The sequence below is a fragment of the Grampus griseus genome (genome assembly GCF_964374135.1).
Source record: "Grampus griseus genome assembly, chromosome: 11".
Classification (NCBI taxonomy): domain Eukaryota; kingdom Metazoa; phylum Chordata; class Mammalia; order Artiodactyla; family Delphinidae; genus Grampus; species Grampus griseus.
Window position 1 is genome coordinate 17685381 of NC_139005.1, and position 144179 is coordinate 17829559.

The 144179-nt window shown below is 36.8% G+C and overlaps 1 protein-coding gene and 2 pseudogenes across 3 annotated transcripts; 1 reads left to right on the forward strand and 2 right to left on the reverse strand.

The window, feature by feature from the left end:
• Window positions 1-10073: 10073 nt before the first annotated feature.
• Window positions 10074-10826, reverse strand: LOC309829552 (S-phase kinase-associated protein 1-like; annotated as a pseudogene). The gene is made up of 2 exons: window positions 10356-10826; window positions 10074-10132 (listed from the first exon to the last, which is right to left on the reverse strand). The product of its transcript is annotated as an S-phase kinase-associated protein 1-like (transcript).
• A 3784-nt stretch (window positions 10827-14610) lies between these two features.
• ETNK1 (ethanolamine kinase 1) lies at window positions 14611-83364 on the forward strand. The gene is made up of 8 exons (XM_082665007.1): window positions 14611-14985; window positions 38304-38563; window positions 47837-47977; window positions 52388-52530; window positions 61578-61661; window positions 63436-63596; window positions 77269-77342; window positions 77670-83364. The coding sequence occupies exons 1-8, from the start codon at window positions 14830-14832 to the stop codon at window positions 77740-77742; spliced, it is 1092 nt and encodes a 363-aa protein (XP_082521133.1). The 5' UTR covers window positions 14611-14829; the 3' UTR covers window positions 77743-83364.
• Window positions 83365-110333: 26969 nt separating this feature from the next.
• Window positions 110334-121539, reverse strand: LOC309829411 (poly(A) polymerase alpha-like; annotated as a pseudogene). Its single transcript has 5 exons — window positions 121345-121539; window positions 120388-121083; window positions 113747-113819; window positions 112901-112962; window positions 110334-110363 (listed from the first exon to the last, which is right to left on the reverse strand). The product of its transcript is annotated as a poly(A) polymerase alpha-like (transcript).
• Window positions 121540-144179: the final 22640 nt, after the last annotated feature.

Genomic DNA, 144179 nt, shown 5'->3' on the forward strand with positions numbered 1-144179 from the left:
CCAAATGTAAAAAAAAAATATATATATATATATATATATTTATTTATTTATTTATTTGGTTTTTAGAGACTTTGGGTTTTGAGAATTTTAGTAAAGGACCTATTATTAACAACTAAGTTATATTACCTATACCAAAATAGTCAGAATCATCTTTACTTCAGGCTCTAGAATTTCAAATGGGATTCAAAGGAACATTTATCATGTAAATTCTCCCTACTTGGCAGAATTTAACACTCAGTGATATTATTTGACATAACCAATTTCATTTCATCTGCTTCACAAAATGTCTCTTGACTTTCCATTTCAGAGTTCCCAATAGACATTTGAAATCGTTATAAAATTTCTGCTAGTTCCCCAATACAAAGCTTTTGATTCAATTTAGATTTTATCTTATGCTGTGAAGTTTCAAAAAACATAAAAAGTCTTCCCAAACCTTAATCATTTTGGTGCTGTAATCTAAACCTTTTCTAAAGTCATAAGTAACATTCAGGATACACTGGGTTTTACTGCAGCTAACATACAGTCCCCCAGATCTCCATGACTTAAACAATAAGGGCAGATGGGCATGCACTTGGCTTATAGAAAGTTAGTCTGAAAAAGACTTTTGGGAAAGCAATATGACATCATGAATCAAATCTTAAACATAGCTATAGCTTTTGGAACAGTCATCTTATTTTTTGAATCTATCATAAGGAAGTAATCAGAAATGAAAGTAAAGATACATGCACAAAGATGTTACTCAAAATGTTAATTATAATAGAGGACAATTGGGAAAAACAAAACATCTACTGAAATAGAATGATTCAATGAATTATGACACACTGCTAAAACAAATTAGACACAAATAAATCAAAAGACATCCTGCGTTCATGGATTGGAAGAATGAATACTGTTAAAATGTCCATACTACCCAAAGCAAGCTACAGATTCAGTGCAGTTCCTATCAAAATGTCAATGGCTGTATCTAATCATCGTGTTGTACCCTTAAAATATTTTACAATTTTATTTGTCTATTATATTTCAATAGAAATTAATTTTAAAAATCTTTGCCAAGGTCTAGCGAGGTGAGAAAATTACACAAAATAGCATGTGCTGTAATTATATTTTGTTTCTGTCATTTAGGGAGACCTAAATAGTCCTTCCTTTTAGACTCAATAAATTTAATTTATTTAGTAAAATTGAAGAGAATCAAAATTCACATGGAACCATAAAGGACTCTATATTGCCAAAACAATCTTGATAAAGAAAAATAAAGCTGGAGACCCCACACTCCCTGATTTCAAAACATATTACAAAGGTACAGTAATCAAAACAGCATGGTACTGGTGTAAACACAGGCATATAGACCAATTGAATAGAATAGAGAACCCAGAAATAAACCCATACATATACATTGAAATGATCTTTGACGGGGTGCCAAGATGTATTGTATACAATGGGGAAAGGATAGTCTCTTCAAAAAATGATAATGGGAAAACTGAATATCCACATGAAAAAAATGCAACTGGTCACTTACACCAACACACTTAAGCATAAGACCTGAAACTAAGTAAAATTCCTGGAAGAAAGCTTAGCGGAAAAACTTCATAACATTTGTCTTGGCAATGATTTCTTGCATATGGCACCAAAACACAGACAATGAAAGGAAAAATAGACTAATGGGAGTATGTCAAACTAAAAAGCTTCTGTGCAGCAAACAATCAACAGAGTGAAACACAACCTATGGACTGAGAGAAAATATTTGCAAACCATATATCTGAAAAAGAAATAGTATCTAAAATATAGAAGAAACTCCTACAGCTCAATAGCAAAAATCCAAATAATCCAACCTAAAAATGGGTTAAGGACTTAATACATAGATATTTCTTTTTTTTTTTTTTTTTTTTTTTTTTGTGGTACACGGGCCTCTCACTGCTGTGGCCTCTCCCGTTGCGGAGCACAGGCTCCGGACGCGCAGGCTAAGCAGCCATGGCTCACGGGCCCAGCCACTCTGCGGCATGTGGGATCTTCCCGGACCGGGGCACGAACCCGTGTCCCCTGAACGGCAGGCAGACCCTCAACCACTGCGCCACAAGGGAAGCCCTATACATAGATATTTCTTTAAAGAGAACGTACAAATGGCCGATGGGTATATAAAAATATGTTCAGCATCACTAATCATCAAGGAAATGCCATCAAAATTACAATGAGATATCATCTTACACTTGCTAGTATGGCCATTATAAAAAGAAAAGTGTTGGTAAAGATGTGGGGAACTAAAAGATCCCGCATGCCACAACTACGACCCAGCACAGCCAAATAAATAAATAAATATTTTGAAAGAAGGGAAGAAAGAAAGAAAGAAAGAAAGGAAGGAAGAAAGAAAGACAGGGAAAGAAAGAAAAAGCAATCATGACCTCTGTTAAGGCAGTGGCATCTATCTTCCTAATTTCTTTTCTGCTCCCACAAAGACACACACACACAATGTTTTAAATTGAAAAGACATTATATACATTTTATTTTGTTTTCATTTCAAAATGTACAATTTTGCAACCACATTTTAATTTATTGATTGCATAAATTTGTGCTACACAGGCATATCACAAATCATCTAGTTTTGAATATTTAGATTACTTTCAAACTTCACTATTTTAAATAGCTCAGAGCAGCTGTAAATACTTGGGAAGAAAAGCAAAAATAATCTGAAAAAATTCTGAAACAGACAAAAATTTTAAACGATGTATGAAGAAATTGCTAAATGGGGCATCACGTGTGTGAAATTTAAAATTACTGGAAATATGTTTTGATCACTTTGTCATTTTGCTCACTTGTGATTTTTTGGTTTTTTTTTTCTGGTCGCTTGGCTTGTGGGATCTTAGTTCCCAGACCAGGGATTGAAACCTGGTCCTCAGTTGTGAAAGCACCGAGTCCTAACTACTGGACCACCATGGAATTCCTCATTTGCTATAGTGATTAAATTACTTTAAACCAAATCATCTGGAGCTAATGTTATTGATAATTATTGCTGAGTTAAAAAAAAATACAGGATATTTCTTTATACATGTTAATATTTTACAGTTTAAAAAAATGAGTGTGTACTATAGGAGAAACATTCTTACACATCTCTATTCCTGGGTAATTTATTCTTTTGGATGCCATTGCCAATACAATTAAAACAATTTTTTTCTCCCAAACTAGTTATTGGCAGTACATAAGAATCCCATTTATGTTTGCATATTCTATAACAGCTAAGATAGCCTTGGCTAAGTTGAAAGAGAGATTAATTTTATGGGGCTTGTGCCCACCACCCCCTTTCCCCTCCTTGGGGTATTTTTTTCAATGAAAAATACAGTGCTTATTTTCTCTTTTTTGATTTTGATGATAAACACAAAATCATAAATTAACCTACAAGTGTGAGTTCTGATTTAGCAGAGGCCTATCTTGTGATACTGTTTTCATATCAATTATTTACCAAATATTTTTACTGTATTTTTAATTTCCTTTTTGCCTCAGTTTTTATTTAGAAGAATATTCATTTGATCTTCCCTGGTGGCACAGTGGTTAGGAATTCTCCTGCCAATGCAGGGGACATGGGTTTGAGACCTGGTCTGGGAAGATCCCACATGCCATGGAGCAACTAGGTCCACAAGCCACAACTACTGAGCCCGTGTGCTACAACTACTGAAGCCCGTGCTCCGCAACCAAAAGAAGCCACCGCAATGAGAAGTCCGTGCACCACAACAAAGAGTAGCCCCCGCTCGCTGCAACTAGAGAAATCCCACACGCAGCAACGAAGACACAATGCAGCCAAAAATAAGTACATAAATAAATAAATTTATTTAAAAAACAGAGCATTTCTATCACCCCTGAAAGTTTCTAAAAGAAAAGGAATATTCATTTGCCTCTTAATGTTGTGCCCTTCAATTTAACATCAGATTAATAATTTTGCTTTCGTACGATTTGTCATGTGTCCTGTTGTTTTGTTTTGTTTTAATTTTTTTTCTATTTCTTTTTCTTTTTCTTTTTTTTTTTTTTTGTCTGTGCTGCCAGGGAATTCCGGTATGTGTCCTGTTTTAACATTTATTATTTTGTGAGATACAATTAATATGGGCTTCCCTGGTGGCGCAGTGGTTGAGAGTCTGCCTGCCGATGCAGGGGATGGGCGTTTGTGCCCCGGACTGGGAGGATCCCACATGCCGCGGAGCGGCTGGGCCCGTGAGCCATGGCCGCTGAGCCTGCGCGTCTGGAGCCTGTGCTCCGCAACGGGAGAGGCCACAATAGTGAGAGGCCCGCGTACCACAAAAGAAAAAAAAAAAAAAAAGATACAATTAATATTAAAAGAATAATTTGTATCTATAGAAATACATGTTTTGTATTCTTTTTATGGCTAATTAGAACACTTTACATTATTTGAACTTTTTTTTTTACCACTCTGCCTCTTCCTCTTTTCTCCTCAACCCAACTTTTTATTTTTTCCATATGTCTGTGTATTAGCCACCTCTTACATATTTGTTTCAGACATATGGTTTTGGGTTAAGAATGTGTACCTTGGTTGGGCTATTTTTATCGCTGAGCACTGACTCAGGGGTGCTGGAGTGGGTAGAAACTCCTGCTGGTTTTCTACAATGTCTCATACTTGTCACGTATAAGTATATTAAAAAACCCTAGAACTGATCCTTAAGTAACCCCATCTGGCACATTTCGGCATCCATGGTACTTTTAACCATTTGGATAAGATATTCAGTCAGTTTTCTTTCTAATTTATAATACTGGATCCTAGGGCATATGGTCCTAATGTGTTGACAAGAAGAAAGAATCACATCTCACCAAAGTCCAAACACATGAAATACGATGTTTTCTCATTATCGCTAATGGCCTGACACCATCATAAAAGTTAATTAATTAGTATAGTAGGCTTTGTTCTCTTTAAACCATCAGAATTTTGCCTTACTGTATTTAAATCTCTTCTGGGTGGTTACTGTTGGTTGGCTTAAATAATCTGTTACAGTATATAGTAGTTACCTAGGCAATCCTGGTTTATCTCACCAGTTTATGATTAATAGGGCGACATTCTGCCCATCTTCCTTGAAAAACTAGTATTTCTCTTAACTCTTTAGCAATCTTCAGAGTTTTCATTATCTATAATCCTCCAAAATAATGGCCTGTCTCCTCGCATCTGCTCTGGTTTTAGGTACCTTGCAGGCATTATCACTGAGCTGCCAGTTACTGCCTCATTCCTCATTCCCTGCTATTGTGCTCTCTTTCCGGGTCGTGTTACTCAGAGCAGCTTTAAAATATACAAAGGGAAGAAAAGGAGAGTAACACGAGCTGACCTAGTGGATCACAAAGGGCCAGAGAAAGTAGGTCCTTGATATTTTCCTTACCCTTCCCCCAGAATATTCTCCTCTAGTCTCTGATACACCTCTCCCAAGGAAAGAAGAGAGAAGCTTCCTTCGTTACGCAGACCCCCAAACCATAACTTAGTTCTAGATTTTGAAATTCCTTTGCTGAACTAAGGTTTAAGCATTGGAACAATATCCCTGAACGAAGTTAAGGAAGACTTTTACCTTTTATTATCTAATAATAATACACCATCTCATTTAATAATAGCTAATTATTATGTACCATTTCATTTAATCCAGATGAAAACTTAATAATAATATTTGAGCCTTTACTAGGACCAGGCATTATCCTGACGATTTGATAATCATCTATTAAAATCTCCGCAGACCTGTTATTAGCACTATTTTGCAGATGGGAAACTGAGGTTAAAGGAGATTAAATAAATTGCTCAAATTCTACAGCAGGATTGTCTACTTACAAAGCTCAAATTCTTTTCATCCCCTTCATTATCTCTCCAGTCTCTGTATAATATGCTTTAATGAGCTAGAAAGTAAAGTTTCATCCTTTGGAACAAGGTAGAGTCGAGTCTGAAGTTGGAGAAAGTGGCCCTTACTTGTGTATTTTTCATGCACTGTAGGCACACAAGTAGTAGGCATTAGCCCTTTGTAGTTTGTGTGCATACACAATTGCTCTGAAATCCTTACTTCCAACTATCAAAATACAGTTTCAAACACTTCTTATGGAGGACCGAATAGTAATGAGAATAGAGATATTAAATGTTTAACTTGGGAATTGGTGTTTAAGCTATTGGGTACATTTGGGAGAAAGTTGGAATGGTAATAAAACAATATAGAGTGATTCAGTATACATTAGGAGTCTGAAAAAATTGCTTTAAAGTATAATGCAGAACATATTTAGTCTGTCACCCATTTTATTATTCAACAAATAATTATTAAGTGCCTATTAAATGACAATCATCAGCTAAGTCCTGGAAAAATGAATTTAAAAAACCACAGGATTTTTTTGTTGTTGTTGGCCATGCTACATGGCTTGTGAGATCTTAGTTCCCTGACGAGGGATTGAACCTGGACCCATAGCAGTGAAACACTGGACCAACAGGGAATTCCCTGTTTCTTCATTTTTAAAATGATGTTTTTTGCCACTGATTTATATAGAATTAAGATGAAATATTGATCAGCACTTGTGAACTTTTAATTAATACCACTTAAATAACAATAATAAGGAATTCCCTGGCTGTCCAGTGGTTAGGACTCCATGCTTTCACTGCTGAGGGCCCCGGTTAAATTCCTGGTCAGGGAACTAAAATCCTGCAAGCCGCTGCACTGCATGGCCAAAAAAAAAAAAAAAAAAAAACACCAAAAAAGATAGGAAAAAAATAAATAACAATAATAAAAACTGCTAAATCAATTTTAACAAATACGGTGAAAAATATGATTTCAACATTATTTTTTAATTAATCTGCTTTTCCTCACTGATTTAAACTATTAATCTTTATTACGTGTAGAATACCCATTTATACATGGATTTTTCTTTTTTGGGATCTGTTTATTTCTGTGCCAGCCTCTCAACTTATGCCTTTATAATATGATTCAATATTTGGTAAGGTGTATTCCCTCTCATTACCCATATATCTTTAAAAACATTTTTTCCCCTTACATATTTTAGATTCTTATAATTAGGAAACATTTGAAATATTTCTGTTCTACTAAATCCACAATTGTAATTTACAATATGCAAGATACTGTCTTGAGACCATGGAGGCTATTAAGAGAAAAATGATAGAATCTTGCTACTAAGGAATTAGTCTATTATATGAAAGAGTTATAATCTGATTCTAAGAACATGAAAAAGAGGCAAGCTAGAACAAGCACTGGTAGACATGTTTTATAGAGTTAAATATTTATTAGCTCTTATTAATATAGCTGAGCATACATGTGTTTGTTATAGTAGCTTTATAGATGGCCAGCTCCCTTAGGCTCTCTTAAAGTTGTGAAGAGCAGAACACATGTAGCTTCATTTTTATGTAACATCTGAAAATCCAAACACCTAGAGTCTCTTTCTTTTTCTTTTTCTTTTTTTCAGAGGGGGAGCAGTGGAGCAGAGCATGCACATCCTTGAACACCAGGGATCACAGGGGTTCTGGATTTCTGAATCTTCAGTTCAGTCTACAGTGACATTAACTAACCCTGATTCTCTGTTAGGCGTACAAGAGTGACTTCATTTTAAACTTGTGTTCAGTTTGGGGGATGATCTAGCTATTAGGCACGTCCATATAATCTCGTTTCACATAATATTTTCTTCTGCAAATTCTTTATGCTATTATTCTGCTAACTAAAGTTAACTCCATTGTCATTAAAATATTTATGACTAGAGCCTTTGGATGTATATTCAGTGATCCTTTTATTCCCTCATACAAAATGCTTATTATGTAGTAAGTTATAAACATTTTACTAGTCTTTTATATGTGGCGCAATCTTTATGATTTAAATCTACAGTGTGGGTGGCACAAGGCAGAATTTTTTAGGTGTTCTAACAGATGCATAAAAGAAGTAAATTTAGATTAGGAAAATCCACATAAGCTCCGTGAAGATGATTGCTGGAGGTTAAGCTCTGAAGAGTGAGTGCGATTTCAAGAAGCAGAGAATGAGACAAAAACAGGTGGAGAGAGAAGAAACAGAGAAGTCAGCTATTTGCAAACTAACCAGAGGTATGGTTGCTGTTGGGTCCTCAAAGCTACTGTTTGATTTCTGACTTCTAGGGCCCCTGTTGTCTCCTGAATGTATGTATAAGTAGATAGATGTATTCCACCTACCATCATTAGTCCGTTGTAGGATATTTCTTATCTATTTATCCATCTATCTGTTATCTATCAATCATCTATCTAATTATTTGCTTACTGAGGGACAGCTGGGTTGTTGCCAGTTATAAGCCATTAGGACTAATACTGCAGTGTACATTCTTGTACACACTTCCTCATGTACATATGTGGGATTTTTGTATATACCTGGAATTGAGATTTGTGGATGGTAAAGAATGTCTATCTTCAACTTGATTAAATACTGCAAAATTTCTCTCCATAGTTTTATTTTTTTTAAATAAATGTATCTTCCCATCAGTAATGTACACTTGGCCCTGTCAGAATTCAAAAACTTTTCCAATCTAATGGATGGGTATAAAATGCTGTCTGTTGTTGTTTTAATTTGCATTGCCTTGATTATTAGTTATAGAAGTATTATTTTTGTAAGCTTATTTGCTGTTTGGATTTCTTCTGAAAATTAATATTCTCTTCCCATTTTTCTCTTGGGTGGTTTGGTTTCTTATTGATTAGTGGTATTCTGAATACCAATCCTTTTTTCATCATATATGTCACAATTATCTTTTATCTTTTTTATGACTTAATTTCATGAAGTTTTAAATTTTAATGTTTTCAAATTTGTCAGTCCTTTTCCTTCAGGGTGTTTGCTTTATGAGACTTCTTTATAAAATCTTTCCTTAACTTGCAGTCATGGAGACTTGATCCTATATTTCTATATTTTCTTTTTCTTTTTTTTTTTATGTGACTTACTTTTTATTGAAAGTATCTTGCATTCATGACTGATGCTTTCTGGGTTATGCCATACATTTTAACATTAAAGATTAAATTATTTTTTACATGCAAGTAGTGTTTATGGTTTTTCCCACATAGGATTACTGATTATAAAAAGATGACACACCACATGGGTTAAGTGTCTTTTTTAATTGAAAAGCCAGCAAACTGTCTAATTCTGTTTCCTCCCAAAACACAAACTGAATAGTAACTGAACCTCTAGCCAACATATTCAAAGCTGAGAGGATTAAAAATGCAAAAACAAGTCCTCAGATCCAATTAACGGAGCCCTGCTACATACAGGCTAATCAATACCAGTGGTACTCTGACTCCAGGAAGCTGGAAGACATTCTGATAACCCCACTCTGATAACATTTACCTCAAGTAGCCTTTTTCCAGTTTCCAACTCATGAATAAAGATAATACATTGTTAATTCTATTTCAGAAAACTTTTGCAAGTTGTTTTACTTACAATGCCAACTTTTAAAGCATATTTATTTATTTATTTATTTATTTAATTTATTTATTTTTGGCTGCATTGGGTCTTTGTTGCTGCACATGGGCTTTCTCTAGTTGAGGTGAGCAGGGGCTTCTCTTGTTGCAGAGCACAGGCTCTAGGGGCCCGGCCTTCAGTAGTTGTGACTCGTGGGCTCTAGAGCGCAGGCTCAGTAGTTGTGGCGCACGGGCTCAGCTGCTCTGTGGCATGTGGGATCCTCCCAGACCGGGGATCAAACCCATGTCCCCCGCATTGGCAGGCGGATTCTTAACCACTGCACCACCAGGGAAGTCCCTACAATATCAACTTTTAAAAGTCACTAAACTAAAGTTAACCGGACAATAAACTAGGCAGAAATTGCTTTACAAAAAGAGGGAGAGCCCAAAATGCTACTTTCTATGGAGAACCCACAGTTCAATTTTATTCAGAGCAAAGAAAAAAGAACTTTTGATCATACTAGAAGAAACTGAGCCATAAGTTTGGAATCAGTACTGAAACTACACATGCAATGAGGACAACATTCTGCTAATACAACTGATTTGCTGCTGCATTTGTGGACTGTTTTTCTGATATTAACAACTATAAACAAAGCAGTGCAACTAGTATTTGGAACAATCCTTACAGTGTTACAGCATCAGACACAAAATGTCACTTCTCACACCACTGGTTCTCTTTGTGTACCTGGGCTTCCTCTTCTTCAGTAAAATCTTTTTTTTTTTTTTTTTTTTTGTGGTACGTGGGCCTCTCACTGCTGTGGCCTCTCCCATTGTGGAGGACAGGCTCCGGACGCGCAGGCCCAGCGGCCATGGCTCACGGGCCCAGCCGCTCCGCGGCATGTGGGATCTTCCCAGACCGGGGCACGAACCCATGTCCCCTGCATCGGCAGGCGGACTCTCAACCACTGCGCCACCAGGGAAGCCCCAGTAAAATCATTTTTGATATTGAATGTCTTTCGAATCTCCTCAGGAATTTTCCCCTTGATCATATTGGCAACAGTCCTGCAGGTAACATCAAGCAAACCTTTGATGTCTAAGTAGTTTGCTGCCAATATAAGCTCAAAAAGTGTTCCTTGGTCAACTTTCAGGAATTCTTGATCCCAAACAGGGATATCATCTGTTCACTCTTCTTTGTCCTCACCATCCTCAGGAGGAGGCAGATCATCCTTGTGGTGGGTGCACCCCTGAATGACCTTTTTTAATATTGCTGCATTAACATTTGGCAAGGGGACTGGACCAACATCTCCTTCATCAACCATTCCCAAATCTTCCAACATGGTCTTAATAGTCACAGATTGTTTCACAATTTCAACATCAACTTCAAATATCTCTCCACCAGAACTCTGCAACTTAATTGAAGGCATGGTGTTAGGGCTCAAGGAGATGGCGGGCCAGCGGCTGATGAGAGCAGGGTGGCATCTGCAAAAAGAAAAACAGAAAAGTGGAAAACAAGGCCAACTGATCCTATATTTTCTTATACACTTTTTTCATTCATTCATTCACATTTTGAAAATAACTACTGCCTTGTCAAAGACATAAGTATGAACTAAAGCCTCTAGTTTACATGAGGGTTCACTCTTTGTGTTGTACAGTTCTATGGGTTTTGTAAAATTCATGTCATCTATCTGCCATTACAGTATCATACAGAGTAGTTTCACAGCTCTAAAATTCCCTGTGCCCCATCTATTCATCCTTCCTTCCCTCTGGCTAGACGCTTGGCAACCACTGATGTTTTTATTGTGTCTAATATTGTTTTGCTTTTTCCATAATGTAATACAGTTGGAATCATTTTATAGCCTTTTCAGATTGGCTGCCTTGACTTAACAATATGCATTTAAGATTCCTTTTTTTTTTTGGTGGATTGATCCCTCATTCCTTATTATTGCTGAATAATATTCCATTGAATAGATGTACCAGTAGTTTTTGTTGTTGTTGTTTTAGTTTTTTTTATTCTTACTCACCTATTCACAAATATCTTGGTTGTTTCCAAGTTTTGGCAATTATGAATGAAGATTCTATAAATATTCATGTGCAGGTTTTTTGTGTGGATGTACGTTTTCAACTCATTTGGGTAAATATCAAGGAGAATGATTATGGATCACATGGTAAGACTATGTTTAGCTTTGTAAGAATCTTCCAGACTCTTCCAAAGTGGCTGTACCATTTTGCATCCCACCAGTGATGAATGAGAGGTCCTGTTTCTGTACATCTTCACCAGCATGTGTTGTATTTCGGATTTCAGCCATTCTAATAGGTGTGTAGTGTTATCTCGTAGTTTTAAGTTGCAATTCCCTAATGACATGATGTTGAACATGTTTTCATATGCTTGTTTGCTGTCTGTATTTCATCTTGGGGTGAGGTGGCTGTTCTGATCCTTTGGCCATTTTTAAACTGGGTTGTTTTCCAATTGTTACGTTTTCAGAGTTATTTGCATATTTCAGATACAAATCTTTCATCAGATATCTGTTGTTGCAAATATTTTCTCCCAGTCTGTGTCTTGGATTTGCATTCCCTTAACACAGAGAAGTTTTTCACAGAGCAGAAGTTTTAAATTTTAATTAAGTCTGTAAGCAGATAGGCTAGGGGGTCCCCAGAGAAAGAAAACCAGGCATGGCTTTCTTGACATAAGAGAAGCCATTTTTGGCCTAAGCCATTTTGTGATCTAAGCTTGGCTGCAATGCTTGCCCTTGAACAGGTCTCAGTAATTAATGATCTTAAGGGAACAAAGGAATGTAGCAACAGTGGAAAAGCAGTCAAGCAGCAGCAGTTCAGCTATAAAACAGTCCTAGTTCCTCCTCAGTGGATATACGTAATCTGATACATATCTTTGAGTTGTTCTACAGGAACTAAGCAACCCCCCACCCCCACCCCGGCCCTTTAGTCCAAGACTAAAGCTTGGACTCTGTTGACCTTTGCCCCAATAATATGCTGAATTCTCCTTAACTCAAGCATATTCATGAATATGCATGTTCCCTTAGCTTAAAACTTCTCCAATTTTGCTGTTCGAGGAGACGTTGCTTTGGGAAAGATCCCTGGTGTTCTCACTTGCTGCAAGTAATAAATACTACCTTCTCCAGCTCTTTGCCTTGGTTGTGTCTTTTGGCTTGACACCCACGAAGAGGTAAACCCTGTTTTTGGGTAACAGTGGGATCAAAAAAATTTTCCCATACAAATAGCAGTTATTCCAGTACTGTTTCTCCATCCTTTCCTAATTTTCAATGTCACTTTTATCATATTCAAAGATCTCACACGTGTGTAGGTCTTTTTCTGGAATCTTTATCATGCTCCACTTGTCTATTTGCCCATTCTTAAACCGTTATATCATAAATCCTGGTAGGATGTGTTCTCCCAACTTATTCTCTAACCCTCCCGCCCCGACAAAGAATTATAGCAGCTTCTCTTCGACCTTAAGTTTTGGTGTGAATTTTAATGCCACTTTAACAAGTTCTGTGAAATACGCAATTGAGATTTAATTGTAACTGCACTATACTTATTGGTTTGTTCAGTGAAAACAGATCTTTTTAATAAGTATCTTTTCTTATTCATGGATATGGTTCATTTCTCCATTAATATAATTTCATCCATAAGGGTCTTACACATCTTTTGTTAGTTTTATACTTAGGTACCTAATAGTTTTTTTTTTTTTTTTTTTTTTTTAGGTCTTTCTAGTTATTAATGGATACTTCATTAAAATTACAAACTTGTATAATCCCCCAAATAATTTTTGTAATTTGCTATTAAATCATTTCACAATTCAAACCATAGCTTCAAAATTCTTAAAATGCCAACTGTTTAATAATAAAAAATACAAATTATACGAAGATACAATAGAGGGAATTCCCTGGTGATCCAGTGGTTAGGACTTCACGATTTCACTGCCGAGGGCCTGGTTGGATGGGGAGCTAGGATCCAATGGTGCCGCCCAAAAAATTAAAAACCAAAAAAACCCAACAACAACAGATACTACCTGAAATGTGAAATTAGTATATTGATTATTTCTCCCCAAATTGAAAGGAATGCATAATTTAGAGTTTCTCCTAGTATACGATTTAAAAAAGAGACTAAGTCTGGAAAATGTTGAATCAACTGTCTTGCTGTCTATAAAACTCTCTTCTCCTTCTTTTTAATTTATGAAGTTTAACTTTATTGATAGTGAGCTATTTATTTTGTGATTTACAAAGGTAAGTAGGTTCTTTCTGAACAATCAGAATGTAAACTGATGTTAATGAGATAAACATTTTGACTGTTAATTAAGCTGAGTCCAGTTAGCAACTTAATTTACCACTAACAAACGTATTCACCATTTACCAAATGCTGCAGGCAAGACATTAAGAGGTCAAATCTCAACCCATTTTCCTGAAATCACTGGGAAAATTAGGAGGTCCCAATAAATTACTTGTGGATTACCCAGTTTCCAATATTCCCCTAGCAGGGGAATTAGGTGCTATAAGACAATGAGACTAAATGTTTGAAGGTAGCCCTTTCAAGGCCCACTCAGGGATACCCTGAAACAGGCATCTAGCGGCTGAGCCCCAAAACTCCATTCCTTCCATCTTCATCCTACACTATAACCTGTTTTGGCTGACTCTGAATAACTCTCGGTATGATCAAACGTCTGGCCTTAAAAACACATCTTGAAGTGCAGTCGCTTTCTTACCCAAATATCTTAACTGTCCCAAATACCATGATCTCCGTACACTGCTGATGGGAATTTAGTTGCCAACCCAACCATGTGGTTAGTCCTCAGCACACAGCGGCTCCGAGATCAAGGAGACCCAGTTAACCCAGCTTGCCCAGACTCAGGCCAAATTCAGAAGCTGATCCTGGAGTTATTTCAGGGCACTTCCCTGGCTTCCCAGAAAAACTCAGCCCTACCTCAAACCCAGACCCCAAGACCCTCCCGATCAGGTGAGCTAAAGCTTCAGAGCCTTTCGTTCGGGGCTTGGCAGGGCTCAGGATCATTCCAAGCGGGAGCCCCACGTTTTAAAGACTAGCAGCACGCACCGCACTGTCCGATAACGGCCGAGGAACCTAACTCCAGGCACTAGGCCCATTGTGCCCGCGGCTAGAAACTCCGCCTTGATCCTAACGCAGCCGAGGCCCCGCCCCGCGCGTGACGCCAGCGTCAGGCCAGTCCCGGCATGCTCCGCGCCCGCCGGCGGCCGAGCGCAGACGAGACGGATATTCCCCGTGAGCAGTCGCTGGTCAGTTCAGCCGCTATCCAGACCTGGGTCGGCGAGAGTGCCGCCACCAGCTGTTGTCCTACCGCTCTACCGTTATTCTGAACGCCCCCAGCCCTCCCGCGAGGGCGCCCCGGGACGGAAGGATCCAGCAGCCTGTCGGCGCCCGCCGTTCTCGTGGTCGCCGTCGCCGTCGTAGTTGTGGTAGTCTCTGCCGTAGCCTGGGCCATGGCCAATTACATCCACGTCCCGCCCGGCTCCCCGGAGGTCCCCAAGCTGGACGTCACGGTGCAGGATCAGGAGGAGCAGCGCTGCCGGGAGGGGGCCCTGAGCCTCCTGCGACACCTGCGGCCGCACTGGGACCCTCAGGAGGTGACCCTGCAGGTAACGCCCACACCTCAGCCCCGGGTCTCAGCCGACCTTGACGCGGCCCCGGGGGGCCGGGGGGCGGGGGCGGTCTCACCATCCCTTCTAGTCCCCGGTGAGCCGGCAGGACCTCTGGGAACGTCGTCTCCCCCCGTTCTTTGGGAAGTGATCCTGTATTTCCTCCGTCACACCTAGGAAGGTCACTCCCCCTTTTCCTTCACCATTGCTTATTGAGGTCGTCCTGAGGGCGGCTTTTCTCTTTCCAGAGGCGGCTACGTTCGTGACGCACCCCTTCCACCTCGGGAAGGTTCCTGTTGATCGTTGCCCCTCCTCCCACTCCCCTGTCCCTTCTAAGTGCGAAAAGAACGTTTTCCACTCCCTTGCGAGGGGTCCTCGCTTATCGGCCCAAGCCACCATCTCCTCGCCTTTCACAAATAATGTGGTAATTAATCTCTGATCTTTTCATTTCCCTTCCCTCCCCTCCCCCGTCGGTGTACTCCCATTGATGCTCACCCTAAGTCTTACCTTCTCAAGTCCTGGGATTGGCGACAGTACTCGATTCCAAAGTAATGACCGAGGTCCTCATGGGTTCTTCGGTAGCCCTGAACACGTTATTTTATTTGTATCGGTACTTCTGAAAATGTTTTAGTCATCTTAGTAAAACTAACAATATCTGATGTTAGAAGGATCAGCGGCTTGTGAATATTTCTTTTTCCTGAGCCACAGTATTCATAGATAGACAAAAATTGGGAGAAAAAGTCCTTAAGAACCTATACATTTTTAAATAGCTTATTTCTAATAAGTTACGATTAAGCATACATGAAATTTATTTTGAATACTAATTTGTATTTAACTTTTGGAGTTTCAGATACTATATACGAAAATGAACCTCCTTTTCCCTTGCAAACACAGAGTAATTTTAAAGGCTGGCATATTTTAGGTTTGTTTCAAATCTGAGCAATAATGTAAGAGTATTCATTTGAAGTAGCCACATCATCTGCCTTATTTTGTTGACTGATTTGTTTCAGCAATGTTAATTGACTTAACAGTATCTCAGATTCTTTGGTAAAGTAGTCACCTATACAAAAATGAATAAAACATGAACAGTGCCCTAGGGCCCAGAACAGTTCTCGACACTTCAGCTTTCATGAATGTTGGCTTCAGTTCTTACTGCCTAGAAGAGTTAGGAGCAGATTAAAAGGACCCATATGTTTTGGAAAAAAGTTAAGACAAAAATTTTGAAAATTTAAGGGAATGTTTGTTAGCCAAGTATGTAGGACATAGTGAATCCAAAATGATTTTCATGTGTAATTAAAAAAAAATAGTATATTTTCTTTAAGGAAAATTAGTTTAATTGAAACTTACAATTTGAAACTCTAGACTTCTTTAGTTTATTATTCATTAACTTATTTGTAGTTTATTATAGAAGATCTTTATATTTATTAAAATGAGTTATATTCTGGCAGTCAATTATAAATTAAACAGATATTAATTAAAAACATTGCTACTTCGTGGTAAACTCTGGTACTGGCAAACCATATTACTTTTTAAGCAGAGACTTAAGAGTTTGAAGCTTTGAAGACTGGAATTTCAGTTGATGTGTTTGTCTGTAGAACAGCAGGAATAGCTACCCAGAGGTACATTAGGTATGTTTTTAATCATTTAATCCCCCGAACAACCATTTTAGATAGATACTATCTTTTTAGGTGAAACTCAGTGAAGTAAAGCCAGGATATCGGTTTAAAAAAAAAAAATGGATAAAATATGCTAACATCAAACTGTTTTTTGATTGTTGTACTTGGGATTGAATCTTAATCTGATACCCATGTAGCAGCTTTTGACTTTAAGACCTTTGGACTCATTGTCCAAACTTCTAATATACTTATTTGTAAGTGAAGGTAAATACTACCATTTTTTTTTTGCCCTTAGGGTGATTGTTATTTAGAAATATAATCCCTCCATTTGCAAGTAAAGCTATTGATCCAGAAGCTGGAACAACTGCTAAGCAGAGTAAATGGTTATTCATCTCTCAGTATGGTAGATCTGACTCCCACATTCTAGGTCATTATAAACTCTGCTTTTATGATGCTTCAGGATTTCTTTAGTAAATATCAATGGGAATATTTTCTTTTGAGATTTGCTTTTATATCCTTTGAGGTATAAAGATAAACATCATACCTAACATAATAGTCAACAGATTAAAACAGGTATCAGTAATAGCCCATATTTTAAAAAGATTTTTTCTAAAATTCTTATGTGAATAAAATGCTTTAAACATACCTTAGAAGCTTACTCTAGTAATACTTATTTTACCTGGCACTTACTCCTACAGCTGAACTATTGAGAGCATTTTGGAAAATCCAGAAGCAAACAGAAAAAGACTTCAATGCATTCAGAATAATAGACGGCCCAGTCTTTGCTCACAACTTATGGACACAGGGGATAATATATCTCATTTTAGATAGAGTCTTAAAAAGTTTAATTATTTTTTCCCTATCTGTGCAAAATTAAAAGAATACAATATAAAAGGAGTGGTGAGCTTTGTGGAGTGTAGTATCTTATAATAGGCAGAGTGGTTCTAAAACAATACCAGTCACAATGTTTTTTATTTAATAATATTTTACTATTTATGAAAGCACTTTCACATACATTCTCCCAATGACCCTGTGAGATAGATGTAGACTGTTAATATGTATTTTATAGTTAAATGAAAGTGAACTTGGGAGTTTGTAATGGTAGATCTGAGATGAGAACTCATCTTATGAATTATTGCTCTTTGAGAAAAGTTTATGTTTGTATATTATGATTAAGACAGGGAAGCCATTTCTGTGTGAAATCAGTAATTTTTTAAAAATTAAATCTTTGGCTCATAGAAAGATTTTGCTTTAAGTTCCTTAAACATAAATTTGCATTACTTTTCCACATGTGACATTATTTTGGAAACGGGATTCACTTCAGCTTTCTTTTAAGATAGTTACTATCTAATAGTAAAGTATTTGAGTGGGTGGTAGGACCTAAGACTATTTGACTACGGCTAAGAGAGATGTGTTGTTTGATAGGTTCCTATATATGTGGATAACATGTGGCCAAAAAGTCAGGAGCCTACTGTACTAGTTTATTTTCAGGTATTAATAGCTGTGTGACTTGGACTGAGCAAACCACTTCACCTCTCTGGGACCTCAGCGTAGTGTAGTGGAAAGAAGATGGGTTTTTTTTGTTTTTGTTTTTGTTTTTGTTTTTGCGGTATGCGGGCCTCTTACTGTTGTGGCCTCTCCCATTGCGGAGCACAGGCTCCAGACGCGCAGGCTCAGCGGCCATGGCTTACGGTCCCAGCCGCTCCGCAGCATGTGGGATCTTCCTGGACCGGGGCACGAACCCGTGTCCCCTGCATCGGCAGGTGGACTCTCAACCACTGCGCCACCAGGGAAACCCAAGAAGATGGTTTTTGAGTCCTGATTCCAGCCTTTTGTCACCTTTGGCAAATTTTAAAATCTCTATAAAAAGGACTTACTCTCTACCTTGGAAAATAGTAGCATAGTAGAAAATAGTAGAATTTAACAACTATAGTACTCATAGTCATTTTACTACTAGTACTAATTTTACTACTTTACTACTAAGAGTATCAGGAGAATTAAATGAAATACGTAAAATTATACATAGTATGTTTTAGTACTCCAACTTCCCCCAGGCTCTCCCCCCACCATTTGTAAGTGGAAAGTTGTTATGAAAGAATTGTAAGCTCCTAAAATTCAGTAATTTTAACATGTATTTTTTTGTACTGGCATAATGCTACTTCTCAGCAGCATTCCTTGTAGCAGAAGGTAGCCATGGGAGAATGGAGGAGGGAAGGCTTAATAGAAGATGGGGTACCTGAACTGAGCTTGGAAGGAAAGATAGGAGATGGAATGGGGAAGTATTTCTGGGCAAAGAAAAACTGCTTTCACAAAAGCTAGACTATGAGCATCTTGGACAGAATGGTGTATGAACAAGAATAGAAGTGGGAGTGATTTTCAAATAAGGGAGTGCTTAGATACGAAGGTTTTATGCCTCTTTAAGGAGGTGGTATTTTATTATCTAGGACGTGATGGGAAGCTGGTGAATGTTTTTAAGCAGGTAAGTTATATCATATATATTTTAGAGAAGTGGCAGATTACAATTTAGGCAGCATTCATTGAAGGAAATGCTTTGAATTGGGGATTAAGTGATCACTTACAAAGGACATTGGTGGTTTTGAAACTGATGGTTATTGCACACTAAGGATGCTAAATCAGTATAGTGGGTTGAAACCACTTCAGTTTAAAAAGATGAGTTAAAATAAGATGTGATAGGATAGATCAGAGTGCATTGCAAGTAATAAGGTAAGTATTATCTTGTGAAGCTTTTAGTTTTATATAAAAGTATATATGCACTGAATTAGAGGATAAATACATTTCTTTCTGTGTATTGCATTAAAAAATGTTTGTGAAAGACTACCTAGGAGAGACTTATTTTAGTACAGACAAGCGGTGCTGGGATCCAAATTAGGATAGTGGCCTTGAAGATGGAAATAAGGGACAGATTTGACATTTCAGAAAATAAATGTTCAGGACTTGTTAATTGCTTGCAGGTGAGGGAGGAAGTGGGAAGCTTAAGGTTTTTTTTTTTTGTGGGTGACAAAAATAAGGGAAGTAATGAAAAGTATATTTAAGGAATCAGGTTGTATTTTTCAGAATTTTATCTTTTTTTTTTTTTTTCTTTTAATCTTTTGGCCACGCTGCGTGGCATGTGGGATCTTAGTTCCCTGACCAGGGGTTGAATTCACGCCCCCCTGCAGTGGAAACACAGAGTCTTAATCACTGGACTGCCAGGGAAAGTCCTCAGGATTTTGTCTTATAAGGAGTTATTTTGCTCTGATATATCTGATGGACTATAAATAGGTAAATTTTTATCACCCTTTTAAAAACTGTGAGACACAACAAACAAACAGAAAAATGAATGAAACATAAATTGTTGTAGAATAAATACCTTCGTAACCCCAGCCCAGGGAAAGAGAAAATATTACCGGCAGCCCAGAATATCTCCCCTTTCTCTTCCTGCTCCTAACTTTTCCCTCCCTCTAGTGGTAATCACAATAGCAGTTTAAAAAAAAATTGTTAACAAACAGAATATTTTGAATTAGTCATTTTTTCCAGTACTCTGAGAAAATATACTGTGTATGAATTTTTTAAATAAGAGACTATATGATCATGAAGTAATTTAGTTTTACTGAAAAGATATATCACAATATTAAAACTTTGAGTAGAAAACTACCCACTTCCTATTCATAGTTTATTAAAAAAATCAACTGTTTTGTTTTGTTTATTACCTTCAATTTCTCCCTTAAATATTTTACATAGTTGTTATTGAACCTTATGTACAATTTTTAAAAATTAATTTTTATTGGAGTATAGTTGCTTTATAATGTTGTGTTAGCTTCTACTGCACAGCAAAGTGAATCAGCCATACATATACATATATTCCCTCCCTTTTGGATTTCCCTCCCATTTAGGACACCACAGTGCATTAAGTAGAGTTACCTGTGCTATACAGTATGTTCCCATCAGTTGTCTGTTTTATACATAGTATCAATAGTGTATATGTGTCAATCCCAATCTCCCAATTCCTTCCACCCCACCCCTTTCCCGCTTGGAATCCGTACATTTGTTGTCTATGTCTGTGTTTCTATTTCTGCTTGGCATATAGGGTCATCTATACCATTTTTCTAGATTCCACATATATGCGTTAATATACGATATTTGTTTTTCTCTTTCTGGACTTACTTCACTGTATAACACTCTCTAGGTCCATCCACATCTCTACAAATGACCCAATTTCGTTCCTTTTTATGGCTGAATAATATTCCATTGTATATATGTACCGCATTTTCATTATCCATTCCTCTGTTGATGGACATTTAGGTTGTTTTCATGACCTGGCTATTGTAAATAGTGCTGCTATGAACATTGGAGTGCATGTCTTTTTTTATTTTTATTTTTTTTTGCGGTACGCGGGCCTCTCACTGTTGTGGCCTCTCCCGTTGCGGAGCATAGGCTCCGGACGCGCAGGCTCAGTGGCCATGGCTCATGGGCCCAGCCGCTCCGCGGCATGTGGAATCTTCCCGGACCGGGGCACGAACCCTTGTCCCCTGCATCGGCAGGCAGACTCTCAACCACTGCGCCACCAGGGAAGCCCTGCGTGTCTTTTTTAAAATAAATTTATTTATTTATTTTTGGCTGCATTGGGTCTTCGTTGCTGCGTGCGAGCTTTCTGTACTTGCTGTGAGCGGGGCTACTACTCTTCATAGCAGTGCACAGGCTTCTCATTGTGGTGGCTTCTCTTGTTGCGGAGCATGGGCTCTAGGCGCACAGGGCTTCAGTAGTGTGGCACACAGGCTCAGTAGTTGTGACTCACGGATTATAGAGCGCAGGCTCAGTAGTTGTGGTGCACAGGCTTAGTTGCTCTGCTGCTTGTGGGATCTTCCCGGACCAGGGATCAAACCCATGTCCCCTGCATCGGCAGGCGGATTCTTAACAGCTGCACCACCAGGGAAGCCTCATGTGTCTTTTTGAATTATGGATTTCTCTGGGTATATGCCCAGTATTCTGGCTCATATGGTAGTTCTATTTTTAGTTTTTTAAGAAACTTCCATATTGTTTTCCATAGTGACTGTATCAATTTACATTCCCACCAACAGTGCAAGATTGTTTCCTTTTCTCCAGACCTTCTCCAGCGTTTGTTTGTAGATTTTTTTGATGATGGCCATTCTGATGGGTGTGAGGTGATATCTCATTGTAGTTTTGATTTGCATTTCTCTAATAATTAGTGATGTTGAGCTTCTTTTCATGTGTTTGGCCATCTGTATGTACAATTTGTATTCCGTTTTTTCATGTAGCCTTTCATAAATATTTTCCCATGTTGGTATGGTATTAACCACAATTTTTGATAGCTACAGACATAATATTTGGTCATATTAAACATCATGTGACTTAATTACTTTTAAAGTGAGGTTTTAAAAAAAATTGTAAAGAGTATAAAGAGGAAAATTAGAAAGGCTCATATTCTAACCCTGTTGATTTTGTTTAAAAAATACAAATGATACATGCCCTTAAAAAACAAGGCTATAAAATGAAAAGTAAAAAATCTAGCCCCCCCAACACTGAGTCATTCTCCCCAAAGATAATTTTGTGAACAATTTCTTTTGAACTTATAAAAAATTATCAAATTATAGATTTACCAGCGTACATTATCTACCTATGTTTATAAATATAGTAAATATAACTATATTCTTTTTTGTATACATAAGTAAGTTATTCTGTATCTTGATTTTAAAAATAATATATCTGAGACATCTCCATGTCAGTATATATAACCTGCCCCATGTTTTTAAAAAAAAATTGAGTTGTTTTTATTTTTTAGGTATTAAAAAAAGTATTGCAGTGATCTGCTTTTATACATATATTTTGGATAACTTTTCTAAGTATATCCATAGAGTAAATTCTTATTAGTGGAATTAAAAGGTTAAAAGTAAAAGAAAAAAAATCATAATCTTCAAGGAATTGGCTCACACAAGTGTGGAGGCTGGTAAATCTGAAATTTGTAGGGCATTCTCTGGTAAGCTGGAAGCTCTCAGGCAGGAGTTGATGTTGTAGTCTTAAGGCAGCATATGTTCAGGAAAACTGAAGTTTTGCTTTTACAACTCTTCACCTGATTGAATGAGGCTCATTCATGGGGACTAATCTCTTTTACTTGAAGTTATCTGGTTAATACGTCTGCAAAATACCTTCAGAGCTGCATCTAAATTAGTGTTTGAATAACTGGGTATTGTAGTTAATCCAAGTCGACACAAAACTGTTATGCTATTTCTCAGTTTCATATAATTTATACTTCTCAAAACAGTGTTGGAAAGTATCCTTTTCTCTATACCTTGTCCAACCTCTGATATTAAATTAAAAAAATTTTTGCCGGTTAGATACATGAAAATGGTATTTTGTTTTGTTTTTACATTACTTTTAATTTTGTTATTTTCGAAGATGGTGGAATCCAATAGTTACTTCCACAAAACCGTTAACTGACATGCATTAATTCCATCTTTCTAGGCTTATGGGCTGGTCCAGTAGCCATTGTCTTAAAGAATAATTGAAGCTTGTCTTTCCCGTTGTATTGGCCTGTGCAAGCTCATTCATTTGAATTCAGTAGTTAATCGGTCATTTTAGACCATAAATAAATATCGAAACTCTGCTTGGTATCTTAATCATCTTTAAGGACTAAAGAAATTTCATAGTAGCTAAGGTAGAGTTTAATATTTTTATCATCTCAGGGTTTGTAGTTGCAGGGCAGTGTCACGTACTGAAAGAAGGTATTGGATTATGTTTTGGGCTTCTCAAGATGACCTTTAAGTTCACTGATAATCACTTTAACTTCTAAGGTGTCATTAAAACTGTAATTTCTTTTTGTCCACCGGGTATTCTGTATTGCTTCAAAGAGCAACCTGTGCAGGTTTGGGCAATTCTTTAAGTTCCTAATTGATATGGTCAATTAGTCCTGGCTGAAGGGTGAATTTATGTCTTCTGTTACAGTACTAAAATAGGGAAAGTGTTACTATAGAACATATTTATCTCAGTATTACATTCTGGCAAAGGAGACAGAACCACCTCTCATAATACCTGTTCCAGCACTCCACTTTGCATACAAATATTCACCATCAACAGTGGCATCCTCATGTCCTCGCAGGGTAACTTGCTCCTTTAAGAGTCTCTCACATAGGTTTTGGATTCAGTGCATTGGGCTTCCCTGTCAAAAGGTTTCTTCTCTACCTCTAGGCCATTTTACCCACTTATGTGAATTTGGCCTTGGGTTCCCAGCTGCTGAGGGTTGGGCCAAGATCTTGGCCTCACAGTCAGTTTACTTATTTCCAAATTGGTGGCAGACTCTTAATATCATCTTTGTACCCTGGCTTTTTAAAATCTCCCAAGCTAGAGTAAATATGGTGGATTTGTTCGGGGCACTCAATGCTGGGAGACCACTAGCAGGTCCCATCAGTCCATCCAATCTGATAATGCTTCATTAGAAAGTTTTGCTTCAACCCCATCAATGTCTGCTTTATTCATCCAGTTTTTTGATAACCATGAAAAACTTTCACTCTATTGGGACAAGTCATTTGCCATCTCCCTTATCTTTTCTGCTTACTTGTAATTTAGTTTTCTTACTATCATCCCTAAGACCTGTAAAGGGAAGCTTGAGACAGCAAATCAGATCCAGCATCCTGAACAGTTTATGCTGGTAACAGGAGAGTTACATGGGGGCCCCATGTAGAAGGAGAAACCTTTATCATGGTATTCACCATGACCTAGGGGTGGGGCATATTAAGTGGTTGAATATCCTGGTCGCTGTAAGGCCAGTCTTGTATGGCCTGCATATGCAGTATATCAGCCACTTCATCTGGAGTGATCGATCCACTTTGCATGCAGAGGAAGGACCGCACAATTCCCCTTCTCAGGAAACTGACTTAGTAGCCACTTCTATCCATTCTTCCAGTCTAGCAGTCTTGCTGGGATTAGGTTGCTGTATGTTTGGGTTAGTTGCAGCCATTCAGGACTGTTCAGTAGTAAGCTGTGGGTCCTGCATTAGCCTAAACATGCCATGGACTTCAAACCATAGATTGCTCCTAACTTGACCATTCTGATGATGAGACAACTTTACACTATATCCTCAGGTTTCAGTAGTTTCCTTATTTTGTGCCCTTCCCACCTGAATCATTTTGGTAAACAGAGGATGAGTTACAGAGGTCAAAGAAGAGTTATCTGCTGTGGAGCACGAACTCTTTTGTGACAGTTCTGTGCTTAGCAGCCTGATGTTGTATCGGACCATCTGGAACCCGGGTTGGTGCAACATCAAGATCTACCCTAAAACGGTCTTTATCTTTCTGTCGTAGGTAGTATGGCTAACAGTAGCCAAGGAATCACACATTTAGCCAATTTCTCATTATTTTGCACTTTATTGTGGATTCAGGGACAGCTGTTCTGGGGTTGGAGCTATCATTTTTAGGTTTCACTTACTTTTACCTCTTGTAATAGATGACAGCATGCCTGCTGTTTCATACTGTGGGGAATCTGGCAAACACCTAGGCATCAGGGATTGATCATCCACTGCCCCTTCCTTATTCGTTTTTCAGATAATACTTAACAATGTTACAGTGAGTCTAGGGTCATGCTAGCGAACCCATAAACTTGAGGGTGTATCCCTGAAACAGATTAAGAGTCATGACATCAGGTTTTTATCCTGTTTTGCCATTGTATGACTTTGGAAAAATATGAGAACTTACCTAGGTCATAGTTTTTTCATTCTACAAATCGATCATTCAGTCTATATATATAAAAGCAAACATTTATTGAATATCTCTGTGTTCTATGTTCCACTCTTTCTCAACGTTTTAGTAATTACTCTCTGAAGAGAAGGTTAAATTATGTTAATTTTTACCTAACAGGAGAAATTAAATACTAAAGAATAGGATTTTGCAGGTAGGGTCGAGCTTTAGAGAGCCACAAACCATTGTAACATCTCTAGATTTTTTTCTTCCCTCAGTAACCAACTTTTGCTCCTTTGGTGGTGATATCATCTCTGTTGAAAATGTAATACATGAAAGAAATTTTATTTTATTTTATATATATATGAGAGGATATGTATCTGTATGTATATCTGTATCTCCTCTTTAAGATAGTAAATTAAAATTAATTAAATTTAAACCAAAGTACTAAAGTACCTATGCATTTATTTTCAGTTTTAAAAACCTTATCGTTTTAGGAAATTTTCTCTAGGGTTACTGTGAGTTGAAGGTAATCAAAAGATTAATTGGCAGTACATTTTTTCTGATCTGAATATTACATTAACTCTTTTCTAGTTAAATTTGTTGTTGATGTGTGATATACATAATAAAAAGTGCACAAATCTTAAATGTAGAACCTGATGAATTTTCCTACAAAGCAACCACACCCATGTAATAAGTATCCAAGTCAGGAAACAGATTTGGGAAATGGTACCCCAGAATCCTCTCTTACACTCTTTTGGAGTCACTATCCATCAACTCTCCCCAAGCAAGTGTTACTCCTATCCTGATTTTATATCGTAGCTTTCCTCTCTATGAATTTTTTTTAATGGAATCGTATGGTATATACTTTTTTTTGGGGGGGTGGCATATGCTAAAGTTATGAGATTTATTTCTGTATATATAGTTAGTTCTTTCTTATTCTCATTGTAAGAATATACCTCAGTTTATTTATCTTCTGTTGGTGGACACTTGGGTTGTTTTCGGTTTTTGGCTATTACAAATTATGCTGCTGTGAACATAGCTGTATGTTTTTTGATGAGTGTGAATATCTGTTTCTGTTAGGCGGATACTTAGAAGTAGACTTGCTGGGTCATCTGGTATGTATTTTTAGCTTTAGTAGATACTTTAAGTTTTCCAAAGTGGTTGTGTCAATTTATACCCCTAATGGCAATACTGTATGAGTGTTTCAGGGGTGCTGCATTTTTACCAACAATTGTTATTATCTGTCTTCATAGTTATCATTCGGGTAGGCATTAAGGGTATCTTATTATGGGTTTGATTTGCATTCTCTTAATAACTAGTGCATCTTTTTTCTGTGGGTCGGATATTTGAATGTCTTCTATTTTGAGATGCCTGTTCAAGTTTTTTTGGCTAATTTTTCTCCTGGATTATTTTTTTCCTAATGATTTGTAGATGTTCTTTACATATTCTATATTTGAGTTCTTTTTAATTTTTTTTGGCCACGCTGCACGGCTTTGCAGTATCTTAGTAAGGATTGAACCCAGGCTCCCCAGCCGTGGAAGCGCGGAGTCCTAACCACTGGGCCGCCAGGGAATTCCCGAGTCCCTTTTTTTTTTTTTTTTTTTTTTTTTTGCGGTACGCGTGCCTCTCACAGTTGTGGCCTCTCCCGCTGTGGAGCACAGGGTGCGGACGCGCAGGCTCAGCGGCCATGGCTCACGGACCCAGCTGCTCCGCGGCATGTTGGGATCTTCCCAGACTGGGGCACGAACCTGTGTCCCCTGCATTGGCAGGCGGACTCTCAACCACTGAGCCACCAGGTAAGCCCCCGAGTCCTTTTTTTAAAGAAATGTATTATAAATGTTTTCTGCCAGTTGGTGGCTTGTATTTTCACTCTTAATAGTGTCTTTTGATAGTCTTAACACCAGTTTTTCAATATTTTCTTTATGGGTAGCATGTTTTGTGTCTTGATCTCTTCCTATGCCAAAGTCCTGAAGATATTCCTCTATGTTTTATAGAAACTTTATTGTTTTGCTATTTTACATTTTGATCTGAAATTGTTTATGGTGAAGGTGGAGGAGGTCATGACTCATTTTTCTTCCGAATGGCTCTCAGTATCCAGTGATCCAGTATCACTTATTGAAAAGACCATTTTCTCCCCATTATAGTGTTTCCTGAAACCACCATTTTTCCACCATTATAGTGTTACCTTTGTCATAAACCAGGTGGCACTGTATGTGGGTCTCTTTATGAATTCTGTTCCTTTAGTCTGTTTTGTCTATTATTGTACCAGTATCACAGTGTCTTGACTACTCTCAGGTTTTGCTTCTAGGTCTTGGTATGGTATAGTTACTATAATCCTTGGTATGAGACACTAGCTTTTTTTTTTTTTCTTCTTTAAAATTGCCTTGACTGTTCTTGGCTTTTTAAATTGCCATGTAAATTGTAGACTCAGCTTTTCAATTTCCTCAAAAGAAACTAGATGACATTTTGATTGATATTTTTGTGGAATCTATAGATATTTGAGGAGAAGTGAATTCATTAACAATATTGAGTCTTAGAATCTATAAATATGGTATATCCCATTTATTTATTTAGTTTCTCTCAAACTTTTGAAGTTTTCAATGTAGAGATCTTGCATTTTTCACGTCATTTTCCCCCCAGAAATTTGATGCTTTCTGATATTATTTAAAGAATATCATTTTAAAAAAAGGTTTGCTGTTGGTATAGAGAAATTCAATTGATATGTTAATACATTGAATTTTTCACACGTTCTAATTATTTCTTTTAATTTAGATACTTTGTGCATTTTCTCTGTTTCTGCAAATAATGACAGTTTTGTTTTTTGCTTTCCTATTCCTACTTCTGTTGTTGTCATGTCTTTTTTTCCCCCACATCTTTATTGGAGTATAAATGCTTTACAGTGTTGTGTTAGTTTCTGTACAACAAAGTGAATCAGCTATATGTATGCATATATCCCCATAGCCCCTTCCTCTTGAGCCTTCCTCCCACCCTCCCTATCCCATCCCTCTATCGTCACAAAGCACCAAGCTGATCTCTCTGTGCCATGCAGCAGCTTCCCACTAGCCTTACATTTGGCAGCGTATATGTCAGTGCTACTGTCTCACTTCATCCCAGCTTCCCCTTCCCCTACCCATGCCCTCAAGTCCGTTCTCTACGTCTGCCTCTTTATTCCTGCCCTGCCACTATGTTCATCAGTACTACTTTTTAAAATTCCATATATATGCGTTAGCATACGATAATTCGTTTTTCTCTTTCTGACTTACTTCACTCTGTATGACAGATTCTAGGTCCATCCACTCCACTACAAATAACTCAATTTCGTTCCTTTTTATGGTTGATATTCTATTGTATATATGTGCCACATCTTCTTTATCCATTCATCTGCTGATGGACATCTAGGTTGTTTTCATGTCCTGGCTATTATAAATACTGCTGCAATGAATATTGTGGTACATGTCTATTTTTGAATTATGGTTTTCTCAGGGTGTATGCCCAGTAGTGGGATTGCTGGGTCATATGGTAGTTCTATTTTTAGTTTCTTAAGGAACCTCCATACTGTTCTCCATAGTGGCTGTATCAGTTTACATTCCCACCAACAGTGCAGGAGGGTTCCCTTTTCTCCACACCTTCTCCAGCATTTATTGTTTGTAGATTTTTTTTTTTTTTTTTTTTTTTTGCGGTTCGCGGGCCTCTCACTGCTGCGGTCTCTCCCACCGCGGAGCACAGGATCCGGACGCGCAGGCTCAGTGGCCATGGCTTACGGGCCCAGCGGCTCTGCGGCACGCGGGATCATCCTGGACCGGGGCACGAACCCGCGTCCCCCGCATCGGCAAGCGGACTCTCAACCACTGCACCACCCGGGAAGCCCTGTTTGTAGATTTTTTGATGATGGCCATTCTAACCAGTGTGAGGTGATACCTCATTGTAGTTTTGATTTGCATTTCTCTAATGATTAGTGATGTTGAGCATCTTTTCATGTATTTGTTGGCCATCTGTGTCTTCTTTGGAGAAACGTCTATTTAGGTCTTCCACCCATTTTTGGATTGGGTTTGTTTTTTGATATTGAGCTACATGAGCTTCTTGTATATTTTGGAGATTAATCCTTTGTCAGTTGCTTCATTTGCAAATATTTTCTCCCATTCTGAGGGTTGTCTTTTCACTTGTTTATGCTTTCCTTTGCTGTGCAAAAGCTTTTAAGTTTCATTAGGTCCCATTTGTTTATTTTTGTTTTTATTTCCCTTACTCTAGGAGGTGGATCAAAAGGATCTTGCTGGGATTTATGTCATAGATTGTTCTGCCTGTGTTTTCCTCTAAGAGTTTTATAGTGTCTGGCCTTACATTTAGGTCCTTAATCCACTTTGAGTTTATTGTTGTGTATGGTGTTAGGGGGTGTTTTAATTTCATTCTTTTATGTGTAGGTGTCCATTTTTTCCAGCACCACTTACTGAAGAGTCTGTCTTTTCTCCATTGTATATTCTTGCCTCCTTTGTCAAAGATGAGGTGACCATATGTGTGTGGGTTTATCTCTGGGCTTTCTGTCCTTTTCCATTGATCTATATTTCTGTGTTTGTGCGAATACCATACTGTCTTGATTACTGTAGCTTTGTAGTATAGTCTGAAGTCAGGGAGCCTGATTCCTCCAGCTATGTTTTTCTTTCTTAAGGTTGCTTTGGCTATTCGGGGTCTTTTGTGTTTCCATACAAATTGTAAAATTTCTTGTTCTAGTTCTGTGAAAACTGCCATTGGTAATTTGATAGGGATTGCATTGAATCTGCAGATTGCTTTGGGTAGTAGAGTCATTTTCACAATATTGATTCTTCCAATCCAGGAGCATGGTATATCTCTCCGTCTGTTTATGTTATTTTTGATTTCTTTCATCAATGTTTTATAGTTTTCTGAGTACAGGTCTTTTGCTTCCTTAGGTAGATTTATTCTTAGGTATTTGATTCTTTTTTATTGTGATGGTAAATGGGATTGTTTCCTTAATTTCTCTTTCTGATCTTTCATTGTTAGTGTATAGGAATACAAGAGATTTCTGTGCATTAATTTTGTATCCTGCAACCTTAAAATTCATTGATTAGTACTAGTAGTTTTCAGGTGGCATCTTTAGGATTTTCTATGTATAGTATCATGTCATCTGCAAACAGTGACAGTTTTAATTCTTCTTTTCCCATTTGTATTCCTTTTGTTTCTTTTTCTTCTCTGATTGCTGTGGCTACGACTTCCAATACTATGTTGAATAACAGTGGCAAGAGTGGGCATCCTTGTCTTGTTCCTAATCTTAGAGGAAATGCTTTCAGTGTTTCACCATTGAGAATGATGTTTGCTGTGGGTTTGTCATATATGACTTTTATTATTTTGAGGTAGCTTCCCTCTATACCCACTTTCTGGAGAGTTTTTATCGTAAATGGGTGTTGAATTTTGTCAAAAGCTTTCTCTGCATCTATTGAGATGATCATATGGTTTTTATTCTTTAATTTGTTAATATGGTGTATCACATTGATTGTTTTGCATATGTGGAGGAATCCTTACATCCCTGGGATAAATCCCACTTGATCATGGTGTATGATCCTTTAAATGTGTTGTTGGATTCTGTTTGCTAGTATTTTGTTGAGGATTTTTACGTCTATGTTCATCAGTGATTTTGGCCTGTAATCTTTTTTGTGTGTGTGATATCTTTGTCTGGTTTTGATATCAGGGTGATTATGGCCTCATAGAAGGAGTTTGGGAGTGTTCCTCCCTCCACAATTTTTTTTTTTTTTCCTCCGCAATTTTTTTTTTTTTGCAAGAGTTTGAGAAGGATGGGGTTAACTCTTCTCTAAATGTTTGATAAAATTCTCCTGTGAAACCATCTGGTCCTGGACTTATGTTTGCTGGAACATTTTAAATTACAGTTTCAATTTAATTAACTGTGATTGGTCTGTTTATATTTTCTAATTCCTCCTGGTTCAGTCTTGGAAGTTTGTACTTTTCCAAGAATTCGATCATTTCTTTTGGGTTGTCCATTTTATTGGCATATAGTTGCTTGTAGTAGTCTCTTATGATCCTTTGTATTTCTGTGGTGTCAGTTGTAATCTCTCCTTTTTCATTTCTAATTTTATTGATTTGAGTCCTCTCTCCTTTTTTCTTGATGAGTCTGGCCAAAGGTTTATCAATTTTGTTTATCTTCTCAGGGAACCAGCTTTTAGTTTTATTGCTCTTTGCTATTGTTTTCTTTGTTTCCATTTCATTTATTTCTGCTCTGATCTTTGTGGTTTCTTTCCTTCTACTAACTTTGGGTTTTGTTTGTTCTTCTTTTTCTACTTGCTTTAGGTGTAAGGTTAGATTGTTTATTTGAGATTTTTCTTGTTTTTTGTAGTGAGCTTGAATTGTTGTGAACTTCCCTCTTGGAACTGCTTTTGCTATGTCCCATAGGTATTAGATCGTTTTGTTTTCATTGTTATTTGTTTATAGGTATTTTTTGATTTCCTCTGATTTCTTCAGTGATCTTGGTTATTTAGCAGCACACTGTTTAGCCTCCGTGTGTTTGTGGCTTTTACTGTTTATTTCCTGTAATTGATTTCTAATCTCATAGCATTGTGTTCAGAAAAGATGCTTGATACGATTTCAGTTTTCTTACATTTTCCAAGGCTTGATTTGTGACCCAAGGTGTGATCTATTCTGGAGAATGTACTGTGTGCACTTGAGAAGAAAGTGTACTTCTTCCTTCGGGTGGAATGTCCTAAAAATATCAATTAAGTCTATCTAGTCTGTTGTGTCATTTAAAGCTTGTGTTTCCTTATTTATTTTCTGTCTGGATGATCTTTCTATTGGTGTGTAGTGAGGTATTAGAGTCCCCCACTATTATTGTGTTACTGTCGATTTTTCCTTTTATGGCTGTTAGCATTTGCCTTATACATTGAGGTGCTTCTATGTTGGGTGCATAAATATTTATAATTGTTATGTTTTCTTCTTGGATTGATCCCTTGATCATTATGTAGTGTCCTTCTTTATCTCTTGTAACTGTCTTTATTTTAAGGTCTATTTTATCTGATATGAGTATTGCTACTCCACCTTTCTTGTGGTTTCTATTTGCATGGAATATCTTTTTCCATCCTCTCACTTTCAGTCTGTATGTGTCCCTAGGTCTGAAGGGGGTTTATTGTAGACGGCATATATACGAGTCTTGTTTTTGTATCCGTTCAGCCAGTCTGTGTCTTTTGGTTGGAGCATTTAATCCATTTACATTCAAGGTGATTATCAATATATACGTTCCTATTACCATTTTCTTAGTTGATTTGGGTTTGTTTTTGTGGGTCTTTTTCTTCTTTTGTGTTTCCCGCTTAGAGAAATTACGAGGATTCGCTTGTATGTTATTTGTTACTTTTCCCTTGCTGCTTTTAATATTTTTTCTTTGTATTTAATTTTTGATAGTTTGATTAATATGTGTCTCGGCATGTTTCTCTTTGGATTTATCCTATATGGGACTCTCTGTGCTTCCTGGACTTGATTGACTATTTCCTTTCCCATGTTAGGGATGTTTTTGACTATAATCTCTTCAAATATTTTCTCAGACCCTTTCTTTTTATCTTCTTCTTATGGGACCCCTATAATTTGAATGTTGGTCCGTTTAATATTGTCCCAGATGTCTCTGAGACTGTCCTCAATTCTTTCTGTTCTTTTTTCTTTATTCTGCTCCCTGGCAGTTATCTCCATCATTTTATCATCCAGCTCACTTATCTGTTCCTCTGCCTCAAGTAATTCTGCTATTGATTCTTTCTAGAGTATTTTTAATTTCAGTTATTATGTTGTTCATCACTGTTTCTTTGCTCTTCAGTTCTCCTAGATCCTTGTTAAATGTTTTATTTTCTCCATTTTATTTCCGAGATTTTGGATCATCTTTACTACCATTACTCTGAATTTTTTTCAGGTAGCTTGCTTATTTCATCTTCATTTATTTGGTGTCGTAGATTTTTGCTTTGCTCCTTCTTCTGTAACTTTTCTTTTTTTCTTGCGGTACGCGGGCCTCTCACTGCTGTGGTCTCTCCCCTTGTGGAGCAAAGGCTCCAGATGCACAGGCTCAGCGGCCATGGCCCACGGGCCCAGCCGCTCTGCGGCATGTGGGATCTTCCCGGATCAGGGCACGAACCCGTGTCCCCTGCATCGGCAGGCGGGCTCTCAACCACTGTGCCACCAGGGAAGCCCCATACTTAGTTTTTTAATTGGATTATTTAGTTCTTTTACATTTAATGTAACTACTTATATGGTTGAGTTTTTCACTGTACCATCATACTTTTTTTTCCTCTTTGACACATCTTTTATATTCCTGTTTTTCACCTTTATTTTTTCTTCTTTCTGTGTGTTCCAAATCTCAGAGGAACTCACAGTAAATATGGAGTGGCAAATATAATTAAGAAATTACAGTACATTGTTTTTGTTTTTGGCTGTGCTGTGCAACATGTGGGATCTTAGTTTCTCGACCAGGGATTGAACCTGTGCCCCCTGCATTAGGACTGTGGAGTCTTAACCACAGGACCGCCAGGGAAGTTCCTACAGTGCATTTTAGTAATGCTATATATAGGTCACTAGCAAGCACTGAGAAGTATTTATGTCTTATCTGAGTTTAGGAATTGTCTCCTGGAGGTTATAACTCCTGTGTTGGAATTTTGAAGGAAGTTAGAAGTTAGTGAGGCGAAGGAAAAGAAGGGTGAATTTGTCTGGTAGATCACTAGATAACTTGGGAGGTATTATGGAACTTGTACACCCTAAGGAACTTAAACTTTATCCTCTAAACAGTGTGGAGTCAGTTGAAGATTGCCAGTCATCGTGTTCATGTTTGTATTTTAGATGGATTATTTTGGTGGCAGTTAGTGAGTGAATTTTTTTGGAAGGTGGGAAGGTGGTTAAACTGGCGTAAGAGAGACCAATGAGGTTATTAAAATACTGCAGATAGGAGATTGACAAGGGGATGGAGAAACAGGAGTGGATTTAAGAATTACCTAGGAAGAAAACATTTTATGTGGGGGATGGAGAGGGAGGGGTCAAGGTGACTGAAATGTGCCTGAGTGAATGGAAGATTAAAATGAATTGGTACCATTAAATGATTTATCTCTGGTTTTAAGCAGTTTTATTATGAGGTGCCTTGGTGTAGATTTCTTCATGTTTCTTTGGCTTGGGCTTGTTGAGCTTCTTGGATCTTGAGTTTATAGGTTTTCATCAAATTTGGAAAACTTTTGACTGTCATTTCTTTAGAAATGTTTCTGTTCTCTTTTTCCGTTTCTTTGAGGACTCAAATTTTATATGTAGTCTCTCAGCTAATGGATGCTCTTCTCTCTCTCTCTTTGATAATTCATGTTTCCCTCTGTATTTTGTTTTGCATAGTTTCTATTCCTATGTCTTCAAATTTGCTAAATTGTTTTTTCTACTACCTAACCTAGTGTTAAATCCCATCTAAGTGTGTTTTCCCTTCAGACATCTTGAGAAGTTTAATTTGGGTCTTTTTTATGTCTTCAGTGACTCTGCTTAATTTTTTGTTGTAAGAATACAACACACTTTTTTCTTGGAATACAGTTTTAACACCTGCTAATTCTAACATCTGTGTCAGTTCTGGTTGGTTTCAATTAATTGACCCCCCTCTCACTCCCCATTGTGGGTTGTATTTTTCTGCCCTTTTTGCATGCCTGATAATCTTTTTCTTTTTGGCCGCCTCACCCAGCTTGTGAGATCTTAGTTCCCCGAGCAGGGACTGAAACTGCGCCCTTGGCAATGAGAGCGCAGAGTCCTAACTGCTGGACCGCCAGGGATTTCCCCATGCCGAATAATCTTTAATTGGATATTAGACATTGTGAATTTTACCTTGTTAGGCACTCGATAGTTTTTGTAGTTCTTTGGGAATAGTTTGCATCTTTGGGTCTTGCTTTCAAGGTTTGCTAGGTGGTACCAGTGCAGCAGCATACAGTCTAGGGTTAATCTATAACATAGATGTTGTCTTAATTATTAACTTTTATGATCTCATCATGAATTATTTTTCTGTCTTGTGTTCAAATTTAAATATGTAGTTATCTACATATTTGATAAGAGCTTAGTTTGTGTCAGGAACTGTTGTGCTTTTGTGTATATTAAGTCATTCTCATAAAAACCTATAAAGCAGATTCTAATGTGCTGATATTAAACATGAGATGAATGAAGCACATACAGGTAAGTGACTTGCCTAAAGTCACTCAGCTTACAGATGACACAGCTAGAATTTATAGTCAAGCAGTGTTGCTCTGTAGCTCATCCTCTGAACTGGTATTATCTTAAATACTTGACAAACAGTGCAGGATAAACCATGTGAAAAGGAGCTCCATGAGATTTGTAGTAGTTTTGTCCCCCCTCCATTGAGGTGGAATTTTATATTTCTAGTATATATCTAGTGTAGTACACATACCTAGCATATGCCTAGTATGTTTTTAAATGTGTGTTTCAGAAGGCTGAAGCACCTTAAATTAATTGTTGGTTTATATATGAGGTGGGAACCATCCAAGAGCAAAAAGCACTGTCCATACATCTTTAAAGTCAGAAATCTCCATCAAGAGATCATTAGGATAAGCCGAACAAATTGGGTTTATTACTCCTTCCTTAAGGAAGACTTATTCCATGGGGAATGGTGGGGCTCTCAATATGTGGGTGTTAGAAAGGACTTCGTATAAGATTTGAATTTGGTGATTTGGGAGAGGGTTCAAGGAAGCAAGGCTTTCCTCTGGATTTGGGTGTTGTCAGGAAGGAAGTGGGGCAAGTCTACGACTGTGTGGGTAATTTATCTTACCTAGAGGACTGGAGGAATGAAGCAGGACCAAAGCTGTTCCTGGAAAAGGAACGGCAGTCCCTCACATTAGCCAGAATAGGGGAGTGCTTGGTCATTTTTGTGGTTTGGAAAAAATGCATAATTTTGTCTTTGTTCAGACATGATTACAGAGTGACTTTGTTTTTGTCTTGATGCATTATGGTCACAGAGTGGCCTCATCTGATATTGATGTTCTATGAAATTGCTTATGTTCAGCAGAATCTCCAGGCCTTGCTGTACGTGCCATGTCAGTTCCTAGCCCCTTTCGTTTTTCTCACTATTTTAATTTTCTCACATGTAAACTAGATTGATTACGGGAAAAAAAAAAGAAGTGAGAAAACATATATAAGCCAAACGAGAAAAGTTTAAACTACTTAGAAATAAGAAAACAGGAGACAAGATTTAAACTACCTAATATTTTAATGGATATCTCTGCAGACATTTTTATCCTTATTTATACATAAACTACTTTTGTAAATGAAGTTATTCATATATTTATTTTTTTGCTCCAGGGGTTTATTGTGACTATCATTTCATTGCAAATATGTGGCTGTTTTGTGCAACAGAGTATGTTAGGGTTAGTGTCATTGGAGTTGTGACTCTATGTTATACTTATAAATGTCTATATAGTATTCAATAATCTTATCCCGTAATGTTATCCATTTCTAGCCTTTTTAAGTGCATATGTCTTTGTATGTACGTTTCTGCATGTACACATAAATGTACAATATAGCGTGCACAATTAAAGAAATTTATTATTATAGGCAAGAGTGAAAGAATGAATTTGTTATAAGCTAGATCAAGAAGACAAGCTAGTGTTTAAGTATTAAGTCCTTACTATTTGTTAGGAGGATGTAGAAAACATAGATTTCACTCCTGGCTTTTGAGGAGTGTAGAATGTCTTTCATTACAAGCATTTCAGAATGTTAGCTTCTCAAACTTCATTACAATAATTGAAATACTTCATCTCTACATGACATGTGGAGGAGTTACAGAATAATATGTGTCAGTTGTTATGGCATTTTAATAGGAAACAACATGCTTTCAACATAGATTTTAATAAAATGATGGAATTTAGTTTAAGGACATATGCTTCTTGTCAGTGTCTCCCTACATACCATCTTTTTGAAATCTACGTGGAAAGCAAAGTTTGTATGTCTCTGCATACCCAAAAAACATAGATATTCAAAGGTGAATAAGGATACATAAATATTTTCTTTCAAATTTCAGCTTAAGATCTAAAGCCTTTTCAGATGTCATTTATCATTACAACAATCTTATCAAAACAGAAACGTTTACCTTCTTTCTCAGGCATTAGTTTAATGTGTATACATTTAAAACTTATTCTTTGTCCATTATTCCTGTTCTTTCCCAGTTGTCTTTGGAAAAATGTCCTTAATGCTTACTTTCACTTTTACCTTTTATCCCTTTATTCCACTGAGAGCCTCCAAAAGCTCTGAGTTATAATTGGGTAAATAGAAAATTAGTTTTAGTGTCAAAGTAGTGTAGAGGAAAATGAAAGCTACAATTTTGAATAGACTTAGAGAACTAATATTGCTAATCATCTGTTTACTTTTTAATATACCATTGTACTCAAATCTAAAAAGGACTTTAAGTACTTAAGACTCTTGAAGAGTCCTCAAACTCCCTTTTAGAAAATACCTGAGAAATCTCTATCTTCCTCTAATTAAGGTTGTGCTTCTTTTTTTTTTTTTTTAGCTGTAGCATTCAAGTTTAAATTATTATAACCCGAATACTTAAAACAATTTTTTATACATATTATGTTAAGTAATCTTTGGAAATAACATTTAAAGTTGAGTTTTTTATAAATTGGAGATTTACCATAATATAAATTATGGTATATTATATTTGTATATTTAAACTTATGAACATTATTAAAGACTTTTTTATATCATATACTATGCTAGCAAGAGAGCCACTTTCCCTGTCTTCAGAGACTTTCCAATCTATTTAGATATAGGAGAGAGAACGTGTTTGTTGTACAACACAACATAGTAAACAGTGGTATTCTGTTTTGTTTAAATCTACAATTAAAATTATAGACATGTTAGGCAAAATTGTATTCAAAAGTTATATTAAGTAGATATTTTCTTTCAATTAGTATTTAATGATTTTCAAGTTATCTCCTATTCCTTCATTAAAAGTAAATAATTGTTTTTCCCCCATTTTTTCTTTTTTTTTGGGCAGCTTTTCACAGATGGAATCACAAACAAACTTATTGGCTGTTACGTGGGTAATACAATGGAGGATGTAGTCCTGGTGCGCATTTATGGCAATAAGACTGAGTTGTTAGTTGATCGAGATGAGGAAGTGAAGAGTTTCCGAGTGTTGCAGGCTCACGGCTGTGCACCACAACTCTACTGTACCTTCAATAATGGACTGTGCTATGAATTTATACAGGGAGAAGCATTGGATCCAAAGCATGTCTGCAACCCTGCCATTTTCAGGTACATTTCTTTTCCTAAATAATTTGTCCTTTTGAAAAATAAGAGTATTAAGTGCACTAAGGAAATGTTTTTTAAAACTGCCTTTTCTTTCTTTAGGCAACTATTTGGTTAATTTAGAAACTTTCTTTTGTTCGGGTTTTGTTTTATTTTTGCTAAAGAAAAAACATTCCTTTTTTCTGAATTCTCATAGTTAACTCTTTGCAAAAGAAAGGACTGCGAGAGGTTTTGGATTAGCCTTTTGCAGAAGGTCAAGGCTTCTCAATTTTTTAAAGTAGTGCTTGAATCAAAGCATTACACATTTCTTATTACTAGGTTTCGTTACTCAGCTGCTCATAGCTTCAGAGTTCTTGCTTACTATGAGTCTTAATTCTGTTAACACGCCTTTGTTACTTTTTAAACTTAAAAATTATTTAATTCAAAGTATTATGTTTTCTATAAGAATAATGTCTTGCATATGCTTGATCATTTTTCTAAAATTGCTAAAATTTTCTTTTGGGCTTGATTTGAAAACAGCAAGTTCATTGATAGTTTAAATCAAAAGTGCTCAAACATTTCGGTCTCAGGACCCTTTTACAACTCTTAAAAGGTTATTGAGGACCCAAAGAGCTTTTGTTTATGTGAATTATATTTATCAGCATTTACTATGTTAGAAATTAGAACACAAAGTTTTTAGAATGAAAGATTATCAAGTGCATGTCCTTTTAGCTGTCGGTCAACATGATGATATCATCACACCACTTCACGTAGCTTCTCAAAACTGTACTGTACACTTGTTAGAAAATGAGAGTGAAAAAGGTAAATAATACTTTATGAAAATAGTTTTAACCTCACAAACTTCCTGAAAGGGTCTTGAGCCATAGATCAAAGTTCACAGTATTCTCTTGCTTTGGCTTCTTCAGACATAGCTACTTGCCTATATTATGATTATAATAAAGAGTATCTACTTTGAATATAAAAGGCATTGGAATGTATTTATGTTTAATGTAGTCTAGGGGAGGAAAAATGATTCAGTCAGCTGCTCTACTAGTAATTTACAGTCTGTGACAGACAATAACCTTGGGGAAAAAATAAGGTAAATAGTATACACAGAGGAACAGAAAAGGTTTTCAAAAAAAGTACAAATAATTTACTGTGGTATAGTTGGGAAATTAGGCAGTGTTTAACTGAGGTAACATTTGAATTGGATTTTAAAGGATGAGGCAGAGCATGGAGGAGTCTGAGGGAGATGATAGGTAAAGACGAATAGCATCAAGCTAATGCTTAACTAGTAATTCAACTTATGGAAGTTTATCATGATCTTTTTAATTTGAACTTTTGTGTAGCAATCAAGTATTGCAGAGACCTTCAAAATTTTTTTTAATTCAAATTAAGGTGTTTAGGAATTTTCTTATCAAGTATTTCTCTAAAACTTGCCTCTTGCTGGAAATACTGGCTGAAGTATAATTAAAGCCACTCAGCAACAGACATAATGGGAGAAATGCAATTTAAAATGAGTTATTGCTCACTTATCAAGAAGCATAACTAAAAAACACCAACTTCCAGTGCTGAGGGTATTGTAGTGGAACTGATACACTGTGAGTTGCAAGTAAAATTGGTAATGTTGTCTTTCGGAAATTAATAGGACATTATATAGTAAGTCATAAAAGAAAGTCATATGCTTGATTGTGTCATAACAACTCATATTGTCTGAAACATACAAGATGTCTGATGCAGGACTAAGAGGAAAAATATCAGCTTACTAGTTGAACTGTGGCTACAATAAGGAAATAATTTGCTTATGTGAAAACTCAAAGGGAGTTTGTAAAAAAGAAATAAATTCTGTTGGGATGGTAGGATTAGGGATTTTTTTTTTCCAGTTTCAAAAAAATGCCTGTTATTATAATTTTTAAAAAGCTTCCAAGAGAGGAGCAATTAGTGAGTATTAGTGGGTGTTTGAGGAGATTCTCTGCAGCCTTGAGATTTTCAAACATTTGGCTTTATTGAGTATAGAATTTAAAGTAGCATTTGCCTTGATGTTAGTGCAGTAAAACCTTATCTTACTGAGACTAGGTAGAAGGACCAATCTATGATAGTGAAAATCAGAAATCTTAGTTTTTTATTACCTAGTTTTTTCTCTGTTGTACATAAAATTTACTAATAGAAAACAATTGAATTGCTCTAATACAGTTCTTTTTAAGAACTGTATTCTTTCTTATGACCATTTAATTAATTTAGTTAACATTTTTTATTTTTAATTGTGATAAAATACACATAACAAAATTTCCCATCTTAATCATTTTTTAAGTATACAGTTCCATAGTGTTAAGTACATTCACATTGCTGTGCAGCCAGTCTCCACAGTTCTTTTCGTCTTGCAAAACTAAAATTTTATATCCATTGAACAACAACTTCCCATTCTCCCCTACCCCCAGCCTTGGCAACGATCTTACTTTCTGTCTGCATGAATTTGACTGCTCTAGGTACCTTATGTAAGTGGAATCATACCTTTTTGTCTTTTTGTGACTGGCTTATTTCACTTAGCATAATGTCTTCAGGGTTCATCCACGTTGTAGCGTGTCAGAATTTCCTTCCTTTTTAAGGCTGAGTAATATTCCATTTTATATGTAGGCCATGTTTTGTTTACTCATTAATCCATGGATGGACATTTGGGTCACTTCTGTTGATACTTTTTCACTGTTGTGAATAATACTGTTATGAACATGGGTGTGCAAATATCTTTTTGAGACCCTGTTTTCAATTCCTTTGGGTATATAATCAGAAGTGGAATTGCTGGATCATATGGTCATTCTATTTTTAATATTTTTAGGAACTGCCTTACTGTTTCCCATAGTGGCTGCACCAATTTACATTCCCACCAACAGTGCACAAGGGTTCCAGTTTCTCCAAGTCCTTGCCAACACTTATTATTTTGTTTTTTTGATAGTAGCCATCCTAATTGCAAGGAGGTGGTATCTCATTGTGGTTTTGATTTCTATTTCCCTAATGATTAGTCACGTTTAGCGTCTTTTCTTATGCTTCTCGGCCATTTGTGTATCTTCTTGGGGGAAATGTCATTTCAAGTCCTCTTCCAATTTTCTAATGGGACTTTTTTTTTGTTGTCTAGATGTAAGAGTACTTTATGTATTCTGGATATTAACTCCTTATCACATATATGACTTCAAATACTTAATTCCATGGGTTGCCTTTTCACTCTGTTGATTTTGTCCGTTGATGCACAGTTCTAAATTTTGATGTATGTAGTCCAGTTTATCTGTTTTTACTTTTATTGTCTGTGCTATTGGTGTCATATCCAAGAAATTGTTACCAAGTTCTGTGTCATGAAGCTTTTCTCCTATGTTTTCTTCTAAGGGTTTTATAGTTTTTTTAGCTCTTACATTTAGATTTTTGATCCACTTTGAGTTAATTTTTATGTATGATTTAAGGAAAGGATTAAGGAACGTCTTTCTTTTACGTGGATATCCTGTTTTTCCAGCACCAGCTGTGGAAAAGACTGTCCTTTGCCATTGAATGGTTTTGGCATCCTTATTGAAAATCATTTGATCATAAATTGGAGGGTTTATTTTGGAGCTGTCTATTCCATTTGTCTGTATGTCTGAGGCTATGCAAGTGCTGCTCTGTTTTGATAACTGTAGCTTTGTAATAAGTTTTGAAATCAGGAAGTGTGAGACTTCCAACTTTATTCTTCTTTCTCCAGCTTGTTTTAGCTATCTGGGGTTCCTTAAAATTACATTTGAATTTTAGGGTGGATTTTTTTCTGTTTATGCAAAAAATGCTGTTGGGATTTTGATAGGGATTGTATTGAATTTAAAGATCACTTTGGGTAGTATTGACATCTTAGCAATGTTAAGTCTTCCAGTCCACAAACATGGAATGTCTTTCAATTTATTTCTGTATTTAATTTTTTTCAGGAACATTTTGTAGTTTTAAGTATAGAAATCTTTTACCTCATTGGTTAACTTTATTCCTAAGTATTTTATTCTTTTTGTTGCTATTGTAAATGGAATTGTTTTCTTAATTTCCTTTTTGGATTGTTCATCAATAATGTAGAACTGCAATGTATTTTATGTGTTGATTTTGTGTTCTGCAACTTCGGTGAATTCATTTACTAGTAAAAACCATAAATTTTCCTAACAAAACCATCCTTCACAAATTGCGTGTTTTGTTCAACACCAATTTATCAAAAATTTTAGATGAGTATGGAACTTGTAAGTAGGACTTATTTAATTTTAAAAATCTCTTAGCAAAGCCTAGTTTTTAAGTATGTAGCTGCTATGCTTGCAGTTGAACTATACTTGTTATTTCCACGAGGATATTTGTATAATAGATTTTCTTCCTTTCCTTGTTAATTTTGCTACAGAAAAGATACACTGGTAGATCTGAGACCTGTAGAAATTGACTTGAATCCTAGATTTTGCAAAAAAGGCTTATTATACAAGATGTCTTGTTAAAGGACAGGCAGTATTTCAAATGGATGGTCATTTTGTTTTTCTGTAGCTAGGCATTAATTTTGGCACAGTTCTTATTATATGAGATTTTTAAAAATCCAGGATAAATTTTAATCCACCAGAGAAAAACTCTAATAGTGGTAGAATCCTATGGTAAGTTTCTAAATGTATCCTGAGTCTGTTGCCAAGATGATGATTCTTATTCATCAGATATCTGTTAAGTACCTCCTTTTAGTGCTGAATGCTAGGATAGAAGAATAAGGCATGGTCTTTGCCCCTTGTATGATAACTTAGTGATAGTATTTATCAGTAGTATTGATAAAGCAATGTCAACTATACTATTATTATTTGCTGCTATTTTTTTTAATTACATAGGAAAATGTTACAAAACATTTTAAACACTCTTCTGAATATATTTTTACCTATTATGTAAGCATGATGTTATCATTTAACATTAACTTTGTCCCTTATATAATCGAATTCTATTTTAACAGTGCACCTGTAGATAAGGTAAATATCTATAGTTTACTTTAGAAGATATTAATCATTAGCTCTTAAGTTTCGGTATAGTTTTTTTGCAAATATTAATTTTGCTATTGTATGGTGGTTGTTAATAATTTAGTTTGTTTTCCATTTGAGTAGGTTTATATCACATTATGCAGAAATGTTTTTAAAATTGCATATAAAATAATTTTTATAATTTCACTTGTAATTTCAGAAATTTGTTCAAAGGAGAATATATTTGATAATTTTTGATAAAAATCAAATTTGGAAAATTTGCCTTTCACTCCATAGTTTATATATATTTAACATTTCTATTAAACCTAGTAGGAAATTGGTATGAAATGGGAAGTTAGTCTACAGGATCTTTGTATATGAATATGAATGTGAAATTCCTGTTGTCATTATTGAACTTAAATCTCCAAATTGAGTAAATGTTTATGTAAATTTTTTTCTGGTATTCAGGGGCATATCACGTCAGATTTGAAGGAGAGCTTTAAGATTACGCCAGTAATTTGATTTTCCTTGTAAGAAATCTGAGACTCAGAGAAATGAAATGATTTGCTTAAGTTTAGACTTAAAATACAAGGGAAAAGTCAGAAGAAAACCCAACTAATTCTGTGCAGTGTTACTGCAGTATGTTATAGTGGAAAGGCCTTGGCCTTTGCATCATATGATCAGTTCAAATCCTGGCTCAGCTCCACTTAGCCACCTTTCTGCCAAAAGAGTCAAGACAATCAAAATTAGTAGGTGCTTTTTCTTGTAGCAGCTATTCATGTTCAACAGATTCCATTAACGTGTAAGAACCCCTTGGAGTTGTGGCCATTTTGAAGTATTTACCTTAGAATTGTCATTCCAGTCACTCCTAGCTAAATAACTTATATTTGGACAACTTCTGAGACTACATTTTGTGTTTTGCAAATCAGGGTCTCATACAAACTCTGGGGTAAAACTATAAAAAATAGGCATTATTATTTATTTTTAAAACAGCAAATAAAATTTTCTGGTATTAAATACCTGTTCTAATATGTGACCCTTCTTCTGAATCACTGGTCTCATTTGTTGAGTAAACATTTCTAGGTCATAATGTTCTGTTGATATAGATTGCCCCTTGAGTTTTATGTAACATGGATTACCTTTCTTCAGGCCTTTTGTTCCAATTCCCCGCCTTAAAGTTTTAAAACCAGGTTTTAGTGGCTTCAAATAGATATGTGTCACACACACATACACATCTATGTATGTATATGTGTGTTTGCATGTATATATGTGTATATTTGTACTCTCCTTTGTTTTGATTTTATTATCACTTTTATTATCATGAAGGTTCCTGATGCTTAAAGTACTACATGTTCATTTGGGCCTAGCTTTTTATGCAAATACTGTATGAGAGGTTGATATGAAAATAGATTTTTTTCCTATATTCTTGTAGAGTATATGGTCTTGGGGAAGATCATTTAAGCAATAATTATTTAATTTATATAAAAATGTTTATTTGGTAATTTCAGAGGTATGGACCAAAACACACATACCTAAAAAGATCACAGATTTTAATATTTTGGTAATGCATTAGGATTCTTTTTTTCCCCCCAAAATAAGATTTATTCTTCACATGGTTGCATACTCAATTATATTTTATTCTCAAATCCGCCAAATTTTCCATTTTAGACAAGAATGCAGTGCCTTAAAGGTGAAAGATATTCTCAGATATATCTATGTCTCTCCTTTCACATAACTTCAGCATCCATAGAATCCTAACTTAATCATCAAAATAAAGGCCGAAAGCAAATTTTACTCAATTACAGTGAAACCTCATCATACTTATTTTCCACGGTAGAAAACAAGGAGAAAATATTGAATGCATCAGACACTACACTTGGCAGCAGTTTTAGGCTGAGGAGCTTGCTGAATGTGATCTACATGTAAACTTTAAGCTTCAGAATAACAATATAAGCAGGTTTCTCTTTAAAAATTTAGGTGGGTTAAAGAACAGCATTACAAATATTTTATTACTTATTTTAAATTCAGTAATAAAATCCAGTGGTACTCTGAAGACAAGAGAAACTCACCAGTTTCTGTACCTGGGTACATGAGAGAATCAGTAGGGTAACAGCTAATTCAGTTACAGCTTTGGGTATCAAAGATTTGCAAGGGCTATGTCCTATAGACCTCTTTTCGTTGCATCAAGTACCGTCAGACCAATAGCAATTTTCTGCTCCTAATAGGCATTGGGCATTTTCCCCTACTGTGAAATATTTTTTAGATCATCAAACATCAAATGAGATGTGGTCAGCTGAATTACAGTCATCCAAACTGAAAGATGAAGAATATTAGTCAGTCTATTGGTTCTTTAATGCTGTGTCCTTTCAAACAAAACATCAAATATTTCTTGTAGTAGAACTGAAACTCACTTGCAGTAATGCCTAAACACTTCTGAGATGCATTAGGACTTATTGAGAATAATAATTTGAAAATTCAGACTGACTCAAAGAAGGAGGAATTTGTCGATTCATATATCTGAGAATACTAAGTTCAAGCATGAGTGGATCCAGGGGCTCTAATAGTGCCATTAGGAATATCACTGTCTGTTTTGTTGTGTTACCTTTTTTATTCTGGCAGACTTTTCTAAGGAGTGACAATTATGATTCTTAGCAGTTACAGGTTTATCTAATCAATTTGCAGTGTGGGGAGTGTGTCCCTCCTTTTCTGATCGCCTCAACCAAAGTCAGTAGCTTCAACCAAAGTCTTGGAATCAAACCTTTTTGGCCTAGCTTGGGTAATATGCCCTGAACCGATCACTCTGGCCTGAAGGATGGAATGCTCTGGGCAAGTCTGTGTCATCTCTTTGCTCCTAAAGTTAGTGGTGCCGGTGGGATAGGGAGTTAGGATTGAGATGAGCTCTGACTGAACCAAAAGTGAACTAAAAGTGAGGGGGATGGAAGTTTCTCCAAAGGAAAGTCAGGACTCTTATTAAATAATAAAACTAGATAGATGAGAATATTCACTGTAGTATAAAAATACAATAAAAGTGTGTTATTTAATCACAGATTGGTGAAGGATTACTACAATGCTAGATTCCCTGTGTACTTAGTTAAGTGGTTTTTGTGTATTAGTCATCTGGGAAGCTTTTAAAATATCTTGACGCCCTGGCTGCACCCCAAACCAATTAATTTCTCGGGGTAATACCCAGGCCTCTGTATTATTTTCTTTCTTTCTTTTTTTTTTTTAAGTTTCCAAAGATTGATTTTAGTACATAGCCAAGCTAATGTTTGTTCAGAGACCTTGTTAACACAGTTATAGGAATTAACTCACTGAACCTATTTATCTGCCCGCTTACCTTTTTACTTTAGTCCCTTTTGCCCTTTAACCTCAGTGACTTCAGAAGCAGAATTGGAGCATTATATTAGTGCCTCTCAAATTATACAGTGAATTAGGATCACCTGGAAATCTTGTTTAAAATGCAGTGCTGGGGCCTACCCATAGAGATTATCCGAGGTGGAACCTTAGAAATTCCTAAGTGGTGCTATGTTGTAGGTCCTAGGACTGTACTTTGAGGAACGTTACATTAGATTGTTAGCATCTTGAAAATTTGCCAGTTTGAAGTTCTTTTATTTGTAGATTATTGTTAAGTCATGTTTCTACCTACTATTCTATGGACTATGTGGTAATTTAGTTCTTATTTCTATTTGGTATGCTTATTCCTCCATTAGCATTTGCTGTACTAGGTTCTGCAGATACAAAGATGGTGTGGACACAAATATACTACACAGCTTCAAACTATTTTGTTGTTATATCAGTATTGATTCTGACATCATAAAATCCTAACGTTTATTCAGAGTATTGTTAACACACAGAAATTAACTCATAAAACCTATTTATCTGCGCATTTACCTTTTTACTTTAGCACCTTTTGCCCTTTAACTTCAGTGACTTCAAAAGCTCAAAATTAAAATGACTCAGTGTAATTTAAATGCATCAGTGATTAATATCTAATACGTGCCTTGAAATCATTTATAGTCGTGTATTGTTCTGCTGGTCACAAACATTGTATATTCAAAATAGGCTGCCTATATCCAGACACTCAGTCCCTTTTGGACACAATATTTAATTACTGTATTAATTTTAGGTGTTTTTCCTACTTATGCTTTAAACATTTGTTTGCCTCTCCTTGTGAGAGTTGACTTGCCATATTATTTTGAATCTTGTATATGGTAAAAATAAATCATGTTATAAGATAAAGGCACCCTAGTTATTTTAGTTTACCTATGAGTAGATATGAACTGTATGGTTCTTAACACTTTCTTTTTTATGCTGTTTTGTTTTTAAACAGGCTTATAGCACGTCAGCTTGCTAAAATCCATGCTATTCATGCACACAATGGCTGGATTCCCAAATCTAACCTATGGCTAAAGATGGGAAAATATTTCTCTCTCATTCCCACAGGATTTGCAGATGAAGATATTAATAAAAGGTAAAATTACTTTTACATTTTAAATTATGTTTTACATTGCTTTGCTCATATATTGGGTTTCAAAGATAACTGTAAGGTTTTTGTGTATAAAATCTGGTTTGGTTTATCTCTTCGCATTTAAGTAAAATAAGCATTAATTCATTTGACTCTCAAAAGGCACTACAGAAATTTCCTTCCCTTCCTACAGCTGACTCAAAAAAAAAAGAAGAAAAATAATCAACCCCTATAAAAGTGGGGAAGTGGTGAACCAAGAAACAAATATGGAGTGTTTATTTGGCAGTAAACATAATATAAAGATTACTATGAATGGGTACATTTTTCGTAGTGTGAGTTGACAATAGAGACCTTTTAAAAAAAATTCCTTCTGTCCAAAGGAAGGCTGTTCTGAAGGGGCCTAGAGATCTATACTGGGACATACTTGGAGTATGAAAAAGTTTGGGTTTTAGTTTACTGTGACTATTTAAGTCTCATGATGTTGAAAATTAATTTACTGGAGTCTCAGCTTTTGTAGGACTTCAGGTTCAGAGTGACTAAGGTATTTCATTTCCTATATAGAAAAATGTGTAAATCAATATTTAGAATCCAAATAATATAAACATGTTTCTTTTCTTCCAGTTTTATTGAGATATAATTGACATACAGCACTGTGTAAGTTTGTGTACAGCATAATGATTTGACTTATATGCATTATGAAGTGCTTACTACAGTAAGTTTAGTGAACATCCATCATAAATAAACAATTAAAGACATAGAAAAAATTATTTTTCCTTGTGATGAGAACCCTTAGGATTTACTCTCTTAACAACTTTCATATACAACATGCAGCAGGGTTAAGGGGGCTAGTGCTGGCCTTCTGGTGGGCAGAACTGGGTCTGGGGGAGCAGGTTGTGGGACCAGAGGTCCCGGATGTAGTGTCGGCCTGCTGGTGGAAAGGGCCCAGATCCCAGAGGGTCCTGGGCCTAGTGCTGGTCTGCTGCTGGGTGGAGCCAGGTCCCAGCGTTTCTGGCTGCAGGGCCCTGGGGTTCCCCAGAGTTGGTATTAGACCCCCAGTGGGCAAAGTTGGTTCCTGGCACAGCTGGCTTTGGTGTCCAGCATGTCCTGGAAATTGGTGTCAGCTTGCTGGTGGGTGGGGCAAGATCCCTGGATACTGCCTGAGGGACCCAAGGGGTCCTAAAACTTGGCCTGCTAGGGCGGGCCTGGGTCCTGGTGCCAGTAAGCTAGAGGGAGGGTTCCAGAATGGCACTTACCAGGGCGAGTGTCCTCCTGGTAGAGTGAGCTCCCCAAAATGGCTGCTGCCGGTGTCTCTTAGCCCAGGGTGGGCTCCATTTGCCTCCTGCCTCTCCAGGAGGCTCTTGAAGATCAACGGGTAGGTCTGACTCAGGCTCCTTTCAAATTACTGCTTCTGCCCTGGATGCCAGAGTGTGTGAGATTTTGTATATGCCCTTTAAGCGTGGAGTCTCTGTTTCCCACAGCCCTCTGGTTCTCCTGAAAGTGTGCCCTTAAAAAGCCAAATGTCTTCCCAGTGCAGGAGTCCCCAGGCTAGGGATCCTGCTGTGGGGCTTGTCCTCTCTCCTGTGGAGAACCTCTGCAATTGTAATTATCCTCCCGTTTGTGGGTTGCCCACCCAGGGGTACGGGTCTTGACTGTGCTGCATCTCTGCCCCTTCTACTCGTCTTCTTGTGGCTTCTTCTTTATACCTTTAAAAAATCTTTTGTGCCAGTCTTCTGGTCTTTCTCGTCAAGAGTAAGCAGCTCTGTAAGTAGTTGTCGTTTTGATGGCGCCAGTGGGAGCCGGTGAGCTGAGTCCTCCTCCTCCTCCATCGCAGCCACTCTTGACAGACATGCAGAGCACAGTCCTGCTGGGACCTTCTGAAATATTCGGCGGCACATGCCTCAGAAACCACACCAGACGTGTTTTTCCATAGTGTGATTAATACTAGTGCAAAAATTGGAAATTTTATTTTGTCTTTATACCTAAAGTGTACATGAAGATTTCAGCTTTTGTATTCAGGAAGTCTTTGCTTTAAGAACAACAGAAGTAAGCAGGACCTGTGGATTTTTTTTTTTTCGTTTCTTTTAATTTTTTATAACTCATTAGCGAAAAATAGCTGTATTGTTTTGAGCTTGATTATTTCAAAGATTAGTTTGACTCACTCTGTGTGTGCTTTATTTACAAAGTTTGTCAAACTTTGAATGGATAGGGATATTATACCCCTTTAACTGGGACAGGCAGACACCTGGAAGTATGTCAGGTGTATTGGATATTCAGAAAGTGATAACATAAAAACAAAAAAAATTCTCTTTTGAAATAGCTATTTTATTGAAAGATTTTGGGAAAAATCACTTTAGAATAAGTAGATGGCAGTGGTGCAGAGTTGAGAGGCAGTATGGTACTGTATGGATTAAGAGTACAAGACTGGAGCCAGACTGCCTGGGATCAAATCTCAGTTCTGCTGTGTAACCTTGGACAAATTACCTATTTATTCTTCCGCAAAACATAAATAACAAAGGTAGTATATTTACCTTTTAGGGGTTCTGTGAGGATTAATTGAGTTGGTATATACAAATTTCTTAGAACCGTGCTTGGCCATATAAGTGCTAAATAAATGTTAGCTGCTATTTTTAAAATTATTATTAGTCATAGAAGGTTACTTCAAATGCTTGAGGTTAGTGATACTTGGGTAAAGCTGGAGATGCAGTGTGGTAAATAATGAAAGAACCTCCCCCCAACAGAAAATATACAACTAAAACATTAAAAACAGTTAAAATATTAAAAATGTTTCATATTTTCTTCCATTCCTTTTTGTCTGTACATGATTGTAATTATGTTAATAATCCTTTGAATCCTATTATTTCCATTCAACTCAGTACTTTTAAAATAAATTCTTGAATAATTTCACCATTTTAAAAAGCGCATATAAGGATCTCTGTTGGAAGGTATGTGTAGAAGAGAATGCAGGAGTGGGGAGAACAATGAATAGGCAAATTCATTAAAGTAAACTCAGTGATACAGAATTTTTTTGTGTTATAAAATGGAAATGTAAGGGGTAATTTGAGAGACGATATAGAGAAAGAATGAAGAGAACTTATTTTGTAAGCCTGATGATGCTATTGAAGAATTAGTAGTAGCACCTTATTTTTGTTCCGTTGTATTTTTATCAAATTATTACAAATACAGCACAATAAATAGTACAGAAAAGAGTGTAGGATAAAAAGCCATGATCACTAATCCTTCTTGCCATACCAACACTCACCCTTCCCAGTCTGACTACTGAGGCAGTTCTCTGTAAAGATGAGTATTCTGTGATGTGGTTACCATATGATAGTATCATAATTTTATATGATTAATGATTGTATGATTATCATATAATAATGAGTTGATTTATCAATAGTAGATAGTATCTATTGACTATCAAATGTGACTTTAGCTGGTTTATACTACATTCACCCTTCCAAGCTTGAAATAGATGTTTTAGTTCTTTAATGGACTATCTTTGTAACTTTACATAATATACTTAAACTTTTTATTTAACTCTTTGTGTCTTGGTTTCCCCCATCTATAAAATGGACATAAACATAAGACATTTAGAATAGTGGTAGTAATTGTTAGCTGTTAGATATATATATTATTCCCTCACCCCATTTTGTACTGATACATTTTTTACTTTTCTGCCCTGCATTTTAACTGTTGATCTGTTTCTTTTTATTCATGTTTAAGTTCTTTTTAATGGTTTTTCTGTATTCTAATCTTTAGAATAATTGGCTTGCTTTAATTCAGAAGTCTGTGCATTTAAATGGAAAGGACTTATTAAAAATAGATTTTCTTTGGTATGTATAGAAATATCGAATTACTGTGTCATGCACCAGAAAGTAACATAGTGCTGCAGGTCATTTATATTTGAAAAACAAACAAACTCAGAGAAAAAGAGATCAGATCTGTGGTTACCAGAGGTGGGGTATGGGGAAGGGGGAATTGGATGAAAGTAGGCAAAAGGTTCAAACTTATAGTTACAAAATAAATAAGTGCTAGGGATGTAATATAAAACATGATAAATTAACACTGCTGTACGTTATATATGAAAGTTGTTAAGAGAGTAAATCATGAGTTCTCATTACAAGAAAACTATAATTTTTTTCTTTTTCTTTTATTTTGTATCTTTGTGAGATGATGGCTGCTCATTAACCTTATTATAGTAATCATTCCGTGATGTATGTAAGTCAAATTATGCTGTACACCTTAAACTTACACAGTGCTGTGTGTGTCAATTATATCTTAATAAAACTAGAAGGAAAAAAATCAGTTCTATATGACGAAAAGAAAAGAAGATTTTTTTCCTTAATGAAACTTTAAAAAATGTTGCCATTAATATAAACAAGATATAACTCTTTTTTTTTTTTTTTTAACTGAAAGGTTCCTAAGTGATATCCCAAGCTCTCAGATTCTTCAGGAAGAAATGACTTGGATGAAGAAGATTCTTTCTAACCTGGGCTCACCTGTTGTGCTTTGCCATAATGATCTGTTGTGTAAGAATATAATCTACAATGAGAAACAAGGTAGGTGTTTGACTTTAGCAGTGAGTAAGGTTTTTTTCTTCATGTTCTTAACAATCCTTTGATCTTTGTGTCAGTAAATTTAATTCAAACGCAAGGGTTAAAAACATGTGTGCAGTCTTCAACATTTTCTTTTGGTTACAAAGTCATGGTAACTGTGCTAAATTAGGAATGTATATTCTCTTTATAGTTGTATAAAATATGTTTCTTAGAATTGGTTTATTAGAAACAGTTTTTGGTTTCTGTTAGAGTTTTAAATGAAAAATGATAAAATGACTTGGTTTATGAATTTAATTGTAAATATTTGGTAGTTCATGGTTTGAAAATGCAACTGCTTGTAATGGGAGTAATTGAAAAACCAGCTGACATTGTACTATTTTATAAATATAGAAATTTTTTGAGTGTCGGGGGGGACAGCAGTATTAGAAGCAAATATGTCTCTAGGTTTCCTATTACCTGTTTATTATACTGATTTGTTAGATATTTTGATGCTAAGGAGGGAGCCACAGATGGAGGAAATTTGATTTGTAGTTGCTGAAATTTTATCTACTAAAGTAATAATCAAGACAATTTAGTAAATTGTTTTAACATTTTTTGAGATGGTCAGTGAACTTTTTGGTGAAATGTTTTTTGGGATTGTTCCTATCTTGCTGTATTCAAATTCTCTGTGTTTTTATAGTTAAGAAACACTTGGTTGTATTATATTATTGGATAAAGTGGTTTGAGGTTTGGTTGCTAAAGCGGTAGGTGCCCTTCAATACTACATTGGCATTTTTAAAACATAATTTTGGTTGAAAGATTAGTATTAATTCAAAAAGTCTATTTGAAACTTTGAAGCTATTGCATTTTGTAGGAAACCAGTTTTGAACATAGGTATCATAGTTGGAAGATTATTTTGAATTAAAAGTGTGCTGTTGTGAAGATATTGAAGCCAAAGAATTCTGATTAAGTGGTCATATTATGTTAAATTACTATTTATGACCATTCTTATCAGATTGTAAGCTGAGACTGTGCTAATGCAAAAGCTTTTAATATTTGTAACTGACTTTAATTTGAAGAAAACGAACCAAAGAACACTGTCAAGGGTGGTAGACTGAAGCACATATTTTCAAAAACACACTTAAGTACCTTTTATATTTGATATTTTAATTTGGATTAGAGATTCTATTTTTAAAAAATTTTCTGAGCTAACATCTTTATTTTGAATGTCTTGAAGTCTGTGTGGAATCGTTTTTTGAAAACTTCAGGTGTACCCCAAAACATTAAGTACTTGACAGTGTCCTTTAATTTATTATTATCCATTTATTATATATAATTGTCATAGTATATATGTACTACATTGTATACTAGTAACCAAATCTCAATGCCATTTGTGAGACTAGAGTATTAGTTATGCATTAAAGCGATGTATATTAGCTTTTAAGTTCAGTGCAAGATCTAATAAACACATTATTTTATATAACGGAATTTCAAGTGAGGGTCTTCATCTTACATTTGAAGTGGACACTCAGCTTTATTTTTAACTGCAAGTTAATTAAGAGAATCTGTTATTTCCTTTGGAATATCATTTTAACTTTTCATATTTTAATTTTATAAGTTTCTTTTGAATATTCATTTCACTGAACAAACTTGTTTATAATCTAAAACATAAGGGACCAAAAAAATCAGATTACTATGTCTTAGGTAAAAAAATTAATTTTTACTTTTTTATTTAACCAGTTGCCTATCTAAACTACTGATTAGTGATATGAAAAGTTCTCATATTTTCAAATAAAATATTTATGCTTCAGTCTGGCTTTAAGAGTTCAAGGTTGTCATTGTTTACTTTACCACGAGTTACCTAAATCATACTTTTGTGTCTAATTTTTCTTCCCTACACAGAAGAATAAAACTCGCAGTTCAACAAGTGTAAATATGTTGATACAGGTTTTAGAGTTTGCCCTTCTTCACAGAAGTCTGTTATGTACCATTTGTTTCTTCTTGTCTTTGTGGTTGTGTTTGTGTGTTAGTTGTGGAGATATTCTGTTATTTTTTTCTTACCAATGGCTTTATACTGTCCATTAGGAAGGCTACTTTGGACTTTGTGGCATCCATTAAAATCAATTCCTATGTGATTAGTTGATACATAAGCATTAAGAAAACATGGTTGGAATATTGTTCAGGTAAAATCTGAAACTCATGACAATGGCAAGAAGCTTGTTCTTTTTATTATTATCTTACTCTGTTTCAAATTAGGAGCTAATGGTTTTGAAGTAATGTGACTATGACATATTTGTCTTTAGTTATAAGGAGAAGTAACATGCCTCATACTTTATAAAAGGTAAATTATATAAATTTAGTAAGTTTAATAAGCAGAAAATATATATATTTGAGCTGTAGCATAGCATTAGTACTTATAATTGCAATATCAAGGAGGATCATGAAAATTAGAAATGTGCACTGCAAAGTTCTTTACCTGAACTTGTTAATTGATTATAGCATCTAAAAGCCAAGTGTCAAGTCTTTTCAAATTAAAATGGTTTCTACAAAGAATAAATGATTAAGCTATATATTATGTTCACAAATGTGTTTGATTTGTTATCACTTGTTAAATCATTCATGTGATTTGAGGTCAGGACTTCACCATTTTGTATCCACCTATGATACATATAAAAATAACAAGATGAAAGCCACGGGACTAGCCTTTGCATCATCAATCTCAGTATCTCTCTGTAGTGTGTTTCAGACCCTTAATTTCTTGGAAGTACAAATTTTAGTTAAACTTCATGAATTTATATTGGATCATCTTGAAGTCTCTGCATGTACTTTGCAAACGTAGTGTTAGATTTTTTTATATGTTGTAACTAGATTAAAAATCTCTAAGTAACTCTTACAAGCAGATATATTACTCTTAAAAGAGCAATCAAACTCTTAACTCTTAAGTAACTTAAAAGAGAAGTCAAAAAGAATATAGATTTTGGAACCAAGCACACTCGTGTTCAAATCCCTGCTTAATCACATATGGAAGTAGGTGGTATTAGACAATTCATTTTATCTCTTCATTAAGTGGTTATATTTGATCCTTTACTATCTGCACCAGAATCACCTAGGGTACTTGGGAAACATGTAGGTTTCTGGGCTCCATCCAAGACCATCTGAACAAGAATTTCTACTGATGGGCTTAGGACTCTGCATGTTTAGCAGATTTCTAGGAAGTGCTTATACTGCTGATAGTCTAGAACTTTTCTCTGCATGTTTAGCAGATTTCTAGGAAGTGCTTATACTGCTGATAGTCTAGAACTTTTATTTGCTTTATTTGAAACTTAGGAGATGATATCTACTTCAGATGGTTCCTGGCAAGATTTTAGATGATGCATGTAATATAAATAAGCACCAGACTAGGTGCTTAGCAGCTCTCAGTTGCAGTTATTATACCGTGATAGGAGTTGGCAAACGTTTTCTGTAAGGGGCTATGTAGTACATACTTTAGACTTTTCGTCCCATGTTATAGTCTCTGTTTCCACTATTCAGATCTGTGTTGTGGCACAAACACAGCCATATACTGTTCATATAATTCATGAACAAATATGTGTGGCTGTGTTCCAATGAAACTTTGTTTACAGAAACAGGCACTGAGGTGGATTTGACTTGAGAACACATTGTTTGCCAACCCCTGTATTATGTTTATAGGAGATGCATTATACAAAATGTATCTGATTCTGAAAAAGTGAAAATGGTTACTATCAGTATAAGCCAGAAGGATTTATGGCTCATTGGTATGCGGTGACAATTCAGATTATCTTTAAGTGCAATTTACAGATTCTATCTTAACTATAACTTGAGTGATTAAAGTTTAAAAATGTATATATGTATATGTATATATACGTACTCATATATACACACACACAAGACTGTGAGCACCCTGCAGTTTATAGGCATTTTCACCTGCGAATGTTACAGAACTGGTAGGCATCACAGAAGAAATACTGCTTCTACTTGTTTTCATCATGTCAGTTGACAGGACTCAGGAATATGGGAGAAGAGTAAGCTTCCTTTCTGAAGTTGATGGTAGCTGTCAAGATTTTTGAAAAGTTAGTCAGTGCCAGGAATTAGGTGGTTGGTAAGACAGCAGCCCATTCCTTGGCTTCAGTGAAATGACATCTTAAAAAGGTAAGAAAAGTATACTTAATGATATGATGATAGAATTTGTTATATAATAGTAAAACCAAAAGCAGTGGTTCTCGCTCCAGAATTGTAAGATAAGACTTACATCAGTCATCTTTTAAATTAATCAGCAATTAATTAAAAAGAATTTATACTAAGTAGAACAAATTTCAGTATTGCTTATTGACTGACTTCAAATCTAATATTTTAATTTCAACTAATCCTTTAACTGCTGACATGTTAGAAGTAATTGCTAAAGCTTTTGAGTTTGTTGTCTCATGTCTTGATGCTCTGTCAGAATGTTTATTGGTGGCTGTTTTGTTTCTCCTTTTCCCCCATTCATAAAAGCTTCATAAAAAGTTCACTTGAAGACCTAATTGTAACTTAAAATGGCTGCCATTGATTATTTTCTCTGTCAGCAAATGCGAGAAGCTGATTCACAGCTATTTAAGGAAATAAAAAATGAGTGGAAGAAAAAGGAAGCTTTTCTGGAATTACAGAGTAAGCCAGGTTTTTCTTTAGAGTTTTAAATAAAACAATATAAATAGAAAATGGGTGAGTCACCATTCTTAGTCACTTGATTGACTCTAAATCTTATCCACTTTATTGTTATTCATGAAAAGGCATTGATATGGTTGTTATTTTATTGATATTTAAACAAGTTTTTTGTTTTATTTTAAAATTTAAATTATATTTTTATTTGCTAACCTATATTTTCCAGGGTGGAATTTTTATGAAGGATAATCTTAACCTTGTTTTAACTTGTAGTCTGGATCACTATTTAGTATAAAATAAAATAACCCTAAATCAGGTAATAAAAAACTTTAAATGGACTGTAAAAACCTGAACTATCAAGGAAGAGCTACCTTAAATAGTTACTAGTTCAGTGTTTTTTCTTTACTCATACATTCATTCCCACTGTATGTTCAGTCATATACTGGAATAAGAATGTCAGAAATGCCATATTTTGTTTCTCAATATTTCATGCTATCCCCCGCTTCCATTTAAATATGTGTTATCATTGTGTCTGAGCATTTTCTGCAAAACTTCCATTTATTTCACTAGCATTTGAATACTTCCTGTGTGCTAGGATTTGCTCTGTGGATTGCATAAGGAAAAGTGGAAGGGACCTACCTACTGCCTCTCCAGGAAGCCATGTGCCATGTAGTGGACGAGTCAGTCACAATACAGAAGTTTACATTCAGAATGATGAGTGCTGTGTGGTGAAGGTGTACACGTCCAGGGTAAAGTTACTGGACGCTAGAGTAAGGGATGAAGCGAAAGTTTCCCAGAACAGAATACTTCCTTTTTCTGTGTATTAGAGAGCATTTTGCCAACATTAGTGTAATCATGGTTACTTTTTCTCTCCGTTCTCTTTCTGCCTTACATAACACTGTAGAGCAAGTAGAGTGAGTTGGAAACCTTTTCAGGTTCTCATATTGGTTATTTTGCTTTTCATCTTTATCCATTTCTCTGTAACAACAATAAATAAAAGGAGTCCAAATGAATGTATCATGTGAATTATATAGCCTTAGTTAATAAGCTAATTTTTTTGGTTTTAAAGTACTTTAAATATTATTTAAACTGTACTGAAATTTGAACAATTTAACTCAGTAGAGTGTGGATTTCATTACTGCGAAGATACGTAAGAAACGAAAAAAGAAAAATGTAGCATTTGAACATTCAGATTATAGTTTTATTCAGTAATCTTATGCTTTACCCACTGTGTGCTAATTATATACAGATAAAATATAGTCTTAGCTCTTAAAGCAATGCTTTACTTTTTAGAGGTCAAGGATCCCTTGAGAATCTGGAAAATTGAGAATCCCCTCAGAATCTGCCTATATAAAATTTTGTGTAAAATTTTCGGGAGTATTCTCATTTTCTTTCCACCCTTGAATCCCCAATTAAAAATTCATATCTTAAAGAATTAAGATAGTCATGCCATATGAGCTATTAATTATTATAGTGATGTGGATGTTCCTCTAAATACTTGGAAAATTTAGAATTCAGAAGTTAAATTTGTAGAAGAAAAAAGTTCAGTGCATTTTTTTGGTAGGAAAGCATTTTCCAGTAATTTGATTTTTCTGGCACCCGAAATAAGGGAAGCAGGCCTCTTTAATTTTACTTTGTTGCAGAAGATTAAATTTAAGGTTGAGTTCCACTTTGTTTGCAGTTGTTTGAAAAGAATAGTTAATGCAGATTAAAAAAATTTTTTTTTCCTTTTAAGCTTTGTGTCTTGTAAAATGTGAGTTTGCCAAATTTTCTTCATCTGCTACAGATTAGGTATGCCATTGTTGCTGCCATGTGGCGGCGCACCCGTGCTTCTTAAACGCACTGACTGGAGGTTTATCGCATCACTTGTTCACATGCACGGAGCCTGGTAACAGCCTCATCTGTATCTTGTTAGCTTCATTTTCTTATTTTTAAAATTTCATTATTTATAAACTCAACATAGCATTTAAAAATAAAGGCTAGTTTTAATGAATTAATGCTACTACAAAAAGTCATTGCTAAAATTTTCATACTGAAACAGATTTTAACTTTTGTTAAAATGATCTATGCTTTATTTAAATTGTATTTATAAGCAGGCATGTTTTACCTGCCATTTAATTTATGTTTGCCAAATTCTAAATATAATTTTGAAAATTGAAATTGAAGCTTTTGTTTATGTGGCAAAAGTAAGCTTCAGGACTGGGCTGTGTATTTTTATTGGCATGTAACAGTTAATATGAGCTCTACAAGAATTTGTGTTTAAAAGAGCTAAAGCAATCAACAGCTGCAATTTAAAACATTGTTTATTAAAACTATTTGGTTGGCTCAGTAATACAACTTGGTAAATCCTCTGGAATCCTGATTTCTTGAAGGCTGGGTGGTTAGGTATTTCTCAAATCGTGTTTAGCCTCTTATTCATCTTAATCTTTCTAAACTGTCATTTTTTTTTCCTCCTAAAAGTAGTGTTTATTGCAAAGAATAAAGGAAGAAAGGTCACTTGTCTACCATCTGAAATGAAACTAGTAGAAACATTTTGTTTTGGTTTATTTCCATTCATCTTTTTTCCCCTATGCATTATATTTTTTTTTCTTTTTTCCTCTCTTCAGGCATAATATTTTAATAATTTGGATCAGTGTGTTTACTATTTTATGTCTTTTTTCATATAACATTTGTAATTCTCCTGGTCATTTAATAATTTTTGAAAATGAAATTTTTATCATGGCTGCAAAGTATTTTGTCATGATGGTGGTCTTTACTCTCTCATTCCCAAGGGTACCTAGAAAAAAATTTTTAAATATGTTCTGACTTTTCATTTCGGAGCTTATTAGTAAAGTGATTTGGTTAAAGCTTGTTCTGTCTTCCCATCCTGCAAGTTTAGTGAAGTGATTTGGTTAACGCTAAGACTTTCTGTGGAATAGTTTTTGTGAATTCAGGAATTTAAACTGGTTGAGTTGTAGTGGTTTATGTAGTTACCAACTTTTAAAAACCTTATATTATTTTGTCAATATGCATATAGATTTTGGTAACTGGGCTTTTATACTTTGGTAATCTCACTTATTTTACTCTAGACTTGACTATTATAAAAATTTTGAATTAAATATTAAATACAATTACATTAAATTTTTTGGCTTTTGTCTAAAATACTCCACTTGCCATTACATTTTTCTGTCATATAATTCTTTTTCTGAGTTTGAATATGATCAACATACATCCCCAGATTAAACATATAAATCTGTATGACACATGACAGTTCAAAAGCTCTTTTATCTGGGAAAAGCCAGTGTGTATAAACCAGAAGTTTGTTTTGTTACCTCAGCTTGATGTTTTAAAAGACAATGTAACTAGACATATGCTGTGCATTTTCTCAATATCAGCAGCTTAGGAACTATTCTTATAGCCATCTCTGTTCATGTATCCATTTTAACTGTTGAGCCCTGTTAGCCTTTGAGTTTGTGATCCCTTGATGTGGACAGTGACCCATTTTGATTTTGTTTTTTTAAATGTTTCACTCTGTCTCTTTCTCTCTCTCTTTTTCTCGTCTTTTAAAAAATAGGACCTATATCTCTGTTGAGCCAAACCCTCTCTAATACTCAGTACTCGAAAATGAAGTGTTTATAAGCAGGAGTTTGTCCCCTGGGCAGGCGGAACAGGATAGTCTTTGGAGAATTATAATGAAATACGCATATCTGTATCTGTATTTAGCACTAATTTAGAATAGGAATCTCTTTAGTTTATGTAAAAATTTCTCAAATTAAAAAAATATTTAAAAGCAACTATACCTTTGCTCTTTTTAAATGATAAAACAACCACCTTAAGGCTGCTCAAATATGCTATTGGAAACCTTAATTATGTAGCATTCCAGGAATTTGTAAGAGTTTGATAGCAACTAACTTCTCAAATTAGGCATGTTGTTATGTTGATCAGCAAGTGCAGGGTTCTCAGAATTTAAGTCTTTGAAAGTCTGTATTTTATTTCCATATATAGATTAGCTTGTCAATTCACTGTTGGAGTATCATAGATTAATTTTTTGTTAAAGTTGCGTAGATTATTAAGTTTCCAAAGATAGTTTTCATTTCTAACCAAACTTGAATTTTTAAGTAACTGATGCCCCCATGTGGTTAAAGACATATTTTGCTTTTGTTTGAACTTGGAGAATGACTGTATTTTGACTTTTCTGTAGTGTAGTGGACATTAATGTTCACAAAGAAGCTGTTGACCCAGATAAATAATTTGAATTTTGTAAAGCTCATTGCCATAAAATTCACAGCCTTACCCTGTATTGTCTCAGAAGTGCATGTAACCAAGCACGTACAATGAGACAAAATATTGGAAGCTATTTAATTATAAATAGCATAGGGATTTTCTGATCCTATATGTGATTTCTTATGTCTCTGTTTTTGTGTCTCACATAGGTGATGTACAGTTCATTGATTATGAATATTCTGGATACAACTACCTGGCATATGATATTGGAAATCATTTCAATGAATTTGCAGGTAAAATCTAGAGGAACATGTTCCTCTAATGGAGTAGCATATATAATTTTGAAAGGATGCTTTTTGAATTGTTTTTTCTTTTCTTTAAAGAAGATCAGCTGGGGGTAGGAGCAACAATTTTTATTTTCTTCCTGACCTTTCTGGTTTTTCTTTATTATTGGAGGAAAGAGATGATGACCTCTTCCTTAATTTCTTAAGGAAAATAATGATTGTGGCTTTTTGTGTGTGTGGCTTTTGTTAAGAATTGACATAGTTGCTTCGTAAATCTCATCTCATCTGATTTTTTCTACACAACAATAAGTTGGGTAATATTCCCAGTTTACAAATGAGTAAAGTAACTCACCAAGGTCACAGTAAAATGCAAAGAACTAAGATTTGAAAACAACTTTTTAATCATTTAAAAGCCTTTGCTGTTTCTATTGTGTAGTAGGGCTTTTGGAATGTTGTTTAACTAAAAAGCTCAAGAACTTTTTTTTTTTGTCATTGGCTATGAATAATTGAAAAGCTGGTCATTTTTACCCCTGAAAATAATCTTTTATTACCATCAAAGGTGAAAGTTTAAGTTTTTTAATGTAAGTATAATTAATTTAAAATACATTTTATGGCTATATTTAGAAACATGAAATGCTCTAAAATAGTGAAGATTAGGGAATTCCCCTGGATGGTTTATACCTAGCAGGAACTTTTCATTGCTGAATTTGTATTTTTATATATTTATGTATTCATGTATTTTCACATACTTCTAAGTTACCAGACTGGGTAAAGAGAGTTGGGGGAAAGTTTTAGTTTACATGTTTTCAGTTATTTTCCTCCACCAAGCCTATATACATTGCCGTATCCCCAGATACATGTTGTACGTAAATATCTATAGGAAGGGAAAGCAGTTGTGCATATAATGAGATATCACCGTGTTAGTAATATGGATAGTCGCTGCTGTGGATACCAAAGAGTGATCTTAATATGATTTTGTGTAGAAAAAAATTGAAAAAGTTAGAGTTTGGTTGTGCAGATAGAAGAGAAAGAGAGGGCACTGCAGGAAGGAGGAAGAAATCTTCAAGATGAGTATACCTATTTCTGTAGGATATAAAATCCATGAAGGAGAATAGAGTGTCATAAGACCAGAGAAGTAAGTTTGGATCAACTTAGGAAGAACCTTGAACACTGGGCAAAATACTATGAACTAAGATTAGTATTTTTCAAACTATACATCATGAGATCAGGTATGTGGGGTAATTAAAGCAAGGAATGGAAAAGAAATAGAAAGTATCAGAATTGGAAGGTGTAGTTAGGGTAAATATTGTTCTGTGAAACTTAGTATCAGGTGTGTGTATAAGGTTTCAATATAAAAATATATTTCTTACTCTGTGAGAAATGATTAAAGAAGCTTTAGAGCTACAGTTCTAGGAAATGCTCTAGATATTAGTGTGCATAAGAATCTCATAAGAATCTCCTGAGGTACTTATTAAAATCGAAGATTTGTGGCTTCTGATGCAGGTGATTCAAGCTTCATACTTTGAGGAAAAATTGAGGCAATGAGAATTGATTATGGTGATCAACTGTATTGTACACTAGAATTTAATTTGGAATACATTATGATTGGTTTATTATTCTAATAAATGCTATTTACTTAATAATATCTAGTATTTCAGCCCCAAATGGAAACATTTAATAATTTTTTTCTGAAAAAATATGTAGATGGTAGGGATTATTAAAGTTTGCACAAGGTGTGTAATGTGTTCTTAAAAATCTCAGTGTACTTTCTTTTCTATTTTAGGTGTGAGTGATGTAGACTATAGTCTTTATCCAGATAGAGAACTGCAAGGCCAGTGGCTGCGTTCTTACCTTGAAGCGTACAAAGAATATAAGGGTTTTGGGTCTGAAGTTACTGAAAAGGAAGTAGAAATACTCTTCATTCAAGTCAATCAGTTTGCATTGGTAAGTTTAAATTTAAACAATTAATGAAAGATTCTTGATATAATGTTAAAAACTAAAAATTTTCATCATTTTTTAAACAGTTGCCCATTTTGAGTTTTGTGAACTTGTTATTTGTTTAAAATAATGACAAAATGAGATTGTTTAAAATTCCCCCACTATAATGCTTTTGAAGACAAAAATTTTGTTTCATTCACTGCTATATCCCCAGCCTCTAGAACAACAGTGCCTAGGCACATGGTTAAGTGGTCAGTGAAATTATTTGTTTAATGAATGGATTCTAGTTAGAGTTAGGATTAATGGGCCTCTCACTGCTGGGGCCCCTCCCGTCGTGGAGCACAGGCTCTGGACGCGCAGGCTCAGCGGCCATGGCCCACGGGCCCAGCCGCTCTGCGGCATGTGGGATCTTCCCAGACTGGGGCACGAACCCGTGTCCCCTGCATCGGCAGGCGGACTCCAAACCACTGCGCCACCAGGGAAGCCCTCTTTCTTTATGTTATAAAAAACATAATCAAGGACAGATTTATGGGTAGTAAGGTTTTTCCACAATATATTTAATCATCACATGTTAACATGTTAACATATCATGTTAACATGATAAAAGTAGATTGGAAGGACTGGTAGAATTATGTTTTCGTAACCACCAGTATTTTGTCTTACTGAGCTTCTTTTGATAAGCAGTTATTTCCTGCCTCTTTGATATTGTAATGCTTTATTATTTTCAAGACCCACTTCTCTTTACTCTAAATGCATTTATGTTTTCAAATTTTAGTTCATTTAAATTACCTTTTGAGAATGACGTGATGCCATTAGAATAAGCTTTCAGCTAAGGTGTTGAGACTAATTAAATTGAATACTGGGTTGAAGTTATTTTAGCTACTACTTCTTTTTAGTTTTAATATAATTCTCTGCAGTTGACATGGGGAATATTAGCTATGTAGTCTTCACAAATAGACCCTATTGGTGGCTCACAGGTGTACTGTTTCCATAGTCTTAAGAGCAGCATTCCCCCAGAGCCGTACAGAATACATCTTAAGTAAGAGGGTGTGCTGAAATGTGACTTCTTTACCTGCTGTTTTGATGTCTATTTTGAGTCGAACTGTTCGTTAAATTAATGACATGCTCTCCAGTTGGTCCTAGGATGCCTGCTGTTTCTATTTATTCTATTTAAGCATGATCTTAAAGTAGAGAATATAGGGTTTTCTTAACAATAATGACATAATTGCTAAATCCAGTTAAAACTCTTCAGTCTTTATCTTACTTGATCTGTCCATAGCATTTGACATTATTTTCCATTGATTGCAATTTTTCCTTTCGTTAATTTTTGTGGTCCCATTCTTCCTTGGTTTTCCTCTTTTGTGCCCTCCTGCTTGTCTCCTTCTCTGGCTCCTCTTTCTTCTTACTCTTCCTCCAACCCTCTTACATGCTAGTGTTTCCTAGTGTTCGGATTTTGGGCTTCCCTCCTTTCATTTTATGTACATTATATACTTTTTTTTTTTGGCCGTGCCACACGGCTCGTGGGATCTTAGTTCCCTGACCAGGGATTGAACCCAGACCCTCAGCAGTGAGAGCATGGAGTCCTAACCACTGGACTGCTGGGGAGTTCCCCACTTTATATACTTCTATTGGGTGATCTAGTCCCATGACTTTTATTGCCCTTTCTGTTAATGATCCCACTGACAGGCTCCAGATCAGTACTGACTGTATCTATCCAGGGTCCCATTAGTATTTGACCACAAGGTGTCCAAACTTGAATTTTATTTTCTGCATCCTATCCTCTGTCCCATTCTTTATTCTTTATTGTACTATCTTGACTTAATTAAAATGCTGTCCATTCTGTTGCTGTATTCTGAAACCAGGAAAGAAGGAATTTTTTTTCATGTGTTCCTCTTCTTCTCACATTTTTTCTCTTTTCAGATTCTATTGTAAAATTCTGTCAATTCCAACCCTTTCTCCTTAATTGCATGACCTTTGATTAAGGCCTTTGTCTCTCACCTATGTTAGTCTTTACTGGTCTCTTTACCTGCAGGTTTTTTCTGTCTGTAATTCACACTGTATATTTTAAAAGTGCTCTTTCTAATAACTAGAATCTAATTTATGAATCTGATTGTGTCACTTTCCTACTTTATGACTCCCTGTGACTTACAGAATGAAATCCAAATGATAGCATCTACAAATTATCTTATTTCCCACTAAATTTCTCACCTACCACCTCCTCTCTGGCAGAGTCATCTTGTTTTCTAAACACTCCAGGGTGTTTTAAGCCTGTATGCTTTTGTATAGATTATTCCTTTCTACCTGGAATGCCCTTTTCCCTGTATTCTCTGGCAAGTTCCTCTTGTTCCTTACGGATGTGTCTTAAATACTGTTTCCTCCTCTTTCCTTGATCACTTGTCATGAAGAAGACAGCACATACATACATTATAAAGCTGTTTTGATAAGGGAGGAAAAGAGGTTTGAATAAGATCAAGGTGTAGCTGTTCTAAATAAATAAATGTTTGGTAAATGTTTATTGTTTGGTAAATAAATGTTTGGCAAATGTTTGGTAATGTTGTAAATAAATAAATGTTCAGTAAATGGTATGATCAGACTTCCTCAGTATTAAAAGATTTCACTTCTAATTAATTGTTTACTATAATTAATTAATGTTGAGGAGATGACAAACAAAAGTAGGTATTTGCATTACAAAACCAAATAGGGAATACAGGGGTTTTTTAAGCTTTGAGGAGTTTTTAGACACATTGTTGGCAGACTTCAGATTCTTTCTAAGTAAAATATTAAAGTTATATTGAGGTTTTCAGGAAACAGTTTGAGGATTCATTTTAGTTATTTGTTCACCATATAAAGCTTTTAATTTTTCTTTGCAACAGATGTGGGTAGCCTAGGAATTAAAATACCCTTTGATAGACTTACATATCCATAACTTCCAAATCTGAGAGAAGTAGTATTAGTAAATCATAGAATCACAGATTATTATATTATTTGTACTTAAATATTCTCTCTTTGCCATTTTGGAGAATGCAAAATGACAAATGGGCTATTTCCTCACTTCCCCTTTTATCTGTTCATGAGTCTAATGTTACATATAAATTTTTAATTTTTCACCCTATAAAAGGTGTTACCTACCAAAAAAGTGAAGTTTTATGTATAATGCTTCTCTAGTTTAGAATTATTTAGTTATTTTCCATTACTATATGAATAAAATTGAGAAATACATTTGTCAGCACTGCTATTTTTAGGTGTAGAATGTTATGTTATTTTTAGGTGTAGAATGTCCCCTGATTTTAGTCTTTTCTACTACAGAACCCACCTAATAGGAAGAGATTATGATACCACTTGCAGATGATTTTTATATCATTAGAATATGCTGAGGTGATTAAGACTAGTGGTTCTCAAACTTTTTGGTCTCAGTACCTTATTTTACTCTTCAAAAACTTTTTTGAAGACCTCTACGAGATTTTGTTTATATGGTTTAATTATCAGTATTTACCATCTTGGAAATTAAAACAAATTCAAAATATTTATTAAATACATGTTTTTTTAAAAAACTCATGTTAACATAAACAGCATTTTAAAAATGAAAAATAGCTATTTTCCAAATCAAAAAACACTTCAGTGAGAAGGATGACATAATTTTTTACTTTTGCAGACCTCTGTAATGTCTGGCATAACAAAAGCTGTATTCTCATGTTTGCTCCTGCATTTCATCTCTTACAGTGTATTGTTTTGGTTGAAGTATATGAAGATAGTCCTGTTTCGCACACATAGGGTTGTTGGAAAAGAGGAGTGTTTTGCCTTTTCAGGGAATTGTGGATATTCTTTTTTGATGCTTCACCAAAACTCAGCAAGTGATAGTTTCTTAAAGGTTAATTGTAATGTTCAATCTGAACACATAAGTTAACTTTTGTATTCTATTACATGAAACTCCATTAGTTTATCTTGCACTTTGAATGGTTCTTTTACCAATGTGTGATTTTGTAATTTGAATGTCATTCATTAGTTATTTGGAAAATATGGATTTATTGAGCTGTATAGATCTTCTAAAAGTTGATACATCTCATTATATGATATTTAAAAAATCACATTTATTGATATCACCACCAGTATCAGAAGAGTTTTAGTACTTTATTGAGAAGCTGATAAGCTCACAGAGTTGAATACAGATTTTCCAAAGTTCTAATTTTATGTTGAATAGTCAAAGTCTGTCATTGGCAACAAATACTGTCATTTATTCTCATTGAAATGACAAGTTCTCTTTTTTATATTTGAGAAATGTCTGCCAAATACCCAAGTCTAATAACTCTAGTTCATATGTCAGTTGTTCTTCAAGTAAAAAAAATGACGTTCCATTAAAAATGTGCAAGTTTAGGTCACAACTCAGTCATATGTGGTTTTCCTTGAGACAGCCTTCATGCTTTGGGTATGCATCAGACATGCTTTATTTGTACTTCCTATATCATCCCACAGAATATCAGAATATCATGTACTCAGGGGTGGAGATTTAATAAAATTAATAGTTAAAGGACTTTAACTATTAAAGGACATTCTTTAGTGAGACTGGATTTGTACTGTGAGTGTGTGGTGGTGGTGAAGAATAAGACTACTATACTAATTCATTTTGGTACCACTGCCTTGACTTATGTTAAGGTACCAGGAGCTTCACCCAGTATTGCTTTTTCATCATTGCAAATGTAAACATAGTCGAAAAGACAAGTAACATATTAGTATTATTATGAAAATAGTTTTGGGCCTCAGAGTCTTCCATGGATTCATGGACCACTTTGAGAACCACTGATTTAGACTTTCAAAAGAAGGAAGGCATCTCATCTCATAAATCACTTTTCAATACCTGAGACACTTCCTTAGACAGAAAGAAGACCATTTTAAAAAATCTTCATCATTTTTGTCATTCTGGTTTCATATAATTAATAATTAACATTTTATTGAACGTTTGTTGTATGCCAGCTGCTCCGATGTGATTTTTTTTCCACACACCAATCAGTTCTCTAGTTCTCAGTAGGCAGTGATTGGGTGTCCTACAAATTTAACTCAGGTCTGACACTATCTACCTGGAGATAAGTGTCAGATTCCATAGGTTAAAGGTTCAGTCCCACAAGACTGCCCCCTTGCCCCTTTAGATGCCACTCGCAAGTCCACTGGCTTTAAATGGGAGGCTTCCACAACTCCCTCCTTGGGGCCTATTAATTTGCTAGAGTGGCTCACAGAACTCAAAGAAACGTTTACATTTGTTTACCAGTTTATCATAAAGGATATTATAGGGATACAAAAGAACAGTTGGATGAAGAGGTATAGTACGGTGAGGTCTGGAAGTGTCCTGGGTGTAGGAACTTACGTTCCTGTGGAGTTTCGGGTGTACCACCCTCCCAACATGTGCGTAGGTCATCTGGTTCACGAAATATGGAAGCTCTCCAAACTCCTTCCTTTTAGGTTTTAGTGGACGCTTCATTACCAAAGCAAGATTGATTAAACCACTGGCCATCTCAGTTTTCATTCCCTCTTCCCTCCCTGGAAGTCTGGAGGTGGTGGGGCGGAAAGTTCCAACCTTCTAATCACGTGGTTAGTTCCCCTGGCAACCAGCCCTCAAGTTTAGGGGCTTTCCAAAAGATACCTCATTAACATGTGGTTGAAAAGGGCTTGTTAAGAATAACAAAGACATTCCTTTCACATTATAGCTGTGGAACTATTTCAGGAACCAATGACAAAAGACCAAATATTGTAACAAAAGATGCTTCCAGTTGCTCTATGCTTAGGAAAGTCCAAGGAGCTATGAGCCAGGAACAGTGAATGAAGATCAAATGTCTATATCTTATTATAAATTATAATATCTCACTTGCATTTTACAGATGAGAGAACAGACGTACAGAGGGGTTAATTAAGTTGCTTACAACCACACACCTAGTAATTTTTTTCTAGTTATAGTATTTCTAGTTAGAATAGAGTATTTCTTGGGAAGTGAAGTCTTAGTGTTATCAGAAACTTTTTTTTTTTTTAGATTATCAAATATTTAACTCTGTTTAATGCAGTGTTGTGTAGTCCCAGCCTAGAAAAGCTAAGGAGTACAATGCAATGGTAAAACTTAGTAGAACCTGACCACTATAGGAAGATATGAAAATTAAAGCTGGATATATAGTAAGGTACGATTCCAGTAGGGAAAAATATAGATCAATCCATTTTCAATATATGAGAACAGATAGTCTAAATATTTGGATGTGGATTATAGCTAATCAAAAGATGCATAGGTAGAGATAAATGTAAGCCAAGTATCTATCTATGTAAATGTTAAAAAAGTACACATGCAACTATTTTATTTTTGCTTGTATGTACAATATAATTTATACCAATATTCTGTTTAATGCTTTCAAAGAGAAAGCCAATTGGAAGTCTCATAAATATGTAGCAGAAAAAACTGAAACACAGAACAAAATAGGTTTTCTAATAAGATGTAATAAGTAGGGATATAAAAAGAATGATGACTAAAAAAGTAAAATACCAACTGCTTTAAAAATCTGTCATTAAACAAGATAAATTGAAGACAGTAAAGTAGACAGAAAATAATGGGAAAAAGCAAGCTGGAGATAACTTTTCCTAAGTAATCAGAATGAAAGAAATGCATCTGAACCACAAAAGGCATAAAAACTAGGAGCCAGCATATGCTTGGCAGTCTTTTCTGTGTAGCTTTACTGAACTGACCAAAACACTGCCAGATTTTCTTTTTAATTGTACATAATTTTTTATTGAATGAAAGATTTAGAAAATTTTGTAGTGCTTTACAATTTCCAAAAGTTTCACACACGTGACTTCATATAACCCTATGATAACCCTTTTTTCCCCCACCCCTATATTGCCCATCCCCACAAGTGGTAACCACTAGTTTGTTCCTTTTATCTGTGAGTCTGCTTCTTTTTCTTCTTTTAATTTAATTTAATTTATTTTTTTATACAGCAGGTTCTTGTTAGTTATCCATTTTATACACATCAGTGTATACATGTCAATCCCAATCGCCCAATTCATCACACCACCATCCCCCCCACGCCACTTTCCCCACTTGGTGTCCATATGTTTGTTCTCTACATCTGTGTCTCAACTTCTGCCCTGCAAACCGGTTCATCTGTACCATTTTTTTACATTCCACATATATGCGTTAATATACGATATTTGTTTTTCTCTTTCTGACTTACTTCACTCTGTATGACAGTCTCTAGATCCATCCATGTCTTAACAAATGACTCAGTTTCGTTCCTCTTTATGGCTGAGTAATATTCCATTGTATATGTGTACCACAACTTCTTTATCCATTCGTTTGTCAGTGGGCATTTAGGTTGCTTCCCTGACCTGGCTATTGTAAATAGTGCTGCAATGAACATTGGGGTGCATGTGTCTTTTTGTTTTTGTTTTTTTTTTGCAGTACGCGGGCCTCTCACTGTTGTGGCCTCTCCCGTTGCGGAGCACAGGCTCCAGACGCGCAGGCTCAGCGGCCATGGCTCACGGGCCTACCTGCTCCGTGGCATGTGGGATCTTCCCGGACCGGGGCACGAACCCGTGTCCCCTGCATCAGCAGGAGGACTCTAAACCACTGCACCACCAGGGAAGCCCGCATGTGCCTTTTTGAATTGTGGTTTTCTCTGGATATATGCCCAGTAGTGGGATTGCTGGATCATATGGTAATTCTATTTTTAGTTTTTTAATGAACCTCCATACTGTTCTCCATAGTGGTTGTATCAATTTACATTCCCATCAACATTCTTGCACCAACAGTGCAAGAGGGTTCCCTTTTCTCCACACCCTCTCCAGCATTCGTTGTTTGTAGATTTTCTCATGATGCCCTTTCTAACTGGTGTGAGGTGATACCTCATTGTAGTTTTGATTTGCATTTCTCTAATAATTAGTGACGTTGAGCAGCTTTTCATGTGCTTCTCGGCCATCTGTATGTCTTCTTTGGAGAAATGTCTATTTAGGTCTTCTGCCCATTTTTGGATTGGGTTGACTGTTTCTTTAATATTGAGCTGAATGAGCTGTTTATATATTTCAGAGATTAATCCTTTGTCCATTGATTCATTTGCAAATATTTTCTCCCATTCTGAGGGTTGTCTTTTCGTCTTGTTTATGGTTTCCTTTGCTGTGCAAAGCTTTGAAGTTTCATTAGGTTCCATTTGTTCATTTTTGTTTTTATTTCCATTACTCTAGGAGATGGATCAGAAAAGATCTTGCTGTCATTTATGTCAAAGAGTGTTCTTCCTATGTTTTCCTCTAAGAGTTTTATAGTGTCTGGTCTTACATTTAGGTCCTGAATCCATTTTGAGTTTATTTTTGTGTATCGTGTCAGGGAGTGTTCTAATTTCATTCTTTTACATGTAGCTGTCCAGTTTTCCCAGCACCACTTATTGAAGAGACTGTCTTTTCTCCATTGTATATCCTTGCCTCCTTTGTCATCGATTAGTTGACCATAGGTGCGTGGGTTTATCTCTGAGCTTTCTATCTTGTTCCATTGATGTATGTTTCTGTTTTTGTGCCAGTACCATATTGTCTTGATTACTGTAGCTTTGTAGTATAGTCTGAAGTTAGGGAGTCTGATTCCTCCAGCTCCGCTTTTTTCCCTCAAGACTGCTTTGGCTATTCGGGGTCTTTTGTGTCTCCATACAAATTTTAAGATTTTTTGTTCTAGTTCTGTAAAAAATGCCATTGGTAATTTGATAGGGATTGCATTGAATCTGTAGATTGCTTTGGGTAGTAGAGTCATTTTCACAATGTTGATTCTTCCAATCCAAGAACATGGTATACCTCTCCATCTATTTGTATCATCTTTAATTTCTTTCCTCAGTGTCTTATAGTTTTATACATACAGGTCTTTTGTCTCCTTAGGTAGGTTTATTCCTAGGTATTTCATTCTTTTTGTTGCAGTGGTAAATGGGAGTGTTTCCTTAATTTTTCTTTCAGATTTTTCATCATTAGTGTATAAGAATGCAGGAGATTTCTGTGCATTAATTTTGTATCCTGCAGCTTTACCAAATTCATTGATTAGCTCTAGTAGTTTTCTGGTGGCATTTTTAGGATTCTCTATAGTATCATGTAATCTATTAACAGTGACAGTTTTACTTCTTCTTTTCCAATTTGTATCCCTTTTATTTCTTTTTCTTCTCTTATTGCTGTGGCTAGGATGTCCAAAACTATGTTGAATAATAGTGTCGAGAGTGGACATCCTTGTCCAGTTCCTGATCTTAGAGAAAATGCTTTCAGTGTTTCACCATTGAGAATGGTGTTTGTGGTGGGTTTGTCGTATATGGCCTTTATTATGTTGAGGTAGGTTCCCCCTATGCCCACTTTCTGGAGAGTTTTTATCATAAATGGGTGTTGAATTTTGTCAAAAGCTTTTTCTGCATTTGTTGAGATGATCATATGGTTTTTATTCTTCAGTTTGTAAATATAGTATATCATATTGATTGATTTGCGTATATTGAAGAATCCTTGCATCCCTGGGATAAATTCCACTTGATCATGGTGTATGATCCTTTTAATGTGTTGTTGGATTCTGTTTGCTAGTATTTTGCTGAGGATTTTTGCATCTATATTCATCAGTGATATTGGTCTGTAATTTTCCTTTTTTGTAGTATCTTTGTCTGGTTTTCATATCAGGGGGTGGCCCCATAGAATGAGTTTGGGAGTGTTTCTTCCTCTGCAGTTTTTTGGGAGAGCTTGAGAAGGATGGGTGTTTGCTGTTCTCTAAATATTTGATAGAATTCAGCTGTGAAGCCATCTGGTCCTGGACTTTTGTTGTTGGAAGATTTTTAATCACAGTTTCAATTTCATTACTTGTGATTGGTTGGTTCATATTTTCTATTTCTTCCTGGTTCAGTCTTGGAAGGTTATACCTTTCTAAGAATTCATCTATTTCTTCCAGGTTGTCCATTTTATTGGCATAGAGTTGCCTTTAGTAATCTCTTAGGATGCTTTGTATTTCTGTGGTGTCTGTTGTAACTTCTTTTTCATTTCTGATTTTATTGATTTGAGTCCTCTCCCTCTTTTTCTTGATGAGTCTGGCTAATGGTTTATCAATTTTGTTTAACTTCTCAAAGAACCAGCTTTTAGTTTTATTGATCTTTCCTATGTTTTCTTTGTTTGTATTTCATTTATGTCTGCTCTGATCTTTATGATTTCTTTCCTTCTGCTAACTTTGGGTTTTGTTTGTTCTTCTTTCTCTAGTTCCTTTAGGTGTAAGGTTAGATTGTTTATTTGATATTTTTCTTGTTTCTTGAGGTAGGCTTGTATAGCTATAAACTTCCCTCTTACAACTGCTTTTGCTGCATCCCAAAGGTTTTGGATCGCTGTGTTTTCATTGTCATTTGTCTCTAGGTATTTTTTATTTCCTCTTTGATTTCTTCAGTTATATCTTGATTATTTAGTAACATATTGTTTAGCCTCCATGTGTTTGCGTTTTTTATGTGTTTTTCCCTGTAATTCATTTCTAATCTCATAGTGTTGTGGTCAGAAAAGATGCTTGATATGATGTCAATTTTCTTAAATTTACTAAGGCTTGATTTGTGACCCAGGATGTGATCTATCCTGGAGAACGTTCCCTGGGCACTTGAGAAGAAAGTGTAATCTGCTGTTTTTGGATGGAATGTCCTATAAATATCAGTTAAATCTATCTGGTCTGTTGTGTCATTTAAAGCTTCTGTTTCCTTATTTATTTTCATTTTGGATGATGTGTCCATTGTTGTAAGTGAGGTGTTAAAGTCCCCCACTATTATTGTGTTACTGTCGATTTTCTCTTTTAGAGCTGTTAGCAGTTGCCTTATATATTGAGGTGCTCCTATGTTGGGTGCATATATATTTATAATTGTTATATCTTCTTCTTTGATTGATTCCTTGATCATTATGTAGTGTCCTTCCTTGTCTCTTGTAACATTATTTTAAAGTCTATTTTATCTGATATGAGTATTGCTACTCCAGCTTTCTTTTGATTTCCATTTGCATGGAATATCTTTTTCCATTCCCTTGCTTTCAGTCTGGATGTGTCCCTAGGTCTGAAGTGGGTCTCTTGTAGACAGCATATATATGGGTCTTGTTTTTGTATTCATTCAGCAAGCCTGTGTCTTTTGGTTGGAGCATTTAATCCATTTATGTTTAAGGTAATTATCGATATGTATGTTCCTAGGACCATTTTCTTAATTGTTTTGGGTTTGTTTCTGTAGGTCTTTTTCTCCTCTTGTGTTTCCCACTTAGAGAAGTTCCTTTAGCATTTGTTGTAGAGCTGGTTTGGTGGTGCTGAATTCTCTTAGCTTTTGCTTATCTGTAAAGCTTTTGATTTCTCCATGGAATCTGAATGAGATCCTTGCTGGCTAGAGTAATCTTCGTTGTAGGCTCTTCCCTTTCATCCATTTAAGTATATCATGCCACTCCCTTCTGGCTTGTAGAGTTTCTGCTGAGATATCAGCTATTAACCTTATGGGAGTTCCCTTGTATGTTATTTGTCATTTTTCCCTTGCTGCTTTAAATAATTTTCCTTTGTCTTGAATTTTTGCCAATTTGATTACTATGTGTCTTGGCATGTTTCTCCTTGGGTTTATCCTGTATGGGACTCGCTGCACTTCCTGGACTTGGGTGGCTATTTCCCTTCCCATGTTAGGGAAGTTTTCGACTATAATGTCTTCAAATATTATCTTGGGTCCTTTCTCTCTCTCTTCTCCTTCTGGGACCCCTATAATGCGAATGTTGTTGTGTTTAATGTTGTCCCAGGGGTCTCTTAGGCTGTCTTCATTTCTTTTCATTCTTTTTTCTTTATTCTGTTCCGCAGCAGTGAATTCCAGCATTCTGTCTTCCAGGTCGCCTATCCGTTCTTCTGCCTCAGTTATTCTGCTATTGATTCCTTCTAGTGTAGTTTTCATTTCACTTATTGTATTGTTCATCTCTGTTTGTTTGTTCTTTAATTCTTCTAGGTCTTTGTTAAACATTTCTTGCATCTTCTCGATCTTTGCCTCCATTCTTTTTCTGAGGTCATGGATCATCTACACTATCATTCTGAATTGTTTTTCTGGAAGGTTTCCTATCTCCACTTCATTTAGTTGTTTTACTGGGGTTTTATCTTGTTTCTTCGTCTGGTACATAGTCCTGTGCCTTTTCATCTTGTCTATCTTTTTGTGAATGTGGTTTTTGTTCCACAGGCTGCAGGATTGTAGTTCTTCTTTCTTCTGCTGTCTACCCTCTGGTGGATGAGGCTGTCTAAGAGCCTTGTGTAAGTCTGATGGGAGGGACTGGTGGTGGGTAGAGCTCAGTAAAACTTTAATCTGCTTGACTGCTGATGGGTGGGGCTGGGTTCCCTCCCTGCTGGTTGTTTGGCCTGAGGCAACCCAATACTGGGGCCTACCTGGGCTCTTTGGTGGGGCTTAATGACAGACTCTGGGAGGGCACACACCAAGGAGTTCTTTCAGAACTTCTGCTGCCATTGTCCCCATCCCCCAGTGAAACAGAGCCACCCCCCGCCTCTGCAGGAGACCCTCCAACACTAGCAGGTAGGTCTGGTTCAGTCTCCTATGGGGTCACTGCTCGTGGGTCCCGAGGCGCACACTACTTTGTGTGTGCCCTCCAAGAGTGGAGTCTCTGTTTCCCCCGGTCCTGTTGAAGTCCTGCAATCAAATCCCTCTAGCCTTCTAAAGTCTGATTCTCTAAGAGTTCTTCCTCCCATTGCTGGACCCCTAGGTTGGGAAGCCTGACGTGGGGCTCAGAACCTTCATGCCAGTGGGTGGACTTCTGTGGTATAAGTGTTCTCCAGTCTGTGAGTCACCCACCGTGCAGTTATGGGATTTGATTTTACTGTGATTGCACCCCTCCTACCGTCTCATTGTGGCTTCTCCTTTGTCTTTGGATATGGGGTATCTTTTTTGGTGAGTTCCAGTTTCTTCCTGTCAGTGATTGTCCAGCAGCTAGTTGTGATTCTGGTGTTCTCACAAGAGGGAGTGAGAGCATGTCATTCTACTGCACCATCTTGGTTCCTCCCTCAGAATCTTAAAATATCGTGTTTAAATGAAAATAGATTGTAAAGCACACATACAAAATTATTGTGCAGCTCCTAATTATACAGTCATCTGTTTACTCTTTAAGTCCTAAGACTCATTTTTCTCCAACATAAGTCAAGTTGTGTAACTTTATATCATCGTTGATTGCGCAGAATTGTTGGGTCAATAAAAATTGATTTCAGAAATTTGTCACCCCCTGAACATCTTCAGGTCTCAGTATATGGTTTATTTTTGAGATTTGGATTTTCCTTTTTGTATATATTTTAAGAAACAAAATCCTTTGGTAATGTATTTTATAGGAAATCCTGTTAGCAATTATGACCCATTAAAAACACTTAACTAACAACATGTATCAGTGCTGGTGCCAAACTCTGCCCACACAAAGCAGGATACAGGAACTGGGCTCTATTTATTTTTTAGTGATTATAATTTATTATAACCTCTTTTGTGGACAAAAGTGGTCTATAGCCATCCAGATAACTGTACACTTCAGTATTACCTGTGTTTTAGATACTTTGTGTTAAAAAAGCATCAAGAAAGTATTGTTCATGGAGTTGATGAAAAAGGAAGAAACTTACAATTCAATATTTGTTTTACAAAGAAATGCATTATCATAATTCTTGATTTTTCTTCCCTTTTTTTAGGCTTCACATTTCTTTTGGGGATTGTGGGCTTTGATTCAAGCCAAATACTCCACTATTGAGTTTGATTTCCTTGGGTAAGTTTAATTTTACTGTATGCATTACATTTGTCTCTACTCTTGGGATTTACATTTAGAATTTATAGGGGACATTGTAGTTATTATTTTTAGTCAAATGTTGCAGAGGTTGCATACATTTAATAAATTGGTCTGCAAGGAAATCTGGTATAATCTGTTAAATGATTTCAGTATTAGAAAAGTGTCCAGTAGGTGGTGCAATAAACTAAAACTATGTCCCTTGAAAATTTAAAAACAAAAAAAATCAGTTTAGAACGGGTGGGTGGAAATAAACGAAGGATTAAGGTTTTTAGCTGTAATTACGTTGTTACTCTCTTTTCTCAATAGGTATGCAATTGTTCGTTTTAACCAATACTTTAAGATGAAGCCTGAGGTTACTGCATTAAAGGTGCCTGAGTAAAGAAGACATTTAATTATTCTTAAGTAGCTGAACAATGCTTGTGGATATTTTAAGAAATTCCAAAAAGCCAATATATGTTAAAATTCTTTTAATTTGGTTATCTTGCTTTACAAATTATGCTTCTAAACAACCAATTTATTTTTTAAATAGAATGATGTTAAGAAATACACCTACTGCTCTCAGTATGTGGTGGGTTAGAAGTTTGTTAAATCAGCAAAAAGGTATAAAGATGTCAGTTTAATCCTTTGATAATTTAATCTATGTTATATGTTAATTATTTATTATAAATTTAACATGAATTCTGTGACTGTTTTCATCTGTTTCATCTGTTTGTTGAGTGTAAGCAACAAAAATTTTCCAGAGAAAATTTTCTTTTAAGTTTTACTTTAATAACATTAATTTTAGTAAACATTTTAGGTGTTTAGTGTAACCTTTTTATTTTGACACACTGTTAGTTAAATGAATCATTTACTCTTGGAATGCCAGACACTGGTTTAGATAAATTAAGATGTTCATAGAAAAATATCTGTTTAGGAGAGTGAAGTACATTCACTGTCTATGCTAGTGGTACATCTTTCTGGAGTACTGGAAAGCATTTTTTTGGGGGGAACATCTTAGAATTAAATTCCCCTCTTGCTACATAGTCTGGCAGTATAAATATTAATATTTACCATATAATCCTGGAATAGATATATGATGATTTTATGTTACCAAAATCTGTATTAAATAATGTTTTCACATACTATATATGGTCATTTAAGTTACAGTTTGTTTTTAAAATTTTACTATATCAAATTGTTTCTAACCAAAAATTTTGTTTTACTTATTGAGATGTTGTATATTTTGTTTGTTATTAAATAGTAGCTAGTACAGCAATTGTTAATTTTTGAAACAAAGACAGAATGCTTATCATACTTGGGAACAAGAAAATGTCATTTAGTTTAATTCTTTTTTACTTCTTCAGATTCATTCCTTACAGTGTGGTTTTAATGTTTTAGTCTGGCTCCATGTCTTTAGAATGATAGCAAATGATTACTTGATAAATGTATCAATAGTTTCAGAGAAATAAGTTGAGATGGTTAAAAGAATTAAATAAGGAACCTTTAGAACATGAATCTTGTACACTTAAAATCTGATATAACAATGTGAATTAAGCAAAAATACTCCTGGTAGGAGGGCTTCTGTTTGGTTTGATTTCTTTTGATTTTGTTTGTTTGTTTTTGTCTGTTTGAGAGTGAGAGGATGGCAGTTATTATTTGGAAGGAACTTAGATCTTTGAGATAGATAAGCAAGCATCCAGTTTTGAAGACTGCTGTGTAGAGTTGAGCAGTCGTGGTTAACTTTACTTAGAAAATGAGTCTGACAAGCTTTGCACTTTGGTCACATAAGTGCCCATGTACAAAGTTGGCTTAATGGATCTGCATATTCAGAATATGCAACTACAAATTAATCCTCTGAGAAATCTTCTGGGGAGTCTGATGTATTATTCCAAGTGACTTGTATTCTCAGATAAGTGCTTTAAAATACTTGGATTATCTCAAGATGTTTAAAGCTAATAAAGTAAGTGGAAACACTTACAGGCCATTTAAAATGGTAAATTCTAGTTACATGAATAGAATCTTAAAATCTGTTTTGTGTCTATATTAACAGTGTTAGACCAAGATTTGTTTTCTACCTCCCCAATGTTACAAATGTTCACTTCTGTTTTTATAAACCATATTACTGTAGGATCAATAGAATTTTACCTAATTAACTAAATGAAAGGAACCAATTAAACAATGAATAGCTTTTTATATAATGTTAGAGTGAACTTGAAAAATTGTTTTTGGTGGAATTTCATCTGGGGCTGGAACATTTTCTTAGAACAATGAAGAATATGTAGTACTCTTGCTTTCCGACTTCTTAAAAGTGCAGATATATCTTGGAGAACTGTGGGAAGAGAGAAGATCATTTTTCTACCTTACTCCATATTCTTCAAACTATTTTGAATAGAGATTCACTGAGCCATTGCTGGTAGATTGTGCCTAGCTGCTAGCTGTGATACTCTTGTAAGTGGTTCAGAGAGATTCATATAGAAGTGAATGTAAAGGGGAATAAAGGCTCTCACTTTAGCCCTAGGCAATGAATCTTGGGAACAAAATAAGCTATTTAAGATATTTCCCCCACTTTTAGGCTAGATTTTGGGTATTATGATGTTCCCACTTCCTGTACAGGTTTTTGGGATCATGCTTCAGCCTAATAATAGGGTTCAAAATTTGCTTCCCTTTTAATTGATCATTTAAGGGATTCTAAAGGGAAAACATCCCTCTAAAATTTGTCCTGTGGCTTGCTGAGATGTCTTTTACCTTTTTATGTTAAGCTAAGGAACTTGAATGCCTTACCTAATAACTCAACTGATAGTAAGCTCATTTTGTAAATATGAAAATGGTTGTTAGAGAAGTGGCATTCATGTATACTCAGTGTTAGTCAATAGACCATAGTGGCCTGGATACTTTAGCAAGCAAAATTCCACAGTTTGTTTTCCCTTTGTTCCTTACATACTTGTATGATCTTAACTGACCAGTAATACTTGATTTTTTCCCCTCCTGACCCCATGCTACCACCACTTTCTGGGAATTAAAGAGATGTGGTAGTAAATCATACTGTTCACATGATCATTTGAGATCAATATGAGCACAAAACTCATCAACTAGGTCTGCCTGGAATGTATATAAAACAGTGTAAATAAAAATTTGTAAATTAGTGTGACTTGTATGTTGCATATGAGATTGTGTATTGTTTTGCATTCTTTTCCCTTTTGTAGACATTTTTCTGTAAGGTCATGATCCAGCTCTTTGGTTTTAGACTGGAAATAGCCAACAAATCGGGCTGCACAGTGGGATAACAAGAGGAACTGGAAATAGGGTTTGTCAGTTTTTGTTAATGTCAGTACTTATTTATTTAGCCTCTCAGTGCCTAATATGACTTTTTTTCAAACTTCAGTTGACCACTAGTTTTTGGAGGTTAGATTCCTGCAAGCAGTAAATTAATACATTGTTAGAATTCCATTATTTGAGTCATGACTCTAAGCTAAAGCAAATTAAAAATATAATTTTATGATTGCAGACTGAAGTGTTATCCTTTTCTGTTTTCAAGGCTGTTAACCTTTTTCTACAAAAAAAACCTTTGAGTCTTTATATATCTCAGTGTGAATCTTAAGTCCCACATATACAAGGGAGATGATAAGTAATAGCTCCTAGTTCAACTTAAGCATGTCTCAGTTGGCTTCTCTAAGTATAAAGTTGTTCATTATGGGATTGTAAAACACAGAAAAGGTATGTGCTCTTTTAATGACTGCTAATTCCATTTTTGCTGAACTAAAAATATTTAACTTCATAAATATATTTATTATGAAACCTTCCAGATTTAAAGGAAAAATTCCCCCCAAACACTCTCAATTAAGTTAAAAACCTCCACTTTTAAAGTTATATGGATATTTCTTTTTTACATTACACAAAGCTTTCTGTACCATTTTTGAATTCCTTCATAATGTAAATGAGAAAACTATCAGTTTGATTTCTGCTTTAAATTGCTTTTAATAAGCATTTTATACTGCATTCCAAAGTGATATAGACTTAAGCTTTTAATATTAGTCATTCAATTGATAGACAAAGTTAACAATGCTTTATGCTAGGAGAGTTTTGTTATTGGCAGCAACTTGCACTACTTTACACAAAAGGCAAATGCTAGTAGTTTTTATGCACAAAGGAAAGTGAATTATAAGTATGTGGTAAAGCAGCTTTATCTTTATTTCAAAATTGATTTGCTCTGAATTTTCTTCATTAGATTTTTAGAATGTCTTTGACTGGAAACTTAGTTACATATTAAGGCAGTCTCTTTTGTTTTTGTTTCTTTTTTAAACGAAAGACATTAGTTATATGGAACCACCTTTTTTTTCTGCTACATACCACTTGTGAGATTACAGTGTTATGTCTTGGGTTTGATGTCTTCAGACAGAAAAGTGTAACGATTATTTTAAATGAATTTTTCCCCATCTTTGAAGTTTAGTCCATAAATGTATTGCTATAAAAGAAAATGCTTGAGTTTGCATTACTTGAATACTTGAAAACTGAAATTAATAAGATATATTACACAATGAATTAGACTTTTCTGAACAGTTTTTAACACTAAAATTTTCCTTTCTGGATCATAATTTGAAATGGACAGATTTAAACTCTTTGGATAGAAAAAATAATATAGTGCTTATAGAAAATACCCTTTTGACTTTGAGGCATTCAGAATTCAAGTTTTTAGTAGGTTTCTGTCCTGAAATCTGCTTTCTCTTCTTTCCTATACTTAATGCACTTACTATGCTACTGATGTTATCAAACAGCAAGTTAAAATCTGTGTTCGTTATGCATCCTATGGCTTTCTAGTTACGAAAAAATTGCTCTGTAAAATACTCTTAATCCCTAAATGTAGGCATATTTTTGTCTACACCTTGCCCATTAATGGTATTAATACCATAAATCATTTTAACAAAACACAAGGTGTTTATACAAATTGAAAACATTACATGTTACATTTGAACTAGTTAGTGAAGGGTAAGAAAAAGGTGGCTGATTTGAATTGTTCCATTAGTTAAATTTCAAAAGGAACTTTGAGAGATTAAGACGTGATAGTATCTGTGTAAACTAGCTCCTGTGAACTGGGAAAGACCCCCAAAGCAGTGGAGGAAATGAGAGCACTTGCATGGTTGTACTGTGGTGCTACTTAAATTATGTAGTGACACCGTGTAATTTTTATTGTTCAACAATCTGAAGAAGTTTCCTGTTACTTACATGTACTAAAGTAATTATAAATTGGTAGAATCTGCAAAAAGGAAACTTTTAAACTCTACTGTATTTAGGAGCCTTTGTGTAGCTGGGTGAAGTTTCCATGATTTGAAGTATTTGGATTTTAAAATATACCATTATTTTAAGAAAGAAGACCTGGCATTATTACATATTCTTAAATGACAATGTCCTTATCAGTTTCAGAAGAAAAAACCAAAATGAATAATTGTCATTGCATTAGCTGTATGTTGAATTGGGAAATTATGACATAAAGGTTAAATTTATGTTTCTCAAATGTGAACCATAGTAGTATAATGCTGCTCTGTAAATACTGTAAGTGCTACAAATAGTCTCAGCACTGAAAATGTATTGATACCTCTCAAATGAATGCAACGTTTGATGTAGGTGTTTTGATATGCCTCAGAAAGTATCTGAGTGTCTGGGAACTTGTTAATCTGTTTGGTAATGAAGATACTTCCTGTTTTTTGTTGCTTCTTTTCATGTTTAAAATTTAATTTTTACATTTTTACTACTGTTAATTTAAGTAAAATTTGTTCTCTGGTTAAAATGGGGTTACCAGTGAAGAAAATTAAAAACAGCCTCATTCATGTAACTGCTTAAATAAAAATGCAGTTTTGCTATGTGTTCATAAACTTTTAATGAATCTGTATTTCTGTTTAAATATAAGTGATGTTTAGGCTTTATTTCTGTTTAATAAGGCCTTTTATCATTGATTAAATAAAGGAATGTATCTTTTTGAAGAGATTTATATTCTGTAAATAAAAATTGGTTGTAACAATAAAGTTGAGTTCTAACTGCTTGTATCCATAAATCTTGTTACTTCAACTTATTTTTGTGGTTTTCCTGTGGTAGAAAAAGCTTTTAAATGTTCGTGTATAACTATTTGTATATTTGAAGTGAGTCTTTAAATTTCTAATCTCTGGTTTTTTAATATAGTGTTTAAAAGTTTTGAAAAAAGTTTACTTTTGAAAATTTGGTTGAGATGAGAGTGTAGAATATTGTATAAATTATGAACAAATTTTGTTTACCTAGTTTAAAAATTCATTATTCTAGGCACTATACTTTGTGTTTTCACTGTGCTTGGGGCTGGAAGCAGGAATAGAGACACTGTTTGGGACTTAGCATCTTACAGTCTAGGCAAGGACTATCCATTCAACTAATGTTAGTTAAGCTCAGTTTCTAATTGTCAGGTAGTGTGATAGATGGTGGAGATACAAAGATAAGATATGATTTCTACCTTCAGATAATGTTTATCATGAAGATCAGTTTTCCATAATGAAAATAGTCAGCAGTGTGTGTGTGTTTGTTTTATTAGAATGCCTTCCAATTTGGGTTTGTCTGGTGTTTTCTAATGATTAGATTGAGGTTATGTATCGCAGCCAAAATACTACAGAAGTGATTTGTCCTTGTTAGAGTATCACATGTGAGGAAATCAATGTTGATGTTAATTTTGATCACCTGGTCAAAGTATTGTTCTATGTCGTCACTGTATAGTTGTTTTCCCTGTGGTAACTAATAAGCAGTCTGTGGGGAGATACTTTAAGATTTAAGTATTTTGCTCCTTGGCAAACATCTCCTGTCCTCCTCCCCTGATTTAACAATACTTGATAATTATCTAAACCAGTCTTTATTGTGATGGCTGCAAAATAGTCACTTCTAGTGCTGCTGCATGCTTCACATATATCAACCTTTTACTGTAAGGAATATCTTGTCTATCATCTATCTCTGTTTACTGTAAGGAATCATCCTCTTGTGTCTGTTATCTTTCTCTGATCTGCCATGCATGGGACCGTATTTTAAGTATATACTCATGGGTTTCTGTTTTATTCAATGCATTATAATTTGTTACTACACTTACATATATTGATGTTAAATTGTCTGAGATTTGGCTTGGGGGAACCCCATCAAATCCGGTTCCTATGTCCTCTTGATATACCCTGAAATTTTTTGAGCACTTCCTTACCTTCTAGTAAAACAAGAAATTGCAGACTAATTTTGTACTTCCCTTCCTGACCCCTGGAATCAGGCATTTTCTCCAAGGAGCCTGGTTCCTTTTGGGGGTGTTAGTATTTAGAAATTTAGATCTGAGAACTAGGGATGCTCATTGCTCCTGGGATATTACTGATCTTAGGCCCTTTTAGCTGGCAGAGCAAGGGAACGCGCACGCACGTGTGTGTGTGTGCGCATGCACACATGCTCATACTCATATATGTTTTAGAAATTGAGTCCATACTGACACCTCCAATTTCTGATTCAGCTTTCCAGAGTTCTTCCTTGCCTCTACCATTTCATATTTGTTTTTCTTATTTCCTTACTCTGATAATACAGATAGGTATTTTTGTCAAGACTACCATAGAAATAGGTCCTTTTCAGTGTATCATATGAGGTGTAAGATGTTAATACATATGTTACTAGTGGTTTTAACCTTAGTTACTTAATTGAAGTGTCTGCCAGGTTTCTCTCCCCACGTTTTACTTTTAATTGGTAATAGCTGGTGGAAGAGGATACTTGGAAGTTGTGTGGTTTCTTTGCTATTAATTTTAGCATCCACTGGCAGTTTTTTCCTGCAGCAATATTGTGATGTTTGCATGATGTTGATTTTCTATTTCTCTCTTTCCTTCTACATTCATAAATTGGAATTCTACTGTAAGGAAGAGCTGTACCTTTATTATTTACCTTTATTTATTTATCCAAGCAGTAAGGACACAAGGATATTCTGTGGGCTATAATTCTATTACAGTCATTCTGTTGCTCAGTTTATTTCTAGATTAGTGATTAAGAGCTCCTTCAAGTTGGCTGCTGTATTCTTTCAACATTGCCCACCTCATTTTTAGAGCACTTCCTTTTCTGGCAACATAAGGTGTTCCAGGCTAGGTTTGTACTTTCCCTGCCCCAACCCTCAATTCAGCTATTTCTTCACGGATCCCTGACATTTTTTTTTTTTTTTTTTAGAGAATATTTAGAAATTAAGGCCTGGTTGCCTTAATTGTTCATTGTTGGGCATTACTGCTTCTAAATTCCATCAGTTGACAGAATTAGGAAATACTAGAAAAGTCAGAAGAATGCTTCAATGCACTCCCATATATCCTCTTCCAGATTCCCCCAGTAATATTTTACTTCCTTTGCTTTACCATTTTCTATTTCTTTTTGTGAATTACTTGAGCAATTTACACACATAAATCTTCTTTACCCCTTAATATTTCAATACTTGTATTTCCTAAGAACAGTTTTGACCTGTGATGAGTTGGTGATCATTCAAATGAATGTCCTCTGTTTGTAGTGTGGTATTTTGGGGTTTTTGTTTGTTTGTTTTTTTTTTTTGGCTGCTTGCATGACCTGTATTTAATTGGTTTTTAGCAGTTTGATTATTTAGATGTGATTTCCTTTGTATTTATGATTCTGCTTGAATTTTGACCATTTTGAATCTGTAAATTTATGTCTTTTACCAAATTGGGGAAGTTTCAGCCATTATTTCTTCAAGTATTATATTCAGACTCGTTCTCTCTTCCCTTTATGGGTCCCTAATTACACATGGTTAGACTGAAGTTGTTCAGCAGGTCACTAAGGCTCTGTTCATTATTTTTCCAATGTCTGTTTCCTCTGTTTTCCAGATTGGATTATTCTGTTCATCTGTCTTCATACTTCGTTGACTTCTTTCCTCCCTTCTAATTTCCAAACTGCTGTTATGTCCATTCAGTGACTTTTTAAATTTTGGATATTATTTTCAGTTCTATAATTTCCATTTCATTGTTTTTTAGAGTTTCTATTTTTCTTTAAATTTTCTATTTATTCAATATAAGTATAGTCTTTGCATCCTTGAGCATGGTTGCTTTAAAATCCTTGTCCACGAATTTCAACAATGGATCATCCCAGGGACCATCTGTTGATTTGGTTTCTTTTGAGTATGGTTCATATCTTCCTGTTTCTTTGTATGTCTAGTAGTTTTGATTTGTTTCCTGGACTTGTGATTGATATGTTGTAGAGACTCTTGATTCTGCTATGATCCTCTGAAAAGTATTGATTTTGTTTGTTTTAGCAGGCATGTAACTTGGCTGTACTCAAACTCTGGCTCTCCTTGGTGGACAGCAGCTAAAATTTTTGATCAGTTTTTTTTTTTTTTTTTTAGATTTAGTTGGGCTGTTTGGAATGTGCCCCACACCTGTGTAGTTTACAAGTCAGCCAGAGATTTGGTCGGTCTGTATGCAGATTTTAGTGTCATCTCTGGGTCTCTCTCAGAATTTCTTTCCATACTTTCCAGCTGTTGCGGTTACTTTGAACTCTGTCCTCTGGCTCGTCAAGTAAAGACTGCAGGTTTTTTGAGTTTTAGGTGCCCCACAAACCTCTGACTTGTGGCTTGCCCTCAGGTTAATAATATGGGAAACTCAGTGCCATTCTCTTTTTCTAAATGTAAATCCTGATCAGGTTTCTTTTGCTATTTATTGCTTTCTAGTGCTCTTAGGTAGTTTTATATCCCAATTTTATAGTTATCTGTGAGAACTTTGGTCCAATAGGAGATATTCCTCCATCATTCAATGTGGAACCTCTTTAATGTAGCTTTTTCAGTTGGGAATTTAACTGATACGGTAAATTAGCACAGATGTTAACAAAAACCATATATTCTAACTTGCAGTGTTTTAATTATTATTCAGAAATTGTGTAATTTGTATATATTTTCCTTTTTACCCAAGTTTAATTTCTAGGTGGAAGAACCTTTTTAATTTTGGTTTTGTTCTTAATATCTTGATTTATTCCATTGTGATCAGAGAGTGTTTTTGTTTCTACTTTATGGTAATTATTGATATTTTGACCTAATATATGATTCACTTTGGGCGCTGTTAACCTGTGTTCTTGAAGAAGGCATATTCTCTATTGTCAGTGTGTAGTGTTACACATGTATATATTTATGTGTGTATGTGTGAGTACACACACAGTTTATCCTCATTATCCATGAATTCCATATTTGTGAATTCGCCTACGTGCTAAAATTTATTTATTTTTTGGGAAAGTCAATTTTGGGGGCACTTTTGTGGTCATTTGTGGACTTGTGCCTGTGCAGAGTGATGAAAAATTTGAGTCCCTTGACACGTGAATTCCCAGCTGAGGTTGAACAAGCTGATGTTCTGTTCTGCCTTTTGTTTTAGCTCTCATACTGTAAATGTTCTTTTCATTACGTATTTAGTACCACGTTTTTTCCATTTTTGTGTTTTTTTTTGACGATTTCACTGTTTAAAATGGCTCTCCAAGCACAGTCTTCCTTGGTTTGGTCTCATCTCTTCTTTTCAGCTTCAGATTCTTCTCACCTACTGCCTTATATTTTCAGATAGAGCAACACCCATCTACTTATAGTTCTGGGACATGTCAATCTTGTTCAAAACTCTGTGCTTTTTTCCATGTTTCTTATCCTCTTGACCAGGTTAATTCTTGACTTTGTTAAAGCTTTTAAAAACTTTGTGCAAACTACATTGGAAGTATCGCTTCCAGAAAGCCATCTCCGTGTTTGCGCCGTTGTCCCTTCTGGCCCTTTCCTCTGCTTCACTGCAGTGCCCAGGACACCTCTTATCAGTGAACGTATCCAGGATTGTCTGGCTGTAAGTTTGCCTCCCCAGGTATACTTTATGAGCCTTCACAACATGAGCCTTCTTTATCTTTATGGTATCATAACCTTACATAGCGCTAGTTATGTAATGGGACTTCACTTTATGTTTGTTAAATGAATGAATCAAAGTATTGAATAATTAGGAAATATTTCCAATCGAGCAAAAAGCAAGTAAAATCAAAAGGCAGTGGTTGATCTTGGAGACAGATGAGCCTCGGAAATGGCTATCCAGAATCACTTTTCCTGAGTTGATGTGATACCTGAAAAGTGATTTCATTAGGGGAGCTATACTTCACTACTTTGGAAGTTAGAAATCCATTCTACTTTTTTACATATACTTCTGCATGGCTGGATGTTAATTTATATAGTTGAGCCCAAATTTGGAAAAGTTTGAGATATTTTGTTAACTGTTGTTGATTTCCTGGAGATGACCAGAATTCAGTGTTCTTAGAATCTAGCATCCCAGCAGCTTTTCAAGCCCCCTCAACCAGTGTATATTTTTTAAAATGTATGTCTAACATTAAAACAAGCAGTGAAAGATTTTTTTCTCTCTAGATGAGTTTCAGTCAGAATCTATAATTGTTTTTCTCATAATATTGTATAAGTGTCAATAAAACCCAAGCCAAACATGATTGATTTATACCAGAACTTTATTTTTTAAAGTGGCCATCATTAATAACTTGTTATGCAGGTAACAATCTACTTTTTACTAAAGATTTGGCAGTTACATTGGACTGTCTCCTCTGCTCCCTTAACCCAACCAGAATATCACAAAAGAGGAATCAACCTAAAACTACTCCGACATATCAAGTATTTTTACTGTACTATTTTAATTCAACACAAGATTATGAATCAAACATTCTGGTTTCTACTGCAGTTTCTCTCACGGTTTCTCTCCACTCTTTGTATTGTGAATCTTTTTTTTTTTTTTAATAATAAATATTTAGTTATTTGGCTGTGTTGGGTCTTCGTTGCTGTGTGCGAGCTTTCTCTAGTTGTGGCGAGCGGGGGCTACTCTTTGCTGCAGTGCGCGGGCTTCTTGCGGCGGCTTCTCTTGTTGCAGAGCATGGGCGCTAGGCGTGCGGGCTTCAGGAGTTGTGCCACACGGGGTTAGTTCCTCCGCGGCATGTGGGATCTTCCGGGACCAGAGATTGAACCTGTGTCCCCTGCATTGGCAGGCAGATTCTTAACCACTGCGCCACCAGGGAAGTCTCTGTATTGTGAATCTTAATAGTTGAAAATGATTTAGTCTCTTTTATTAAAAACTATATATATTTAGTAATAAGTTGATAAAGGATTGCCTTTTTATTCTCACCACATTTGACAAATCTAACTCAGACTGTTCTCTTTCTTCCTCTTTGTAACACTTTGAAAAGAATTTAAAATTTTATTGTGCTTCTTGCAGTTATTCTTTTTTTTTTTTCACATGGAAGCAGAAGGCTGTGTAGGTGCCTTGTAAAAGGCTGTCTTTATGACATCCCTAACAACTTAAAGCAATCCTGCTAAAAAAGATTTCTGAGTTCCAGCTTTGAAATGGTCTAAAAAGAAAAATCAACAAGAAAAGTAACCACTTGGCTACCTTTGCCAGTGAGTGTCCTTCCTAGGTTAGAGGAGCAGCATTCTTTTCCTTTGTCTTCATGTTACCTGATACTATGTTGACAACAGCAGCTCTTTTATCTTTTGCAATAAAAAAATGAAAGCTTAGAGGGGGGTTGGTAATAGCACCAGTCTTTGTATAGGTTGAGTGGAGTTTAGTTTCTGTTCTTTTTCCTTGTCAACTCAGAACATCTTTTTGGAGACAGCCAGAAACTAGAGGTAAAGTGTCACATAGTAGAAAGATCCTTCTGTTCAGGTGGCAGGAACTCCCAGTAATGACCAGGAGTCCTGTGGACTTCATTTTCTCATTTGTAAAATGATCAGATTAAATGAGATTACCGCTAGAGTCCCTTCTAGTTCTAAAATGCTAGAATACAGTAACCAAAATACTTTTGAAAAGATTCCGTATAAAACTTGGGACTCTTCGGTATTATTCTGCACTTTGGTACATCCCTGCCCTTCCCTTGCTGTGCCCCCTACTTAAACGGCTGAGTCACGCAGCTGGTACATGAGCTGACCCTCCCCGTAGCTTCACCTTATCTGAACACTGGCTACTGCAGGGAGGTACCTTGTCTTTGGAGGTCTCAGGCTTTGAGTTTCACTTCTTTGAGTCTTTTATCTCTGAAATATTATGTAGGATCTTGCCAAATAAGGGTCATTTTTGCGTAGCTTTTGAATGGTTTTATGGACTGAATGTTTGTGTTCCCCCAAATTCATATGTTGAAGTCCTAACCCCCAGCATAGAAATGGGGCCTCTAAGGAAGTAATTCAGGTTAAATGAATTCTTAAGGCTGGGGCCCCGATCCGATAGGATTACTGTCCATATAAGAAGAGACACTAGAGAGCTTGCTCACTCTCTTCACGCGCTCATTCGCTGAGGCAAGGGCTTGTGAGCACACAGCGTTTACAACCCAGGAAGAGAGTTTCTCATTAGAAAGGAAGAAGGTTTCTCATTAGAAATCTAATCAACTGGCACCTTGATCTTGGATGTCCAGGCTCTAGAACTGTGAGAAAATAAATATTGTTTAAGGCACCTAATCCGGTGTTTTGTTATGGCAGCCCAAGCTGACTGATACAGATGGCAGGAACACAGACTATCTTAGGGTTTTTCTGTTGTACGTAGGGAAGGCAAGTAGGTAGTATGTGTGGGTGTGTTAGGGGGTGGGGTTTAAGGAAAGAGTGTATAAAAACATTAACTGTTTCACAAGGTATTTTCTTCTTTGCCTGAACTGAGAACAGCTTCTCTCCTGAGGATACCACTTAGTCAGAGTCCCCAGAGCAGAGGCTGCTCATGCTTTCTTTAATCTGTGTGCCTAGGGCCCAGAGCACTGTAGAATTTTTCTTAGCCTTCCACTACTGTTTCTTTCCAGCAGACACTTGCCTTATGTGAAGTTCATGAACTATGCCATACTCAACCTGTTCTTCTTACTGTCATTTTCTGGTCAGGCCTCCTTGCCCACGAGGGGCTTCAGGATCTCAGTCACAGTCCTCTCTCATCCCCACTGCTGTCATCACCACGGACAACTTAGCTGTACCTGAGAATGTCTCTCCAGCAACCCAGGCTGGAAGTTCTTTACCCTCTTCAAATTTTAACATTTCCCTTTCATATCAGCGTCCTATCTGGTTGATCATAGTCTATGCCTAGGTCGTCATCTGAAAATGCACCCCAGAAATATAAAACTGTTAGCTACACTTTCCTATTCATCTAACTTCTTCCATTTTCATTTTCTTCCACCTTACTTTTTCTCTTCCTTCATTAAAACCTCCAGAACTTGGACCTCTTCCTTTTCTGTCCAAACATCCCTCTTCTGGCCTGTCATTGTTATATAGCCTAGACTCTGGTGTGTCACCTCAGGCCCTCCTACCAGCATCCTCACCCACTGGCCACCTCTGTTTTTCTCCCATCATTGTCTAACCAATCCTTAGGCTTTGATATATCCAACCATATGCCTCATCCACTCTTGCCTCTGGGGCTGGCCCTGCTGGGGGCACAATTTTGCTAGTTGATGCTCCTACAGTTTCGTAGTCTCCAACGTAGCTTGGCCTTTAAGAGCACTTTAACAACCAGCTATCTCACAAGAAAGCCCTGAAGTGTTTGCCAGTTCCCATGGTATAAAAACTCTCACCATGGCCAATTTCAGGCTACTAACTTGATGTCACTGATTGCAGAGTTGGGAAGAGATGCTAACAGTTGGCTCTCATGAGCTGGTATCAGCTAGCTACAGCACATCAACGGGTCATTCAAGACCACTGCCTGAAGAGTTCTCATGTGCTGCTTTTGAAATGACTCTTTCTCACGTATGACCAGAATGAGTAGGGTTCTGGGTTACCAATGGTCTACTGCTGACTCCTGGGATTGAACCACTTGTAGGCCCATGCATTGATTCTCTACTATATGTTTTGACCATGGTACTGGCTCTGGTCTACAGCACCCAAGGGCAGGGAGCGTGGTTTTTAGCATCCTTTACTCTGCATGCCCTTCTTCTGCTGGTACTCAGGGTGGTTACTGCACTCCTTAGGCTTGGGCAGTTCTCCCAGGGTGACTGCATTGCACCTCTCTTCTTTGAGGGCTTTCAAGACCATTGCTCTGTGATGCAAATGGGTACTTCTGATTGATGTCCTTTTTTGCCTCTGATTGACATGAGACACACTTAAGCCATGCCAGGATCAGAGAGAGTATTCATTTACACGGAAGGAAAAACAATATATATTTGTAATCTTATTCCAGGAAATGTTTAACTTTCTCATTCTCTGACATAATATAGTCCGAATAGATCTAGACCATCTGGACATCCCCTGGAACATCATATTGATCCATTACGGCAATGACATTCTGCTGATGAGGCAAGATAAACGGGGTCAGGGGTAGCTAGCGTGCTGGAGGCCTTGGTAAAACACATACATGATAAGCCCTAAGATGATTCATAGATCTACCTCTTAAGTAAAGTTTCTAGGAGTCCCGTGGTCAGAATATGGAATGATGTCCCCTCCCAAAGGAAATGAGAAAATGCTATATTGTGCATTTTTGACTATGAAGAAGGAATCACTGCATAATAGGTCTGTTTGGATTCCAGAGGCACCACATTCCACACCTAAGAATACTGCTTCCTCCCATATAGTGAGTGATATGGGAGACTGCCAAATTCGAGTGGGGCTTAGAACTGGTAACCTCGGCAACAAATGGAAACTTTGGTGTAAGTAGCTCAGCCACTTGGGCTGTATGGTTTCATAGACCTTACAGTGTTGGAGGTGTCAATGGTAGAGAAAGATTCAATGAGGAGTTTCTCCCAGTGGAAGAATCACAAACTGGCCCCTTGAGGTTTAGGAGTAAAGTCTTGCCATCTGCAGCAAAGAATTAATTGCCTTTTGAAAAATAGCTGTTAGTGTGCTACTGGTCCCCAGTAGAGATGGAACAGTTGAACATGGGACCCCAAGTAACCATGTGTCTTAAAATGGCCATCATGATCTGGATCCTGTTGGTCATACCAGGTTATAAAGTCAGGTGGGCTCAGTGGCAGTCCATTATAGGTTGGAAATAATACATCTGGACCAAGTATGAGCAGGACCAAAAGATTCAAGCAGAATGAATGAGCAGATAACCCACCCCCTACATTATCCATCATATTCGCACCACTGCCCCTCCAGTTCACACCTTTGGTCACGTGGGAGGGCCTGTAGGACCAGCTGAAGGAAGGCGGAAAATCCTCAGCTAGCTTGATAGACGGTTTGGCTTGTTTTGTAGATGTAAGCTTGGTGTGGGCAGCAGCTGAATTACTGCTCCACTCAGTGTGGTCTTGAAAAAATTACAGTGAAGGAAAATATTCCCAGTGGATGGTACACTAGGCTGTCCACTTCGTGTGGAAGGAAGTTACACTGTATGAGGACTAACAGCAGTGACAAGTTGGTCAGAGATAGAAGGAAAAAAGATCGGGAGACTGGTGACAAGATCTAAGAGACATATGGATGAGTATATGGGAGTGGACATGATGTGTAAAGATCATTCTTACATTAGCCATGCCCCAGATAGAATCCACCATGGGAGAGGCACTAAGCAAATAAGCAGTCAGAATGGCTTGGGCTTTGACGTTGCCAGCCTATATCAGTGGCCACGCTAGGGCTAGCACGATGGGCACATAGATGATGTGACCACATTAACAGTGATGAAGGCTATGATGAAGGCTATGATGTATGAGCTTAATAGCATGAATTCCTACCTACCAAGTCGGATCTGCTTCCTCTGAATGTCCAACAATAGAGAACAAGCCTGAGCTTCTGGTACAGCATAATTCCTCTTTCACAGGTGTTACTTACTAGTGATCCTTTGTACCCCCGACTCTGTCCCAGTGTCTGCTTCCCAGAGAACACCACCTGTGATGAAGTATCTTTTCCAAGAACACATTATCCAAAAATAAATCATGCTCTTAAAACTATTCCACCCCCTGTACACTCCTTTCCCTCTAGCAGTTGATCTTGCCTCTGATTTCACAAAGAATCAGATAAAAAGTCCCACCACACTACATCTTCAAAACTTCAAATGTTATGCATCTCCATAACTTACTTTTCTGCAAACTTGGAAGTAGAGATGCTCTAATGCTCTCCATCTCATTCGATCCCAAGGCCTCCCTCTGTGTCCTCTCCTTTATGTTCAATATTTCCCTTCTAATAGCTTTCCTCATGAGACACGAGAATGCAAAAGTCTCTTTTTGCCTTAAAGCAAACAAAATAACAATGCATACCTCTCTTCACCTCCACCCTTCTCTCTCGACTTCACAGCCAAAAAGTTCTTTAAAATTAGTGTATTCTTGCTATCTCTACTTCATCTTTCTATTAGTTAGATTTCTCTAGAGAAACAGAACCAATAGGATATATACATATACATATGGCTGAGAAGTCCCATGGTCTGCTGTCTGCAAGCTGGAGACCCAGGAAAGCCGATGGTGTAGTTCAAAGGCCCGAGAGCTAGAGAGTCAATGGTGTAGTTTCCGGCCTGGGTCCGATGGCCTGAGAACCGGAAGCACTGAGGGCAGGAAAAGATTGATGGCCCAGGTGAACAGTCAAGCTGAGAGCACAGCTTCCCTTCCTTCACCTCCCTCAATAGGTTGGATGATGCCCATCCACGCTGGGGAGGGCCATCCGGTTTACTCAGTCCACCAATTCAAATGCTAATCTCTTCTGGAAACACCCTCATAGACACACACGGAAATAATGTTTAACCAGCCATCGAGGTATCGCTTGACACAGTCAGGTTGACACATACAATTAATCATCACAACCTTCAACTCCCTCTTTCATCTAGTATGATTTTAGTGGGGGTTTTTTGTCAGAACAAAAGAATTTTCAAAATGAATATTTGATATCCATTCTAGTGAGACAGGAGATTTTCCCTATTGGTTTTCTTTGTAAATCAAACAGTATGAAATTTTTGATGAAACCTAAACAATTTCCAAACACTAAACTCTGTCCACTGAGCTCTGGGTTAGGGGAGGGATGCCCAGGTCTAGTGAAGAAGATCCAGATAGTCTGGGCAGACACTTGGCCTAGATATTCTTTGTGCACTACTTCCACAGATATCCCTCCTGTTCTCCATGAATAAAGGAAGTTTCTAGTATTCTCCAAGTCCCTGTAGTAAGGATGGAGGCGAGTGAAGGGGTGAGCTAGGGCAACCAAGGAAACAAGGGTTATGTGAACAGTCTGACCCATAATATTGACAGATATCACCTCCTCTTTCTAGCTCCCTCCTCTTCAAATCATTTCCATTCACTGACACTGACCTCAAGTACATATTGATCTGAGTACTTGACACTAAGGCACATATGACCAATTGGCTTAACCTTCTGTAAAACTCCATTGGTTTTTGTGTTATTAAGATTCAGATGCTCTTTTAGATTCAGGCCAGCTTCCTAGGTTCTCTCTTGACGGCCTCAGGGACTCCGCCGCCTTTCCTTTCTTCTTCCTCTTATCTTAAAAAAAAAACAAAAAAAACCCACCCTTTATTTTTCCCCTTTTTATTTTAAAGGCAATACCTGTTCACTGGAGAAAAATCAGAAAGTACAGAGAAATATGTATAGCTGATTCACTTCGTTATACAGCAGAAACTAACACACCATTGCAAAGCAATTATACTCCAATAAAGATGTTAAAAGATAAATAAATAAAATACAGGGGAAAAGAAAAGAAAGTACAGAGGAGCCAACAATTACATTATTTATAAACCTATTTCCATTTTGGTTATACATATTTCCCAAACTTTCACTATGCATGGGTATCTTATGTTTGTGTATAAGTGTATGTATGTACATAAGTCTATTGCATTAGTCCATGATAGAAATAAACACATGCATGCACATGTGCACACACACACACACACACACACACACATGCATGCACTATTAAGTTGGCCACAGTTGTTTTATAACCAGCGTTTGTTTTTTGCTTTTCAAGAGAATAATTTTAAATTTCATGTTATATAATTTTTAATGACTGCCTAGAATTCCATCATATGGTTATACTGCAATTTGCTTTTTAAAGCTCCTAGTCTCGACATTTTGGGTTCCCAGATTTTTTTTAGGCTGTATCAATACTGCTGTGACAAATATTCTTATATCAAGGTTTTTGTGCATATTGTCAAGTGACAAATATTCTTGTATCAAGCTTTTTGTGCATATTGTCAATTTCAGTTCCTACACGTGGAATTCTGGGTTTAATGATATACATATGTTTGATATATTTTGTTGTATTTACTTCTGCAAGACTTGAACACATTTTTACTTCCTCGCTGAAGTTTAAGAGAGAATCCTTGCTAACACTGGCTAAGTATCATTAAAAAATACCGAACCCAATCAGCTCCAAATGGTATCTCTTTTCTTCATTAAAGCTCTGGCCACCCACTCTATACTTTGGAGATCAGATTTCCACAAATAGCTGCAGAGGAGAAGGCAGCCAATCTTTATTGCATACCCACGCCTTGCGGGCCACTGTGCTAAGTTCTGGGAAAGCTTAAATAAGTACAGCACAGTTCCAGTTGTCTTCCATTTGAGTCTAAGGGGGCTAGAGGCAGGGCTGTAGAGAGACCTGTAAACACATCATCACAACACAATAAGTTAAGTGGAATAGCGTTAAGGTGCTCTGGGAACACTCAGGTGGGAAGTGCGGTCAGCTGTGTTAGGTCTGAGTCTTAACTCAGTGTCTAAGTTAAGACAAACCAAGATTAGGAGTTAACCAGGCATAAGAATGGGTTTTCAGACGGAAATAACAATCTGTGCCAAGGCAAGGGAGTGTGACACATTCAGTGGCCTTCTTGGGAATAGCAAGCAGGCTGGCATGGCTGGAGCGGAGTGTGTACGTTGGGGACACTGCAGTGGATAAGACTAGAAAGCAGGAATTGTGTTGGGAAGAGCTTGGCGGTCTGCATTTAGGATTTTTTTTCTCGTGGATGTTAGGAAATCCTGGAAGGTATTAAGCGGAGAATCACAGGATTGATCTGCATCTTGGAGAAGTAACTAGATGCAGTGTGGAGGGTCAGGTGAGGGCACTACCGGATGGAAGCAAGGAGGCTAGCTTGGAGACTAGCATAGGCCATGCCAGGGAGTCCAGCAAGAGCTCACATAGGAGGAATGTGGATGGAGAGGAGGCGGAATTTAAAAGATAATACCGGGTGATAGCAATTGCATCGGGGCTATTTGGGCTGTTGAGTATGAGATGGAACGTTCTTCTTTGGGTCATCTGACTGAATAGTGAGGCCACTTTAGCTATAGAATCCCTTTGGTTCCACATTTCCAATCCTTTCCTTTGTCTCGTGGGGGCACTCCCACACTGTATGAATACCGTATGCTGCTCTGTCATATACTGCAATGAAAAGTAACTTCTGTGGAGTTGGACAAGGTTAGAGAAACGTGAGTAGACTGCACAAGGAGATGGAGGAATTGGAAATTAAGATTAGGCTGGAGTTAGAGTGGCAAGTAGATGATATAACAAATAGAGGTGATGAATAGGTTTATTACCTTGATTGTCCTGATGGTTTTGGCATATCTCCAAAGTCATCAAATTGTATGCATTAAATATGTCTAATTTTTTGGATATCAATTATATCTCGATAAAGCTGTTTTTTAAAAAATAAAATAAAATACACTAAGGGTTTGGATAAGGTGAACAAAGATTTGTTCACAAAGTCCTGAAATACCAAACTAGAAGCTAATCCTGAATATATAAAGTGGGACATTCAGGATGATAAAACTTAGTAAATGTGAGAACCTTGTGAGAATGAGTGGAAGTACAGTCTGAAAATATTAGGAGAGTCAACTAAATTTCAGTCACAAATAATAAACCTCCAGACAGAAGCTTAGGTATGGCCATGACCTCAGTTACACCTGGTGCAAGTGTAGGCATGACATCCCCACAAATGCCTACAGGTGTGAAAAAACATCATGGCTGGAGTATTTAGGGGCAATATCCTAAAAGACCACAAGGTGGTAATGTCATTTCACAAGTCTGTCTTTCATTTGGTTGCTTCCTCTTTTTCTGTTTGTATTTATGCCTTTATTTCTCTGTGTTCCAGTCCTTTTCATCTTTCTGCCTTTTTCCGACTTGTGTATCCTCCCTTTAAAAATTTCCCCTCTCTTTCATTATCTCCCTAACTGGCCATGATTAGGAGTAATGCAATTTTTCCATTATTCACTGAATAGAATCTTGTTTTGTCCTTAAACAAAATCTGTTATAGAAAAATTGAAACCTATATGAAAGTGCACGGAATAGTATAATGAATCCCTACGTACCTATCACCCAGCTACAGTTATCAATTCATAGCCAGTTTTACTTTACCTATGTCCCCACCCACTTTCCCACTTCCCAGGTTTTTTTTTTTTTTGGTTGGGGGGTAACCGGGCCTCTCACTGTTGTGGCCTCTCCCGTTGTGGAGCACAGGCTCCGGACGCGCAGGCTCAGCGGCCATGGCTCACGGGCCCAGCCGAGCCGCGGCATGTGGGATCTTCCCGGACCGGGGCACGAACCCGTGTCCCCTGCATTGGCAGGCGGACTCTCAACCACTGCGCCACCAGGGAAGCCCTTCCCAGATTATTTTGAAGCAAGCTCCAGCCCTGTACCAAGTTCATCTGTAAGTGTGTCTGTATCAATCTCTCAAACCTGAGGACTCTTAAGCAAAACCACAATGGCAATGTTACTCCAAAAATGTGAGTAATTCCTTAATAGCACAAAACCCAGTTAATGTTCACATTTCTAATGCCTGTCATGCCAATTTTTAAATATTATTTTATAATTTGTCTGCTGGAATCAGTATCCAAATATGTCCCCATATTGTGATGCGTTGTTCCTTCTCTTCATATTTTTTCAATGTACAGATTCCTGCTTTCTTTCTCTTTCAACTTATGATTTATTTGTTGAGGCAACTAAAATTATTTTTCCTATAGTTTCCTACAGTCTAGACTTTTGTGATTGCTGTCAATTTTTAAAATGGGTAGTAGAGCATTATGTAAATTTCTACAGAAATTTAAGATGAAGCTAACCACTTGCTTTCTTTGCTCCTGTTACTGAACTTCTGAACCCTGTTGGAAAAAATTACACACCTGTGCAATTTGTGGCACTAGGATCCAACCTCAGGTGAACTATCAATACAGATCAGATCACCCTTTTTCTAACCTTTAACAAGTTCTATCTTCCTCTGATTCAAACCTTCCCCATGCTCCTTAAACTCAAAAATGGATTGTTTCCATCTCCTGCCCTGTTCTCCTTTACTTTTCTTTTCTCCGTTTTCTTAGATTGATGACTCTATTTGTCCTTGCATTCTGGTCTCACTACCCTGAAATAATTCCTTGCCTAATTCCTAGCAAGGACCACCTCCTGGGAGTCGAGCAGGTTTTGTCCTTCACAAAGATCCTCGGCTCAAGGGGAAGTGTTGCTCTGCCTGCCAGTCCATGTGCTCTGGTGCAAGTTGTGGTTTTTTTTTTAATAAAGGAAAAAAAGTCCTATTTTCTATCTTCATTCAATTTTTTCTATTTACTTATTTATTTTTATTAAAAAAATTTTTTATTGAAGTATAGTTGATTTCTATCTTCATTTGATTTTACTCAGATAAGGTTAATGGCACAACTCAACCCCAGGCTCTGCTTTTCAAGACTCCCCCTCTGGTTTTTCCAGAACACCCTTCTCTCCCAGTTTTCCTCTTAGCTTTCTCACTGTTTCTTCTTTATTTCTGTTACAGGCTCTCCTATTGTCAACAAATTCAGGTCTGGCTGCTCACTGCTTGAAAGCCAATGCTCGAGAGATAAGTGTTGGTGGGAAAGGAAAGGTTGCTTTATTCAGGAGGCCAGCAACCTGGGGAGAAGGTGGACTCATGTCCCAGAGAACCAACTCCCAACTGCCCCTCACAGGGCAGGAGCCTTTAAAGGGGAGTTTCAAAGGTGTATAGGCAGAGGGAGGGGGTTACATGCAGAACAGCACAGTCAGCTCCAACAATCATCTTGAAACTGGTCATGTGGTGGTCTGATCAGTGTCATCTTGATTGTTTTAGGTACAGTTAATCTTCAGTTCCAGGGCTGGTTCCTTCCCGTTCCCCTTGAGACCTGTTCTCGGAATTGTGTAAGATGGAGCAACTCATGTCATGGCTACAGTCTGGTCATCATGTAGTTAACTCCTTCCACCTGGTGGGGGTTTCAGAATCTGCAAAGCAGCTCGAAGGATATGGCTCCAAATATTATCTATAGCCCTTGAGGAGGAACTAAAGGTCCTTGACTTTGCTTAATGGTTGAACTATTATTATTTTGTCTTATTTGACTATTTTCCTTTGCTTTTTGCATTTTCTCATTTCTCTGTTTAAATTTATTTTTCTTTGGCTAAAGTTTTTCTACAAACAAGAGGCAGGCAGAGGGGACATGGGCAGGGGAGGTGGGGGGTCTTTCCTGGGAAAGCCCCATAGAGTCCTTCTTGGTTATAATATCTCTTAAATTTTGTGGTTGCTCGTGGTTTCGTTACTTCTCTTCTCCTTCCCTCTCACGGGCTCTGCCTGGTTTTGTCCATTTCCATGACTTCAGGACTCTTTCTAACTCTATACTGATGACTCCAAAATCTCTAAAATCAGTCTCAACTTTTCCCTGGTGTTCCAGTTCCAAACATTAAACAGCCTTCAACATATATCAATCTGAATTCTGTAGACACTTTAAAACTGTCTTGTGGGTTCTTGAGCTCTATCACCATCCATTCAGTTTCCTTAGCTAGAAGTTTCAGTCATTTAACTCTCTCATCTCTTAAATCCAATTTATCCCTCAATTCCTTTGAATTTACTTCACTTATTCTAAACATATTTATGGAGGTTCTGTGGGGCAGTGTTCTAGGCACTAAGGATTCAGCAAAAATCCTTGTAAGTTTTCATGGAACTTATAATCTAGTGAGAGACAGAAAATAAACAAATTATTAAGTAACTATATGGTATGGAAATGGTGGAGTAAGTCGTGTGGAGAAATTTTTTCCTGTGTCTTGTTCTGGCCTTTCCTTCCCACTGGTCTGCCTCAGGCCCTTTTTATGTCTTTTTTTTTAAAAGCATTTTTTTTAAAAATTAATTTTATTTTATTTATTTTTGGCTGTGTTGGGTCTTCTTTGCTGCACGCGGGCTTTCTCTAGTTGCAGCGAGCGGGGGCTACTCTTCTTTGCTGTGTGCAGGCTTCTCATTGCGGTGGCTTCTCTTGTTGCAGAGCACGGGCTCTAGGCGTGTGGGCTTCAGTAGTTGCAGCACTGCGGGCTCAGTAGTTGTGGCTCATGGACTCTAGAGTGCAGGCTCAGTAGTTGTGGTGCACGGGCTTAGTTGTTCCGCGGCATGTGGGATCTTCCCAGACCAGGGCTCGAACCCGTGTCCCCTGCATTGGCAGGTGGATTCTTAACCACTGTGCCACCAGGGAAGTCGCCCTTCTTTATGTCTTGCTTTTGCTATTGTCTTGGCTTCCAAACAGGTGCCTTTTCTTCTGGTCTTTCTCTCTACTCCATTATCTGTACTTTAACTTGGCTAATATTCCTTAAAAAAAAAAAAAAAAAAGCAACCCAAGAGTTAACGTTAATAATGTAATACTTTTGTTTAAAAGCAGTTGGCTCCCTTACCTGAAAACAATATGCAGACTTTTTAGCATCACAGTTAAGGCCTAACTTAACCTTTCAGTCTCTTGTCACTCTCATCCTCTTCCTCTCTCCATGGTCCCACGTCTCGTGCCATCATATCAAGCTTCTTGCCTTTCCTGGTACATCCCCTTTTATAACATTGTACTTTATAGTATATAGTCTGTTCTTCCTCAGATATTCTTTGTCACACTTGTGGCTTGAATGTCACTCCCCTGGGGAAGCTTTCTTCAATCCTCTAGGCTGAGTTAGTTATTCCATTTTCCATGCTGGACCACCACTCTGTTCTTAGCTCTGTAATAGATTTTAAGGTGTTTTTCTTGGAATTTATGCTCTGGGTGGATGTGGGGCAGAAATATTGTCTTCAGCATCCATGCACATGACTCTAGGACCTACTGCAGAGCTTCACCCAGGGTGAAGGGGAAGGCAGTCAGTGAGTATGGCTCAGTCTCTGGGGCCAGACTGACCAGGTCTGATTCCTGGTCTGGCCACTTGCTAGCTGAGTGACTTCGGACACATTAATACACTCCCTGTACCTCAGTCTCCTTATGTTTAAATGGATATTGGTAATTAAACATAACTTACAGAGTTATAAAGATTGGTAAAAATAATGCATATAAATTGCTTCACACAGTGCATGGTAACCATATATGCTCAGTAATGCTAGGTATACCAGATATATATAAAATGAATGACTTCAGCATAACCCGTGTGTTTCCCAGTTAAATGATTATATTGTAGGCTAGTAGCCCCTGAGGGAAAAAGAAAACATCACTCACCACCTGTTTAGGGGATTCAAAGGGAAAAACTCCCTAAGTGTAATTAAGGGAATCTGGGAATATTTTGATAGGACACGTACCATTTTATACCTCCATCCATGTCTAACCCGTACCCTTTAATGGGAAGCAAAGTCTCGGCACTTTATTTAGGGTGCTATCAGACCTGTTATGAATGGAGCCAAAGAGTTTGTTTTGAGGAATAAAGGACGTAGAGGATCTGAGGGAACCATTAATGAGCCCAGCTGCCATTTCATGTGCAAGAAGGAGCAGGTTCACAGCACATGCTTCTCAGGGAGGGCAGGGAAAATGTCAAGGATTGTACTGGGAAGGTGTTGGAACATTTTGTGCGAATGTGGATATTTGGATGAAATGCCTCTAAGGCCCCAAGATAGCACCACAGGCTGTAAAGAGACGAGGAAGAAATAAGACAGAAGAGGAGTGTGCTTCTCCGTGGTGAGTATACATGCTGTATACAATTTGGACGGTACAGGGGTCAGTGGGATAAAAATGTTAGCTAATGCCATTAAAAAAAAAAAAACAAAACCAGCATCACAGAAAAGCTATGACTAATTCACTCTGGATTTGACTTTCATTCTGCTGCTGTTACTGTTGCTTCTAGAATGATTAAACGAGACTGAGTTAATGAATTCTGTTTTACAGCATCGAGGAGGTCTGATACACTTGAAAACACCTCTGGTGCTAACGCAAAACAGAACTCCTATGGATATTCTAATATCTTCTTCTTCCTCTTCTTCTTCTTCCTCCCCTTCTCCTTCTCCTTCTTCTTCTTCTTTTTGTAATTTGTTATACAGTATTAGAAAATTAAGATTAATACAGAAGGAGAGAGAAAGGATGGAAGGAAGGAGGGAGGGAAGGATATTTGGTCATAATTTCCACTCCCTTGCTCTCTTTCCTAAGACAGAAAGACATACTTAGCTACAATTCATAAATTTTGAAAGGCTAATAAAAAAGAACTTCATGAAGTCCTGTGTAGTTTTTAAGCTTCTAGATTATACTTCATGGATGCCTTACCAAATTTACTAAAGTAAAATATAAGCTACTGCCACCTTTATTTTGGCTTATTTTCTTTAAAGTTGAGGGACATGAAAACGTTAAGGTTTTAAGAGAGTTTGCTTATCTTTCTATCTCGATTAGCTTTTTAGATTTTTTACTTTCCTATTAGGTTTCTTAGCATCCTGCATTTGACCTAAAATCTTTAATTTGCGTATTATATCATATATAAAATAGTATGTATCCAGTTTTATAACTATAAATAAAATAAACATTCATATATATCACCCAATTAAAAAAATAGATCATTACTACTACACCTGTGGCTCCCGATATGCTCATTCCAAATTGTACCCTCATCCCTCCACTCCACACAATTTTTTAAAGTGTAAATTTCCCCACAAGGGGAGTTTTGTTGATGACACTAGCTTATTTCCCTCCCCGAAGAACAAAGCAACCAAATGAAGTGAACATAACCTCAAAATTGTATTGTCTTCATAACAAAACACAAGATGAAGCTTAGATCTGGATCCCTTGGCCTTTTCTCTTATCTCCTCCCAGTTCCAAAGCTTGCATCTCTAAATATCCAGGATTCTTTTAGATCTACATTTGGGCTCAATGCGTTCAAGCCTTAGTGCAATCTTCTTTGTAGTTTTAGCCTTTTCCAGAAAAAACAGCTTAGTCTATGCTTAACATAGTCGCTCTGATTCCTGTTATAATGCTGCTTTCCCTGGGCATACTGAGGACCCTTGCCCTTCTTGCACTGTCATTTTGGGGGGGTTGGTGTTGCCACCCTTCTTACAGAAAGTCCAGTGGATTTTAAAAATGTTCACCATGTTTGCAAGAGTGTTATTGGCATGAGAAGAAAAACACTCCATAAATTTTAATAATGTTTTCCTTATCCTTTTAGTAACCCTAATATATATATATATATATATATATATCTTAATCTTCTCTGTTTTAAAGTCTTTTTGCAAAAGGTTTTATTATATATTTTTTGTGCCTTGATTAATTTAAAGATATTTAAAAGATATTCTCTTGATTTTTTTCCTGAGTTTTAAAGTTTTGTTGTTAACATTTTAATTATTTTTTATTTGCATACCAGTTTTCCTAGAACCATTTAATGAATGATCCACCCTTTCCCCAGTGATCTATAATGTCAGATCTGAAATAAATCAGGTTTTCATAAATGCCTGATTTCTATTATAGTCCATTGATTTGTTTTTCTGTTCCCATACCAATGCCACACTCTCTTAATTATTATAATTTTTATTCAAAATTTTCCTGTGTGGTAAAGCACCTGGCTCTTCCTTTTCAGGAGTGTCTGGGCTATTCTGAGCTGTTGACATTTCCATATGATTTTCCCCCAACATTTTATTATGAAAAGTTCCAAGAATGAAAAGAAGTTGAAAGAATTTTATAGCAAACAAACACCCATGAACCCACTACTTAGATTCTATAAGTAACCTTTTGCCATATTGCTTTGTCACATAACTGTCCATCTCTCTATTTACCCATTAATCTACATATGATTAAAAAATTAGCTTTTAGTGTTCCATAAAACCTACTGAACTGTGATTAGAATTAAATTGAATATACAGAACATGTTAGGGATAACTGATATGGTTAGAATATATACATGTTCATGTAATCCATGAACATGGTATGTCTCTCATTTATTTAAGTCATCTTTCATGCCTTCCAGTGAAGTAATATATTTTTCTTCTTGGAGATCTTGCAAAGATTTTGTGAAATTTATTTATACAACTCTTTTTAATTTTTGATTTTTAAGGGGGGTATTTTTAAAAGTGTATTGTAAATGTTTCTGGTGTGTAAATGTACAATCAACTTTTTAATATGGATTTTAAAACTAATAATCTTATATCTAGCTACCTTGTTAAAATGTCTTAATAGTGGGCTTCCCTGGTGGCGCAGTGGTGGAGAGTCCGCCTGCCGATGCAGGGGACATGGGTTCGTGCCCCGGTCCAGGAGGATCCCACATGCCATGGAGCGGCTGGGCCAGTGAGCCATGGCCGCGGAGACTGTGCGTCTGGAGCCTGTGCCCCGCAACGGGAGAGGCCACGACAGTGAGAGGCCCGCGTACCGCAAAAAAAAAAAAAAAAAAGTCTTAATAGTTCTAACACTTTACCTATATAATTTTTTTTTGAGTTTTCTATGTATACAAGCATAAAATGATGGCTGTTGACTTTTCCTGTTTAGTTCTCATGTTTTTGACTTATTTTCTTTTTCTTATTTTACTGGTTCAGATATCCTGTATAATGTGAATAGAAATGGTGATATCAGGCTTTTGCCTTTTTTCTAATTTTAAAGTTAATGCTCTAAAAGTTTCACTATTGTGTTGATGTTTGCTGTAGGTTTTATTTGAGGGTGGGGTAGATGTTTTTGTTTGTTAGCAAATTTGGAATTTATTTTTGAAGCAAATTAAGACTTTCCATGCAGTTCTGAATGTTTTGGGATTTTTTGTTGTTGTTTTGTTTTGGGATTTGAAGCAATGATTTGAACCTATGAGAGTTACTTTTTTAAAAAAAATTTTTATTTATTATTTTTGGCCATGTTGGGTCTTCGTTGCTACGCGCAGGCTTTCTCTAGTTGTGGCGATTGGGGGCTACTCTTCATTGAGGTGCATGGGCTTCTCATTGAGGTGGCTTCTCTTATTGCAGAGCACGGGCTCTAGGCACAAAGACTTCAGTAGTTGCAGCACTTGGTCTCAGTAATTGCGGCACGCGGGCCCTAGAGCACACGGACTTCAGTAGTTGTGGCTCACGGGCTCCAGAGCGCAAGCTCAGTAGTTGTGGTACACAGGCTTAGGTGCTCCGTGGCATGTGAGATCTTCCTGGACCAGGGATTGAACCCATGACCCCTGCATTGGCAGGCAGATTCTTAACCACCGCGCCAACAAGGAAGTCCCAAGAGTTACTTTTTAATGAGGATAAAATTTCTCAAGGGAAGATCTTTCTTTCATACTTTTATTTTTAACCACTCAGTAAGCAACCACTCCCCACTGCCATCTTTGCCCTCAGCTTAACGTTGCATGAGCACTCGATAAATACCCATTGATTAATGCCAAGGATTTATATGCTTCTAGTCCTGGGATTTGATGGTTCATTTTGCATGAAAAACTTTTGCCAATTTGCTTTATTCTTGTTCATTCTAAAGCTGATATGTTGCTTGAGTCAAACTGTAGATGTCCTTTTGCTTGTCTTTATCTCATGCACAGCAAAAACAAAAGCAAAAACAAAAAAAGGGAGGAGGAAATTTTTAGTTCTCTTAGTAATTCAGAATTTCTGTGAGTTTCATATAGAATTCTTTACCCAATAAAATTCTTAACATCCAGTAGTGACCACAGGTTAGAGTCAAGTTATCTAAATTGAGATAAGTTGGTAGTATGGGAGAAAACTGGGAATATGACTATTCTGAACTCTATTTTGGTAGTGGTCATAGGCAAAAATTTTTTTTCTTTGTCTAAGTCTCCATGTTAGTCAGCTGTTGCGAAAATAATGCCACATCCCAATCTGCCCAGAACTCAGCAACTTACACAGCATTAATTTTCCTGGCTCATGGTCTTGCAAGTTTGTTGGTCATATCTGCTTGAAGATGCTCGTTGGTTGACCTTGGCTCTAGGTTTCAGGTTGAGTTTAGGTCTGCTCCATATGTTTCTTCATTCCTCTTGAACCAACAACAATCTCAAGAATTCAGGATGACAAGTCAAATTACACAAACACATCTGTGTTACATGTGCTAACAACCCATTAGTCGAAGTAAGTCATATGGCCAAGCCCAACATCAATGGGGTAGAGAAATATACTCTGCCCTCTATAACGTGCCGTGAGGTTGCATAGCAGAGAATGGGAATGAGTGAACACCCAAGAACAATAATCTAATCTACCACAGTCTTTCATATATATGTGATGATTAAATGAGCTAACATATAGAATGTGCTTAAGGCATAGTAAATGCTCAGTAGGGTTGCCTATTATTATAGTTATTATTTTATGTAAAACAAAGCAATCAAACTAGCTGATCTTCAGAGTACTTGATATATCTAAATTTTTGCTTTCCATTTACCACTTAAGATTCCTTCTTTTTCCTCACTTTGCTCCCCTGTTCTTTCCCTATTGTAGTAGAAATAACAATAATATGGCTTTAGTCAATAAATCTCTTTGGGGGCTTCCCTCGTGGTGCAGTGGTTAAGAATCCGCCTGCCAATGCAGGGGACGTGGGTTTGAGCCCTGGTCGGGGAAGATCCCACATGCCACAGAGCAACTAAGCCTGTGCGCCACAACTACTGAGTTTGTGCTCTAGAGCTCGCGAGCCACAACTACTGAAGCCCGTGCGCCTACAATCCATGCTCCGCAACAAGAGAAGCCACTGCAAGGAGAAGCCTGCGCACTGCAACAAAGAGTAGCCCCTGCTTGCCGCAACTAGAGAAAGCCCGAGTGCAGCAATAAAGACCCAACGCAGCCAAAGAGAAATTTAAAAAAAAAAAGTCTTTGGTATTTTTATGATTATAGTCTTGTAATGTTTAATACTCTCAGAATCTTTATCTGTGTGAAATTCAGTGCTGCATCTGGTGGAAGAAACATTGGCTGTTTATTTTCTCTTCTGTGTCTGCACTGGTTGAATGTTATATCGTGCAGATAACTGCTTTTGATTCAAAGAGGCAACATGATTTCAGACCTAATTACTACAGAAGTAATTGCTCCTTGGCAAACGGGACCTGCCAGTCTGCCCAGATTTCAAATGTCAAAGGGCCAAGTGAATGCAGGGCATGTTCAGATCCTCTAATGGAAATTCATTGCCCTTCTCAGTTTGGCAGCCTAAAAGACTAGGATTTTAGCCACCCGAATGTAAAAGGGAACTCTTTAAATCCCTGAGGCCGCAAGACAATAGAAGCACTGCATGCCAAGTGAGGTGCAGCCTCACTTAGACACATTTTGAGAAGATGGTAGTTATGGACTGATTTTGCAGATCATCTGGCGCCAGTCTATGAAAGAAGTTGGAGAGATTGAGAGGACTTCGTTGGAGATATAAGAGACGACTCTTTAGAGAGAGTTTTTAGTATGTTGCTCATCCCCTTTCCTCATGGAGATGAAGTAGGAGAGGCTTCTTCTTGCTTTAAGTCAAGCAAAATATGCTTCAAAGGAATACATTGGTTTCCTGTTGTTCACGGGGCAGAGTTGACCGATGTCTGACACATGCTTTAAGCACCTAAAAGCAAGATTCTCTGGTTAGAGCTCCCTGCTTGGATGATGGGACAGAGAATGACATGAGTCTTTTCCATGGATCAAATGTGGGCCACCTGTGAGAAAGAAAGCTGGTCTTGGACTGCCTTGAATCCTGCCCAAGCACTTGGGGCGGGTAGGGCAAGAGAGCTCATCGAGAAAGGCGGCAGGAAGTCAGGAGCTGCTGCAGGACCTGTGAGCCAGGAGCCAGAGCAAAGCGATTTTCCTAGTTCTGTGTGTGACAGGTCTCAGTGAGGGCACGAGCTCCACAAAGAACACTCATGCACCTCATGAGTGAGTCAGCTTTACACAGTAGCCAGCCAGAGGGAGCCAGTGGCAGATTGCATCGGTTTTAGTCAGGCAAGACCTCCTCTCTGTGTCCTTACCTCTTCTCCCTTCCCTCTCCTGACCCCAGTTCCACCTTCAATCTTGCGTAGGGGAGAGGAAGCTGACTGAATGAGATGGAGGAAAGGGAGAAGCAAGAGGGGAAATTGAGAAAAGGTTGAATGTGTGGGTCCCCATTGGGAGTGCAGGTCCGAACAGGGGGAGGAGGGAAATTTTAGCTTTAAATTCTGTAATTTTGACTTTCAATTATGAGACTCTTTTTCAGACAAAACGACTTTCTTATCTGAGAATGCCTGCAAAAACTAATTCCATCTTCCCAGAATTTCTTTCGGGAGCAGAGGAAGCATTAACCCCATAGAATGAACCAAAATTGAGGGTGTTGAAGAAAACAGTGGTTCTATAATTGAATCCTACTAGTTTTACATGTTCACACTTGAAGAGAGGAAGCTTTTTGTTTTTGTTTTTCCTCCAAGCAGTTGCATGATTCTTTATTCCAAAGAGCATCAAGGGATCACATCCACCCTGAGTACTTCACCCTCCATCCACTAGGAGGCATGAAGAAACCTGTGGGTGGGAGGAGAGGATATATGTAAACTGAAAATCCACCCAAATGATTGCTTCCCTGTCCAACACCCTTATTTAAAAATTTCTCCCAGAGGTAGACCTCACACTTCTCTAAATGGTTCCCCTGTCATCTGGAAAAATTCTTTAAAATTACAGATTCTTATGCTGTATCATAGACCCACTGACTCAGAATCTCTGGGGGGTTTAGGAAGAATCTTACAAATCTTGCAGGTGATTGTGGTCCACTGGGTTATAAGGTTTGGCATTTTGGAGGATGGAAGAGATATTTTGAGAGTGCTGGCATCTGCAATGAATATATTGCTCTAAAAAGACCAAGTATTCTGGTGAAAGGAGTGAGGCTTCAAGAGTTTCTGCTATGTATTCTTTTAACAAAATTTATGTTTAAACATTTAGATTGCTATTTTAAGTGACTAGATAAATGTTAGCGTGTTTATTGGGTTGGTCTTTTCCCACTATATTGGAACATTACCTCTATTATAGTGGCTTCTTAGCCATCTGGTAATTCTGTTGATGGGAGCTAAAATGGAAAACAGAGGGCACTATTAGCCCACAACTCCAAAACATAACAGTTGTTTGATTTTCCACCAATCTTGCCAAAAGTAGGCCAATGACAATATTGTTTCTGACCCACATGCCTCCCTCAGGCCAAGTTGGAAACCCATCTCTTGTGGCAGAACAAGTCTGTCACTGATGAAAAAGAATCAGTAGGTTAAAAAATAAAGATCAGGTCCAGGAGTTTTGCCAGCATCAAGAATGTGCTTCATCAATAGGACAGGGTATAGGATAATGATCATTCTAATTTTCTTTGTCTTTTGCTTTGGAACTCTTTGCTGTTGTCGAATAAGGACCAAATGAAATGCAATACACTGCTTTATTAGTGTTCTCTTAGCCAGTATGTTAATTATTTTTCCTGACAAATGTCTGCGAGGAGCGGTATTAGAGTAGCCTGATTTATGGCTACTTCACTTTGCAAGTCATATGCTCAGGATAGCACAAATAGAGGAATATTTTAAGTGCCAAAAATATGAAATGTTAAACTTATTTCTGAGTGATTTTATTTTTGTTCTTGATTTAGAAGCATTAATATATTTTCTTGACAGCTGAACAGCGAGGGGGATGTTTTGGCTGGTGTAAATACCTATAGGCTGAAGAAGAATGCATTTATCTACTTACTGAGTTTGGGTATGTTGTTGAGTTGAGAAATTTTAGATAAGGCACGCTGTTTACCTAATCAAAGCACTGGAGGACAGTAGGATGGGGAATGGCATTTTATTGTTCTTAGTTCGAAGAGGAGTGCTTTTTTGAGTGGTGAGGGAAAGAATGTGATAATTATTCTCAAATGACTGAAGATTTATCATAGGGAAGAATTCTGTGATGCCCCAGGGGGCAGACTTAGAGCCTTCTCCTTCAATCCCCATATTGGACTGGTCAAAAAGTACTGATGATGATTTTACTTCCTTTCCTCTGAAATCTGTTGGTTCATCTCTTCCTCACACGTATCACTTTTGTTTAGACATATTTCCTATTTCAGAAGGAAAGAACAGAGAGAAGGTAGGAGAGGGAAAGGGGAAGAAACAAACCATTTACAGGTCTCCTCTCTATTCTTTCTTAGGTTTTCTCCTTTCTCTGGTTCATCCTCAACTTCAGTCAGAGTAATTTTTCAAATCAGAAAATAAACTTATGGTTACCAAAGGGAAAAGGGGGGGAGGGATAAATTGGGAGTTTGGGATTGACATATACACACTACTATGTATAAAACAGATAACCAACAAGGACCTACTGTATAGCACAGGGAACTCTGCTCAATATTCTGTAATAGCCTAAATAGGAAAAGAATTTGAAAAAGGATAGATATATGTCTATGTATAACTCAGTCACTTCGCTGTGCACCTGAAAGTAACACAGCGTTGTAAATCAACTATACTCTAATATAAAATAAAAATTTTTAAAAAAATTCTAGGGAATTATACACCACATCTGCTTAAAACAAAGTTGATTAATAAAACTTAAAAAAAGAACATCAATCATGTCACTTCCTCATTTAACATTCTTTACTGATTCCCCATAGCCTGGAGTTCAAACTCCTTGTCACGAAGAACAAGTGTTTTCCTAATTTGCCTCTAACAGACTTCTGTCAGTCTTATCTTCTGCTCCACAACCTTTTATTCGGGACATACGGAGCCACTTGAAGTTTCCAAATATGTTGTGCTCTTTTAGGCTTCCATGCTTGTATTTATACTATTCCTTGGACCTGGAATGTTCTGTCTTTTGAGTCCTTTTCACCCTTTCTCTAATACCATGCTCTCTTTGAAGCCTTCTCTGACCACTCCCTTAGCAGAGCAGAGGTAGTGGCTTCTGCATCCAGTTTCTCAGAGAGCACTTTGTATGTCTGTGTACTGGCATTTATTATTCCACCGTCAGATGTCCTACCCCTGCTCCCATGACACTGTGAGGTCCCTAGAGGCAGTTGTGTCACTGTCCCCAACTCCCAGTACACTGTGTTTCTGCAACGGAGAAACACTTTGTGTTGAAGCTCTTTAAGAGGTGTTGAAGCTCTTTACAGGAGGATTTCATCTCGACATGAGTTAGAACTTTTAAACAATTATAGCTGTTCAAAAATTGAAGAGGCTGCCTGGTACAGAGTAGGTGCTCAACAAATAAGTGGATTATTGAATGAGCTGTGAACACTTGAATCTCCTGTCACTAGGAAGTAGTCAAGGTTTTGACAGGCTCATTCAAGCATCATAAGAAGGGCTTCATGATGAATCATTGAAAAATTTTCATCAAGAGTTGACGAAATACAGTTAGGCTGTATTTCACTATATTTTGGGAAGTATCTATCTATCTATCTATGATATCTATCTACACACACATATACATATGTATGATTAAAAGTTTCTCTCTATCTACCTAAATGATTAAAATAATACGAATTTTTTTCTACATCATATTTCTTTCTCTTTTTTCCTGCTTGAGGATTTGATTAGGACAGTCAAGTGTGAATATTATTTAAAGTATTTTTCTTTTCCTTTCAGCAACTAGGGCTATTCATACCTTCTCAATTCGTTTGCACAAGTCTTCAGGATAATTCTTGCTGCTGTTGATGACTAAAGTACCTACATGATAGGAGTGGATTGAAAAAGTTAATACTTTGAAGGGAAAGGAAAATCCTCATAGTTCCTCTTCAAAGTCAGAGAAAAAGAAGAGAAATTATGCAAAAAGGGAAATGGCATGTTTCATATTTTAATTTTTAAGACTGACTTGTATATGATAATTTATATCTCTTTGACTATAGCATTTTTATGTAACTTTATTATTTATCCAACTTTTCAAAGTGTCAAAATTTATATAGGAAAGGTACTACCTATTATTATGATGTACCCTTCGGTGTACAATCCTATACAATCCTTGACATGAAGTGATACTCTTGATATCATTGAGGTAAACAGAATATCCTAAAAGAAAATCTTCCCTGATACAAGGACAGGATAATACCACATGGAGGAAAGAAGGGGGCATAGTTAGGGATGGTATAACAAATAGACAAAAATCACAAAAGTCTACATCAACTGTACTCCAATAAAAAAATTTCAGAAGAGCAAAAATATATATATAAAAGTCTCAAGCAAGAGAAGTTTATTTCTCCATCATATAAGAGGGTGAAGGTAAGCTGGTGGTCCAGGGAGAGTAGGCAACTCTGCTCAGTGAGGATATCAGCCAACTAGGTCCTACTTGATGCTTTGCATTCCCGAGGGCAGCAGTTTTCAAACGTTAGCCTGTGTCAGACCTGGAGGGCTTTTTAAAACACAGAATGCTGGACCCCAAGACCAGGGTTTCTGATTCAGTATGTCTGGGGTGGGGACTGAGAATCTGCATTTCTAAAAAGCTCCCAAGTGATACTGATGTTGCTGGTCAGGGGACTAGACTTGAAGAGGCACTGTTCTCGAGTGCTGTCTCCATCCTCCCTAGCCCCCTGGAAGGGAAAACAGAAAGCAAAAAAGATATGACCCAGAGGTTACACATACTTCTTCTGCTCAGATTCTTTCAGGCAGAACATAGTCAAATGGCCACATCTACCTCCAAGAGAAGTGAAAGTACAATAGTTTCTATTATTAGTGGGAAGAAGAAATCATTCCAATATTGAGTCTTCTGACTTATGAACAAGTTATATTGTCCAGGTTATTTAGGTCTGTGATTCTCTCAGCAATGTCTTGTATTCTTCAGTGAGCAGGTCTTTCACATCTTCTATCATAATTATTCTTAAGTGTTTCATATTTTTGATGCTATTGTAAGTGATATTATTTTTAATATTAAAATTTTGAATGTTTGTTGCACATATATAGAAATACAGTTGTCAGTTCTTTCCAAAGAGATCTACAGAATCAATACAAACCCAATCAAAACCCTAGCAGGTTGTGTGTGTGTGATATTGACAAACTGACTCTAAAATTCACATGGAAATGCAAAGGACCTAGAAGAGCCAAAATAACTTTGAAAAAGAAAAACAAAATTAGAAGGCTAATATCACCTAATTTCAAGACTTATAAAGCTACAGTAATCAATAAACTATGGTAATAGTGTAAAGATAAAAAAAAGATCAATGAACCAGAAAGGTCCAGAAACAGACTCTCACATATATGGACAATTGATTTTTGACAAAGGTGCAGAGAGAATTTAGTGGAGAAAGGATAGTCTTTTCAACAATAGTGCTGGAATAACTGGATATCTATATGCAAAACAACCAGAACAAACCAGTTCAAACCTTATACCATATACAAAAGTTAACTCAAAATCTCAAAATGGATCAGAGACTTAAATGTAAAATCTAAAACGATAAGACATCCAGAAGAAAGCAAAAGTAAAAATCTTTGTGACACTAGGCTAAAGATTTATTAGCTATGACACAAAAAATATGATGTATAAAATAAATATTAATAAATTCAACCTCATCAAAATTAAAAAACTTCTCCTCTCCAAAGGAGAAAAGAATGAGAAGACAAGCCACAAGCTGGGAGAAAATATTTGCAAAGCATATAACTGCTAAAGCACTGTATCCACAATATGCAGAAAACTCTCAAGACTCAATAACATGAAAATAACACAGTTAAAAATGGGCAACAAAATTAAACAGACTTAACCAAAGAAGCTACATGCATGGCAACTAAATACATGAACAGATCCTTAATATCACTATGTATCAGGAAAATGCAAATTAAAACCACAATGAGATTCCACTACACACCTATTAGTTGGCTAAATTAAAAAGATTGGTATATTAAGTGTTGACCAGGATGTGGAGCAGCTAGAACTTTCAAACTATGCTGTTGGGAATGTCAAATGGTAAAGCCACTTTGGAAAAGTTTGGCAGTTTAACTTTCTTAAAAATTCAACATACACTTACATATGACCCAGCCATTCCACTCTAAGGTATTAACCTAAGAGAAAAGAAATCATATGTCCATACAAAGAACTTCTACATGCATGTTCACAGCAGTTTTATTTGTAAAAACCCCAAACTGGAAAAGAGCCAAATGTCCTTCAATAGGTGAATGGATAAACAAATCGTGGCATATTCATACAATGGAATGTTACTTAAAAATAAAATGGAAGGAACTAATGATCTATACAACATAGATATATCCCAAAATTTCTATGAAAGAGTCCAGATATTGAGTACATATTGTACGAGTCCATTTTGATAAAACTTTGAACATGAAAACTTATCTATATTGACAGAGCAGATCAGGTGTTGCCTGAGAGGGTAGGTGGGATGAGTAAGTGAGAGGAATTAGAAAAGGCATGAGGATATTTGGGAGTGATAGAAGTATCATTACCTTGAACGTGATAATGGTTTCATGGATTTATATGTATGTAAAATTTATCACATTGTACACTTACTGTGCTTATTGCATGTTTTATATCTCAATAAAGTTGCTTTAAAAAAGGAAAAGAAAAAAATAAGGATCAAATAACATATGAGTTATTGTCGCTTATATTGATTTTTAAAAGATGTACTAGAATTCAATTGAACTAAATGGATGTTTGACTATTTTCAACTATTTTAAAAGCAGTTCATGTACATGAAAGCCTAAGCATGGATGAGGTTCAAGGGATATTTTAGTTCTGTTGTCTTCATGTTACCAAATAGGGAACACGTTTCTAGAGTCAGAGTGATTGAGAGGAAGATCTTGGAAGACCAGAATTTTAGTTCTGATTTCTCCAAGTGTCCTGGAACTCACTTATTTATCTGACCAATCTAATTTTGCCACCTGTAAAATAGACAAAATAATACTTAGCTCAGAGGACAGGGTGGAGAAAGGAGGCAGAATAGCTAGTAAAGGCGCTGTTAGATTGTTTGAATTACTATCCCTACATATTCTTTTTCCGGACACTCTCCTTAGTTTTTCCACTCCCTGGAAATCTCTTTTGTCATTCATGTCATTCAACTTCAGTTGGCATCTTTCCTATTTAAAGCAAAAAGTGTTGAGTTGGCAGATTTGACGGACTTCTGAAGCCTCTAGTGACTCGGGGCTGACAAAACTCTTAACTCTTTTTGGCCCAGAAACTGAAGCTCAGGGATTTGCCCTTTTCAAGTTGCTTTGGAGGCAATTGTGGCTTTTCCCCAAGCTTGGTCTTGCCGGGGCAGCTGACTGAGTGAAGGAGTGAGTCTGCTTTTATACCCAAGCTGAAGCTTTGAGTAAAACTTAGCTGCTGTAAGAGGATTAGGGGAGGGCTGGAATGCACTCCTTGCCAGATTGAAGTGCTAGCATCTCCCAAAGGTGTCTGTTTGGGGCAAGTCATTTTAGCTGCTTATATCAGTGCTCAGCACAGACCCTTGTACAAATGCTTCAGAGAAACAGCACTGAGGTGTCCACAACTAACACATAAGCATTACCACCAAGCACTAAAGTTATAACGAGCAGCCTGTGAGACCAGCTGGGATGTAGAGGATGGGCTTTTGTATCATGCCTTCCCAGGGACAACCTTTCCCTTTCCTACAGGATAGAGGAGAACTTCAATCAGTGGGGTGCTGGTAAATGCTTAACCACTGGCTCCGGGTGGTGGGGAGAGGACTGATTTGTAGTGTCTTCCAATTTCCATGATTTAAATACTATCGTCGTGGTCAATTTCAAGTTTCTAATATATTGTCAACCAGCTCACAAATTCCACAAAGTTTAGATTGGCTCTCAAAAGCCGGCGCAAGCTGACTCCAACACGCCGCTGGATTAAACAAACCAGTGGGTAAGGGCAGCCATAAAGTAAAGCCAGGGTCATTCTCCATATCTCGCCCCTAACTCTCCCCCTGGACTAGCAGGTCCTGTTACAGTTCATGAATTGCCTAAGGTCCCACCAACACTCAGAGACAGAGATGAGACTTCTTCTAAAAACTAAAGAATGGATAAGATATTGGTTTTTTCCTTCTCATACTTTCTGATTAAACATGAGTGTGTCTTGTACAGTTTGAGTCAAACCTACGAAAATTTCTCAATTATCAGGATCAAAGTTACCTTTACAGGTAGTTGATTTTTAATTTCTGGGCTGAAATGGTGCCCACAGATGCTGAGAAAGAAGATGCTGTGGTGTTCTCTCTGGAACATTCCCCAAGCATACTAGTTCTCAGTGGGGTCAGAGTGATACATCCCCTGGGGAATGTTTAGGAAATTTGTTGGGAATATTTTGAATTGTCCCAATGATTTAGGTGCTTCAGTGGCTTAAGTGTCACCACAGCATATGGAGAGGCAGAGACACTCAAGATTTTGTAATACCAGAACAGTCTCACATAAAGAATGGTCCTGTATTCTGTACAACTTCAGATGTTCCCAATAGGCACCCATGTAAGTGAAAAACGCTGTTTACAACTTTCTAAGCCTGGAATGTAACACCATTTTACCTATGAACATACAGTAAATTTTTACCATGTAAACATATACAGAATTTTCTAAGAATGCAACTATGATGTAAGTGGAAGGGAAATTATGTCACATTTTGGTGAGAACATTATCAAGCATGACATAATATTACCGAGTTATCTCCCAATTTGGAACAGCGTATCATTGCCCAGAAGATGGCCTAGTTTTTGTAGCTATTGCACATTCAAAGTGATTTAAAGTATATAGGAATAGAGTTGTTTAGCCTTTATTTCAAGATGTCAAATAGAAACAAAAGTGTGTTTTAAATCTAAACACTTGTTGTAGATAAGTGCAAACATAGGACTACTTCATTATGTTTTCTGATGTATTCGTGTTTGAGCATTTCCACCTTGAAAAACATATCATTTCATTATGTTTACTCTGTCCACTGTCCAGTCCAGCACCCCAGTCAGGAAACTAGGAAACTCAGCTCCTCTCTCCTTCCCACTCCTTAGATTCATTCACTATGTTCTGTTGATTCCATTTCCTACTTGTCCTCTTCTCCCACTACACCGGTACTGCTTTAGTTCAGGCGCACACTATTTCCTGTCTAGACCATTCCAAAGTCTACCAATTAATCTCTCATCGTGCACTCTCCCCACCCCACTCCCGCCAACCCATTCTCTACACAAATGTTCAATGATCTTTCTAAAACACAAATCTGGGAAAGTTGCTTCCCTACTGAACATTTCATTGGGTCCCTGCAGAAGAGAGGATGAAACCTAGACTTCTCAGGATGGTGCCACGAGACAGTCTCTGTTGATCTCCGTCTGCTCTCAAATCAGACTTCGTACAGGGAACCATCACGCCATTTCATTTCTCTGCGATTTGGACACACTGTTGTATTTGTTAGGAAATGTTTCTCCTCAGTCCTGCCAGCCTGGCAAATTTCATTCATCCTTTAAGACCCAGCCCAATTTTCTGTTCCAAACCTCCCTGACATGATGGCTTCAAGTGACCCTAGTACTCCCCTTCCTTAACGATGTTTAGTGCACTCTATTAGAACAGTCCGATTACTACCAGGCATGACGCCAGCCCACTGTCCCACTTCCCTGTCCGTATAAGATGATGGCGAGGGAATAAAGACGTCACGATTGTCAAGGTTGACCTGCCAGTTGGTTGCAGGCAATTGGAGGCTCCCAGCCCTCTCCCCTGTCTTTGGAATGTACATTTCACCCACCATTTCCACACTAGGAGCTATTTCAAGGACACAGCCTTGAGGGGTAAGATATTGTTGAGACCATCTGGATGGTACATACATGACTGAACATAATTAAGGCCTCTATATACATTTTTAAGATTCCCGCCAGCAGGTGCAGAGACCTACTCATCTTGTGGTCCCAAGACAAGCCTCCTAAGTAATCTCCCTTGCTGATTACACCTGCCACCTACCAATCTGGAGTGGTCTGCCTGTTTCATTGGTCTCTCCTCTGGGTAGGGGGGCCAATTTTAAATTTCACCCAGGTAACCAACCAAATTCCTGAGGTTGCAAACTAACAGTGATCCTTGGCCTTGAGGGGAGGGCTGTCCTTCCCAGCCCTTGCTTTACCAGGATGACAAAGCCAATGAGGAGGCCTTCAAGAGGACTACTTGAAGGATGGGGAGAACTGCATCTCTTTTTAAAATAATTATTTATTTATTTTTATTTGTGGCTGTGTTGGGTCTTCATTGCTGTGTGTGGGCTTTCCCTAGTTGTGGCGAGCGGGGGCTACTCTTCGTTGAGGTGCACGGGCTTCTCGTTGCGGTGGCTTCTCTTGTTGCGGAGCATGGGCTCTAGGTGCACAGGCTTCAGTAGTTGTGGCACGTGGGCTCAGTAGTTGTGGTGCACGGGCTTAGTTGCTCCGCAGCATATGGGCTCTTCCTGGCCCAGAGCGCAAATCCATGTCTCCTGCATTGTTAGGCAGATTCTTAACCATTGCGCCACCAAGGGAGTCTGAGAACTGCATCTTGATTCCTGGCTGGATTTTTTTTTTTTTAAGTATCTTTTTATCATTATTTTTTAAGCACAAATGCTCACACAACTTTTACTTACAAGGTAGTTCTGTATAGACTGAATTAAAAAGTTAGTGACCTTGATATTACAAATTATGTACAATTAAATGTAGTTCACAGGGTACATAATTACACTTCTCACTTCAGAGGGCAATTATAGTTGAGACTGAAAGAAAGTGTAATGTCCACTCATAGGTAACAGGATGGGAAGTCTCCCTGAAGTTTTTGCAGATGATTTTTTAAAAAAATTATTTATTTATTTATTTATGTATATTTTTGGCTGTGTTGGGTCTTTGTTGCTGCACACGGATTTCTCTAGTTGTGGTGAGTGAGGGCTACTCTTCGCTGCAGTGCACAGGCTTCTCATTGTGGTGCTTCTCCTGTTGTGGAGCACAGGCTCTAGGTACACGGGCTTCAGTAGTTGTGGCGCACAGGCTCTAGAGTGCAGGCTCAGTAGTTGTGGCGCACAGACTTAGTTGCTCCACGGCATGTGGGATCCTCCCGAACCAGGACTCGAACCCGTGTCCCCTGCATTGGCAGGCAGACTCCCAACCACTGCGCCACCAGGGAAGCCCTGCAGATGATTTTTATTTGTTATTGCACAGTGTGAATTTCTAGGGGAAAAAATAATACACTAACCCTTGGGTCCCATACAGGCAAATTAAGATTGCATTCTTCAGGTTGTTTCAATAGGACTGGCTTTTGCCATTCCCATTTAGAAAATACCAAGAAAAATTTATGTACAGGAGTTGATGCTATTGCATTTGGATAAAGCTGGCAAGTTCTTGCTACTAGCATAGCCCAAGAAACACCACAGAGGAAACCTAATATATTGGAATAGATGTGGCATTTAGCCCACAGTTTGATAGATCTCAGGGTTAACCTGAAGTTGTCTATGTTTAGTACTAGATGTAAAATTTCATCAGTTACCCTGCAACGTTAAGATTTCTTATGTGTCTTGCATCTAAAGTTTTAAGCAGACTGTCATCTCTTAAGTCCAAGTCTTCTGGAAAAGTCTGCAGTGCTCATCTGGCAAACAAAATATCAATCTCTATCCCATGAAAACACAGCTTGATAACTTATTACAAATGCCTGTTCGACAGCTCTTACATCTTTTACTTCTCACTGTAATCTCAACTTATCATAGAATGAGGTGGAAAAGTCGCTTCGATCATCATGTCTTGGGGCAACATACAACGCATCCGTATCGGTACCTTTCGTAGGTACTCCTCACCTATCAGATCCAAACGTAAAAACTCTTACCAGGTTATTTAATTTTCCCCAAATGAAAATCCTGCGCTGCGGTTCTCTTCCTCTCCCAAAACCCCCAGAGGACTTGAGTGGCAATTAGTTTCTGTGTAAGTAGGCGGTCAGATGCCTTGGGGGATGCTAAACTGATGGGACAGATGACGCCATGGTGCTTCTGCCGCGGCTGCGCTCGCCATGATCACCGCGTAGTACGGCGGCCACTTCCGCCCTGGGCGTGGCCACTGAGGCGGAAGGGAGAGAGGGCGGGCCTCAGCCCCGAGTCCGCGCCTCAGACCCGGGTCCGCGCCTCAGCCCCGGGTCTGTGCCCACCCCCGCCCCCGCTCCCACCTCAGCCCCTGCCGCCTTCACTGCTTCTCCTCCTTCCCCTTGGTCCTCACGTGGCGCCGGAGCGCTACCACAGCAACGTTCTAGAACCCTGGCTGGATTCTTGCTGAACTTCAAAATCAGTAAGTCCTCCACGTTACCGATAGAGCCAAGTGCGGTTAAGAGATTTCTTGCCAGAAAAACAGTGATGAATACCATTTCTGCAGAGCTTATCGTATACCAGACCCTGAATATACATTATTTATGACTCCAAAGAACCTTCTGGGATAGGTATTACGTTCTCTTTTGCAGAGACACGCTTTGAGAAGCTAGGTTACTCTTGGTGACTGACTGCTAAGTGGTGACGTAGATATTCTGTCCTAGGGTGCTCAGCCCATTCACTTTAGATTATCAGGGTCACAGAGTAGCGAGGGTAGGAGAAAGACCTGTTCACTTCCTTTTTTTTTTTAATTGAAATATAATTGATTTGCAGTGTTGTGTATCGGCAAAGTGATTCAGTTATACATATATGTATATATCTTATTTTTTCAGATTCGTTTCCCTCATAGGTCATTACAAAGCGTTGGTTATAGTTCCCTGTGTTATATAGTAGGTCATTGTTGGTTATCTATTTTATATATAGTTGTGTGTTTATGTTAATCCCAAACTCCTAATTTATCCCTCCCCACCTTTCCCCTTTGGTAACCATAAGTTTGTTTTCTATGTCGGTGAGACCTGTTCACTTTTAAAGACACGCCAATCATAGTAAGAGTGAAAAGAATAAAAATGAGACTAAATGGGCAATCCAGAATTATTGCTCTTTGCAGTTTGTTTGTTTTTTTTTTTTTGTGGTACGCGGGCCTCTCACTGTTGCGGCCCCTCCCGCCGCGGAGCACAGGCCCTGGACGCGCAGGCTCAGCGGCCGTGGCTCACGGGCCCAGCCGCTCCGCGGCATGCGGGATCCTCCCGGACCGGGGCACGAACCCGTGCCCCCTGCATCGGCAGGCGGACCCTCAACCACTGCGCCACTAGGGAAGCCCACTCTTTGCAGTTTTTAATGCCATTATATAGCAGGTACAGCAGTATTTCTGTTTTTTTTTTGATTTTTTTTTTTGCGGTACGCGGGCCTCTCACTGTTGTGGCCTCTCCCGTTGCGGAGCACAGGCTCTGGACGCGCAGGCTCAGTAGCCATGGCCCACGGGCCCAGCCGCTCCGCGGCATGTGGGATCTTCCTGGACCGGGGCACGAACCCATGTGCCCTGTATCGGCAGGCGGACTCCCAACCACTGCGCCACCAGGGAAGCCCTGTTTCTGCTTTTAGAAAGGACACTAACTTTAAAATAATGTACTGCCAATGTCGATATTTTAGCTTGTTTTAACCCTTTGACTTCTTTCTGGTGTGTTACAAGAATTTTAAATTACTCCAGCTTCTAAAACAGAGAATATCTGTTTTTGAACTAAAAATCATGTTACTCTTCATTTTTTATAGATTTCAGGGCATATTCACAGATACTTGCTAATTTGGTCCCCACAATCACATTGTGATGGAGGGAAGTGGCTATCAGTATCTTATTTTGCACACGATGAGATACCAGGTGCCATCAGAGATACACAGTGACTCCCTCAAGGTCTCACAGCTGATCCAAAATAGGGTTGAGACTCAGTCTTAACATCTTCCTCCTCCAAGTGTTCACTGTGATGTCTCACCATCCACATATCTTTTTCCTTAAATTTCTTAATTTTTAAATTTCTTAATTTTTATTAAATTTAATAAAAAGCAATATGGAAACATGAAGACAGTTTGTTTTTCTTCACTAGATTTAAATTTAAATTCTTAAATTTCTTAAATACTGAAGAAAAGTACTTCATGTAGCAATTTATCAGGACTTAAAGGCTGGAAGCCGAGGGTATGTACAAGTTATTTCTGAAATTCTCCTTATGAAAAATGATTCTTAATATAGATTACAGTTGCATCACACGGTTGCCATAGCTAAGAGCTATGAGGTTTTCTTATGTTTAAATTTTTGAATAATTAAATGAACAGCAGTAAGTACAATGTAAATTTCTTAAACTTAATTAAAGGATACCCCTATAGAAAGCACTATTGTGAAATGTATGTGGAATGATTAAAGCGTTTAGTACATATAGGGTAATTTTTCCTAGTGCTTAAAAGGTCACTAGAAAGAAAAAAGTGACAAATATGCTGTTTTAAGCTCTTTTTTTTTGCCACTTTAAAAATGTCACAGTGAGTGAAAGGAAAAAGCTGCCCGATAGCAGATGAATGGGTATTGACAGCTGCACCAGTGTTAAATGCTGCATGGCAGAAAAATCTAGGGGAAAAAAACGAAACTGTATTCACGTTTCCATATTGCTTTTTATTAAATCTCAATAAAGAGACTTTGACTTTGATTGATATCTGAATTTGATAATAAAAGCAATTTGTGAGACAAATCCATGTACACACAGAAAAGATAGGTATATAATATGACATTTTAATCATGCACTAAATGTAAAATGATCCTGACACCACATGTGATATTTTATGGTGTCCATATGGTATTGCATATGCAGCTTATAATATACAACTGGTATCTGGATAACATATGATATAGATGTAAAGCACAACCTACAAGCTTAGAATTCTATGGTTACACACACACACGCGCACACACACACACACACAATATTCATGCTTTCTCTGTGCTGAATATACATTATACATTTAACCCTTGCGCCTGTGTATTCATATTGTGAAGGGCTTGGGTTCCTTTCTAGGGACATGTTAGATTTCTTTTGGCTTGAACAGCTCTTTCCCCAGAAGCCTGGAAAATTCATCATGTTGGATAGCCAGGTGTTCTCCATTTGCAAATATTACCTTGTAGGACTAGAAGAAGGTTTAATTATGAGAAAGGATAAATAAACAACGCAGTAGGCAGAAAGGCCCACCAGACCCCTTTGTTTGGGGGTGTCCTCTAGGAACTCATGGTCTCATAACGCAAGGGGGAGAATTTCTAAGCCAGAGACTACAGGGTCTCTGCCGGCAGACTCTGATGCTCAGTCGCAAGAGGAGCCCAGAGGCTAGTGTCTTTTGCTCTTGATTGTTCTTTAACGTTGATATTCCTTCAGAGCAGGCCTGACTGTTACCCGGAATACCCATCATTCCCAGGATGAGCTCATCTACCACACCCAATGTTAACCACCACAGGCAAATCCCTTGTACATCTGTCTCCCCCACTAGACTGGAGCAGAGAGACCCATCCTTTTCATCCTTGGATCACTGCTACCTAGTACCTTACCTAATAGGTATTCAGTAAATATTGAATGAATGAATGATTGCACCTGTATCTTAACCTAAAGTGGGACACCTTTCTGGAGTTCTTTAGTACTGGGGATAGCTTGTTGTACTTTTGTTGTCTGGATTCACAAATCGATAAAGGCTGTCTGAAAGTTTCCTGAGTTTTCTCACTTTCAGGACCCTCCTTCTGAAGTAATTCTTTCAGACTCTGCTGTCACAGTTTGCTCTGCTAACAGTGAGCCCACAGTTATATCGAAGATGCTATTTCTCCCTGTCTTTGGGGTTTCTGGTTATGCAGAATAAGAAAAGGAACTTGAGAAAGAATTATAAACTTGAGAAATAAGAAAAGGAACTTGAGAAAGAATTATAAACTTGAGAAATAAGAAAAGGAACTTGAGAAAGAATTATAACCCAGACATCACCTTGGGTTATATAGTTATAATCCACAAAGAAATTGTGAATAGTGTTAATGGAAAGTACCTGGACTTTGGAGTTTAATTTTTTTAACTTTGCAAACATTTTAGAGAGTATAACCAAACACCAAAAAAATTACATTAACAAAATCCCTTTGTTGTATAATTAGAACATTCTAGCAGCATATATAAATTTTGGAAGTGAATGCTGTCAGTTTTTATTTTAAAAAATATATCTTGTGATGGATGAACAATAATCACACCTGGAAACGGTTTTATAAATAAGAAAATTAAATCGCATGAAATGATATTCAAAGGTGCTAATGAGTGTCAGTATTGCCTAAAAAGAGAAAAGATGATTTTTTAGACCCTCAAAATGTGCTTATGTGTTAACTAGATGTATTTATGTTTCACAGCCAACTATGCTATAGTTTATATGCATAGAAATTGCATTAATGCCTTCTGAGCTGTGGTCATTTATATTATTTCCCACAATAACAATGCCTCTAATCTTTATTACTGAAGAATCCCGCCCTAGAGTTTATAGGTAGCTTGAGCTATAGAAACATGATACAAAACAAGCCTATGAAAACTAAAACTCTGTTAACCTGTTAATGCATACGGGATTAAACCCTATGTTTTACCAAACCGTGGTAGTTCATTTTTTTCTCATTGAATCAACTGAGTTTTCAAATGAAGTCAAACAAATAAATACTCTATTATTTAGTTTCCTGTTGACAAAATTATAAGACATATAATGAGTTTGAAAAAAATCACCTAGTCCATGGTTTCTCATCCCAAGTTATCCTGCAGACTGGTGGGACACCACAGTTTCCTCACCTGCTGGACCACTTTACTCCATGTTAGTTTACACCCCTTTAGAGATGATCTCCCCTAGGTGTTCGTAGGGAAAAAGTAATGATCAGATTTCTCAGTTGGCTAAAATAATGTAATTGTTTGGTGTTTTCTGAACCAGTAAAGCTAATGTTGATTTCCAAGGGGAATAACAGTTAGGCTGATGATTTTCTCTTTTTCCAGCAGGAGTCGAAGCTCACAACTTTGCTCCTTACACTTTGTCTTCTCTCAGTTGCTCCTGGGAAGGTCTGTAGAGAAATCAGGTGGTTGTAAATTAAGTATCTGTCCATGCCATGTTCAGTTGATCCTGCCAGTGGAATGAATGAAAACACATTTCTTGCTAAAAAAGGATTAAAATAGGTTCATTCTTTGTTGAGTATGTGATGGGAGAGGAGGCTTCTGTGAATCCGTCAAGTCTTCTGTGCTACTGAATTGGGCCAGCAGGAGTTGGTTTTGGCCTCCCAAAGACGCGTGGGTTGGGAGAAGCACATTAGAAGCGTGGGGTGGTTATCCTCGCAGAATATATCACTTAATCTGAGGGTATTTGGGAAGAGTTGGCTATAATTCTGTAAGTTAGAATTTGGCTGAAATACTGGGATCGATACCTCTCTCTTTGATAAAATTATCAGGGGACTGTTAATGATCCCAGGAAGTCTGACCACGAGCCAGACTTATAGAGCATTTATAACTTACTAAAGCTCTGACTACATAAAAGCCATAAGTGAACCATTCTTTATTCAGTTGACTTTGCTTGCCAATCATAATGGCCATTTGGATTGGTGGTACAGTCAATAGATTCTCTCTTTAATAGGCTTGCATATATCAGGTTGACCTTCTTCATGCTGTTGTCTTTAAGCATATGGACACAGTGGCATCAGAGTGAATTTCACTTGTTTAGGTGGATTTTCTAGGTGGCCTAAATTACTTCTGTGAATAAGTTGAGCACATTTGAAAGTCACATGGACACTTAAGTAATCAGAAAACTGTATGGTTTATGGAGGCCATAACTTAATCTCAGGGAATAGCTGATGTTGTGAGAATAATTTAGGTGCTAAGAAAATTTAGTACATCAGGTAATAACTAACTAAACAGTACCCTAGAGGTTTGAAGAGTTATTGTCATTTCCAAAGCTGTGTAAATTATTCCCAGAGAGTAGCTTAGCATGCATGGAAGAGAATTCAATGAGCCACCATAATCTTTTATAGTACCTGGGTTCACCGTTGAAATCTGTTTTGGACTTGTTTCATTTCTTTCTCTCTCTTTTTTAAAAAATTTATTTATTTAATTTATTTATTTTTGGCTGTGTTGGGTCTTCGTTGCTGCACGTGGGCTTTCTCTAATTGCGGCGAGCAGGGGCTGCTCTTCGTTGCGGTGCGTGGGCTTCTTATTGTGGTGGCTTCTCGTTGCGGAGCAAGGGCTCTAGGCACGCGGGATTCAGTAGTTGCAGCACACAGGCTCAGTAGTTGTGGCTCACAGGCTCTAGAGCGCAGGCTCAGTAGTTGTGGCGCATGGGCTTAGTTGCTCTGCGTCATGTGGGGTCTTCCTGGACCAGGGCTTGAACCCGTGTCCCCTGCGTTGGCAGGTGGATTCTCAACCACTGTGCCACCAGGGAAGCCACATTTCTAATTTCAAATTTATAAAACGTGAGCTTCTTTGTAGAATTTTTGGTCACATCACCACCTTTGAAATCCCTTTTCATTCTTGGTATCTTCTCAGAATTTATAAAATAGCTTTCAGAATTCACTATAACAAAGTCCTTGCTCTAAATTTTGTTTCTTTTCTTATTTTCCAAGAAGAAATGGCCACTGGTTTTTAGCCATGTCAACTAACTCTGAAATTTCTCAGTTTAAAAGCAATTTTAAGAATATATTTTGAAAGTACATGAGATATATGAATTACATGAGATATACAAGTTTGGTGTTTTTCCAGTCTGTATTTTAATGCAACATATAGTTCATATATATACTTGTATATACGGTACTATTTTTTTATTTAAAAAAATTTTTATTTTATGTTGGAGTAAAGCTGATTTACAATGTTGTGTTAGTTTCAGGTGTAAAGCAAAGTGATTCAGTTGTACATGTATCTATTCTTTTTCAAATTCTTTTCCCATTTAGGTTATTACAGAATATTGAGCAGAGTTCCCTGTGCTATACAGTAGGTCCTTGTTGGTTATCTACTTAAATATAGGCTGGGCGTTTGGGGTACTATCTATTTTTATACTGCATACATATGCAATAGATGTAGTACACATCAAAACTCATAATAGTGAGTTTTGTAATAAAGAGGGGAGGCAGGAAGGGGAATAGAGGGAACTTCAACTGTATTTATAAGGTTTTATTTCTCTCAAAAGTGACTTGAAGCAAGTGTGACAAAATATGAGCGTTTATTAAAACTATGTAGTAGATGCATAAGTGTTTATTATATTATTCTCTGCATTGCCCTGTATTTTAAAGACATTTTTAATAGAAGAAAAACTATCTAAAGCCATTTTCCTTGATGTTGCCTTCGTGCTGAATTCCTTCCCATCAATTGCTCTTTATTTAACTTCTTAAATTCTTGTCCTTTTTTCTTCTTGAAAACCAGAAAATTACTGCGGCATTGTTTACAGAATGATGAAAATCTCATTTAGATCTGGATTGCAAAATCCTTGCTAATTCACGAAAGCATTTATTTTTTAAACATTAGTTTAAGTCTGTTCCTCAGACTGTCACATCTTTCTTCAGGGGTTTCTCATAGTCTTAGACGACTCCATCTGCTTTTCTAAAAGGAGAACATCAAACCAGTTTGTTAGATGTGACACAATTAGATCTCAGATGCTCAGTTGCCTGACCATTTGTAAACGTATTTTCTGGAAATTAGGAATAGACCAAAGAACTCTGACTTTCTCTAAGGCTTTTATGTAGCCTTCATTTTGTGTGACTTTGGTTTATATTTCTATACAGCTTCTTCTACTGGGAACATGAATAATTTTGGTTTAAAGTCATTCTCCCCAAATAGTACTACCACTGGTTATTCATCGATGGTTATTTCTCCCCTTCTACTTCTTTTTCATCTTCTTGTTGAATTGTATGGTTAGCAGACATTTGGTCCATGCCAAAAATTTTTGGATATTTGGTTCTGTCTAAAACCATTTGGCATGGACCAAATGTGCTCATGGACGTTTTGGATTGGACCAAATTTCAAGGAGCTTTTGGTGTGGACCATGTGTCTTATGGACCTAATGTATTATGGACTTTTTGGATAGGACCAAATGTCTTGCAAGGGAATTGTGTACTTTAGAATTCACGGCAACTAATTCATAGTCAAGAGATATGTTTCCCCTAGTTTTAAAAATTGTGTGTGACTGAAGAAACAATGCATGAAAAAAAAAATGAGCACACATACATTTAGTTAGGCACAAAATAGTTACATCCTCTTGAAAGGCCAGGAGGTCTGCTACTTCACCAGCGGATTCTCCAAATGACAGAACTTTGGTGTGGTCTTTGATATAAAAGATCAAAGAACTCAGCTTTGATAGTTTAGTCAAGCAGACAGGCTTGATGTGTCCCAGCTCACAAACAGTGATGTATAAACCAGAATGCCAGTTCGTTAATTTACTGTGAGAAAGCTGTGGAGGATGCCAGTGGTTCTTCCATTCTCTCCTTGTAGGGGAAAAAAGAAAACCTAAGAAATAATGTATAACCAGAAGGTCTGGTAATTATTGTATCAGAACAAGAGGTGTTGTTTGGATGATCTTGATCTGAAATACCCCTCCTATGGCTAAGTTATTTGAAGTGCTCAAACTATTTGGCCAGAGTACTGCCTCCCCTGAACAATCCTGGATAAACTTTAAGGAATTCTTCCTCTTTTGGGCTCGCATTAGGTTTACTGACATTCTTTCTTTTTGCAGACTAGCCGAAGTAGAACTGAATATGCCACGGATTTATGTTAATACTTTAGATAATATATGTAAAACACTCAGCCCAGTGTCAGGTACAGAGGAACAAATGTGGCTTGCTGGTTCTAGGGACTTTGTACATCTTAGTGGCAAAATCTTGGGCTCTGCAGCAAGCCTGCCTGGGCTTGAATTTCAGTCCTGCCCCTTACCAACTGCACGGCCTGCAGTGAGTTACTGATCCCCTTTGTGCTTCACTTTGTTTAGGGGTAAAATGGAGACAGTAGTGTACCAATTTTATAGGATTGTTGCTAGGATTAAATGGGATTAAGCACAAGGGCTTCTAACGTTGCATTTAAAATTGCAAGCATTTAACACTGTTTATTTTGCGTTAAGATGACACGTGTCAGTCATGATTGGTCTTTTGTTTCTCTTGAAACACAACTACTCATTTAGTTTTTCTCTTTGGATAGATTGTGTTATAGGTGACCCATTTACTTTGTCATACATTTCTTGTTGATAATTTTACTCATTTTTCCTTTTTTACTTGTTGAATTCAGGATTGGAAACATACCAACTACAATAAAATCTGTAGGTTATTGTTGAAATAAAATTAAGCCTCCCAATAGTATCCACTGACACATTTAGTATTATGCATAGTCCTTATTGTAAAGCATGAGCATTAGAAATGAATGCTCAGTAGTTTACACAAGAGACAATAGTTTGTGTTTCTGTTACAAAGCCAGGGAGAGGATCTGGCAGTCAACGAACGGCACCGATACTTTCCTGAGGCAATATATGTTTTAATCATCATTGTTACTGTATATATACCCATATAGAGTTAAAGAGAAATGTTCTAGAGAAAAATTCCTGAGAGCTGAAATTCACGTACCTTTCTTGGCCCACCTGTACACCCCCTCCCCCCAGTTTCCTCCTGTGGGTCATCTTCTCTCAAGAGTCCCTTCCAGGGCTGTAGAATCACACCACTCCAGAGGATGCCTTTCACATTGCATCTAAGTTAATTAAGCCCCTGGAGCTGTGCCACGTGGTTGCCCTGAGAGTGGCCGCCCAGCAGCATCCAGCTTCCTACTTCCATCATCCTACTGCCTCTTGATTGGCACTGCGGGGCACCAGCCCAGGACCATCACTGTAATAAGAGGGGAGTCAGGAAGCAATTACACATTGCAGCTCTGGTGAAGAGTGAGCAGCAGAAAATAACCATGTTTTTTCTCCATACCTTGAATTCTGTTCTTTTTCTGTGTGTGTTGTAGAAAACTTGAGCTCAAAAGATAAGGTCAGGGACTAAAATGAGAGATTCATGTAACCTCTGGGCCAGAAATGTAGGTGAATACATTCGGTCACTCTGACCCTTAAACAATATTTTCAGTAAAGGGACAGTCTCATTGAGTGCATCATGACCTCCGTGAGTACGATGGCCATGATGGAGGCTGATGGCTGACTAGGCATAGGGGAGAGGGCAGGAGCAGGGTGAATCATCTTGGTATCCTCAGTATTTGTGAGTCTTGGAGCAGAGGGGGAGGAATTAGAGTCAAGGACTGGGCAGAAGGAGAGAGGGAAAGGGGCAGCTAATTGGTGAAAACTGCTCGAGAGGCCAGTGACGCCAGAGCATTCTCCTCCACGCTTCAGAGTCCTTGGGGAATAGGTCTCCTGTGGTTGTAGCCAAGTTCTCTCCGCCAGGAAATGAGGACCCTTGAGAAGGTGCCATAAGGGGAGGAGACTGGTCTTTCACAGCCCTTCTCACTTGGCCTCATAAAGCCACATGGATGGTCAGAATATGATTTCACGGGTAAGGAGCCAGTCTCTGTTCCCTTCTCTCACTTTCTTGCTGAGTCTTGAAACATTTTTTTTTCAAGCAGGAGATAAAAGCTTTCATTTTGTAGAGCAAGAAAGGGGCAGTATACACACTTGTTGGATGGTCATCTCCCCTCCCACTATTGCCACACCAGCTTGGCCCAAGCCTCCCTCTTTCCTTGCTGTCCAGGTGCCCAACACTTCTCATTGACGCCCTACTTTGGAGCCTCCCTATTGACACAGAGCCATCAGATTGTCCAGAACCTTAGTTCTCAGAATGTGGTCCATGAATCAGCAGCAGTAGCATCACCTAAGAACTTGTTAGAAATGCAGACTCTTCAGCCCCACCCTAAACTACTGAGTCAGAATCTGCCTTTCTACAAGATATCTGGCTGATTCGTATGAATGTTAAAGTTTGAGGAGCTCTGGCCGGAAACACTTCTTCATATGTAGCCTTAACCGAAATCTGATTTATAAATAATGGCAATCATCACAGCGGTTTTTAATAGCTCATTAATCATTTGATTTTATCATGTCCTTAACAAATATTCATGGAATGTCTACCAAATTCTTGGTACTACAGTGTTAAGAGTTGGGGAGACCGAATAGATCCTGTACCACCGAGCTCACTGCATAGCACACACATAAAAACAAAACGCAACGAAACAAAACACCCAAACAAAAAAACATGTAATTTTTCCCCCAAGTTTGTTCAAAGCTATGTCCTCTAATTAATGCTTTATTTTTCTCCTCTTGTCTTTACTTTTCTCCATGGACTTTGTGAGAAAAAAACAACAACAAAACTTGAAATGTTACCCTCTTTCCATTTCTTTTCCACTTCATAACTGTCATCGCATTGCCAATATAAGCTTCTTGAAGTAGTAATCTCGAGCCCAAATAGAAAAAAGCAAACACATAAAAATTTTCAAAAATATCAGATTTTAAGGGTATTTGCTGTTCCATTCTCTCAGAGTATTTTCAAGGTATGCATCTCATCTTCATTAGCAGTCTTCTCTCATTATTACATGGCATATTCTGGAAATTTACTTGTTTCAGTTTTGTTTTTTTTTGAGGGGGGAAGGGAGAAGGAAATGATTGTACTTATTTACTGAGCCCAACTAAACCTGTTTAATTTTTGGAGATAGCAGAAAATACTTTAAAAAAAAATTCATCTAACAGCACAGAGTGAGGGCCCCAAAGATACCATTACGGCAAGAACTCAGTGTGTTTATATGAACTTAGAGGAACTGATTCTGGTGACTTTAGGAAAATACTTGGAGCATTGTGTAAAGAAGCCTCATCTTCTGTGGGAAAACAGCTGCTGCATCTATTTCCAGGGCTACTGCCTTCCTTTGAAGTCAAAACTTCTGATTGAGTTAAGTTTAGCTCTCTTGATCAAAAATATCAGATGATATGAAAAACCTGATTATCTTATCTTTTGGGAATTTATGGCATTTCTTTTATTTTTGACATGGCTTTCTAGAGCATATTTCAAAAAGTTTTTTGCTACATTCTGCCATTATGCTTTTCCTAGAAACTTATACTAATATAGTTACTAACAACAGAGTAAATGAAATGTCCATCTTTTGGCTGTCATTCAGCAGGTTTTGCTGTTTTTGACTTGACTGCCATTGTAGCTGTCACCATGCTGGCCCAGCAGGTTACTTCAGTCTGGAGAAGAGTGAGGCGCATTTGCATTGCTTGCTCAGCATGTTATTTCTCTTTGGAGCAAAGTGCAGTGGCTTCTGGTCAATTTTTGAATTGATTTTAGGATGGTTTTTAATGATTTTTAAAGCAGCATTTAAGTTCATCCATCTCGGTTTTGTTTGCCTCATGAAATCACACTAAAGTGTCTAAGGCTACAGCGGTCATCCCCTAAAAACAAACACACAAAAATAACTCTTTGGAGAAGATTCTGTGTCAATCTCTGCCTACAACCAAAGCTTCATATGCAATCATTTGACTTTTCAAAAACTGAATTTCAGTGATTTCATCCTGTCAGATGTTTCAAAAAATTAAAATGATGACTTGTACAAATAGAAAGGGAGCACATATCAAAGAAATCATTTGTATCCCTGCTTGATAAAAGTCTATAGATTAGAATGTGACCTCAGAGTCTGGGTTATAGTCAGTGGTAAATAGTAAGTCAAGCAAAAGTACATTCTTGTAGAGAATTAAATAGATGTTGGGCAGACATATTAGAGAATGCCACAGTATGATATTGAAAAGATAAGCTGTCATCCATTTGCTTTGTTTTCAAGTTTTGGATCATTTTTCTTAACAAATTACAACCCCCCCCCCATGATAATAATTAACTCCAAAGATTATTCTTGATCACAAAAAGGTTTTATTACGTCGTGTATTGTTCTGTTCATTTACATTGATGCAACCAGGAATGTTAATATGCACATATAAACCTCTCTGGAATATGGTCAACAAATCTAGAGCCCTGCAGTGGTGAGCAGCTATTAATCCAGAAAGTCAACTTCTATCCGTCATCGTCTGCATCTCCAATTACACATATATTAGACATTTCAGTAGCGTTCCCCAAGTTCTTTAAGCTCTGTTCACTTTTGTTTTTCAATCTTTTATTCTCTATCTTCTTCAGATTGTATAATTTCTATTGTCTATCTTCTAAGTTTCCTGTTACTGTTGTTTGCTTTAGAAAATAAGTAAGGGCATAAAAATTCAGCACAAAGCACACAGAATGTTATTCTGCTGAGATACAGAATTTCTGTTACCTGGGCTGGTAAGAGAAAATGTGAAGAATATCTTTTTACTACCTCTTATTAAGAGCAAACTAATTACTCTGAGAAGAATTTTTCAGTTTAACGGAGAGAAAACCCAATTATAGTCTTTCATGAAAGCATTATATTTTGAATTAATGCATCAAACTAAGCATACTTTGCTGATTTTCCTTTTACACATTTCATTTCTTCTTTTCAGACTCGTTGTTTGCAGGTATTCGAAGCCAAAGCAAATGGAGTTTACTCTCTGTAACCTTCTATGACTTTCTATATCCATTTAAGTTTTCTTTCATTATTCCCTTCCATGTTCTGAAACAAGACACTGTACTTTAAGACAAAGCCGCTCTCTTTTTCCTTTGGGAAAAAACTCACACACACCCCATTTTCTTACTTTCACATTTGTACATAATTGTTCTAGTACACCTTCAACAACACAGTTTTTAACCAAAGTAACTAACTTCTATTAATCAGAAAAAATTTGGAGGTAGTTCATTGTGAACTGTTTGTGATACACAAGCCTTTTAGCAGACCACAAAACCTATGAGCACACACATATTTTATAACTACACACAGCTTTTTATACCTTCTTTTTATACCTTTTATACCTTCTTAAAAACTAACACATTTGTTAACAGAGCTCAGAGGTGTAGCCTCTGCAATGTGCAAGAAAAAGAAACAAAAGCACATATATTAAAACTATGATTACGGGGCTTCCCTGGTGGCGCAGTGGTTAAGAATCCGCCTGCCAATACAAGGGACACAGGTTCGAGCCCTGGTGTGGGAAGATCCCACATGCTGTGGAGCAACTAAGCCCGTGAGCCACAACTACTGAGCCTGCGTGCCACAATTACTGAAGCCCGCGTGCCTAGAGCCTGTGCTCCACAACAAGAGAAGCCACCGCGATGAGAAACCTGCACACTGCAACGAAGAGTAGCCCCCAGAGCCCCCGTAGCCCCCGCTCGCTACAACTAGAGAAAGCCCGCGCGCAGCAACGAAGACCCAGCACAGCCAAAAATAAAAGAAATAAGATAAATTTATTAAAAAGAAAAACCCCACAACAAACTATGCTTACTTAGATATTGTCAGGTATCCAAGAATAATCCAGTCATTAACTCAATTTAATATTAGTTTTCTGTCTTAAAGTTAAAAAAAAGACCTTGGAAAACAAGTTTCAGTTGACACACTACAGGACATAATTACTGTTGAAATAAAGTATTTATCAAAATTGTAATTATTTAGTTGAAGTGTAATTTTCCTCAATTAAAAATTATATAATAGCAATATTATCTGAACTTATAAACTTAGAAAAAATAAAATCTAAGAACTTCTGATTCCTAGTTTCTTCGTGATAAGTAAATACAAATCTTTAAAAAGGTATGCTTTTATTATCCTTCACATTGATAAGACTAGGGAAAAGACAGGAAGCTCTTTTTAAGCAAAACTAGAAAATTCATTGTGGTTTGTCCAGTAATATTCACTTTCATTGCATGAACTTGGATTATTATATAAAAATGCTTCTGAGCTAGCAGTTTCTGTGAAAGGTTCTATTTTTGCTTTTTAAAGCCTAGCACATTCAGAGCATTAGAAGTTCAGTTTCTTTATTTCATAATAATTCTGGAAATACTAAATTTATTTTTATATTTTATTTTTGGCTGTGTTGGGTCTTCGTTTCTGTGCAAGGGCTTTCTCTAGTTGTGGCAAGCGGGGGCCACTCTTCATCGCGGTGCGTGGGCCTCTCACTATCGCGGCCTCTCGTTGCGGAGCACAGGCTCCAGACGCGCAGGCTCAGTAGTTGTGGCTCACGGGCCTAGCTGATCCGCGGCATGTAGGATCTTCCCAGACCAGGGTTCGAACCCATGTACCGTGCATTGGCAGGCAGATTCTCAACCACTGCGCTACCAGGGAAGCCCAGAAATACTAAATTTATGTAAGCCCATATAGGTCTCTATAACCAAGCAGAACAGAGCTACTTTAATTTGAGGTTTTATGGTTTAATGTATTAATATCTTCCAGAGGTAGGAAAATATTTCATAGTTACACAGTGAAAGGAAAATGCTTTTCTCAGTCATTGACACAGAGACACACAGAAAGCTTGCAGCTTCAATTCCACAACTACAGACACAGGTCTAAAATAAACAGAAACAAAAAACTCACCCTTCTAGATCTCAAAGAGAGTTTCTCCTTTTTAGTAAGCATAAAACTTTTTCCTAATTGGGTTGGGCTCACTTGCACACAAAGCAACAAACCAAAAAGTCAAACAAACTAGATATCTGTCACCTCTCATCTGACAAAGGTCCCCATTATATTGACAGAGTCATACCATAAAATCAGATTTCCAATCACCCTTTGTACCAGTGAGGAATAACTTATTAGTCATGTGTGAAGCAGACTCATGTATTGATATATACAGGGTGATCTCTAGACTACCTAGTTGAGATTGGCCTAATGGTCCATTATTTATAAATCCCTAGGCTGGATGGTGGAAAAAGACATGGCCAAAATCACAAATTTGACAAAATACAGACTAACAATGAGAAATGAAAATAAAAACATAAAATCAGAAGAATAAAAAACAGACAGTCAATGCAGAAAAGTTATATGGCCCTTGGGATTTCCTCCAGGACTCAAGAGAGATGTTCCTGGGAGGAAAGAACTCATAAGGTGTACTTCTTGGACATCACAGTGTAACAGACTCCAGCAGATGAGTGTATCCTAGTGGGAAAAAGCTCACAAATGACTGAAGTATACTCTTCAAAAAGTTAAAAACGTGACTCTCATACAAATATAAAGTAAGAACGTGTCAAAATTTATTTAACTCATTCATGAGGGATCCAGCTGGAAGGTAAAGCTGGTTTAAAGAATTCAAGGAACAAAGATTTATATTGTCAGTTCTGAAAGGAATGATAAAAAAAGCTGGCTAAATAAGAGACAAAACAGGTTTTATCTCACAGAGTAGTAAAACCGTAAACATTAGGGTTATTTTTCTATTGGAGACAAATCATCACTTATCAGATTAGAGTCCACAAATTAATATGTATCTACATAGAGTCTGGGCTTTAATGAACAGTAAGTAATGAGTCAAACAAAGATATATTCTCCTAGAGAATTAAGTAAACCTTGGGCAGACCTGCTAGACAGTGCTCCGGGATGACACTGAAAAGTAAGTTTGGCATCTTTTGATTTATTTCAAAGTGTTGGATCCTTTTCCTGAACAGTTCTAACATCTTAGAGTTCTTATAACATTAGTCAGCATTTTTCAGTATTATAAATGTTTAGAGAAAAGCTTGAATAACATTTGTTCGCCACGTCATGACAAAAGACATATCACTTTTATGTCCTTGAAATTCTTTGTTAATTTACAAAGAAAGTCCTAAAATTTGATATGGCACTTGGTTTGTTAAACCCTGTGTTGATTAAGGGAGACCTATCATTCATTTGTACTATTCTACGTTTCAGTGGTGATTCCCTTTTTTGGCGGGGGGAATTGATAGTTCAATTTTATTTACTTATTTATTTATATTTTTGGCTGTGTTGGGTCTTTGTTTCTGTGCTAGGGCTTTCTCTAGTTGCGGCGAGCGAGGGCTACTCTTCCTTGCGGTGTGCGGGCCTCTCACTGTCGTGGCCTCTCTTGTTGTGGAGCACAGACTCCAGACACGCAGGCTCAGTAGTTGTGGCTCATGGGCCCAGTTGCTCCGTGGCATGTGGGATCTTCCCAGAACAGGGCTCGAACCCATGTCCTCTGCATTGGCAGGCAGATTCTCAACCACTGCGCCACCAGGGAAGCCCTCAGTGGTGATTCTTAAAAGATGTCTGCAAATTCTTTAATATTCCTTCCTTCATTTTAAGAAGTGGAGGTTAATTCACCTTACCTTGTGCTAGACTTGGTGACTCACTTATAACAAGTTGAATATGGTGGAAACAATGAGACTAGGAATCAATGAGACTAGGCCATAGAAGGCATTTGGCTTCTTCCTTACAGTGTATGAATAACTAAATTAATGATTGTGAGAAACAAACACTCAAGAAGGTAGTTGTGATCTGGTGTGTGTGTGTGTGTGTGTGTGTGTGTGTGTTTGTGTGTATTGGTAATGAGAGGGAGCTTTTGAGTTGTGGATGTTTCCCTCTGGATACATTGCCCTGGATAGATGATAATTTGCTCCCATGTAACTGTAGAACAGAAAATACGGTAGTGCCAGCCCAGTATCTCAAGGGTTTGTGGGGCAACCTTATGGCAATGCCAGAGACTAGCTTGAGTGAGGAGCAGATAACAGATAAAGAATGACTTGCTGCCCCCAAACATTTCCTCCTCCTTATTTCCCTACTCCTCCATACTCCAAATTAGATCAATATATCAAGGAAGGAAAACCCTCAGAAGAGAGCAGTTTCAAGGTTAGAGGAGTAAAAATATCTTCTGAGAGCTGGGGACACAGGACAGAGGGCAATAAATAGAACTGGTCAAGATACTGAGCTCCCTGGCCTGGGGTGTGGTCACCTGTTCTTCATAAACCTATGAAGAGAACAAGCAGGAGTCTGAACTTTGCCCTTCTCACATTTCAGCTAAGACAGGCAATTCCTCTAGGGTAAAATAATCTTCAATTGGCAGAGAGCTGAGAAACACAACAATAACCAGAGAGCTGAGGAGCACAGTATGCCTAAAGAGAAACACCTGGATTATCTATCAAAAGCAAATCAGAATTAATGAAACAGATTAAGAGTTTAAAATAAATATAATAAATGTCAAAGAGATGAAAGAATATTGGTTACATGAAGCATGAAGGAGCAGTTAAAGAGCCAAGTAGAAACACTGGGTATAACAATTGAAATAAACAATTTCAATGAGGGTTAAATAGCACAAAGGGTGGAGGCAAAGAAAAAGTTAGTAAACTGGAAGGTTAGTCTAAGAGTATCTTGCAGAAGACACAGGAAAGAATGAAAAAAAAAAAAAAGAATAGAAAATAAAATTTATGATAAGGAGGATAAATGAGAATATGCCTATGATGGATTCTCAGGAAGATAGGAGAGGTGGGGAATTTAGCAGAGGCAAGGAAACAACTGAGAAATAATGACAAAGGATTTTCCAGAATTAAGAAAGATGAGCAATAGTTATATAAAGGAGCTTATGGAGTACCAGATAAGATAAATAAGGAAAACCTCACACCTAGAGGTGTGAAATTTTAGAATACCAAATTCAAAGAGAAAATTTTAAAAGTTTATAAAGATGATCCACAAAATTGAAAATATTGTATTGAAACTAGACTTCTCAATAGCAATACTGGAGGCAAGAAGACAATGCAGTAATTGTGTCAACATGTTAAAGAAAAATACCTTTGAACTATAGTTTCTTTTTTCTTTTTTTTTTTTTTTAAGCAACTAACATTTGTTAAGCCCCTGGTTAATATAACATTTCAGTTACCTTGCATGTATCACCAACTGTGCTGACAATGTTGCATATTAGACATTAACATTCTTTCATTACCAATGAGGAAAGTGAGGCTCACAGATGTAAAGCGACTTGTTCAAGGTAACATGGATAGTGGCACAATGGGGATTTAATTCCAGCTCTGTCTAATTCTAAAGTCTATTCAAACTATAATTTTATATTTAGCTAAACTATCTTTTAAATGCAAGATCGTGATAAAGAAAGTTTCAGTCATGACATGGCCTTAGAAATTTTGACACACAAAGACCATATTTTAAAACTCTTTTGGAAGAAATGCTCCACGAAGGAGGGAAGTAAATCCAGGAGAATGAGTTGATTGATATATGAAGTATGGGTTTTAAATAACTTAGAAAAGTTTATTATGATCCAAACAAGAAAAGTCTCCTCATAAAGAAGCAAAAGTATATCATTATAATGATATAAATTATATCATTTATAATTTATCTCAGAAATAAATTCTAAGATATGTCCATGTGTCCAGGGGTAGAAGGTAGGGTACAGCAACCAGAGGGAAAATATGATAAAATACTTTTTCATTTTGTGGGAAAATATCCCCCCTAGCTTTATTGAGGTATAAGTGACATATAATATGGTTTAACTTTATGGTGTACAGAGTATACACTGTTAAATGGTTACCACAATAAGGTTAACACATCCATTACTTCACTTACCATTATTATTATTTTTAAATTTTGGTGGTGGTGAGAACTTTTAAGATCTACTCTCTAAGCAACTTTCAAGTATACAGCACAGTATTGTGAACTATAGTCACCATGCTGGACATTAGGTCCCCAGAATTTATTCATATAATTTATAACTAAAAGTTTGTATACCCTTCGACCACCTTTACCCATTTCTCCCACCTCCCTGCTCCTGGCCATCATCAATCTACGCTCTGTTTCCATGAGTTTAGTTTTTTTGTTTTTTTTTAAAGATTTTTACAGTATCTGTCTTTGTCGGACTTATTTCACATGGCATAATGCCCTCAAGGTCCATCCATGTTGTCGAAAATGGATTCCCCTTTTCTTACGGCTGAGTAATATTCTATTGTGTGTGTGTGTATATATATATATATATATATATATGCCACAACTTCTTTGTCCATTAATGCATCAATGGACACGTAATGTTGTTTGCATGTCTTGGCTATTATAAATAATGCTGCAATGAACATGGGGGTGCATGTATCTCTTTGAGATAGTAATTTCATTACCTTCAGATATATACCCAGAAGTGGGATTGCTGGATCATAAGGTAGTTCTATTTTTAATTTTTTGAGGAATCTCCATACTGTTTTCTGTAGTGGCCGCACCAACTTACATTCTCACCAACAGTGCACAAGAGTTTCCTTTACTCCACATCTTTGCCAGCATTTGTTATCTCTTGTCTTTTTTATAATAGACATCCTAACAGATATGAGATGATATCTCATCGTGATTCTGATTTGCATTTCCCTGGTGATTAGTGATGTTGAGCACCTTTTGCATGTACCTGTTGGCCATTTGTGTATGTTCTTTGGAAAATGTTTATTTAGGCCCTTTACCCATCTTTTAATTAGATTATTTATATTTTTGCTGTTGAGTTGTATTAGTTTCTTATATATTTTGAATATTAACCCCTTATCAGATATATGATTTGCCAATATTTTCTCCCATTCCATAGGTTACCTTTTCATTTTGTTGTTTCTTTTGCTGTACAGAGCTTTTTAGTTTGATGTAGTCCCACCAGTTTATTTTTGCTTTTGTTGCTTGTGCTTTGGTGTCATATCCAGAAAATCATTGCCAAGACTAATGTCAAGGAGTTTTTCTGTAGGAAGATATTCTTAAGTATTGAAAGTTTAGAAAATTGATGTTGATAAAAGAACATGAATATGGGTCTTATTAAGATGGGGTATCCACCAGAAAATGGAAATAACATGCATAAAATTTTTTTTAGCAGAAGAAATTTTGGCTTACTGAATTGAAGAAAGTAAAATAGGGAGAAAGTATAAAGATGGAGTGAACAGAAAATATAAAATAAGATGGTGGGAATATCTGATTATAAGTATAGCTGTATATTGTTTATAAGACACTGAAGTTTTAAAGTAAAGAAGTGAAAATATTTGTTAGGTAAATATGAACTAAAATAAATACCCTGAGGAAACAAGTTTAATATCAGAGAAATAGAATTCAAGACCGAAGTCATAAAGGATTAAGGGAGACATTATAAATGGCAAAACGGAAATCAGATAAAAAGATATGGTTTTTTTAATATATATATATACACATATATATATATATAGCACAATATACATTCAAAATATACAAAGCAACGAATGATAGGTTTGTAAGGTGAGACAGATGGCTCAATAATCATAGTTGGAGACTTTAATTCACTCTTCTCAGAAAATGGTAAATCAAAGAGACAATAAAAATTAAATGTGGAGAGTTGGAATAGGATAATTAATTTGCTTAAACTTATGTGTAAAATGTATTATTGGATGTAAATTTTTATAGATGTCACATGTATTATTTGTATATTATAAGTACACATATCTACATAGATTTATTCAATATGTAGGAAATACACATTTTTGTAAAGAATGTATGGAACATACACCAAACTGTGACTGATAAAGAAAATTCTAGTAAATTCCAAAGAACAAGATCATACTGACTATAGCCCTAGTCCACCAATCAATAATAAAAGAATAAGTTTTAAATGTCCATATAGCTGGAAGTCAACATTACTGCAAATACCCTTATAGTAAATGTAAAATATTAAGAAAATGGAAAAATAATTAGAATCAATGAGAAATGAAAATTTACATGGTGAATTTTTTACTGTTTTAACTGTATTATATTAACTGTATTTTAACTGTATTATACATAGTATAATACAGTTAAAACAGTCCTTTAAGGGAAGTTTCATTTTAAAAAAATGAGTTAAACACTCAGCTCAAGAAGTTTGAAAAATATTAATAGAGAAGACCTTTCTGAGAGAGAACAAAATTAAAAGGATAAAGACAGAAATCAATGAAATAGATGACAACAGAGATTAACAAAACCCAAAGCTGTTGTCTGAAAAGATTAATAAGGTAAAAGAGGTGCAAATAAAGTAAAAAATAAAAATAAAGACGTGACTATAGATATGAGATTAAAAAATATGAACAACTATATGCTAATAAATTTGATAACTTAAGATAAAAAACATAAACTGACATAAATGAAGCAAGAAGAAAGAGAAAAATTAAATAACTAATAATTGTAGAAAATGGAAATAGAAATCATGTATCTTTGCTCTCCAAATCCTCTGGCCCAGACAATTTTGCAGATAAGTTTTATTAAAATTTTAAGGATCTGTTGATTTCTATCTTATTTTTCACTAATAGAAAACAATTTAGAGCTACCTAATGTATTTTATACAGCTAGAATAACCTTAATTTCAAAATTACATATTGTAGTAATGTATATATATATATATCTACTACACACACGCACACACACACACATACAGGCCCCTTAGTATATGAACATAGATGTAAAAATCCTAAGTAACATATTAGCTAGTTGAATCCAACAATGCATTAAAACTACATTATTATTATTTTATCCCACATATATGAAACAAAGAAGACATTTTTAAAAATTATCTCAATAGATGCAGAAAAAGCATTTGACTAAGTTCAATATTGACTTACAATTTTTAAAAACCTTATAAAATCAGGAATGGAAGGGATTTCTCTATTTTGATAAAGAATATTTTCTGAAAACTTTTAGAAAATTTTTTACACCCTGGAGAAAATTCAGCTACATGTCCATTAAGGTTAAGAACAGGACAAGTTAACCACTATCACTACAAATGTTTAACGTGATTTTGAAGTCATGTTCAATGCTATAAGACAAGAAAAATGTATGAGATATATGGTTTAAAAGGAAATTGTTACTGTTTGAGAATAATATGATGATCATCATAGAAAATCCAACAGGACCAACGACAAAAAGAAGCTATTAGAAACAGTGCTAATTAGAGTTCATCAAATGTGCTAGATAAAAGATCTAACAAAAATCAGTAGTATTCCTCAAATCAGCAATAATCATATAATAATCAATTTGATCAGTAATCAAATTTTATTAAAAATTTAATAAAGTATAAGATAACATACACATCACAATAAAGACTATGCTATATCTATGAATCAAACTATGAAGGGGTGCATGAGAACTTAGCATAGGTAATTTTGTAATCCTGTTAAGGACATAAAAGATTACGATAAATGGAACTATTGATATATTCCATGTTGATAGATGAAAGGATTTAGTAAAGGTGTTAATTCTCCCTCAGATAATCTACAAACAGTGCTGAATTCCAACTGGATTTTTGAGGAGCTTGCCAAACACATTCTAATATGTACAATAAAGTTAATAAATAGCTACATCGA

Excerpts from the sequence above, each read along its gene's own strand:
- ETNK1 (XM_082665007.1), top strand. The coding sequence starts at position 14,830 with ATGGCCAATTACATCCACGTCCCGCCCGGCTCCCCGGAGGTCCCCAAG. Across the intron at positions 47,978-52,387 it reads GATGAAGATATTAATAAAAG|GTTCCTAAGTGATATCCCAA; the intron begins GTAAAATTACTT and ends TTTAACTGAAAG. Across the intron at positions 63,597-77,268 it reads AAGTCAATCAGTTTGCATTG|GCTTCACATTTCTTTTGGGG; the intron begins GTAAGTTTAAAT and ends CCCTTTTTTTAG.